This window comes from Heterocephalus glaber, unplaced genomic scaffold, assembly GCF_053883595.1.
Source record: "Heterocephalus glaber isolate CG9 unplaced genomic scaffold, H.glaber_assembly_v1.0 deba00001586, whole genome shotgun sequence".
In the NCBI taxonomy this organism is placed as follows: Eukaryota; Metazoa; Chordata; class Mammalia; order Rodentia; family Bathyergidae; genus Heterocephalus; species Heterocephalus glaber.
Window position 1 is genome coordinate 20128162 of NW_028258364.1, and position 144179 is coordinate 20272340.

General features: G+C 41.8%; 1 long non-coding RNA gene across 1 annotated transcript; it reads left to right on the forward strand.

Moving 5' to 3' along the window:
- The first annotated feature begins 70177 nt into the window (after window positions 1-70177).
- Window positions 70178-104794, forward strand: LOC110343948 (uncharacterized). Its single transcript, XR_002386210.2, has 3 exons — window positions 70178-70316; window positions 74050-74202; window positions 104676-104794. It is a non-coding gene; the product is annotated as an uncharacterized LOC110343948 (long non-coding RNA).
- The last annotated feature ends 39385 nt before the right edge of the window (window positions 104795-144179 follow it).

The following is a 144179-nucleotide window of genomic DNA, read 5'->3' on the forward strand; positions in this document are numbered from 1 at the left end:
TTGAGAATCTGCATTCCTGTAGTGGAGAGATTTTTACATAAAATCGGTGTTCCATTTATGAATATTATAGCTGAATAAAATTGAATGAATTTAAAGCATTGCTCTCTTGAAAATTTAGTCAAAGTCCTGAATTTTCCCTATCCCAATGCATGATGTGGATATTTACATAATTGAGTACCTATTTATAGAAAACAAAAAAATAGAACAAGTAGGTGCAAAAAGAACTGATTAGAAAATGTAGAAACAAAAAAGCCATTATTTGAAAGAAAATATCAACTAGGAAAAAGTTTAGACTGAAATAGGCCGAAGAGAGACTAGTAAAATAGTTCTGAAGAATTCACACAGAATGCTGCAGAAAGAGACAAAAACTATGAAAAAGAAGTTATGAGTCATGAATAACAGATTTCGAGGCTGTAAAATAAATCTATAGAAGTTCCAAGGGAAAATAGATGAAAATAAAGATGAAGGAACAACATTTAAAGAGATAACAGTTGAGATTTTTTTGAGAATTAAAGACATACATCCTCAAACCAAAAGTTCACAACAAATTCTAAACAATAAAAATAAATCTTCATGTAGAGAAAGTGTTAGAACATCAAGAATCCTAATAGCTATGAGAGAGAAAAGATAGGTTACCTACAAAAGAATAACAATTGGTCTTACAGCAGACTTCTCATCAGCATTGATAAATGAAATAATTATTCAAACTGCCAAAGAAGAATAATTTTCAATCTAGCTACATTATCACACAAAAATTAAACTTTCATTGAAAAGAGAGAAAAATTAAAGACATTTCACCTATGGAAACTACCCCTCATGGATCCATTAAAAGATTAACTTGATTGTCAAGAAAAAAGCCTATTACTGATACTACTACTAATAACAACAATAGTTAACACAACACTATGAGGCAGATACATTCTAAATTCCACTTTATAGTAAGAAAATGAGGTACAGAAAGGTTAAAACCTCAGAGCTAGTGAGAATTAGAATTTGAACCAGGCAGGCTGAGAAACATTGGATGAGAAACAATGAAAATTAGATGGGAAATAATATGAGACAAGGAGGGCCGGGGATTTAGCTCAGTGGTTCTGCTGCCTCGCAAGCACAAGGTCCCGAGTTTGATCCCTGGTACCAAAAAATAATAATAATAAAAAACAAACAAAATATGAGACAAAGAAATTGTTAAGATTTGTGGGTATATTTTAGTTAACTGCTGGCTATAATAATTAACTAGCTTTTATGCTAAAAAAATAAGATGAAAACTAAAAAGGCTATAATAGTAAGACTAAGAGTTGTACTGTGATTAAATCATGTCCAAGCCCTCAATATGTTCACCAGGATGGTGATAAAGAATAGCTTTAAACTTTTAATAAAAATATGTAGCTTTACAATATGAACATAAAAATGACAAGAATAGGTCCTGGGATTTAGCTCAGTTGTTCTGGCGCCTGCCTCACAAACGCAAGGTCCTGAGTTCCATCCCCAGTACAAAACCAAAAAAAAAACAAGAATAGAAATGTAATTTATAGTTTCCAAATCAGTGGAGGAAAATTAAAAATGAAATAAAAACATTTATTGGTTCAGCAGAAAGCTAGAAAAGGAGAATGAAAATTGTAGAAAAAGGATGGTTAAAAGAAAAGAAAAGAAAGACAATGGAAATATATACAAATATATCACTAATTACAATAAAGAGTTGTGAAATGAAATCTACTTACTAAAGAAACTTATTAATCTATTGTATTTTTAAAAATAGCCAAAAAATTGTATTACTCAAGTTTTACAACTGCCTCCTACAAATTAGGATTATTTTATTTTGTTTTGTTTTGTTTGGTACCGGAGATCGAATTCAGGACCTTGCGCTTGCAAGGCAGGTGCGGTGCCATTGAGCTAAATCCCCTGCCTGGATCATTTTAATAGATGTTACATAGAGAACGTTCAAGAGTTATAGTTCCCTTTCGGATTTAAAAATTGAGGCTGGAGTTTACATAACTCTGATGCTAAGGCAAATTAAAACTCAGACAGATGGATGTTTATAAAAACAAATATTTCTGAAAGGAAGTGAAGAATCCTATTCCAACTTCTTTAATTGGAGAACAACTATTTTAGCATTAAATTTTTCCTAACTGTGGCCCAAGTATGTTAAAGGGAAAACATTTAGCAATCTTAAAACTTTCCCGGGCACTGTGGTGCAATCCTGCAATCCCAGAATTTGGGAGGCTGAGAGCAGAAGGAGTGCCACGAATTTGAGGCCAGCCTGGGCTACACAGTGAGTTCAAGTCTAGCCTGACCTACAGAGTGAAACTTTTACCTCTTAAAATTTTAGATGCGTTCTTTTCTAAACATTACAACAAATCTTCTGGCTGAGGAAGGACCAAATTTTTACAAGTTCTTACGAGTTGGATGATTTTTTAAATATAGCACACAGATAACATCTAACATTTAACATACTGAACTAGGGGAATAATTTTTATTGTTTGGGTACTAAATATGAAGTTAAAATGTAATTCACTTGATTTTTCTTATTTCCCGGTATCAGGGATCAAACTCAGGACCTTTCACTTGCCCGGCAGGCATGGTACCACTGAGCTACATCCCCGACCCTTGCAATTCATTTTAATGGTCAGTATCATAGGTTCCAGGTTATGATGAATTCTAAGAACATAAATTTCTGTATCTTCTGTGTAAAGTGTACTTTTCAGTTGTGACACATTTTCAAAGAGTTTTCAGATTGTCATTATCTTTCTCTTTTTGACTACAAAATGCAGTGCCTACCTCCTCTCCCATCCATCTTTATTCCCTGGCACTTACTAATCTTTTCTCTACCTCTGGATTTTTGTTACTTCAACAATGTTATATAAATGGAATCATACAGCATATATATATATATATATATATATATATATTTTTTTTTTTTTTTTTTTTTTTTTTTTTTTGGCACTGGGGATTGAACTCGGGACCTTGCACTTTCAAGTCAGGCTTGGAACCACTAAGCTAAATCCCCAGCCCTCGCATATATATATATTTTTTAAAAATCAGCTTTATTCCTACGAGTTTCATCCAAGTTATTGCATCTATCAACATTTCATTTTATTGCAGAATCCTCTTCCTTGGCATGGATGTACCACAGTTTCTTTACCCATGTGTACATGGAAGGACAATTGAATCATTTCCAGTTTGGGGCTATCATGAATAAAGCTGCTAAGAGCATTGATGGACAGGTTTCTGCATGAACTTGAGTTTTCATTTCTCTGTGATAAATACCCTGAGTGCAGTTGCTGGATCATATAATATGGATGTACATGTTTTTTTCAAATAAACCGGCAAGCTATTTTCCGGAGTGGCCATACCATTGAACATTCCTATCAGCAATGTATGAATGATTCATTTCCCCCTCACTCTTGCTATTATTTTGTATAGTTACTATGTTTTTCATGTTAGTCATTCGATAGATGTGTAGTGATATCTCACTGTGGTTTTAATTTGCATTTCCTTAATGCCTAATGATGCTCAGCATCATTTTCTGTGCTTATTTCCCATCTGTATGTCCTCTTTGGTAAAGTATCTGTACTTTTTGGCTTTTAATTTGGTTGTTTTTTTATTTACTGTTCAGCTTTGAGAATTCTCTACACATTCTAGATGCAAGTCATTTGTCAGATATATGTTTTGCATATGTTTGCATCCAATTTATATTTCGTCTTTTCATCCTTTTAAGAGACTATTTCCAGAAACAAAGATTTTTAATGTTGATGAAGTTCAATTTACCAGCTATTGTTTGTATGGATTATGATTTTGGTATCAAGTTTAAGAATTTTATCTAGCTTTAGATTTCAATGATTTTCTCCTATGTCACTGCATTTTCATTTTATAGTTCTATAAATAACTTTATGCTTAAGTGTAGGACACATTTTGAGTTAATTTCTGTACAAGATACAAGGTTTAGCTCAGTGTTCTCTTCTGATTTTTTTCTTTCCTTCCTTCCTTTTTCTTTTTTTTCTCCCACAGGCATCCAGGTGGTTTACCCTTCTTGTCGCAAAGGATATCTTTCCCTTGATGCTTTGCTTTTGTACTTTTGTTAAAATCACCTGAACATATTTGTCTGGGTCCTTTTCAGAATTCTCTGTTTTGTCTCTCCACTAATACGCCATAGTCTTGATTCCTATAGCTATATGAGTCTTGAAATCAGATAGACTGTTTCTTCCCACATTATTATTCTTTCAAAATTACTAGTTATTCATGTTTCTTTGTCTTTTCATATAAATTTTAGAGTAATGCTAGTATATCTACAAAATTTTTACTGTAATTGTCACAGGAATTGTGTTATGCTTGAACATCAGTTGGAAAAATCAAAATACTTATACTGAGGCCAGGGATTGAGCTCAGTGGTTCTGCCACTGAACCTGAGTTCGATCCCCAGTACCAAAACAAAAAAATACTTATACTGAGCCTTCCAATTCATGAACATTGTATGTTTCTCTATTTACTCAGTTCTATTTATTTATGTGGTAGTGGGGATTAAATCCAGGGTCTTTGCACTAAGTTACCTCCCCAGCCACCTCTCCCTTTTTAAAAACTTATTTTGAGACAGGTTCTTTCTAAGTTGATAAGCTACACAGGCTAAGATAATTTGTCCAGCCTCCCTGTGCTGGGTTACAGGTGTATGCCACCATACTGGGCTTACTCAGATCATTTTATTTCTTTCATTGACATCTTATAATGTCCAGGAGATAGATTTTGTGACATTTTGTTAGTCTTAAACTTAAACATTTAATTTGAGGGGAGAAATTATAAATGGTGTTGCATTTTAAAATTTCAATTTCCATTTGTTTATTGTTACCGTATAGAAGGGCATTAACTTGTTGCATGTTGATCTCATTTCTTGCAACCTTGCTGAACTCACTTCTGCCTTCCAGAGATTTTTTTTTTAAACTCCTCCAGATTTTCTAGCTGTACAACCATGTCACTTGAAGATAGAGAGTTTGGGCCAGGGATTTAGCTCAGTGGTTCTGCCATCTGCCTCGAAAGCACAAGGACCCGAGTTCAATCCCCGGTACCAAAAAAAAAAAAAAAAAGAAAACAGAGAGTTTTAGTTTTACATACATCATGTTGGGTTTTTTAAATTTGTTTTTTGTTTTTGTTTTTTGGTAGTTATGAGGATTAAACCAAGGGCCTTTCAAATGTTATGCATGTGCTTTACCACTGACCTGCATCCCAGCCCATATTGTATTTTTTAAAAGTCAAGTTCTCTGTTTCCTTAAAGATACACAGTTAAAAATATTCTAAAATTCAAAAACAAGGAATGGAACAAGATATGCTAGGTAAATATACAGAAAGATGATAGAGGGTTATTAATATCAGAAAAATAGAATATATGCATTAATAAAGATAAAAGTGAGGTACTAAAAATGGAACTATCAGTCACCAAGACTAAATAATAATCATGAATTTCTATGCAACTCATAACATAGTACAGAAAAAGCTGACAATTACAAAGATAATTTGGCAAAACATGAAGGACTATTTTAACATATCTCTATTAAATACCAATCAATTAGAAAAAAGTCACAAGGAAATATAAATATTGAAAAATAAAGTTATCAAGTTTGAGTTAACGTGCATATACACACACATCCCACATCCAACTAAAACAAGATATATTTTCATCTTTAGCACTAATGGAACTTATACTAAATGAGCCATCAAAGCAAAATTATAAATTTTGAAGTTGCCATATATACCACATTCTCTTTTCATGGTGTATTTGAATTAGAAACTAGTAGTAAAAAGAAAATAAAAAAGCAGATGTGTTTGAAAGATTGAAGATACACTTAAATAGTCCAGTGATTAAATGATTAATAATCCAATGTTTAAGTGAAAATAATAAAAGATTAAAAAACTGTAAAATTAGCACTTCTCAAGAGTTGAGGTAAAGTAGCATTTAAAGATAAATTTTAGTCTTAATTTTATTGTTTAAAAGGCCAAGAAGACTGAAACCAGAAATCTAGAGGAACAGAGTAAACCTGAGTGAATTGTATGAAATAAGCAGAAATTAATAATATAGAAAGCAAGATGAACATTAGCAGAAACCGAGATTTTTTTAAAAAGCTTTTAAATCTAATTTTTTGAAGTGAATCGTTTACTTGTTTCAATATTTAAAATGCATGACCTGATATGCAGTTAAAAGCATTCTTTCCACTTCTTTTGCCTGATCATCCAACTTCTTTCCCACAGGAAACCAATGTCATTCTTTTTCATTTCTCCAGGAATGACTAACATTGAGCCAGTACACATATTATAGTGTCTTCTCATGTTCATATTTTAGCTCAAATGTTGAAGTTTGACTTACTCAGATTTTTGACAAGATCTAGGAAGGAGTGAGAAAGAAGGAAGGGGGGAGAAGAAAGAGACACAAATAAACAATATTGAGAATGTAAAAGAGAATATAATTATGGATATGGTACAGGTTCTAAACGTCCTAATTGAACATTATGCCAATTATGAATTATATAATTTAATATGTATCCCACAAATTCAAAAGCCCAAATCAAGTAGGTGATTTTCTATAAAAATATGAACAATGAGGATCAGCCAGGTCTAGTCAGGAAAACAAAGCCTCTCCGTGTAGTTCAGTAAAAGAAATTTAAAACAAAAGTCTACTGAAAAAGTAGAGAAGCTACCAAATACATCTTATGATGTTAGTATATAACTTTGAAACTAAAACTTGAAAGGGAAGTAGAAAAAAGATCACATAACAATCATATTTCATTATGAACGTAGATGAGAATATCCTAAATAAAATAAGAACAAATTGAATTATACATATAAGTGCGTATATGTATGACACATAATAATTAAATGGAATTTTTCCATCATGCAAAGATGTCCCAACATATAAGTGTAATCTAATAGTATCAGAATGAAAGAAAAATCCTCAATAGATGCAAAAAATATGATGACAAAATATTTAAGATTTTTTAAAAATCTTAGTAAATTATGAATAGAAATGTATTTTCTTAATCTTATTTCTAGGCTCTACTTCCACTTCATCACCTAATATTTTTTTCTCAACCCAACTAAATCAGTCTATAATTATCACCATTGCACTGCCAAGTTTAGTGGGCAATTTTTATTTTAGTCTCTTGGCAGCTTGACCCAGAAGATCTCTCCCTCCATCTCATAATGCTTTGCTGGGATTCTGAGCCTCTACATTCCCTTGGTTTTTCCTCCTGGATCAAGCATGTCCAATACTGATCTGCAGGTTGCACACATCTGTTATATTTTTAAAAAAATACTTTTGTTACTTATGTACCTTAACTAAATATATATTTTATATATAGTTCAAGATAATCCCTCTTCAGTGAGGTCCCGGCAAACCAGGCATATCTAACTTGGATAAAGGGTTACCCATCCTCATTCTTTTTCTTTGGAGACACAGTATTTTCCTGATATTTGAATATCAGCATTGCAGGAACACCAGCCCTCTATTCTTTGTGTTTTCCCTCCTGTCTTTATACTAGCCTGTTCTGGCGGTCTCATTCATTCCTGTGGCTTTAACTACCTCATCTACACCGATGATATCCAAATGCAAGTCCGGCTCCAATCCCATAACTGATGTCTCCATTGAAGGTAAAATCTGTCTCAAACCTACCTTATCCAAAACAGAACTCTTGGTTTCGCTTCTTCCTTTACCAACGCACAACCCTTTCCTCCTCCAGTCCTTTCTAATTCTCTAAAGGTAACTCCATTTAACCAGTTGGTCAGGCCAAACATATAGGGTCATCCCTGACTTCTCTTCTCTTCCCAATCTTACACTGAATCCATCATTAAATCCTGTTGGTTTTATCCCTGAATATATCCTTAGTGTAACAGTTTCTTACTGCCCTCATGGCTACTAATGTGGTCCAAGGCAGGATAATTTCTGGCACAGTTGGCTGAAATTGCTTCCCAACTTGCCTTTCAGCCTTCTCTCTACTGTGATTCTACCACTAGCAGCCAGAGAGAACTTCTTCTTTTTTCTTTTCCTATTTTTTAAATGTTATAGTACCTATTGTCACTGGGTATAAAGGGAAAAGTTTTTACACATTCACTGATAGAAATATAAATTGCTCCAGACTGTTTTAGAAATAATCTTGCAACATGTATTAAACATTTTTAATATACATGTCCCTCAATCCAACAATCCCAAGGACTGTATCCCATAGAAGTAAAACCATCACAGTCACATATATACAGGAATATTTATTATAATAGTAAAAATCTGATAACAAAGTAAATACTCATCAATTTGGAAGACATTCAATGAAGTGTGGAATATCATCGCTATTACATAAGTGCTAAAAAGAATGAAGTAACAGCTTAAAATACGATTTACATCAGACATGGAGAAAACTGAGATGCAGACAATATATATGACTCCATTTACTTAAAGGCCAGAGGGAACATCTTGTAATTCCTTTAAGCTCCCCAAAGTCTTCCCTTCAGAATGAATTCTAAACCTCTTGCCATCAACCCTATGGTCTGACACTGGCCACCTCAGTGATGCAGCGCCTGCTCTTCTTGCTTGCTGCGTTTTAAGTCACACTGCTCGTCACTCATGCAGCTTGGACAGACCAGGCTCAGGTGCCTGCTTCATTTTCCCCTGCCTTTCTTCTGGATTTTCATGACATAAGGCACCAGCCAGATCCCCTTCAGAAGATTTTTGTTTCCTCCCCTGAAGGAAGGAAGCTCATTCCATGGCCTTCACTGGATGCCTCTTGGGGTAATGCCTTAGCTGAGAAAGTGACATACTCATGGTCAAACTGCTTCAGTGGGTGGGTGGGGATGCCAATGTCTGATCAGTACAAGGATTTTCAAGCCCAGTCCCCTTGCTCCTATGTTCTAGGTCCTGAATGTAGTTGTAGCTCCAGGGCCCGCTCTGAGACTGGGGGATGCTAGTCCTACATTGTGGTTCAACTGTTCCCTCTGCCCATTCTTCTTTCCATGCCTTTGCTTCTGTTGATGCTGGTCCCATGGTATGACTGCTAATCATGATTGTCAACTTGACTGGATTAAGACACATCTGGGTGATTAGTAAAGCACACTTCTGGGAATGTCTGGGTGAGTTGTGGAGGTATAACCCTGGGGACTCTATCTGGTACCATGCCCTTTCCTTTCGGATGCTGCCCCCCTATTATGCTTCCTAGCCACCATGAACCCCCTGCTATGATATGCCTGCCTTGGAGCCCAGCCAACCACGGACTGATCCTCTGGAATCATGAGCCAAATAAATCCTTCCTCCTTTAAGTTGTGGGTGTCAAATAGTTTGTTTCTGTGACAAGAAAGCTGCCTAACACACAAGACAATTTTAATACATGACCTGCAGGCTGAATTCCATCTCAGACCCCCATCACACAACCCACTCTTCTTACTCAATTCTTTGCTCACATGTTAATTTCTCAGATCCGCTCTGAATACCTTTTTTAAAATAAGCATTCCTGTGACTCTATTTTTCTTTATATCTGTATCAGCAATTGGAAATGTGTATGTGTATATATGTGCATGTTATGTGCATATAATTATATTTGTATATATTTTTACTTTGTTTCAGTTACTATCTTACAAACTTCATGAAGAACTGTCATTTTCAGCCTTTCTATCCTTGTCACTTAGAAAAATGTCTGCATGAAAATGTGTCGAATGGAAGGCAGGATAGAACTGATGATGGGTACCAAATTATCAAAAGCAATAGAAGCCCTTTCCTAATAGTACAATTTTAGAATTTGAAAGTAAGGAAAAGTACAAGGATATCTAATATGACATCACTATTAAAAAATACAATAAGACAAAAGTAATGATTTGAGGAAGAAGAACTGGAAGAGACAAAAAAAAATCATATGTAAATTATGTCTGCCTACGAAAATAGTACCAAAATTTTTGGAAAATCTCTTAGAATTAACAAAAGACCAAATATGTTAGATATAAGATAAAAATACATGATTTACACCACTCCTCGGCATAAATAATAATCAAATTGAAAATATAATAAATGAATGATAATATACCAGAGTAATAAAAGCCATAACTATTCAGGAGTAAGTCTAACAAAATTGTTTAAGAAGCTTTTGAAAAAAATTACAAAAGATATGTTAAAGAATCTGAAGAAAAAAATTGGAAAACCTGGAATGAAATGCTGCTATATTCATGGATAAGAGCATGTCATATATTAAGAATTCAACTTACTATAAGTTTTTTAAAAAAATAAATCTATAAAAATCATAATAAAGTTTGTCAAAGCACTTGACAAACTAATCCTCAAACTCACTTGAAAAAGTCAAAAAGAAAAACTAGCCAAGAAAACTTTGAAGAAGAGCAAAATGTGAAAATCCTGACCCAGTATCAGTGGAGAATATTTAAGATAGTGTGATTTTTAGGGCAAGACAGTGCAAAGCAATGAAGAAAATATGAAACTACAGAAATTGGCCCATGGCAAACTTGGTGTAGGACAGAGATTACATCACAGATCAATATCAATATTTGATTGGCGGGGATTTAGCTCAGTGGTTCCGCCGCCTGTCTCGCAAGCGCAAGGACCAAAGTTCGATCTCCGGTACCCCCCACCCCCCAAAATCAACATTTGATAGATGCTGCTAAAGCAATTCATGTGGAAGAGTCCTACCTCATGCCAAAGAAAAGAATTCTAGATGGATTTCAGAGATATGAAAAACAGAACTCAAAATAAAATATAGGACTTCAATTATAACAATTCAGCAGAGAGGATTTATTAGATAAGACATGAGTCTAAACCATAAAAAATGAATACATATGACATTATAATATTAAAATTTACTATCAAAGCAAGAACAAATATAGAGCTATAAAAAAAAACCCCAAATACATAAAAAGTTGAGCTATAAACTTAGAGAAGCCATGTTCTATGTATTTAACTCACAAAGAATTAGTAATACAGAGCTAGGGATGTAGCTCAGTGGTGCCGTCCCTGCCTGGCAAGCACAAGGTTCTGAGTTCAATCCCCAATACTGGGAAAAAAGAAAAAAGAAAAAAAGAAAAAAATTAGGGGGCCGGGGATTTAGCCCAGTGGTTCCGTCGCCTGCCTTGCAAGCTCAAGGACCAGAGTTCGATCCCCGGTACCAAAAAAAAGAAAAAAAGAAAAAAAAGAAAAAAAATTAGAAAGTTTTTAGAGAAATTAGCAAGACAAACCATAGACACAATGGCCAAAAGATATAAACAGGTAGACAATTTACAGGGCAAAGCTTGAATGGTAAATAGGCATATGTTAAGATGTTCAGTATTACTAGTAATCAGGAAAGTGCAAATGAAAATGAGATACTATTTTTTTTTTGGTACCAGGGATCGAACTCGGCACCTTGTGCTTGTGAGGCAGAGTGCGGAACCACTGAGCTACATCCCTGGCCCTGAGATACTGTTTTTTAACCTATTGAGTTAGAAGAACTGAAAGTCTGACTCCAACAAGATGCTAAAGTGCTGCTGTCGGGAGTTCAAATTAGTAGAACAACTTTGGAGAGCAATTTCAACAGCAAGATCAAGGTGCCAGCATTTTACCATCCAGTCTTTTTGTTTCCAGGAAATATTTTCTAGTTGAGATAAATTCTGAGTCATGTACCAGAATATTTTTACTGCATTATTTGTAACAGTAAAATATTGTAAACCATCCCCAACATAGAGAAATTTTTAAAATGATCAAAATAGATCATATTCTGAACTACTGTGCAACTGGAAGAGGAAGAATCAAGCTACATGTTCTGCTGTGGATAAAGTTTAAGAAAAAGTACTGCTGGGTGAACTAAGTAAGCCAGAGGCTACATGGGATGGGACAATATTTATTAAAAATCTATTTAAAAAGTGCTATATTTAAGTAATTATGGATATAATCCATTAAAAAACCATTCCTGGGTTTATGAGACCATTTATGCAACAACTCCTCTTTAGGGGGAGAATAAAGGGAATGTCATTTGAAAGGGGTTCATGGGAGGCTTGAGCCATATTTATATTGTTTTATTTATTTTAAAAAATATTTGATCTAACTATGGCAAAAATATTGAGATTTACTGAAACAATGCCAGGTCCTGAAAACATTAAAGTCACCATTCTTACAGTGATACATGCATACCCCTATTTATAGCAGTGCAATTCACAGTAGCTGGGGTACAGAGTCTAGATGCCCATCCACAGATAAATAGATAAAGAAAATGTGATACATATGTAGATAGGGAGATAGATATAGATATGCTATTCATATATAAAGATGAATGAATTTCCAATATGCAAGAAAATTCATGGGTCTCGAGACCATAATGGTAAGTGAAATAACTCAGACAGAAAAGCTTAAATATTGCATGGTTTCTCTTATTTGAGAAACTCAAAATATAACTAAAAAGAGTAAAATGAGGAAAAAAATGATAGGAAACAGGTAGGCAGACTTTTTAGAGCTGCAGAAGGAGATCAGGGGAAAGTGAGATGTGGAGGTTGAAAGGGTATCAAAAATTATTAAATATATATGGCAATTCCCCACAATGGATGTTATTATTACGTACCGCAAACATATACAAATAAAAAGTGCCAGGCATAGAAAGGTTTGTTATATTATTCTTTACACTTTTGTATAGGTTTGAAACATTTTGATTTAAAGATATTTTCTTTAAAAAGAAAAAGAAAAATCATCCAAATCCTCAGTTTCCTCAAAATCACTTAAACACCAACCAGTGGGGAACTAATTAAGCAAATGCAAGTATATATGCAAATATTTGAAATGATGCTTTATATTTCTATAATATGGTAAGATGTATAAATATTTTTTGAATGGAAAGGCTTATAAAATAATTTTGTAGTCTGTATGTACCAAATATGCATATGTTTCAGAAATTTTAAATTGTCTTTGGTTTTATCTAGATAATAGATATTCCTCGTTATTTTTCTTTTTCAAACGATCATATGTATTTTAATAAAAACAATAAAATTATTGAAGTAGATGTTCAGAATTAACCTATCTTAGAAACATAAATTAAAATGAAAAACACCGATTTTCACCTACTTAGAATTTCACTTTGTTTTTCAATTTATAGCATTGAGTGCTGGTAAGGCTGCAGCTAAATTTGATCTTCAATCATTGAGATGTTAGGTAAATCAGTATCATATGTTTTGAAAAGTAATTTGGCAATATGTAACTAGAGCACACTTACCATAACAGGGAATTTATTCCAAGGAAATAATAAAAGATGCACACAGGATATACCAAAGAGGATGTTTTTGTTATAGCATAACTCAAGGCACTAAAGGTTGGGAAATAACCTACATGTCCAGCATCAAGGGATGCTCTGATAAATGACAGCAATAGAATACTCTGCAGCTAATTTTAAAAAGCATGTTTGAGTGATACTTTAGAAAGTGAAACCTGACCACAAATTAGAATATAAGATATACTTCAAATGTATCCCTAAGAAAGTTATCCCTGAGATTACCTGAGAGGTTAGAAGATCCATTATTTTTACTTTTTAGTTTATGTATTTTCTAAATCGTATCACAAACATAAATTTTATGATTCAAAGAAACTTTTTTAAATAAAGAGTATAACCTTCCTCTCTGCCTCTTTTCTTGTCTCCTCTTCCAGTCAGGTTGGCCCCTGTTCACAGAGCACATAGAGATCCCTGGATTATAGTTCGCAGCAGGTAATTACTAGCCACCATTATAAACTGTCCCCTTGTCCAGACTCTTTTCAAAAATGCAAGCAGGGTTAGACAGCTCTGCAGGTCAATGAACAAGAAAAGCAGTGAAGGATCAACACTTTATTCCCTAGTCTTGCCCACCTCTATAAAGATTCCTTATTATCCACTGCCCTAGGTTTATTAGCCAGTGCATTCCTTCTGAACTAGATTGTGACATGAACAGATAGCATTTTTTGCCCCAGGGGAAGGGTTAAACTCTGAGAAAGGGGAGTGGATTAAACAAGGAAGAAAAACTATCAATATGTCATAAAATATACATTCTATTTCTAATTTATTCTTGTTTGAGGCAACATATCTAATGCATTACAAATATTTCTGGTAATACAGTATCGTTCCCTTTAATAATGTGCTAGTGTCTGTAACTCATTTGGACTTGGTGAATTACTGTTTTCTTTAATGAAAAAAAGATAAATTGTACTTGATTTGTATTTATTAATTTCTATGAATTTGGTGTATGACATTTATGAAAGCTTAGGAACGTAATTTCTCCTTTCTTTAATTTACAGCCAGGGAACTGTTTAAATATAATTTTAAATGATGCATAAAATGCTTCCTGACATATTTGTTTTCTGAATTTCCAACATGTAGATTTGCCATTTCTATATGATGAACAAACACTGTCTCAAATAGTGGAGAAAGAAAAATGTTACCTGTTTAGGATTCCTTTATTAAATCTCAGCTCTTATATTTTGGTGGCAGCAGGCTGAGTTTCCTGGAGGTTGATAAGTTTAGCTGCAATTTCGGCCTAGTTCATGCTAACTCAATTTGATAGGTAAGGCTCTGCAGGTGTAGCGATTTAGTGCAAAACCCCAGAACAAAGTCTAAAAATAAATATCATTTTGATAGCATTTGGGGGAAAGGAAGTTAAATGATAGATGAAATACATTTCTTAAAGAAAATTATTATTTCTCTGTTCATTTCCTAAGAAAATAGCTTTTATAATTAAGTAGATATTTTTCTTCATATTTATTTCTTGAAAATGATTCTGTTTTTCCTCTTCTGGATTATGGCCATATCAATTCACAACTCCTCTAAAAAACTGTCCAGCTATTGTTCAAGTAACGTTAAGTTATTCTGAACTTTTACTTTCTTTGAATTTTTAAAGTAAACACAGGGATTTTTTTTTCCTGAAGAATAAGTGTCAACTATTTATTTTGCTTTATTTTTGATTAGGGTGTATTAGCAAGAAAACAGCCACCAAGGCTTTCATGAGCAATCTGTGCATAAACAAGGGAGGGCTCAAAGTGCTGCTCCTCGCCTGACTTCTGTCATTAAAACAAATGTTCTCTACGACCTTGACCAAGCAACTCCATCCTCTAATCAGAAAGAGCCGACTCCTTTGTGGATTTGACAGATGTCTGTGGCAGAGCTCGGGAGGCTGTGGAGGATGTTGTTTTCTTGCTGAAATTGGGTGGGCAATTCCTATTTTAACTTGTGTTATATACTTTCACCCAAATGTGGTTATATATATATATATATATATATATATATATATATATATATATTTAAAGATATTCTCATTAATTGGATTTTTCAGATGTACTCATCACAATATGAGCCACTATAGCTTTAAGTGTGTGACGGACTTGCTGATGTCAGCAGCTGGAAATGATGCTGCCTTACCAGCTGACAGGACACTAATTACCAGTTATGTGGCTGTTGCCTGCTTAAGGAGCTATTCAGTGAGTTATGATTTAGAAAATCTGGAGAGCACAGGGCTGATTTGTAAAGATATCAAATATGAAAATACCAGAGACGTTCTCAGACTGTTCCTCATGACAGAGATCTGTCTAATTAGGAAGCGGCTATTTTAATACCAAACCACAAAAAAGCCCAGCTGGAAGCGGAGAATTTGTAGGGAGACACGGAGCCATCACTAGCGCGCTTGACAGCAAATGCAACCTAAGCATGTTTGCGGCATTTAATCAATAGGGCTGCAGGCGGATCCCTCCCACAAATGGGTCCATCCCGACCGGTGAGGAAGCAAGGAGTTCCCGGGGGGTTAGCATGGAGTTTCTGGTGACCTCACTCTCCTCCTTTCAGAGGTGAGGCCTGTCCACAAGCTGCCAGTTTTCTCCTTGGCCACCAAGAAGGTAGCAAAGGTGGCAATGCTCTGTCCTGGGACCGAGATGTCCCTTCTGCCATCCAGGACAGGCAGGACAGCTCAGAGGAAGAGCTTGCAGCCTGCTGCAGTCTGTGATCAGACCCCGCAGCCTCTGAGGAACAAGAACTTGTTGCCAAGTTTACATTCTAGGTGTGCTCCCTAACGACCGACTGACTAAGCCTTGAGAAATGTTTGGAAAACAAAACAACTGTAGCTTTCCTCAGAGGTTAAAAGAAAAAAAACCTGGTTGTTGATTTGCCAGATGGAAGAAGACACCAAGCTTCCTCCCGCTGGGTTTCTCGTGGAGGGAAGGCTGGGTCTACAGAGCCTTAGGAGCATCTCCGCGCCAGTGAAGCAGGGTGCAGGGATGTGGATGCCGCTCTTGACACCTCCTCTCCTTCTTCCCCTCGCCTGCGAGGTGCCAGCTGGTACATGGAGCTTCGCAGCGCAGCTGAGCTTGCTGCTAGTGAGTCACGCCCTCTCCCTGCCTCGTCTCTGGCACAGCCTCGGTCTCGGTGACAGAGACAGGGCAGGAGCCAGAGGTGTTTGGAAAACACTTGCTTGTGTTGGTACACGTTTTATGGTTGCTGATCCATCCACAGGCCAGGAAGCAGTCTGACGAGTCATCAGAGGTTGGAAACATTAACAAGTATCTTACCCCTGGACCTCAGAGTCTGTTCCAGAGCAGGAAGCCCTGGCCCCACTGGCATGGGTAGCAGGCCCAGGAGGGCGCGCTGCCCATCGTCACCGCCAACCCGCTGCGTGACCCGGAGCAGGCCGCACATTCTGGGGCTTCACATTTCTCACCTTCGAGTCACTTCCTCTATGCCCTGGTGAGGATTAACGAAGATCATTCCCACGAAGATTCTAGCAGGATGCCGGGCACAACAGGCGTTTTGTAAATGCTGCTTGCCTCTTCTCCCCTGTCTTATTTTGGGTTCAGACCACAGCAGATCCAGAAACAAGGGTCGCAGGGCAAGATGCATGGGAGGAATGATGCGGGGAAAGGAGGCGAGAGCAGGACAGGGCAGCAGCCTGCGAGGGTGCCATTCAGCAGGACCCCACCGTGGGCGACGGAACTCAGCCTGCACTGGGGCTCTGCCTTTTGCTGTTCCGGGCTGGGGAGCGCTCTGGGCACCCGGATGCAGGCTCCCGAGCTGGAGGTCAGCGGAAGCGCACTGAAAGGTCCCAGGGGCGTGGGCGGGGTGACGGCAGACGCAGTGGGGAAACCAAGACATCTAAAACCCAGTAGTTTCCATCGAGACTCCAACACGCTCACAAGAAAGCTAAGACCGTTGCAGCTTCAAAAGAGAGGACCCGCGATGCCAAGATGTCTGCAGTTTTGGGGGGAGATCAGCATCCGGATCTCCCCAGAGTGGCACTTGCTACACTGGGACCTCCGGCTCTCCCCTGTGCATCTGATCTGTCAGCGCCTGGGGAGCAGCTCCAGAGATGCTCTTAGACTCACGTTAGCCCAAACCCACAGAATCTGAGCCAAAAGGCCAGAATGCCTGCGGGTTGATTTTCATTCACTTTCGGTAGGCAGAGCTCCACGAAAGACTAAATTATAATATTAAAGAGGATTTGTAAGTGGAGATTCAGAAACATGGATACTGTTAAGAATCGCTCCTCTCTTGAGATAGCTCTAGGGACTAACTTCTCCACTGAAGGGGTCTTGCCAGCAGGGTAGTTTAGAAGGAAACTGTCTCCATCTGCCACCAGCAAGGTGGACGTGGGCTGTTACTGGACAGGTAGTATATGCAGCAGCTGAGAGTAAGACCAGAGTCAGGTTGCTCTGGTTCATATCTCACCCCACCATTACACTTGTTTTTAGGCAGCTACTTAATCTCTCTGTGCCTTGGGATTCTCACTCAGAATAGTATCTATTTTGTAGAGTTTGGAGGACTAAATGAAATACATATAAAGTGTCCAGAGTAGTATCTGGCATGTAGTTAAGTGTTAGTTGTCATTACAGTTGCAGATAAGAACCCTTTTGTTTGATATGGAGTTATTCCTTAGGTATAGCAATAGCTTTCAGCAAGTTTTACACTGTTCTTGGAACCTGTTTGTCTCATTAAGGGGTCCCTACAAATCCTACTCCTTAGCATAGTGTCTACAGCCTGCAATACTGTATTGTGTACTTAGATTTTGCTAAGACAGATCTTATGTTAAATGTTCTTACCATACCAGACTACACCAAACCATCACACACACACAAATATTCACAATAAGGACAGTGGGAAGAAACCTTGGGTGGTGACAGATATCTTCATGGTGATTACAGTTTCCAGTGTGTATACTGATCCCCAATTCATTGAGATGTGTACATTAAATATGTACAGCTTTTAACATAGCAATCGTGCTTCAATAATGTGCTTAAATAAAAGGGAGAGGGTCTTTTATTTGAGTACCGGGGTTTGAACCCAGAGCCTCACACATCTAGACAAGTGCTCTACCACCGAGCTGCAAACCCAGGCCTTTTTATTTTTCAGCATGAGTCAGGGTCTCACTAAGTTGTCCAGGCTGGCCTTCAACTTGTGATCCTCTTGCCTGGCCTGGGATTACAGGCTTCCATCACCACCACGCCTTGCTGGCGGAAATCTTTGCTTATTGTTGAGCTAAGAGGACTGTCATTTGTGCCTTGGGGAAAGAGCATGCCTCAATTTCTTCCATTCTCCTGACTGTACATATAAAGACACAAACAACTCAGTTACAGAATAACTTGGGTAAGGCATAGGGAAAACAGTCACACAGGGCTAGGAGGCTCCAATGTCACATGTCCCCCTAAAGTATGGTATAGGAGTGTGGCAACTGCTTGTGCCTGATAGCAGAACAGGCAGCAGGCTTAGACTTTCATGCTAGCAGAGTAGTTTCCAGTGTTGCACAATCAAGAGCATCTTGAAGCATTTGGCCCTGGGATGCAGCCTGGAATCCTGCCAACTCTATCTCTCTTCTAACTTGGGGGCAAAGCAACCGATCAAAACCACTGGCAGGTTTGGTCCTGATAACTGAAGTATGTTCCTTGATGGAACCAAAGATCCCAACCTATCCAGGAAGACAAGAAAACTCCTTGAAGAATGAATGACATGCATCAGTACAGAACGTACACTCAGAATGCACTGTTCGAAAAGCTCTCAACTGCAAGTGCGTTGGAAAGGATGTTGCACATAAAGACCCCAGAAAAAGATGAGGATTCCTTGAATGAAGCTTTAAAAATATCCCTACAAAATGTGGACATGGAGAGAAGTGTGTGGAGGCCTATCAGCAGCAAGAGTGGTAGAAAGGATACAAGACTTGGAGTGAGAAGCTTGCGCTGTGTTCTCAACAATGCCTCTGTCTCTGTCCCTGAGACCTGGGGATGGTAGTTCAGCCTCAATGGACTAACAGAGTCCCTCCCTGGCTAGTGACAGGGTGGGTTGACTAGTTGTTATGTAAGATACATTTCAAGTCCAATACTGCTCTAAATATTGAGAAAGATGAAAGAGTGGCACCGTTTCAGTTGGGAAAACAAAAATTTCAGTGTTCTTTAAAACTTATTTCCTATCAATGCATAGTCCCTGGCAAGAAATTCTCACGCACTAAAATGAAGCCAATTAACATTCCTTGCTACTGCTCTGTCATAAATCATCATTAACTCAGAGAAGGCATATGGGTGAAGAGCTGTAAGACACATTCTTAAAGCCTGGTTTGGTCCTAGCCCACGCATTTGATTTCATAAACCCCGAGTCCCTTTTCCAATCTTCAGAGGCACGGTGCGCCCACACAGTCCAGGCCCAGGTGGGTAGGAAAGGTGGTGATAGATCCCCTAGACCAGGGCCCAGAACTGCACATGGGAGCTAGTGACTCAATAAGAGCAAATTTGGTGGAGTGGTGGCAGGGAAAGCTTGACTGGAGTGGGTTTAAGGGAGAACGGGAGAACTGAATTAGCTTTGCTGTAAAGGGAAAGAGGTAGGATACAGTGGAGTCAGGAGGGGGTTCCCCTTCCCCCATGGAGAATAGAAACAGGCTTGTACATTAGGGATGATCCCATAGAGAAGGAACAACCAATCTATAGGCACAATTGGAATTTTGGTTTAGTCAAGCCAGTACAAGGAAGAAAGGGACAAGAGAATCAACTTGGAATGCAAGGGAATGGTTATACAGCTAAGCTGTATAAGCTGGCCGGGGGGCAGAGGGAGAATGGCCAGCTGGGGGCAGGGTAGGGTGAAGGTGATAGGACTGTAGAATTAAATTCCTGGTGGTGTGGAAGGATTATTTGCATTGGGGCACCCAAGAGAGTGAGCTGGAAAGATAATAGTTTATGGGAAGAGAGGGATGTCCGAGATTTTGGCAGTGTTTATTTATTTTGTTTTGTTTTATTTATTTGGTTTTGTTTAAGACAGGGTCTCACTCTATAGGCTGGGCTCAAACTCAGTGTGTAGCCCAGGCTGGCCTTGAACTCATGGTGATTCTCTTGCTTCCAGAGTTCTGGGATTACAAGCATTCAACAGCACACCAAGGCTGGTACAGAAATTGTTGCTAATGAACAGGTCAAAGGTATGACCACAGACATGAGCAGCAGAGGTTGGGAGAAAGACAAGGCCTTTGGCAAAGGGAAGTCAAAGAGCTCCCGGAACAGGATGTTGTTGACTTGGCATGAATTGTACTGAGACTGGTTTTGCAGGGACAGTGGTGAGCTGCTGAAACCTCCAGGGAGTGCAAAGTAGTGGCTGGAAGTAGGGGTGGTAGCGTGTGATGATTGAGATTTCACATTGAGAGCTTTTAGAAAGAAGAGAGGGAGTGTGGGCTTGAAGCAGCAATGCGGAACATGGAGAACATCCACTCATTCCACCTTTGACTCCATCTCCAAGAGGATTAATAGCTCAAGACCACCCGAGAGGGCTGCAAGGGGAGAACGTGACCTCCAGGAAAGCCAGAGAACATGCTCAGAAGACGCTGGAATACAGAGCAAACTACAGGTGCAGGCCACCTGTCTTTGTGAAGTTTTGAGGGGCCAAAGAAATGCCCATTGGTTTCTCCATTGTTGACAGCTTCTTTTGTGCTATGAGGGCAGAGTGGACTAGCTGTACCAGAGACCTTAGGCCTATAAAGCCTAAAACATTTGCCATCTGGTCCTTTACAGAAAAAGTTGGCCAAAAGTTTGTATCAGGATTTATTGATGATTATTGACCTTCAGTCCTAGAGGCCACAATGAAAGGGTTTCAGAAATGAGAGAAGGGGGCATATGAAGTGAAATAAGGCCTGGTATAGTGGCACACACCTGTCACCCCAGCAGTTTGAGAGGCTGAGGCAGGAGTATGCAAGTTTGAGTCTAGCCTAGGCAACTTAGTGAAATAATATCTCAAAATACAAAAATTAAAATGAAAAGTGGCTGGGGATATAGTTCAGCGGACCAGGACTTGCCTAGTATATGCCAGAACCTGGGTTTAATGCTGGTACCAAAAATAAATAAATAGATAGGAAAGAAAAGAAAGAGCAGCCTAAAACACTGTCTGTGGAGGACTGCAGTGGGAAGGCAGTGGGAGGAGAGCTGGTACCCTTCAGCTTCTTGTGGAAGTGACATGAGCAGTGATAAAGGATCTGATGACCTCGAACATGATAGTCCCAATATAGACGATGGGGTAGGAGCTGTGGACAGGAAGGGGAGGGCTCTGCCAGGGGCAGGCTGAGCTTGGGATCTTGCATGTGAGTCCTGCAGAGAAGTGTAACATGGAGCAAGTGGGGCCCTATCTTAGCCCAGGCTGGTTACCTGAAAAGTAGTGAGGAGCTGAGTTTGAGTATATGCTCTCTTCACGGATACTGATGGGTATTCAAGCCTACAGGGGTGCCTGATGATCTTTGGCTACAACACATCATAGAATGTAGCCTACATTAGCCTTCTTGCCATTCCTCTTCCTAGATTGGGTGTTGCTTATCAGATTCTCCTACTACAAACATACTCATTCCAATTTAATACTAATGTTTCATGAAACCGGAAGACCTTTAGCTTGACCAGTAAAATTTGCTTTATTCTACTTTATGATAAATGGTGCTAAATACTATACCCACCATGGGCAGTAACTCCTAAGAATTAAGTTAAATATGCAAAGGCAGATGACTCACAGCTGCAATTTATTTTATTTTTAAAATATTTCTCCTGCAAACATAAAGACTTGTGATTCAACTTGGACCCTTGCACATGTGATCAGACTTGAGAAGAAATGGTGGCACACAAACTTTCTTTGTTTTGCCAGATTTGGTGGCAAACACTTGTAGTCCCAGGACTCAGGAGGCTGAGGAAGGAGGATCGCCAAGAGTTCGAGGGCAGCCTGGGATACATAGCAAGATTTTCTGCCTCTAAAAACAAAACAAAACACCAAAAAACTTTCTTTGTTTTAATGACAAAGAAATAAAACAAATCTTTCAAACAAAGCAAACTGATGCAAAAGCTGTATCTATTCAGACTTCTCAGCTTGAGTCAGGCTTTGCTCAAAGCACCTTGTCCAAGCGGTGCCTCTCCCTTGTGTCCCCTCCAGGGACTAGCTGCTTGTTTTTGCCTCTCTGAATCCTTTCTAATGCAGCAAGCTCTTTCAGAGTTATTCCTACATCATGCCTGGAAGGAGAACGGAACAGAGATGGTTTTTGTTGGTTCGTATTACCTTATGTTCCAGGTATGTTTGGATAGTTTCATTTAAATTGTCTTGAATATTTTGTTGAATAATAATGTTAATTTTAATTTAGTCATTTATGTATCAAACGTTTACTAGGTAACTGACTACTTTTTATGCTCTATAGAGAGGCTACCAAATCAAAGAAGGCCTAGTCCCATTCCTCATTTTCAAAAAGAAGTGAGGGCAAGGTAGGAATGGATTTGGAAAGAGACTTTCTGATGATTCAGACAAGGTTCTAGAAAAGACTAGTAAGCAGATATTTGAGAGTCCGCACATAGACATAAGAACAGTGATTATTGGGAGTCAGCGTGCTTCCACCAGGGACAAGTGCTGAGCCTAACATAATTTTCTCTTTTGATAAGGTAACTAGTCTAGTGGATCAAGGAAGTAATATAAGTCAGATGGCTTAAGTAGCTTTTGAGAGTCTTTCATATTATCCTTGTGGACTTACAGGAAGAGGAATAATAAAATAGTAGGTAGATGCTCAGCTATTTAATTCTTCCTTCTTTCTTTCTTCCCCTTCCTTCCTCTCTCCCCCTCCCTCCCTCTCTCTCTCTTTCTCTTTCTTTCTTTCTTTCTTTTTCTTTCTTTCTTTCTTTCTTTCTTTCTTTCTTTTCTTTCTTCCTTCCTTCCTTCCTCACTTCCTTGTTCCCCTCCCTCCTTATCTTCCTCCTTCCCTCTTTTTCTCCCTTCTTCTCTCCCTCCCTCCTTCCATTCCTGCCTTTCTTATGTTTATGTTGCCCCATAAGCAATGTGTGGTGGGGATAAATACATGACCCTTCCTGCATGAAGTTGCCTGCCTATGGCAGGAATGGGACAAGTACCATGCAAGATACATACAGAGAAATGCTGATTCATAGAGGAATCACCAAGAATACTGATGAATGGACTAGTCTAAGTCCAAAAGGAAGCTTCTAGTACTTTGGATGGTAGACTTAGCTCTGCCCTGGATTTATCAGTGAGCTGAATGGTGTAGAAAACAATGTAATATTGGAGGGGAGCTAATTTATGTTCATTTATTAAATAATATGCAAACTCATTTTCAAATAGTTAAAAAGTATTAAATAATTCAAAATTATATGAAGGTCTGGTAGAAAATAGAATAAAATATTTGTGGACCTATACTGAAATGATAATGTTTTCAGCTATAAAGAAATGCAAACAATTTAAACAGCAAAGACTGGCAAATGACAGATTTGAGTAAGTAAAAATTTAAAATATCCATACAATGCAAAATAACATCACTAACACTAAAAGGGAAAAAAATCAGACTGAAAAAGATTTTTAATCAAACATGATAAAATAATATCTACAATACATTTTTAAAAACTATGTTCAATTTTATAAGAAAAATATAATGGCTAGAAACAATAATTCTCAGAAGAGAAAATGCACATGTTTAACAGACACCGTCCCTCTGCAGTGGGGTAAGGGTCTCAGGAGTCTGGTGGGTCCCTCCTGATGGAAGTTCTGTCTCTGGCATGGACAGAGTTCTCAGCAGAGGATTCCACCCAGTGGAAGAAGTGATTATCTATTCAATGAGCTTTCTCTGACACCCATACCCACTTCCATGGCAGATGATTCTCTTTCATGCTCCCAAGATAGCCTTTGCACATTTCTTCCTTGTGCTTATTATTGTGTACTCTAATTATATGTTTGTATGCTGATTTCTCCTACCAGATTAGAAGCCTTTGAGGGAAAGAATCCTATCTTGTATCTTTACATTTTCAGAAGCTGGTATCTGATAAGGGGCCAATACTTGTTTCTTAGGAAATAAAGTGGGATGCGTGTTCTCCATCCAGGGACAGAAGGTCGTGGAAGGTAGGTCATGGGGTTACTTGAGCAAAACAAAGAATGAAGAAAAATACAATCTATCAGCTATGGCTCCATAATGTGAGCCAAAGAGTGGGCCCTGAACTGCCCCTCCACGCTCTGCTCATCCTTAGGGACAGTGACGGGCTAACACCAGAACTTTGCATGGTCCTGGCAAGTCCCTCCCCTTTCACTGCATTCCCTCTGACACTGGCAGCCTGTGCAACGTTAGTTGTCTTGATATCATCAGTAGCTTTGTCTTGGCCTTTGTTCCTGTGTACATCAGCCATTAGGACCTCAGGATGCCCAGGACTCTGTCTATCTCTAAGAATCTCATCCTCAGAGGCAGCGAGACTGCCACTCTGTCCCATGACTTCCCAAGCTGAGTCTCTTTTGCTTTGCAGGCTGTAGCTGAAATCAGCCAATGGGAAGTGTGGCAAGGTGCCCCCTGCACATGAGCAGAGTGAACTCAGGGAGCCTGCATCCCCAGAGTCCACCTTGCCCAGTTTCTTGCATCGTCCTTCTGCCCAGGACTCAGCACCTGTCAGGTAGCCCTCTCAAGCTGCCCTCCTGGGATCCCTGTAAGGACTCTCTCCTTTGACCCTTTAGGTGGAAAGAGATCCTGTTTCTTGTAAGCCTCTGGGTACCGTACCCCATCACCTTAACTTGTGCCCACATTTACAAATAATCCCTTTATTTAACTCTTTCCAGTTTGACAGTGCCATCTGTTTCCTGCTGGGAATCTGGGTGATATTGCTAAATAATCAGTTGTTGAATGAATGGATGAATGGATGGATGGATGAATGAGTGCATGAATGAGTGAGACTCAGAATACTGAGGACCAGGAAGTACTCTTTATAGCAAAGCTAGTGGCTGTGTGGATGGAGGGAATTTTCCCACCTGGGTAGGCTGACTCTGGAAGCAAGGAAGGGAGAAGTAGCTCCGGTCAAACAAAGTGAAGATACATGGGCAATTATGAGACACCCTGGGAACCCCAGGTTCAAGGTGCAGAGCAGGCACAGAGGAGGCTTCCAGGTCAGTGTGCCACAGCACCCAGCACAAAGGAGACTTCTGGATCAACATGCCACAGCTCCCAGTGCAGAGGAGGCTTCCAGGTCAGCATGTCACAGGTCCCAGTGTAGAGTAGGAGGCTTCCAGGCCAACCTACCACCTCTCCCAGCACAGAGGAGGTGAGCTGCATGGGCACCAGCAGCATTCCCCATCCCATCAAAATGAGAAGACATGTAAACAAGTCTCAGAACCAGACTTCCAGATCACCTACAGCAACCCCAAAGAGAAATGAGATGGAACAATCTGATACTCAACCACCTGGACTCCCTGAACTAGCAATGAAAGAGGATCTGGAAAAAATGAAAACAGAAATAATTTCTCACATAACAGCAGAGATTGTGCCCTTAGTGCAATACATGATTAATAAATCTAGAGAGGACATAGATAAAAAAATAGAGGATCTGAGGAACATGATGGAATCCCAACATAGGAAACAAATGGAATCCATAAAACTGATGCAAACAGATTTCCAGGAGATTAAAAACTCCATTGAAAATCTACACAGCAGAGTGAACCAATACGAGGACAGAATTTCAGATATAGAAGATAAGATTGCAATTAGTGACCAGGAAAAGAAAAATTTCTTTAAAATTGAAAGGGACCACAAGAAATCAATCTAGCAGCTGCTAGACAATGCAAAGAAAAATAACAAGACAGATCAGAGTCAATGAAGAAAGAGGAGAGAGTGCAGATGACATAAAAAAACTGTTCACAAAAGTGATGGCACAAAACTTCCCAAGCAGGAGAAAAGAACTTGACATTCAGATAAGTGAGGCATATAGGACTCCAAACAGCCTTGATTAAAAAAAAAATCTACACATAGGCATATAATTATTAAGATTTCAGAAAGCCAACAGAAGAACAAAGTTCCACAAGCAGTGAGAGAAAAGAAACAAATCACATACAAAGGAAAGCCCATCAGAATCACAGCAGACTTCTCAATACAAACCCTCAGGCAAGAAGAGCTTGGAGTGATGTATTTCAACTGCTAAAGGAAAACGACCTCCAATCCAGATTGATGTACCCTGCAAAACTATCTTTCAAAATTGATGGAGAAATAAGATACTTTCATGACAAAGAGCGCCTCAGGAACTTCATGAATACAAAACTAATACTCCAAAAACTTTTAGACAAAATCCTAGGAAAAGACAGTGAGGATCACAGCCCCAGGAAGTCCAGCAGAATGAATCCACCAGGCACAAGAAATTAAAAGCAAAGGGAGAGAATCCAACAAAAAGAAAAGGTCACGACAAGGATAACTCAATATACATCAGTTATAACAACCAATATTAATGGTTTCAACTCACCAATCAAAAGAAATAGACTGGCAGAACAGGTCAAGAAGCAAGATCCAACAATATGCTGCATACAAGAAACACACTTAATTCAAAAACTCATAGACTGAAAGTTAAAGGGTGGAAAACAATACTCCATGTGACAGGAACATGAAAAAAAGCAGAAGTAGCTATCCTCTTTGCAGACCAAGTGGATTTCAAACCCACACTGATTAAGAGAGACAAAGGACACTACATCCTTGTAAAGGGAACAATCTAAGAGGAAGAGATGACAATCATAAATATCTATGCACCAAACACTAGTGTGCCCAATTATATAAAACAAATACTAATGAACATGAAAAAATCAAATAAGAACTAATACAATAGTAGTGGGGCACCTCAATACCCCATTGTCACAAGTAGATAGATCAACTAGACAAAAAATAAGCAATGAAATACTAGAATTCAATAAAACTCTTGAACAAATGAACTTAACAGATGTTTATAGAGTGTTCCACCCCACAAAATCAGAATACACATTCTTTTCAGCTGTACATGGGTCGTTCTCCAAAATAGACCATATACTCACTCATAGAACATACTTAGGTAAGTGCAAAGGAATTGAAGTTATCCCCTGTATATTATCAGACCATAGTGTGATGAAATTGGAGATCAACAGCAAAACAAACCACAAAAATTACATAAACACATGGAAATTGAACAACACACCTCTGAATAACCAAGGGGTCCCAGAGGAAATTAGAGAAGAAATCAGACAGTTCCTTCAATTAAATGACAATGACAATACAACATATCAGAATCTATGGGACACAATGAAAGCAGTCTTATGAGGGAAATTCATAGCAGTGAATACGCATATTATGAAAACAAAGCAAGCCCAATTAAACAACCTGATGCTGAACCTCAAGCTTCTAAAAAGAAAAGAGCAGGACAAACCCAAAGCCCATAGAAAGAAGGAAATTATAAAGATCAGGGCAGAAATCAATGCAATGGAGACTAAGAGAATGATACAAAAAAATCAATGAAGCCAAGAGTTGGTTCTTTGAAAGAATAAACAAAATTGACAAACCCTTAGCCAACCTTATCAGAAAGAGGAAAGGAAAGATAAGGCCCAAATCCATGCAATTAGGAATGAAAAGGATGAAATTACAATGGACCCAGCAGAAATCCAGAGGATCATCAATACCTACTTCCAGAACCAATAAGAATACACCAATAAGATGGAAAAGACAGAAGAAAGGGACAGATTCCTAGACATGTATGAATTACCAAAGTTGACTGAAGGAGACCTAAAAATTCTAAATTAACCCAATATGAATCAATGAAATTGAAAACATAATTAAAAACTTATCAACTAAGAAAAGCCCGTGTCCTGATGGCTTCACTGCTGAATTCTACAAGACATTTAGAGAGGAACTACTGCCACTACTGTTTAAACTCTTCAATGAAATTGAAAGGGAAGCAATACTCCCAAATTCATTCCTGGAAGCAAGCATCACCTTGATCCCCAAAGGAGAGAAAGACCCAAGGAAAAAAGAGAACTATAGGCCAATCTCACTAATGAACATAGATGCAAAACTCCTTAATAAAATACTGGCAAATAGAATGCAGAAGATCATCAAGAAGATCATATACCCTGACCAGGTGGCATTCATTCCAGGGATGCAGGGATGGTTCAACATACACACATCAATCAATATAATACACTATATCAATAGAGCCAAGGACAAAAACCATATGATCATCTCAATAGATGCAGAAAAAGCATTTGACAAAATCCAACACACATTTATGACAAAAACCCTACACAAAATTGGAAGAGATGGTCTCTACCTCAGTCTGATAAAAGCTATCTATGAAAAACCCACAGCCAATATCATACTAAATAGTCAAAAACTGAAATCCTTCACACTAAAATCAGGAACAAGACAAGGATGTCCACTATTACCACTTACATATAGTTTTGGAAACATTAGCCATGGCAATTAGATGAGAAAGAAATAAAAGCAATAAAAATAGGAAATGAAGTCAAATTATCATTATTTCCAGATGACATGATACTCTATATAAAAGACCCCAAGAATGCCACTGAAAGTCTCATTGACTTAATAACCAGATTCAGCAAAATAGCTGGATACAAGATCAACACACAAAAATCAACAGCTTTCCTCTACACGAACAGCAGACTCACTGAGGGAGAAACAGGGCAAACAATTCCTTTCACAATAGCATCCAAAAAACCTGAAATACTGAGGAATCAACCTAACAAAAGAAATCAAAGACCTCTTCTCTGAAAACTATAGCACTCTGAAAAGAGAGATTGAAGACGATATCAGAAAATGGAAAGACATCCCTTGCTCCTGGTTAAGTAGGATCAACATAGTGAAAATGGCCATACTTCCAAAACTGCTATATAGATTCAATGCAATCCCAATTGAAATCCCACCAGCATACTTCACAGACCTGGAGAAAACAATCCAAAAATTCATTTGGAACAAGAAGAGACCCAGAATAGCAAAAGCAATTCTAGGTAACAGAGACATGGCAGGGGGTGTCACAACCTCCAACTTGAAACTATACTACCAAACTATTGTGATCAAAACAGCATGGTACTGGCAAAGAAACAGACCTGAGGACCAGTGGAACAGATTAGAAGATGCAGAAACAACACCAGACACACTCAGCCACCTCATCTTTGACAAAGGAGCCAAACATCCTCACTGGAGGAAAGATAGCCTCTTTAATAAATGGTGCTGGAGAAATTGGGTTTCAAATTAACAAAGATTAAAACTAGACCTATATCTCTCACCATGCACTAAACTCAAATCTTAATGGATTAAAGATCTAATTAGAAAAACAGAAACAGTGAACTAGCTGGAACAGAGTTTAGGTAGAACTCTTGAAGACATAGGCGTAGGAAAAGATTTTATGGACAAAACCTCAGTTGCCCATGAACTAGCACAAACAATCAACAAGTGGGATCTCTTCTTATTAAAAAGCTTCTGCACAGCAAGAGAAACCACCAAGAGAGTGAAGAGACAATCCACAATGTGGGAAAAAATTTTCACCAGTGGTCCCTCAGACAAAGGTCTATCTAGAATCTATAAAGAACTTTAAAAAATCAGCCCTCCCAAATTTAAAGACCCAATCTGAAAATGGGCATCTGAAATGAACAGACATTTCTCTCACAAAGAAGTAGAAATGGCAAATAAACATATGAAAAAATGTTCAACATCACTGGTCGTTTGAGAAATGCAAGTGAAAACAATGCTGAGATTCCATCACCCCAGAAAGAATGGCTGGTATCAAGAAATCAACTAATAACAAATGCTGGCGGGGCTGTGGGGAAAGAGGAACCCTGCTCCACTGCTGGTGGGAGTGTAGACTGGTGCCACCACTGTGGAAATCAGTATGGAGATACCTCAAAGAACTAGGACTGGAAGTCCCATTTGACCCCGCTATTCCCTTGCTGGGTATCTTCCCCAAAGAATTAAAGAATCATACCACAGCGATATATATGCACCCATGTTCATAGCAGCACAGTCTGTAATAGCTAAAACTTGGAAACAGCCCAAATGCCCATCAACTGGAGACTGGATAAAGAAAATGTGGGTTTTAAAATAAAATGGAGTACCACTCAGCCATCAAAAATGAGAAATTAGAGATATTGATTGCTAAATGGATGGACATTGAGGCGATACTCTTAAGTAAAATAAATAGGAAACACGTGTAAATACTGAATAGTTTTTCAAGTGTGAGAAACTGAAAGTGTAAATTAGGACTAAAAGGCATAATAGATAATGTGAAATAGGAAGAAAAGGGGCAAAGGGGAGGGGGAAGTGGGAAGAGTAGGGGAAAGGAAAGAAGGGAATGGAATTAATATGAGAAAATGAAAAAAAGGAAACAAAGTCTCTGTAAATAGGGAGGGATGGAGGGGTTGAAGGGAGGGCAGGGGAAGGGGGAAAAATAAAAACCAAGAGAGTATGTAAAGGTGAAAATTTCTAATGATGAATGTCATTATATTGTATAGCTAAAATGTACCAATAAAAGGATATACAGTTTAAAACAAAAGTTGCAGAGCAGTGTGGCAGGCTGTTGTTTCCAGTCCTCACAGTGGAGCCTGCACTAACAAAACATCACCTCTCTTCTCCCTCCTTCTAGGGTCTCCTCTGCCCCACCTCACTGTTTCTCTTGTGGCCTCAATGAGCATGGGCAGCAGTCATCATCAGAGAAATGAGGTGTGAGCAGCCTTGATCATAAGACATCTGCAAAGTCAGCAAATCTATTTAACTGTAGTGAAACTAACATTCTCATGGACTTTACTAATATTATAAATCACTGCAACTCTCTCCAAGAGCTCCATGGCAATATGTATTACATTTTAAAGAAAATGTCATATCTTGTGGCTCTGCAATCTCATTTCTAGATTTCGTTTCCATTTTTTTTCTTTTCTCATAATTTTTGCAGTCTCATTTCTAAATGTTCATCCTCAAGAAAGTTGGTAAAGGCAAATTTCCAATACAGCATCCTTACTTGTGTTGAACAATGCATAATATATAGTGTTTAGTTGAAAAGAACAAAATATAAAAATATGTGTAAAGTGGACAGTGATATAAAAATAGGTATGCACATAGGCAGAATCTAAGGCAATAGGTAGAAATGAAAATAGGGTCCATAGAATGAAATTTTAAATTATTTTTCCTAAATGTCTTTAACATTGTCATAACATGTTCATAATCAAATCTTTTAAAATCCATTAAAAATTTGAAGCAACAGACACTAGAAGGAGTCATATTCTTTCCCTGTATACAATCTTCAATTGTTCACTGATTTCCTCATGCAATAAAAGTCCCATGCAAATCCCTCACCATAGTCTAATATTCTCCATGCCTGGCCTCTGCCACCTCTTGAATCTCATCCGTTGACTCTTTCCCTTGTCTTCTATGTTCCAGCCACTGGACGCTCGATGCCCCTTGAAAACACCATGCTTATTCCTGGTTTAGTGTCTTTGTGGCTACCATTCTCTTGTTCTAGAATGTGCTTCTAAATATCAATATGGGTGCCTTTTCTTGTACCTTAAATATCACCTTTTAGAGGGACATTATTACCTGCTCAACAAGCATTGCTGGTCTCCACTACAGAGACTCCCAAGAGGCCGACACTGTCTTTCAGTCTGTGGAAACTAAGGCAGGCACATGACTCAGGAGCAAGCCAGCAGTTCCTGACCCCGGGCTTCAAGAAGATGGTGTACAAGGGCAGGCCCTTTACAGTTCTGTGCCCTGGAGAGCCCCGTGGAATGCCGGTGGGTGATGGTTGTTAGTGGCGGTGCTGTAAACTGTGGCTGTGGCTGGCTGCTGGTGAGCTGGTGCAGAGTCTACCATGTGATTTTATAGTAGTATTTTGCCTCTGTTAGTTAGGTATTTCTGAAGCTGGATTCTACACCCTGTGTATCAGTGCTATTACACGTAGCAACCTGAAACTTTTGCAAGAAATGTCTTTTCTCCTTAAAATGTTTCTCCATGTTTTCTGTTGTTTGAAACTGAGAACCCATGCAAAGAACTCTGAAAATCTAAGCTAAATCAGCCACTCCTTTACCTTGATTATTCAGTTTTATTATTTCATTGCGTGTACCACCATCTGCTATGTACTGTGCATTTGTGTGCCTCTAAAATCCATATATTGAAATCCTAACCCCCCTCCCCTCTGTGATGATATTAGGTAGTAAGGATTTTGGGTAGTACCCTCAGAAATGGAATTAGTGTCCTTATAAAAGAGGCCCTGGGACTCTCCCTTCTCCCATCTGATATGGTCAGGACACAAAAACAGACAGCCATTTGTGAACCAGGAAGCAGGTCCTCACCACATACTGAATCTGCCAGCCCCTTGATCTTAGCCTTCCTAGCTCCCAGAAATGTGAGAAATAAGTTTCTGTTGTTTTCAAGCTGCCTACATGACAACATTTTGTTATAGCAGCCCCAATTGACTTAGATGCTATCTGAAATAATTCAGTCACATATCTATTTATTGAGCGTTCCCCTAACTCTTAAATATCAGCTCCACAAGAACAAGATCTGAGTTTGTAGACCTCATTTCATCTAGAACAATGTTGGACATGTACTTGGCACTGATAACTATTTATTTTGTAAATATGAGAGACACTTGAATGGATGACAGAAGCAAAATTCAAAAATATCTAAGGGCTAAAATTAATATAAAGAAATTTATGAAGAATAAATACAAGGTCTGACTTCTTTGATCAATTAATCACACAAGTCTAAGATCAAGTAGACTGTACTTATCAGGAATTGAACAATAAAATCAAAATCTCATAGATATTATGGGCTGCAAGCTCAGTAAAATTAGTTTATAAGAAGAGCTAAACAATTTTTCTCTATACTAAAAGGAAACTAGAAAAGTGAGTGGCTTGAATATATGAGGAATTTTTTTCTTTTTTTTTTTTTTTTCGGTATCAGGATCAAACTCCGTTCCTTGTGCTTGTGAGGCAGGCAGTGGAACCACTGAGCTAAATCCCTGGCCTGAGGAATTTCTTTTAAGTAAAATTTAAAAGGGCCAGATTTGCTTTCTTACCTTGAACAACTAAAACTACTGGGAAAATATGATAGACAATGTTTTTCAGGCATTGGACAGTAGGCAACACAGAGCAGTGATCCCCGAGACAGGTGAAATAAACAAGGTGATCTTCCCAGGTGTCCAGTGTTCCACCTGATAAGGTTTTCAGGTCACAGAGCAGGCAGGAGAATTCAGGCAGATCATGGCACTTTCCCTAATTGATGGAATTGGAGCTTCGAGCAGGTCGAGGTAGCTGATGTTCAAGGGGGCTAGTATTGGAGAGAAAGAGCTACATAGAGGAATAATTATCTTCAGAGTGTACCCCTTGAGTTACCAGCTATATATTGATTGGTTTATGTGTGTGAAGAAATACCCAAGATTATGAAAAATGCCACTCAAAGAGCATAGAAGTCACAATCTGTGGAGACTGCATGGGACTGCGAATAGTTTCTGTTCTCATCAAAGTGGAAACATCTCAGTATATTGGACATTGGGTGGAGTACTTGGAAGATATTGCTTCAAAAGCAGAACAAAATTAGCCCTACCTGAAAAGCTGCATGATCTTTTCAGATGAGTTTAAAAGAAAGACTTGAACAAACCAAACTATTTTTAACTAACTTAACTGTGGCCCCAAATAAAGGTCAATAATATTTAAAATAATAACCAGAATATTCAGAACCTAACAAAGTAAAATTCACAATGTTTAGCATCCAATCAAAACTTGCCAGATAGGCAAAGAGGCAGGAAATGACAACACTACATGAGGAAAAATGACAACCACTACCATAATTGAGGTTAGTTTAAAAGTGATTCAGATGGTGTAATTAGTAGGCAGATATTAAAACCATCCTTTTAACTTATTCCATATGTCAAAGAAGGTTGATGGAAACAAGTATGTTAAGGAGAGACATGGATGATATAAAACAGGCAGAAATTAAACTTTTAGAGATAAAAAATAATATCTGGAATGAAAATTAAATTAGGTGGAATTAAAAATGACTAGACATTGCAGGAGAAAAGATTGATGTCTTGGTTCATTCAGGATGCTATAAGAAAAATACCTTAAACTAGGTGGCTTATAAACAACAGAAATTTATTTCTCATTGTTCTGAGGCTAACAAGTCCAAGATCAAGGCATCAGCAAATTTGATGTTTGGTGAGGACTCTGTCACTCATAGATGGTGCTGTTTTGTATCCTCAGATAGTAAAAGCAGTCTGGTAACTCTCTGGGGGCTTATTTTAAGGGTAATAATCTCATTCATGAGCACTCCATGACTTATCACTTCTTAATCCCGTTGCAGTGATGATTAGGTTTTAACATATGAATTTCAAGAACACATCATTCAGACCATAGCAAGGGGTGGACTTGAAGACATAACAATAAAATTAATTGAAAATGAAACACAGAAAGAAAATGAGGGAGAAAAAATAGAGCATCAATGAACTGTGGCAGAATTTTAAGCTGCCTAAAATGAATGTACTTGAAGTCTCTGAAGGAGAAAAGTGAGAAAAAAAAGTCTATGAAAATATAGTCTTAAAATTTAGAAACTGGATGAAAACTGTAAGTTCAGAGATGTAAGCAACTCAATGAAACAACAATAAAATGAAGAAGGATGCTTTATAATCAATTTACTTAAAAGCAATAATATAAAAACATTTTAGAAGCTGCAAAGGTGAAAAGATATTACATAAGAAGAGACAAAGAGGGCCGGGGATTTAGCTCAGTGGTTTCACCGCCTGCTGTGCAAGTGCAAGGACCTGAGTTTGATCCCCTGTACAAAAAAAAAAAAAGAAGCGACAAAGATAAGAATTTCTGTAAACTTTTGTTGGGGAAAATGCAAGCCAGAAGACAATGGAGAAGCATATTTTAATGACTAAATTTTAAAAGAATATTTTAATCTAGAATTTTATAGATAGTAAAAATATCTTTTGTGGGGTTGGGGATTTAGCTCAGTGCTTTTGCTGCCTGCTAAGCAAGCGCAAGGACCCGAGTTCAATCCCTGGTACCCCCCCCCAATCTTTCGAAAGTAAAAGAAAACAAAAACTTTATAGAAGTAGAATTAGTACAGATGTAATACAGACCTGTACTACTGTAAATGTTAAGGCAGAAGGAAAATAACAACAGATGGAAACTTGGATCTACACAAAAGCATAGAAAATATCAAAAATTGTTATTATGTTGGTAAATATGAAAGTTTTCATTTTTATTTTTCAAAAATCTCCTTAAACTCTAATTGACTATTCAAAGCAAAAATAACAACATATTGTGCAATTACAATAAATTAAATCATAAAATGTTAGATAATAGAATAAATGTTCAGAGAAGAAATGGAAGTTCAGGACTGTGATGTTCTAACACTCCACATGATGTAATATGGCTTGAAGGTAGTCAGTACTAAGTCAAATATATGTACTGTAAACCATAAAGCAAACACTAAAACACAAAAAGGTATGGCTAATATGCCAACAAAGGAGACCAAAGGAAAATATAAATAAAATTAATCCAAAAGACCAATATACTTTCTGTATATTATGACATCAGAACCAAGTAGAGTTTGTCCTAGGAATGGATAGTTGACTTAAGATTTAAAATATCAATGTTAATCTCCAAATCAGCAGAGTAATAGCAGAAAATGGAAATTTTAAAAGAATACAATCTATAAGACCATAAAAATATGATACACTTGGGAATAAGATTTGCTGTCTGAAAAGTATAACCATTGTTGAGAGAAATTAAACACATAAATAAACGAGAGAAATACCATGTTCATGGAATAGAAGACTCAATATTGTTAAGACATCAATTATCATCAAATAATCTCTAAGTTAAATGCAATCTAAATTAAATCCTAATGAGCTTTTAAAAATAGAAATTAGTAAGATCATTCTAAAATTTATGTAGAAATGCAAACAATCTAGAATGGCCAAAACAACTGAAAAACAAGAAATGTGAAGGATTTTTACACTCTATGATTTCAAGGCTTATTCTAAAGCATCAGTGATGAATAAGTAGTGTGATTTTGGCATCAAGATAAATATACAGATCAATAAAACAGAAAAGTCCAGAAATAACCTCACAATAGACAGTTGCTTTTCAACAAATATGCCAAGACAATCCAATAGGTGAGGTAATTGTTATGGCTTGTATCTAGATGTCCCCCAAAGTGTAATGAGATCATAGCTGGGGAGTTTCAAAGGTGGCTGGATTAGAATGTGTGAATATGAATTATGGGTGTGATGCTAGGATTAAGGGTCTGGATAATGGAAGCCTTACCCTGGGTGTGGGTGGCACCAATCAATTGGCTTATATCCTGGATAGAATATAAATGAAGGGAGGGAAGGCAGGCTTGCTGCTGCTGCTCCTGGTTGTTGCTTGCTGCTTCCTGCTTTGCCATGAACTATTTCTCCTCTGAAATGCCATGCCACCCTGCCTTGGAGCCAGCAGATTATGGACTGAAACCTCTACAAACGGTCAGCTAAATAAACCTTTCCTCCTTTAACTTGTGGGTGCTGAGTATTTTGTCTCAGTGACAAGAAAAGTAACTAAGACAGTAAACTTTTCAATATATAGTGAGAGAACTATTGGATTATCATGTGTAAAGAAGGAGGGAGAAGGAAGAAAAAGAGGAGCAGGCAGCAGCAATAGCAGCAGGACAATTATCTCCCACCATAAAAATCAACTTAAAATAGATCATGCACATGAGTATAGGGGCTGAAACTATAAAAATTCTAGATAAAAAATCTAGAAGATGTTAGTTTGGCAAATATTCATTAAATAGGACACAAAATGCACAAGTACAGAAGATATAATAAATCAGGCTTTATTAAAATTTAAAAGTTGCTCTTTAAATGCACTATTAAAAACTGAGAAAGAACGCCACAGAGAAAACATTTACAAGGCATGTATCTAAGAAATGATTTGTATTTACAATATATGAAGGGCTCCTATAGTTCAATAATAATAAGAAGAAAGGCAACCCATCGTTGGTAAAGATTGAACAAGATATATTGTTGGCAAATATATGTAACATCGTCATCAAGGAAACAAAATAAAGTCATTAATCTGAAACCATTTCACATACTCCAGAATGGGTTAAATTAAAAGGACAGGCCATGTGCAGTGTTTGTGATCATAAATGCATTGTTAATTCTCACTCACTGCTGGTGGCAATGTAAAATGACACAACCATTTGGAAAAAAAAACAGATTGGCAGTTTCTGAGAAGGTTAATCACAGATCTCTCATTTGACTCTTCCATTCCACCCCTAGATATTCACTCATTGGAAATGAGAGATAAATCTTCATAAATAAGTGTAGCAGCTTTATTTGTAATAGCACGAAAATGAAAACAATCTCAATTTCCACCAACAGGAGAATGGGTAGACAAAATGTGCTATGTCCATAGAATGAAATACTATGCAAGAACAATAGTAACAAAGTATCAGTGTGTGCAACAACATGGCAAAAAGACAAAACAGAGGAAAAACGCAAAAGAGAGAACATAGATTTGACTTCATCTGTGTAAAGTTCTAAGTGATGCAAAATAATCTCTAGTGACAGAAGCAGAGCAGTGATTGCCTGAGATGGAATGAAATACAGGAGAATAAGGAAAGAAGGTTTCTAAAGGGACATGGTAGGTATGTACATTATTGTTGTGGTGGTTTCCTGGATTTTTACATATATTAAAGCTCATCAAATTGTACAGTTAAAATTTCTCAGTGGCTGTACATCAGTTATACCTCAACAGAGCTGTAAGAAAAAGCAAAGTATTTATTTGCTCCTCTCACATAGAATCTTTGCATAGTTACTTTATAGGACGAGTGTGCACCTTCAGGGACAGCAATGTTGCCTTCTATATAAATGATTGAGAATCAGTCAGACTCATTCAGGGATTATTTCTGCAAAAATGTCTATGTTGAGTGCCTGTAAAGATGGTTATATGCACTCTTCCACTAAAGCGCAGACTGGGGCCTCAAGAAAATTATGTCATGAAACTTCTCGCAAATTCTTGAAACTGCTAATTTAATATCTTCATAGTCCAAGGATCTACAGCATTAAATTCTAGACACCACAGTTTAAGAGGTAGTTCTACAAGAGAAAAGGAATGGATGGAGAAACCCACTGGATAATCCTGGAAAGTTAAGTCATTTAAGAAATTGTTGATATTTAGCTGGGAGGTTTTTTTTCTTCTTCTTTCAGTATTGGAGATTGAACCCAAGGTCTTTGCAATCATCTATATGCCCAACCCTTTTTATGTTTTGAGACAGGATCTCACTAAGTTTCTAAATTGCCCAGGGTGAGCTCAAAATTGGGATCCTCCTGCTTCAGCCTCTCAGAGTGTTGGGATTATAGGCGTCTGCCACCATGCCCAGTTATCTGAAAGGAGTTTTAAGACAAAAAAAAGTTTTTAAACAGAAGCAACGTACATAGAGCAGTTTGAGTAGCTTCCAAAGTCAGAACTAACACTGATGAGAAAATGAGTGGGAGATGTATTTTTTTTTTTTTGTACTGAAGATTAAACCCAAGGGCATTCTACCATCCCCATTCCTATCTACCTATCTATCTATCCATCTATGACAGGGTCTCACTAAGTTGCTTAGATTGGCCTCCAATTTGGGATCCTCCTGCCCCAGCCCCTTGAGAAGCTGGGATAACAGATGTGTGCCATCATGACTGGTTTAGGAGATGAATTTCAATGCAGAAATCAAGTGTGAGGGTAAGCAATGTACTTCTCTTTCTTTTTTCTACACTCATAACACTCTCATATGTTGCTTTTGTACTTATTACACTATATTGTGATTACTAGTAAAAATTTTTTTTGGCTAAACTGTGGACTCCTTTTTTATGTAACAAGGCAAAATGATATAAAGATATCAATATAATTTCAATGCAATCCCACTCAACAGTAAATTGGTTCCCTCTTTCATCCTTTTATTGTTTTGAACTTGAAAAAAAGAATTGTGTTTAAAATCTATTTGGAAGAAAGATGACAATGGTCAAGAAAACCCTAAAACTAAAGAGAAAGAAGAATTTTACCATATTAAAATACAGAGATAGTAATTAATAAAATACTTTTGATTCTGATGTCCAAATAGGTGGGCCAATGGAAAATACATAGTGGTGTCTAGATTAATTCATTTAAAATAATAATATATGTCCATAAGAAGTGATGTCAGAAATGTTTAAGACAGTGATACAGTATATGTTTATTTTTGAGAAATACACCATATCTACCTACATGCACATGAGTGTGTGTGTGTGTGTGTAGACCATGGTGGGGTTTATACAAAAGAAACTGCTGGTGAATGATTTACTTTCAGTAGGAAATAGGGATGAGAAAGTGCTGAGGTTATGAAGTGGGAAAGGATGAGGCAGGATTTTTACTTTTCATTTTCTTTTTATCAATAATTTTGAAACATTTTTGAAGGTTGCATTTTAAAAAAATAAATTAGAGAGAAAAGAAGCAAGAGACAGAGGGAAGGGTGTAAAAACAGCAGAAAATACAAGAAATCAAGGACAGGCTTTGAAGTCCCCTGACAAGTAACATAACTTCTCTAAGCCTCGGTTTCTCTTCTGTAAAATGGGATCATAATGTCTCCTTTACAGAATGATTTTTCTTTTTTTGGTACTGGGGATCGAACTCGGGTCCTCACGCTTGTACAGCAGGCGGCCAAACCACTGAGCTAAATCCCTGGCCCTTACAGAATGATTTTAAGCATTTAATGAAGCAACTTATTTAAAGGACTAAGCAAATAGTAAGCAAGTATTGTTCGGTAATAATTACTATTATTTGGCTACAACTAATTAGTATTATTTATAGTTAAATTTTTTTCCAAGAAAAGTACCATCGAAGTTAGAGGAATTTCCCAACATCAATCACAATAACCTAGAGAGTACGTTTGGGAAGCATGGGGTTAGAACCAGGAAGTTTTAAATGAAGCAACTGCCTCATGCTCTGTCTGAAGAATGTGTCAACGGAAGTGTGGGCCAGAACTGTGTGGAGTCTGGAAAAGACACCATTATGGAAAATGAGAGAGGATTTCATCTGCTAGGAGCTGCTAAGAAAAACAACCCGGGGAGTGGAGCATAATGGTGCACACCTGTAATTCCACCACTCTGGGAAGCTGAGGCAGGAAGATTGTAAAGTCAAGCCAGCCTGGACAATTTAGTGAGATTTTGTCTCAAGATAAAAAATAAAAAAGTCTGGGGATACAGCTCAGTGCAAATGAGCTGAGTTCAATTCCCAGTACCTCAACAAACAACACACACACACACAAACACACACACACACACATCAAAAAACAAAACCAAACCCTGAGATTAACCTTCTACTCCCTGGGTACACTCCACTATATAGAGTAAGAATACTTTGATCAACTAATGCTTTGGCCTTTCCATGTATACTTGTGGGCTTGACATCAGATTGTACAGTGTTTGGTTAGTGTGGGAGTGTTTTTCATAGTCTGATCTTTTCTTAGCAGATAGAAAACACTGAGCTTCTGAATCTAAAATGGTGAAATCCAGACCCTAAAATTTTGTGATCCTTGCAAACAATCTCTTGCTCCGTGGGCCTGGTATGAATGAGGGAAAACAGGTTTTGTTTTGTATAACCTTTCCCTTTTCTTCTTGCTACATTCCTTTGCCTGCACCGTTCCTGCCATCCTGGCCTTCCTATTCCTCCGCACACTCCTCTGGCTGTCTGCATAGCTCTTGCCCTCCTTCCCTTTATTCTATATCTCAACTGTCCCATAGCTTTCTCAGAGCCTGGAATCAAATCTTGCCAACACCTCCTCCAATTTCCCTGGATCACATAGCCCCCCTCCCTCCATCAGCAGTGCTGGATACTTCATAGCCTCTGGCAAGCTGTATATTTTGTGGAATTTAAAACTTCTTGACTGGTGGAATTCGACCTAGGTGGAACTACATACAAGAGGTTAATTGGGGAGAATTGCCTGTGAAGGGTAAAGGGAGTGAGGGGAACCACAAGCACAGGTCTGGCATCTGCTAAGGGGGTGCCAAGAAAGAAAGGGGAGCTGGGCAGAAAGAGTGTCCACCTGCAGCACAGCTCAGAGAAAGAGTTTCAGCTGGGCCTGTAGAGATTCATCAAGCCAAAGCCACCCACTGCAAGAGTCCCGAGTCCTGCAGAAACAGGCTTTCACTCGCACTGGTACTGTGATCAGCCCCAGTAGAGGGCCCAGTGTGCTGGGCTTGGTGTATGCATGATGGGTCCTAGCGGGTCTTAGCAGCTAGGACCAGGAGTCACGTAGGCTTCCTGTAGTTAGACATCTGAGAAGTGCATTTTCATGGTTTCTAACTGCTGTGGACTAAATGCTTGGGTGCCCCCTGATTCATACGTGAAAACTCTAATTCCCAGTATGATGGTATTTGGACATGACCTCTTGGGAGATAATTAGGTTTAGAAAAAGTCATGAGGTGGAACTCCTGTGATGGGATTAGGGGCCTTGTAAGAAGAAGAAGAGATCCAGTGCTCTCTCTCTACCGTGCAAGGCTGCAGTAAGAAGGCAGCCCTCTGCATATCCAGAAGAGTCCTCTGCAAAGCAGACATGGAATCTGCCAGCATCTTGACCTCATGCCCCCAAATTCTAAAACTATGGAAATTCTTGGCCTCTTAAACTGTGGATGTTTGGTGTTTAAGCCACCCAGTTTATAGTACTTTCTTACAACAGCCTGTCTTAGGGCTCTTTGTGCTGCTATACATAATGCCATGGACTGCATCACTGAGGATTGAACCCAGAGCCTCGACACTGAGCCACGTCTTGAGCTCTTTTCTTTTTTAATTTTGAGACAGGGTCTTGCTAAGTTGCTAAATTGCCAGGGCTAGGCCTAGACTTGTGATCCTTCTGCTTCAGCCTCCCATCCAGGGCCTTGTGACTCATCATCCCATAGATGAAGCACAGAGAAAGCAAGAAAAAGAACAGGAGATGGAACTTGCAGCCTCAAGCCCTGTCCCAGTAGGCATTGATCCATTCATGAGGATGGAACAGCCCCTGCCAGGGCCACATCCCAACATTGTTGCATTGGGGATGAAGTTTTCAACACAGTTTCAGAAGGACACATTCAAACCACAGCACAGCCCTAGATGTCTACAGTGCCTGGTCTACTCCCTGTTCTGCACAGATTTCTTTTCCATGTGAGTTCAAGTGGTAGCTTCTCCATAGTTCCTGAGAGCCTCTCTTCACCAGGGGAAATGTGGAGAAGGGAAATTAGTGCTGCAAACTACAGACTCGATTTGTACAATTTCTCTCAGGGTACAATTAATACTCATCCTTGTCTTTCCCCCTTCATTCTAATTTTCCTATCCTCACACCTCAGTGGGTCTTGGTCACTTACCTATTGATGTGACCAACCTTCATTTCTAAGGAATCTAAGTTCTCAACTCCCATACCCTTCTCAGGTACCATGGGAAGCTTCAGAATGGATCGCTGAGGTTTCACACATATTCTTAGTTGCCTCTATTGCATACAAAGTTTTAATTTCTGCTGCTGATCAGGGTCAATTACCCTGCCCTTATAGAGATTCCTTCTTTTGCTTGCTGGTCCCTGGACATTAAGAGTCAAGGTTGTCATGGCAACAGTCATCTCTTACAGTTCAGTGGACTTTTTTTTTTTTTAATTTTTAAAAATTTTTTTTGTATTAAATTCTTTTATTGGTACATTGTAGGTAAACAACACAATTACATTTCTCATTGGGAATTGTACCTTTACATAATGCATCTTGGTTCTTATTTTTTCCCCATTCCTAGCCCTCCCTTCACCCCCTCCACCCTTCCCTATTTACAAAGACTTTATTTCCATTTTTTCCATTTCTCATCATTTTTCCCTTCCCTTCTTTCCTTTCCCCTGCCCCTCCCACTACCCCTACCCCTTTGGACCTTTTCTTCCTATTTTACATTATCAACTATTCATTCTAATCATTGGTACATTTTAGGTATACAAGTGGACTTTTGATATATCCCTTGGCAAGGCAAGCGAACAAGGACTTCCAGCTCTAAAGTCACAAAGCTGGAGCTCATTTCTCCACTGGCCATGTCAAGTGGTGGCAATGAGTATCATCTCTGCTTCTACCTTCATTCTGGACCCATGTATTCCTCCTGTTGGAGGCACAGCATCACAGAGAGCTCTCTTTCTGATTGATTGCATATGGCACCCTAACTTTTCAGTGTGCTGTTCTGAGCTGGGACCTCTGCTGGGACATTAGGAGGTTATTCTGGTATTCTGTGAGGCTGTGTGTTACAGTATGTGATATGACCAGTGCATCTCATGGTCATGGGTCTACTCTCATCCCTCTTTCTCTGAAAAATAAGCCTTCTGGCCAGATGTTATGTTGTATGGGACATAATGCCTGGGTAAACTCTCAGTTATTACCAACTGGGACTGTATGTGGAGGAAAGACAAAATCATACCCAGAAGAGGAATCTATCCCAGGGTTTGCAGACAGCTGGCCCTTCTGAGATAGGAGGGGCCCATTATTGTTGATATGTCACAAAATGGCCAGATATTGTCCATTAGAAATAGTGCCATATGGGGTCTCAGCATTGGTGCTACTGATGACAGTTGCATGATCCCAGGCAGTAGTAGTTAGATTCTCCTTGAAAAACAAGGTGGTGTCTTTCGAGCCCTCCCACTCAACATAATTCTCTGCTAGTTTTTTTGGACTAGCATACAATTCCATCACTTTATCATGGCCATGTCATGCAGCCTTTTTATTCTTTCTCTACCATCTTCCAGGAAAGCTCAGGTATTTGTAGTGTGTCCAGCACTATCCAGGAGCCACCCTGCTTCCTGAGGCCCTTTCAAGAGTACTGAACTTGGAGAAAATTCCCCTTAAGGCAACAGACTCGTGTTCATCCTGTTTTATGATTGACCTAATTAGTCAAGCACTCTAGACATTCAATGCCAGCAGTTTCCCCCTACCTTCTTCTGGTAGTTTCTAGCTAATTCTTGTACTTTCTTTCCTTGTGAGGACAGCACATACTAGCCAGGCTGGCATGTACGCCTAGTTTTGAGCCTGGAAGCCAGAGAGGAGGTGGGATAGCTACTGAGGGGGACACTTGTTACGGTTGGGATGAGACACATTAGGGGAAGTGCTAGGTCTTCCTACATGGGTTAGTTTTCTACTGCTGCATAACAAATTGCCATAACCTTGGTGGTTTAAAACAACATTAGTTATTACCTTACAGTTTCTGTGAGCCAGGAGTCTAGACCCAGCCTAGCTGTGTGCCTGCCTTAGGTCCTTTGAAGGATATCATCTAGCTGGGCTGCATTCCTTTCTGGAACTCAGGATCCTCTTCCAGGCTCACATGACAGCTGGAAGAATCCAGTTCCTTGAGGCTATAGCACTGAGGTCCCCATATTCTTGCTGGCTGTGAGCAGGGGCCGCTCTCAGCTCCTAGACGCCAAGTAGTCCCCTCCACAAGTGCCTCTCAAGCCTCTCACAGCATGGCAGCTCCCTTCCTCATGGCTGGCTGACCTCAGGGAGGATCCCAGTCCTTCTCTTAATTAGGAGCCTTTCTCCTAATTAAGTCAGGCTCACCCAGGATAATCTCCCTTCTGAGGAACTCAAAGTCTACTGGTTCGGGGACTTTATTATATCTACAAAATCCCTTCACCTTGGCTCTGTTGGCTAGAAGCAAGTCACAAGTCAGCTTGCCTCAAAGGAGGGGTGTCTACAAGGGTGTGACTCACCAGGATCACCCTAGGGCAGGTCCCTGTGCCCTGGAGCAGGCTGGATCCCTGCAGGCACATGGTGGTAAAGTCAGAGGTGCATGGTTGGGGCCCCCCAGTCCACTCGGCTCCTGCAGCAGATCTCGGCAGCACATTTTCACAGCACCACATGGCATCATCACAATCCATAATTCATCACTTCAGTGATGTGCTATATGTTCAGGGACCGTCTTCCCTACTGGAATGTGAGTTTTGTAGAGTTAGGGACTAAATCTGTCACTGTTACATCTTCACTGCCTAGAACAGTGTTTTCTGTTTGTTTGTTCATTTTATGAAGTAGATACTCAAACTACTGCATTGTTGAATGAATGAGTGAATGGGTACAGGAACAGTGACACTGTCCCATGACTAGATTGAACTGATCTAAGGGTGACAGCCTGACCCAAACTAAGCCAATGAGTCTCTGGCCTAGTGATTTTGATTTGAGAATGACAGACAGTTGGACTCACAATGCCTTGGGCAGCTGAATCATAACTGATAACATTCTCCAGAATGCAGTACCATCTTGCGGACCAAGACACAGAGGATGCCAGTTTGTAGCCTGGGGGAAATGCCCCTGGTGTGCCAGGAGAAACAAGGGAGAGACAGAACATCTGCTCTCTTCCAAGTCTAGATAGATGTTCTGCTCTTTTTTGTCTATCAGTAGGTACTATAGACTCCTTTCCACAAATTTCCCTTTCTGGCTTAAAGTAGTTTGAGTTGGATTTGTGGATCCTACTTAATGTACTCTGGAGATGTTAGAAGGCAGGGAAGCAAGCAACCAGCTGGCCTTTGTTCATACAGGGGTGTTGAGAAGGAGCTCTATGGAATGAGAAGACAGATTCCAGCTCAAAAGTCAGAGGCCAGGAAAGAAGAGGCATCCAGATCAGAAAGGAAGAAGTAAAATTATCTCTGTTCGAAGATGACATAATCACATGTGTACATAACTCTAAAGACTCAACAACAACAACCTGTTAGAACTAATAAATGCATTTAGTAAAGTTACATGACACAAAACCAACATGCAAAGAAGTACCAAAACAGTGGTACTTCCATACACAAACAATGAGCTATCCAACAAGAAAATGAAGAAAACAGTGTCATTTACAATAGCAATAAAAAGAATAAAATACTTGGGGATAAGTGAAGGATAGAAACCAAGGATTCTGCCCAAAAAGAGGAGCAGGTGGGACCTCTGGGACAGAAGGTAGTGCATGAGGTGTGAAGCAGCTTCCCCGGGGGACCTGGAAGCATTGTTTACCTCTTCCAGCTGCCTGGCTCAACCTGTCCTGTCCTGTTGAGCAGAAAGAAGATTATCCAGTCCTGGGAGGAATCCAGCGCTACTTTTCCCACTGATGTCTCCTTGAGACATCACATAGGTCAGATGCAAATGGGCACTTGCAGAATATCGTACAGTCTAGTCTATTCATTCACATTTTAATTTATTAAACATCACTAAGGTAAGAGAAAGGAGGTTCCAATGGAAAAAAGAGAATCTGGATACTGACAATCACAACAAATCACCTGAGGGACTATCACAGAGGACGGGAGACAAAAGAAACATAAGTGAGCAAAGCCAGGAGGGTTTAATGGGATGGGATTCTCTGTGGGAGAACAGAAAATTGTGGCATAATTGCAGGTGGAACCGGTGAGTGTCCAATGAGACTCAAAGGCCAGGAGGGACAAATGAAAGGGTAGGGAAGATGCTCCATTTCTTCCCAGTGGGAAAGGAATAGAAAAATATTTATATCTAGTTAGTCATTCATTTATTCACCAAATATTTGCAAGCACCCACTAAGTGGTGCCAGGCACTCTTCAGTGATGATACAGTGGAGAACAAGACAGCCAGAATCTTTGACTTCGTGGAGTTGACTTTCTTGTGACCACTCCTGCTCCCTGGCAAGTGAAGGACTGACTTCCTGAGCACTGAGGTAGACATATAGGTCTTCCTTCCAGCAGTCAGTGCCATCTCTAGAGATGCCATGAGTAGGTGGTGGGAGCTGGGAGAGGGAAGGTGATATAGGCCTCAAAGCCTCAGTGTTGGGAAGACTAGGAAAGGGAAGAAAGGGGGGAGGGGTAAAGGAAGGGGGTGGGGAAAGAACAGATATGGAATGGAAGCCATAAAGACAGAAATCTATAGAGGGAAACACAAAGAATTGAGAGGGGAGGAATTTTTAATTAGTTAATAATTAAAATCATCATGTTACATGTAGATAGAAAAATATGTAAGATGCAGGAAGATAAGAAGAATCAAAAAATTGAGAGGGTGGAGGGAGGAGGAGTATGGAGAAAAAAATTTAGCTCTGGGTTACTAGAATCTGAATCAAAAAGAGAAACACTCTGTACTTATTGCCCATAAATAAATATTATCTCAAAGTATATTATATTTTGCCTCAAAGTATATAAGCTATATATATATATGTAATATATATTATATACATATCTCCATATACATGGAAAGAGAAAGAGAGAGAAAAGAAAGAAATGAAAGTCTTGAAGCCCTGAGATCTACATTTATTTGGGAGCATTTTTATATAAGATGAATTTATAACATCACGAATTCTGTCTTAAGCTGTAGATTTACCAGAAATGCAAGGGTTTACATTTCTTTTTTGCCTTGTCCATCCTCCATAAAAGGCTGAGTGTGTTATTTAAATTACAAAGGAAACTCTGCAGAAAGTAAAGATGATAATCATTTGGCTGTAGGATGACAAAGCTTACTAGAGAAGGAGAAAGGGAGGGAGGATATAAAATGAAAATGTCATAAAACTTGGAACAACAGAGAAATTATCACTCTAAGTCTGGGTTTGTCAACCCTGACACTGTTATCCTGAGAAATCACTCGTGGTGGAGGCCATCCTGGGGACGATGGATGGTTAGCAGTATCCTGGCCTTGGCCTAGTAGATGCAATCACGCCCCACACCCCAAGGCCCCAAAATAACTTTAAATATTGTCAAAAACCCTCTGGGGGCCAAATCACCTCCAGTTGGGAAACATTGGTCTAATTGTATGAAGTATTTTCTTTCATATCTGTGTAGTCCACTACAATTTTTTTCATGTTGCACATATGTGTTTCCATATGTATATATCTTATGTTGTATCTTGCCTTTTTTCATTTAGCCTCACAAAGAATGTTGTGGATGACCAGAAAAGACTCCTGACATTTGAGAAGGATAGCCGAGACCTTTGTAAATCTCCAACAGGCAAATGGCATGTGAGTGCGCAATGTCTCACATAATTTGTGTTTGGAAATGAAGAGAGAACAATCCAGCTGCTCCAAGACACCGATCACGAGCAGCTGACCAGGCGTACTCAGTAGCTGAAGTACCTGGTATCTGCTTTCCCACACTGCAGTTCACTGTAATCAAATTTGTCTCAGCTGGGTTACAAATTACTACAGGCCACAGGTTCCCTGGGTCTTTCTGGAGTAATTTAAGGAATGAATCCAAACTCTCCAAATGCCCAGGACTACTTTTGACATTAGGAACCTGTGTGCTGACACTGAGCAGTCCTTGGCAGTCCTAGGGAAGTCCACGAGCTAGTACAATGTTAAAACCTAAGAGGGCATTCACTGATGCAAGCAAGATAAGGCCATAAAACCAATACATTTTAAGTGTATTGTTTTGCAGATAAAAATATTTCAAAACAGGAAATGGGGTGAAAAGGTGGTGATAAAAAAATTGTTGCAAATTTCAAGTTGACATATAAATTGGACGTTGCAACTTTGACTTGATGTAAACATCATCTCCAAGGTTCTAAAGGCCATACAGTTAGGATACAGGGCTTGAAGTCCAAGGCAACTGGCGATTTTACCTTCTGCATAGAAGAATGAACTGGAAATCGTTTCTGCTCTTGGAAGAGCTGATGGTGAACTCAGCCATCTGCTTAGGTTATAGACCCGAGAGGTGATCTCATCAGTGGTTGTGTATACTGGAAATACACGAAGCATGTGCTAATAGAGCTGACTGGATGTGGAGGTAAGATCTGTACCCCAAAAGAACTTTGCTGCTGACAACTTCGGCCTCCTGAACAGTCATTTAACTTCTGCTAACTCCAGGTCTACCATGAGCCAATGCTAACTAGGAAAGCTACTGGGTTGTGAGGAATAAATGAAAATAAGGAGTGTGAAAGAACTGTGAAAACTTTAAAATGGGAGGCACATGGGGCCAATCCATGCCATCACTATGCACTCCTGTGCATTCATATAGTACAGAAAGTTTTGAATGTACATTTGACAGCCAAAGCAGCAACTTATGATGCCATTTTCTTGAAAGTCTTAGAAGGACAGAAGCAAGGGTGAATTTAAGTCCTTGTACTCACACTGAGGTTAAAATGAGATGATGAAAAGTCAGGGAAAATTGTTAACAAAGTTTTTAAATCTTTCAAGTCTGTTGTCCCTTCTTGTTCGTATTCCCATTGTCCAACATTTGGCAACAAAGAGGACAGGAAAAGTAACAGATTCTATACCTTCCTGCCACATAAAGGAGCTCCTAGTAAAGTCACCTAATCCCCCCAAAGCTTAATTCCCTCACCTATCAAACTGGAAATTTAGGGCATGATTTCCTTCTTGGGAGTGGTGAGGCTTAAATAAGCTTGATGACAGAAAACAGAATGTCTTTTCCCAGTATCAGGTATTATTATCCAATTTACTTTTTATTATTAGCTCATTGCTTCTTGGCATAAAAATGAGTGAAGAAGGCCAGAGATACTAAGGAATGTGGGAATTGCTACTAGATTTCCAAAATTCATAGTATCCTGCCTCCCACCATGAGTCAAAGTTTAGCTGTAAGTTGAAATTTTGTCCTATTACAATGGAAAAGAAATGTTTGCACATCAACATGGATGAATCACAAATATGTTTTGTGCATAAAGTCTCAAAAGGATATAGAATATAATTTCTTTTATATAAAAGGAAGGAAAACATATAGCCAATAAACTGTTTGGTAATATATACTTACATGTAAAATTATAAACAAAAATGAGGACGAGGGAATATGTTGGGGAGGGCATAAAGGGTGTCTTAAAATTATAATATTGTATTTCTTAACCTGGTTGATAGATATAAGCATGATTATTTTATTATTTTCATTTAATAAATAGTTTAATGAAACTACAGTTTTTAAACTATGTATCATTATGTATTCACAAATTATGTATGTGTTTGTGTGTACTATATATAAGGGTAACCAAAATACACTGAATGTTTAAAATTTAAAAATTACAGTAAAGACACATTGCTGTTAATCCCTCTCAAAATACTCCATGTTGCTTCAAATACACTCATCCCATCATTCTTGCCACTTTCTGAAGCAGTTCTGGAAGTCCTCTTTTGTGAGTGTCTTTGTAAGGTGTGATAAAAAATATGGTGAATGCTGCAGCAGAGTGTCATCCAGTGGAAAGGCAGGGTTATAAAAACGTTACCATGTGTCCTTATTCACCAGATCTGGCAACCTGTGACTTCTGTACCTTCCCCAAAGTCAAAATGACTATGAAAGGTAAATATTTTGAATCAGTTCAGGACATTGATGCAGCCATGACAGCACAACAAAAGACACTGATGAAACAGGACTTCTAGAACTGCTTTAGAAAGTGACAAGAATGACAGGATAAGTATGTTCCAAGTGAAGGAGAGTATTTTATGGGTGATTGGCAATGTGTCTTTTACTATAATAAATTAAAAAAATTTTAAATACAAATTATATCTGTCTATCGCACCTTGTATATAGTCTTCAGTATATGGGATACACCTCATAATAAAATATTTTAAAGATTCTTCATACCTCGAGAATCATACTATAATGAAACCTTATGGTAATTCTTTTTTGTTGCAGTTGGTTTGCTCTTCAGCTTGGGCCATCAGTAGACTTCCTGTTAATGACTTTTTCTCACATCTGCACTGTGTTTCCACTTGTCTGAGGCAAGTAGCAACATCAGTTCTTCCCTCTACCTGAAGGTGCTTCCTTCCCAGTCTCCCCTCCTTAGGGGCCTCAGCTCAAGCATCATTTCTTTTAAGAGCTCTTTTTCACTTCTCTGACTTGGTTAGGTTTTCCTACAACAAGTTTCCAGAACATCCTGTTTGTCTCCTTCCTAATATTCATCACACTTGCAAATGCTCCAGTTCTGTCCTCCCAAGAGTACACAACACTGCCAAGCAGCAACCACATCCATTGCTGGATCATTACTGCCTAGCCCAGCGTGTGATGGGCATGCCACGGCCTGTGTAGACTGACTGACTGAATGAAAGCCTGGCAAAGTTGGCGGATGCCTCCAGGCAGGTCTGAATATGAGATTATTAGATAAACTTTATCAGCTGCATTTGGGGCATTGTTTCATCTATGCTTTCTTTCCTAAGTCCTCGAGGACCAATTAGCACCAGCTCTAAACAATGGAAAGTAGTATCAGATTTCCCACTATTGTATTTAGTCCATCCCAGCAATTGCTTCATATTGGTTATAATAAGTTGGGATTGAGATGATGATGTCACTTTGAATGCCTCTCTACGGCCTTTGACTGCTCTGTAAGAAAAAACAACAGGTTCCTCTTGGAGAGGGGAACAGGATAATGCATTATTTGTGTTATCAGTCAAATCAAAAAGTGCATGAAGGAGCCACATAATTCATCTAGACAGCAATCACCAGGGGGCTGTACAGGTCTCTTATGTAGGTGATGAAACAGCCAAATACCCAACAGTGGTAAATTATTCCTTGTGTCACTAATAGCAATGGCAAAAGAAGCATCAAGGCCACAGATAAGGCATGTGGCGGGACAGCCACCTGAGTAAAAATTTGATGTTTATTTTTATCGCTTTCTTTTAATCTTGATCATTGAGCTTTTAAAATAAAATTACAGGGATGCTAAGCCTTGCCAGCAACTGAGGTGACTCATTTCCACTTGGTGGTGGCGTAGGCACGGTGACCTCTCCAGGCCAAGCCTGGGCCTCCCCATTCTGCCACCATCCCCGTGGCTCAGCTGGCACCTTGAATCCTGACAAGCAGTGCGTGATATATGGGAGTTTTTCTGTTACACTTATCGTCAAATAATTCAGCAAATATGTACCTCTTTTCTCTCATAGTTAAAGTGTTGACATGATATAATAAATTTCTGAGCTTTAAAAGCCTTATAGCAGGGGAGTCAGGACAACATAGGAATTTGAAATATGGTGATCATGAAGTATTTTGAATGGCTTTAAGGACTGTAGGTAAAACATTAAATTATATCAATATTCATGTTTAGTTAAACTTTTTAATGTTTTTTAAAGCCCTTCAAAATGTGGATAAGTAAATTCTTGAGCCTGATTTCAATTTGAGTCAAATTCCAACTAATAATGTTACACCCATAAACCTTCTCCTTAACAGCCCATTACATTAAACTGAAAACAGAATTCTTAAAACACTCTCTTATGTTGTCTACCCATGAAATAAGCATTCAGACTTTCAACAGATGTCTTTAATAGAATTGTTATTAAAAAGAGTATCATATAAAATAAATTTAGACTGTTAGTCTAGCACAATTATTAAAGGAATACTTGTGCATATTCAGATAATCACATCTTAATTGGGAGAAAAAAAGTCCTGTGGACATAATAATCTTCTGAGAGTGGCCATCTACTCATTTACCCATCCAGTTCATTATCCCAGATGAAGATTGTTAACGTTTTCTCCATACCATAAGCCCCAATTTTCAGGAAATTAAAAGTTGGTCAGAAAAAAAAAAACCTTCCAGTTAACAAGTATCAGACTAAAAGCAAAGTCCTCATAGAAATCTTGGGGAAAAAATTCAACTTTTTCTCAGTTATGAGTGCCAAAAAAAAAGTTCTGTGGTTTCAGGCACCTTTAAGTTTTATAACTTGAAAATAAGTAAGGCTTTGAGCAGAAAAAAAATAAAATTTCAAGTCTGCAGTATAGATTAATGCCTCGGGTCTGACTTAAAGATGACTCAAAGCCAGTAAAAACAACCAAACTATTTGTTGGGAAATATGCTCTATTGTGCACGAATATTTCAAAAAACATGACGATGTATGGCAGCATTGAATTTTGGTTTCTGCCTTCAGGCCTGCAATATGAAAATCATTACCCACACTAGTTAATTAGGTAATAACTGGAATTTACATGGCATCTTTCATTTCAGGATACTAAAACCAAGTGACAGGGAGAGGGCCACTTTCCCTCTCAATGGTCTGTCCTTCTGGTGGCAAGTGTTAATGGAAGGAAATTAGAGGTCAATGCCACTGAGGCATTCCTGAAACCATCCTTCCATGTTTACAAAGGAAGATCAGAAAGGAGGGTCTTAATCAAGGTCACACAGCAAACTGAAGCTGAAGTGATGTCTTTCCCAGGTCGCGATGTACCCTCAGAGTGTAGGGCTGTGGCCTCATGCTCCTTTCTCAGTTACTACTGTGTTCAGGCAGGCCTGGGAGATGGCTCCAGGTCAGCAGTTACAACAAGTCCAGCTCTGAAGGTGGCTGAGCCTGTGTAGAGGAGCAGGGGACAGAGCAGGTTCCGGATCAGACAGACCTCAGCTCGACACTTGATCTGGAACTTACCAGCTGAGTGACTTCAGAAGATACTCGAGCATCTGTCCACTGGGAGCTAGAAGAAATACATGTTCTCATAGGTATTTTTAGGAGTTGCTAAGGAAGAGAATTCGGCAGGTAAAAACAATCGATAAAAGTTAGCTATCATTATTTTCCTTATCTCGCGTCCCAATTATTTCTAAATTACATTTCAGGCTCACTATCTAAGAGGACAGCTTGCACTACCTTATCTATGTAGGAAATAGAAGGTTATGATCCTTCCCTTTTGTGTAATATATGAAACTTGACCATGGAGTTAAACAAGCAGTGATGGAAAGACAGAAAGATGTGGGATTCAGAAAGCCTGGTCCTTGACCCCAGCTCCATTTGCAACTTATGCAAACAGCGTCAGCCTCTCTGACGTCACGTGCGTGCGTGTGTCTATTTCTAATGTGCAAAACAGCACGATAAATTTTACCTACTTCGCTTAGGTTCTGTGGAGATTGAATGGAAAGAGAGATGTGAACATATTTTGAAAACTATAAAGCACTTAGTTTGAGTAGAATATTTTAATAATTTCTATCATGCCCAATGTCACTTCTGACTGATTTCTAGATCCATATTTTTCCTTAAAAGTGTGTTTTTATTTGAAACAATTGTTATTTATTACTCATTTATTAATAGACATGAAAATATTTTTGGTGACAGCCTATTTCTAGCAATAAACCAAAAATAGATTCATGGTTTAATATTGATGTTCTGTTTTTCTTCCTTCTTTTGGAAAAATTGAGTCTTCACAATTTGTTCAAGCAAAGAGAAGGGCTGTACTGCTTAATAGCTCTTCTACTAAAGTTCACCAAATTGTACTTGATGTTCAGACAGTTACTGGCTACAGAATATATGTTTTCCACTTGGTCGTATTAAACACACACACATACAACTTGCTTTGATATCAAAGTGGTCACACTAGTGTGGTTGAAATAATAGAGAAATTAAACTTGTCTGAAACTTCAGGGCTTTAAGAGCTAATCTCAAGTGACAGAGTTATTGAGAAATTTTGACCTGGAGAAGAACCTACCTTAGGAAAAGCATAAACACACTGGCTCCTTCCTCTGGCAAGGTGGTTTATGGTCAGACATCAGAAAACTTCACCTGGACTTTGACCAACCCCTTTATGAAGCTAAAGCTGAGTCTTTACAAACCATGCCATTTTGCCAGTAGATCCATGTTGGACTCTGAAAATAGAGAGAACCTATATGTTGAAGATTAAGAGGGACTGAGTCCTTCTCATTTGCTCCCTGTGGGCTTTCTGTCTGCTTGCTGTGGCTTTGTGCAGGGACATTGTTTGCCATAGATGCAAGTGAGTCCAGTATGAGGTTGTCTAATACTTGCTGAGTCAGCTTTGTCGTGTCCCCTCAGTCACTGATACCAGCTGAGCTTCTCCTAGAGGCCTGTTTTAGTGTCACAGAGACTCTCCTGCAAGCCTCTGGATTTTAACAATTCCATCCTTCTCCCCTCTCCCCTCAAGTCAAGAGGTTTATAACTGTTTCCTGCAATTGTGACTTTCCAGGCACCTTAACATCCTCTTTTCAGGGTTTTAGTTACTGTACTAGTCAGGGGTCTGCAGAGAAACAGGACCAACTGGATATAAATAACTATATAAAAGACAGATTTTTGTGGGGTTTTGTTTGTTTTATTAGCACATCTTGCTAAAGATAATGGATACATTCATTGTGGAGAGCTGGTACATATGCATAACACATTTTAGTCCTTCTTACCTCCCCTTTGCCTCCCCTTCCCCTCCCTTCCCTTTCCCTCTATTCCTAGATTCCTTTCTCAGCTGCAAAAGGTCTACCTCCTTGTTTCCTATCCTAGCCATGGTGATTGGATTAGTGGAACATGAACTTCATATCTCCTTGAAGTCAGTGTTACCTTCTTAAACTTCCAAGTTACATAAACCAATACATTCCCATTTTTTTAAAAGTTAAGTTAACTGAAAGTGTAAATAAGGATGAAAATGATTAAAATGAATAACTGATAATTTGAAATAGGAAAAGGTCCAAGTGTTTGGGGGTGGCGGGAGGGGAAGGGGAAAGGGAAGAAGGGAAAGGAAAAATTATGAGAAAGAAAATAAAAATGGAATCAAAGTCTGTGTAAATAGGGAAGGGTGGAGGGGCTGAAGGGAGCACAGGTAATGGGAGAAAAATTAAGAACTAAGATACATCATGTTCAGGTACAAACACCCAATGATAAATGTAAATCTATTGTATACCTAAAATGTACCAATAAATATATAAATAAAAAAAAAGTTAGGTTGACTTGTGTGTTTGTTACTAACAAGCTCTTAAACCATAGGAATGAACCTTTAATAATGGTACTTTAGCAAAAACTTGATGGATGTATGGGTAGGCAGTAGGCAACAGCCCATGGCCTTCAAGCCACACCCAGAATGGAGCTGGCAGTGGCAGGCAGGTCTTCCCATACCCTTGAGGCTGCCTAGGCTGCTTCTTGCTCACAGGGCTAATTCCACATGACTATTCACTGATGAATACACAGAAGAGCTGGTGGCAGTGGCTTGGTTCTTCTATATCCATCCACAATATGTGAGACCAATGTAACTTCCTGGATGCATATCCTAATTGAAAATTTATCTTAATTACAGAGATGAGGACAGAACTAAAATACTTCCTCATACTATTTTCTAAATATGATTATCTGATACTGAGGGGAATTGGCATCTATTAAATACTGTGACAGCCAGATTTGGATGAATCACCTTTATTTCACGACCAGCCTAAGAAGAACGTATCATCATCCACTTTTTAAAGATGAAGAGCATGAGACTTGGAAAGATGAAGCAACTTGCTCAAGGTTACAAGCTAATAGATTCAAATCCAGTTCCCTCTGACAGAGAAGTTCATTCTTTCCACATCTGGAAAAATCAAGGAAATAAACAGGTAGCTCAAAGGGAAAAGATGGCCACCGAAAGCATCTTATCTGTTACTTGACTTCTTGGTTTTCCACACCTATAGCCTAAAGCAGAAATGTGGCTGGAAAACTATGCTAGAGTATAAGTGAATGCAGAGCTCTAGACTGGAGATGGAGAGAGCCAAGAGCCGTTGTGGTTAGAATGCTAGGCAAGTCTGAGGCTGCTCCTAGTCCAGTACAACAAATTGAGGTTTATATTTGTTGAGTGATTTAGTGTCACTCATTAGTGTATTTTATACTTCACTGAACTTAGGCAAATTGTATAAACACTTTATATCTAAGCAAAACATGTCAGATGTCAGGACTCAAAATATGTATTTAATTAAAGAAATACATCTCTTAATACCAAAGCCCTAAATACATATTAAATGAGCCCCTAATCTGAAGGTAAATGAGATATTAAGTGACCCACATATACAGTTATACCTCCATTAATGAGGCAAATGTAGGCAACAGCAACTTGAGTGTCAGAAGCTTCATTATCCAATGCAGCAATAATGCAGAAGTCATAAGGACCATCCAAGTAGGACAGAGAAGAAGTGGGTACAGTATAGTTATTAAATATTAATCAATATAACGTCAAGCAGGCTGCCAGAAAATCTGGCAGTATCTGGAAGTTCTAAAATAGAGAGGGGCATTAAGAGGAAGTAGAAATCACAGGGCTAACCTGTGATCCTTCTGGGATGCATAGAAATGGTGTGAAAAAAAAGCCTGTGGGGTAGCCCGGACTAGTACAGAATGGTCACAACCTGATTTGGTCACCAACCAGCAAACAAGCCCAAGGAGAGAGCTGGGCCTGGCCAGACACATGTCTGCAAGAGGACAGCCTGTCTGGAGGGGAAAGATGGCACCTCTGACTCTCTCCCTCCCCCTCCAGGAGGTTCCTAACTGCAACAAAGAGGAGAAAAGGGTCAGGGTCACACGCATGTGATTTCATTATGCTGCCTATTACACTGTCCTTTTGAAAGTCCTTCAATAACAGGGATGTCTCTCATTACTTCATTAGAATTAAAAGACCAAGAACATTTACCTGGTTGAGGTTTCACACTGACTTGAATTCATTCAGTGTAGCTCATCGATGACCTTGATCAGAACATTTCCTTTCTTAACAAAGGAGAGGAGGCTGGGATGCAGGGTGACACTGGGCAGTGGCAGCAGCCATAGATTGTAAGACTCAGAAACCAGAGGCTGGGGAACCCCTAAATTTTTCTGATTTCCTATTTATACCATGAACCATGCAGGACAAACACTCTATTCATGGAGGTATTTTTGTCCTGTGCAGCTGTGTGGCTTAGCAGGAGCTTTGCTGTCGAGCTGTATGACTCATGCCAATGCTGCTGCGTGTGATTTATGAAGACTTAAAGAAAAAGAAAATAGCCTGCTCCATGATGAAGAAGCTTCATTTCCAGAGGATTTATTCATCAGGGACCATAGTACCACTTGGTCCTTTCCTGTTTGCTTGCTCTTTGAATGAAAGAGTGAGGCTCCCTCTGCTAGCCATGGGCTGGCAGACATCTCTTTGCACTCTCTTCCCCACTTGCCCTATTTCTAATGGAATAATGATACCTGTATCAGAAGAGCAGATAGCCATAACCAGAGTCCGTGGCCTTCAGCCACCATGCAAGTTCGGTGATGGTGAAACCTGCAAAACCATCCTGTTTGAGGCATTTCTTGGACCTGGGGATGCCTGCCTCAAAATGAGTCTGCAGCCAAAGGCATGGGGAAAGATTGAAAAGGAACCAGGCTTTATTGGTAACCAGGCTAATAGTTTCTCTCAGATTGTCTCCCTGTGCTATGGTTTGGATGTTAGGTGCTTCCCTGAAGGTTCATATGTTGAAGGCTTGTCCAGGGTGGTAGTGTTCAGGTGGTGTAAACTTTTAAGAGCTGGAGTCTGGTGGGAGGTCCTTAGGCCAATTGAGGACACATCCTTAGAAGAGACTGGGGTAGTTCTCACGGGGTCATGGTTAGTTCTTGGGCGAGGATTGTTGTAAAAGCTTGAGCCTGGGCCCTCTCACTTGCCCTAGCTTCCTGTGTGAGATGTAATCCTTCCCACCCACACCTGCTCCTGCCATTACCATCTGCCATGATGTGATATGCTGAGAGCAGTGCCCCCACCTGAACTGACCGATGGAAGTGCCATGCCTTCGAACCTCCAAACTAAAGAAATCTTTTTCTTCATAAGTAGTCTGCCTCAAGTCTTTTGTGACAGTCATGAAAAGTCATGAAAAGCCTCACTGATTAGGAGATCTTCAGTTCAGCTGCTTTCCTGAAATGGCACCTGGGAAATATTCAACAATCCTTTCCCTCCTCTCCACCTCACGGTCCCCAACAGGGGTCAGAAAGGAAAGGGCTGAGACCTCTAACTCCAAAGGGTTTCCAACTCCTACCCTAGAAACTTCCCAAACTGGACTTGATTAGATCGGTCTCTTTGCTACAATCCCTCCTTGCTCAACAAGGCCAATGTCTACATTTACACCTTGAGGAGTGGAGAAATCAGGTCACCCCAGGCTTGTGGCTATAGTGCATAATGGCTATGCTTTGTCATAAAGCAGCTTTGTCATAAAAAAGCAACTTTGGCAATATCTTGTTTATCTTCTTCCAGAAATGCACTGTTACTCACTAATCCCTTTGCTACAATGGAAGAGAATAAATGTTCACAAGAATTTGTGAATAATGTGGTTGTAGGGCCTGCCCTTTGAACACCTTCATCTTAAATTAAATTGTGGGAGGCTCAGGATAAAGTTTGTATTCAGGTTGTCTAACTCATTAATAAGATATATAGCTTATCTTATTCCTTTGAAAGATGAGAACAAAGCGGAATTGGAGGATTTGCAAAAGGAAACTGAAACGACAAATCTAAAAATACTAAAAATGTATGCCAACAAGTATCTATTTTAAGTTAGAAAATTTAAAAACAAAACAAATCAACATTTTGGTATAATTTTTTTTCCAGAGGAAGTGCTACACATATCTTATCCTTTGCTTAATTTTGCTTTGGGTAGTTTGGGTGTGATGTTTCAAATGCAGGCTTAGGCTTATTTGTTTATTTTTTGTGTGATCCAGCCCCCACTCCCACCTACACACACACTAAGGACCTGAGCAATTGGTTACAGGTAGTTGTTTTAATCTCTATGCCCAGAAGCTTTGAAGGCGCTCCCAGCTGCGTGAAAGTACTTCATTGCTCTGTGCCTTTGCCAGGCTTCAAAGCCTCACTACAGGGATTTGTAGTGCAGGATACCCTCTCCTTCCAAAGGATCTATTACTTTCCATTTGTTGTGCAAATTTTTATGGAGATTCACTAGAATATTCCTGCATATACCACTTTGGCTCATAGTGGCTCTTTCTAGCTGTTATTAAGAACTGTCTAGGAAAATTATCCAAAGGAAAAAGTTACAGTCAGAAAGCCTGAAACTAGTCCTGTTGACTTTATGGTCTTTCAGGATCTACTATGCCACACCCTGTTTTGCTAATCTAGAAGCTTCTACCAGTGGAATAGTTGGGGAGCTTTCCCTCAGGAGGTAGGAGGAAGCTAATTAGTTTTGATTGAAGTTGCAATTAAAGAAAAAGTTTCACCTTTATAAAAATTATATGTAGAGGAGTCTAAAAGGAACAGGAGTCCTGAGACCAAGAGGAAATACATGTTTTGGGTCAGGCTGTCTAGTGACGGAAATTCTATAATTCTGTGTTGTTCAGTGTGGTAGCTACCAACCACATGTGACGACTGAGCAATTGACATGTGGCTAGCAGGACTGAAGAGCTGCATTTTTAATTTCTTTTAATTTTAATGTAAATTGCTGCAAGTAAGCCTGGTGTGGCTACACATGCCTATAATCCCAGATACTTGAGAGGCTGAGATAAGAGTATCAAAGATTTGAGCCCAACCTAGGCAACTTAGTGGTGATCTTGTCTCAAAATAAAAAGAGGTGGAACACTTGTCTAGTATGTGTGAGGCCAGAGCTTCAATCCCCAGTGAAGAAGAAAAAGAGAGGAGGAGGAGGAGGAAGAGGTGGAGGAAGAATAGGGGATTATATACAAAATATATAAAGAACTTTCACAGGTAATAATAAGAAAGTAAACTGACAATTTAAAGTGGGACAGAGATTTGAAAAGATAAAGATATGATAAACCAGCACATGAAAAGATGCTTGAAATTGCTTTTTTATTGAAAGCAAAGTAAACTAAATGGAATACCGCACAGACCTCATAGAATCACTCATATTTAAAAGTCCAAGTAGCAAGGATATAAACAAATTGGAATTCTCATCATTAAGTCATCCACCTTGGAAAAAAAAAAACCCAAATCAAAAAAATACAAACAAACAAAACACACCTAAATTGCTATAAGTTGTAGTGAATTGCTACTGTATTGAATGGCACAGCCCTAGGAATTAACTGTGTGTGTGTTTACAAAATCTAGGACCTAGATGGAAAAAAGAAAAGGAAAAGGGAGGAGGAGGAAATAATAATTACATGGACCTTACTGGAAAAATCCATTTGACTTGTCCCCGAATCTGTTCACCCAGGCAATAGGAGATGACTTCGATCTGTCCTAAAGAGAATAGTGCCATCATTTATTTTCATTCATCTTTAGGGAGTGAGGCTGCCATGCCCACATACAGGCTGGCACTTCCCTGCACTTGTGCCAACTGATTGATAGCATTTCTAGCAATCCTGTGCTTACTTGGCAATGGACAAGGGAGAAAGGAAATTGCCTCCTCATTGACCAGCCTGAGCCAATAATGTGTCATTGTGCGCAGCTGTCAGTTTTATACATCAAGAGTGTCCAATAACAGGTAGGACACCCGCCCTTTTAAAGCAACATAAATCAGGAGTTGTAGAAGCAGAGAGGGGTCACCAAGAGGCCACAGGAATCTCAGGCCTGTCCACTTGTCTGATGTGGGGCCTTCAAATTGTTCCCTGGGTTGGCCAAAAAACCAGGAGATTCTGCCGACTTCTTTGGGGATTCCAACTGTGTGGAAGTCAGAAGCGCCCTCCTGAGAGAAAGCGGGAAGGAAGGAAAGACTAAGCGAAGGTACTGTCCAGAGTTGTGCCAAGAAGGTTCCCGCCGATGGGAAGGGTGGGGTCTCAAACTCAGGCAGTAGGGAAGCCCCCTCCCCCACCCTCGGGGTCCCACCCTCCTCCTCCAAGTTCATTTCCTGCCAGGTTCTAATTAGGAGACTTTGAACAAGAAATCTTGGAAAGAATAAAAAGCCAGACATGAATAAGTTTTTCTCCACCCAGGAAAAAGAAAACTTGCTAATTAACCCACATTTCACTTCTGTAAAGTTGTCTTTTCTCCTTTCCCTCCTCATGGAGCACCTGGGCCCAGCATTTAGCAAGGAACTGAGATGTTTAACTATTACTCGCTGCTGCCGCTGCCGCCACCGGCCTTTCTGGCCAAGAGAGCTGCCTTTTTCCTCGTGACTTCTTTTGTTTTTCCCTGTGGCCGGCTCTACCAAAGATGCGGTCAGTTTCGATTAAACAGCCTAAGGAGCACTATTCAATCCGTCAACCAGGCACACTTGTCTAAACACCGAGTGTAGCAGGTACTGCTTAACAAGAGGAGTCCTGGGGCTGTTCCCAGGAAGGCTCGGACTTCGACTGGGTCGGGTCGGAAACCAGGAGGGATCTTGAATGTGTGTGGGTCCTTGCAGATTCAGCCCCGGGAGCGGGAGCGGAGCAGCTCTCACCCTTCCTTTCTGCCGTCTTCGCCCTCGTCCTGCTCCTCCCCTTCCCCTGCTGCCATCAGCTTCTATCTCCCCTGTTCCCTGAAGCCCAGCAGCCAATGTGCTGCCAGGCCCAGCACGCACTCCACAGCCAGCAACTTCCGGGGAAGCGGCAGTGCATAATTACAACCAGCTGCTCCGGGCTGCTGGCTGGACGGCTCTGTGAACCGCCATCCTGATGCCGGAGTTCCGGGGAGGCGGCAGGCAGCTCGCTCTTGGCAGCAGCAAATTCTCCCAAGGCAGTGCCCACACCCTTGTAAGAAGAAGGGCGACCCTTCCCTCTCTCTTGCAGAGGCTCCTGCATGTTCTAAGTGTCCGTGGGAAGATGCCTGCTCTGTCACCTGCAGCTTCCGTTGCCCAGCTGACCTTTGTCTGCGTGGGCACCACCACAGGCAGGATGCTGTGTCCTAGGCAGTCGCACAAGGGGCTCTGGCTTCTGATCGCACCTCAGCTGAAGCATTTTGTGAACGTGTACAGAGACAGGGATGGGAAATGTGTACTGTCCCCAGCAAGGAGGCTAAAAGACAATTGATGTGGCTTTAAAATAATACCAGTGAAAATCCAAACAAGCCTTGCTTAACCTCCCTAAGGAGGACAGTGTGTGGGCAGGAGAGCTAAGGACTGGCCCGTGCCCCGCCTCCGAGCTGTGGTTCATTTTGAGGCCTCAGTGATCTTTCAGGCTTGGCTACAAGGATGACTCTGATCCAAAATTAGGCTTTGAATGTTCGGCACAAGGCTTCCAGCCCCACCCACCGCCTCTCTCTGCCCTATGCTGTTTCTTCCAGCCTGGCTCCGGGCCAGATCTGGCCCTTCTGGCTCCTGGGGGAAGGGCCGGCCACAGTGTCCTGTTTCCAGGCAGGGTTTTAGCGTGGGTGAAGGTGCGTGGTGCAATTCAGGAAGAGGGGGGAGACCGACATGCTGGGAAGGGTGCCCAACTGGAGTCGCTCACCACAGCGTCCCCAGACTGGAGAGGGGCATGCAAGAGAGAAAGCAGGTGTTCCACCAGCGCTGCCCACTGTGCCTTCCGCCACAGGCTCCCAGCAATCCTTCGGCAGCCAGAGGGCCAGGCTGGGAGGGCTGCTCTGTCGTGCTCAGCAGCGGCCTTCAAGGTGGGAAGCAGCTGGGAGATTCCTGTGGAAACTGAGGGGCTCATTTTCAGGACAGTTTCCCAGGATGCCGGTCCTGGCGGCCCCAGCTCACATGGGCAGAGAGCTCAGTGCCTCTGAGAGAGCATCACTATTTTCTCAGCCTGGGCAGCCAAGCCACGGCCAGCAGCAGCCCTCTGTGGTGCTGTGTTTCCCCCGTGTCGCCCTTTTGGTTTTAGTGTTGAAAAATCTCAAGCAAATTTGCCTGCTGCGCGGTACTGGGCAGGAGGCACTTGCAGGGAAGGAAATATCACAGGAACCGGGCTTGGGAAATGGGAGAGGGTGCAGGAAATGAAAGTCATAGGGAGAGTGTGGAGTCCGCTGCAGCTTTCTGGGTTTCTTCATCAGCCTCTGATCATCATGGCAATTTAATTCCCCTCAGGAAAAGAAAGAAAGGAGGGGGAGAGAGAGGGACCAGTTTAAGTGCTTTTCCTTCTGCACCTTGAGCCCGGTCACCCTTTAGAAGCACATACAGAACCAGCGCAAGTCCAGGACAGTTCCCTCCAGCCCGGATATTCTTGTGCAGTGTGACTGTTTCCGGCACTCAGCTCGGTCTGGAGGTCCATTGACTCAGTGCTGGGATTTTTGACAGGATGCTCTCCAGGCTTGCGTGAGGAACAGACTTAACAAGCAAACAGTAGTGTCTGAGCTCCCACTGCAAGCCTTGCCTGAGAGCACTGGAGGTGAAAGTTGCTTTGCAGGGCTCTGTTCCCTAAGAAAGAGTGTGGAGGAGGCACATGTATCCCGTTAGGTCAGCAAGTGGGGAAAAATGATTTTTGGGAACAAAAAGAGAGGTAAAACCAGTCTTCAGAGTTATACAAAAACAAGGCTGACAAAGATAAGCCCCCAATTTGAGAGCCAGAATCTTAGATTCTTTGCCTAATTCTGTCCTTAATTATCTGCATGGATCTGGCAATTCCCTGACTTCTCTTGGTTTAGTGTTTCCTCATCTATAAAATAAGGGTGATGCTTGCATCTCTACAATTCTATTATGTGTATGTGTGTTACGAACTAGTGAGGAAGCACATAAAAATGTTAAAAGTTGTATAAAAATGCATTTTAAAATAGAAAAGCAAACTACTTCTGTTACCAATAACATCCACCCATGCGTCTTCATGTTTGTTTACATTAAAATGAATCATTAGGTCCCTCTGATTGAAGGAGGTTTCATGAAATACCAGCAACCAGTGAAAAAAGAAATACAATGACTTTTTCAGGTGTAAGTTAATTTCCTTATTTTTTTTTAAAAAAAGTTCTGTAATTTTTAAGGCATCAGATGATGGTCTGTCTTATCACATAAGGGAAGCAGGAAGCAGGAAGCAGGAAAGCTTTGAACCCTTGCTAGCCTTGATGCTTTACAAAGATGTCCAAGACACTCTGAGAGCAGATCATCACGTGTCACTCTCACCACAAACAGATGGAGAAACTGAAGCATGAAGAGGTGAAGTGAGGTGACTGAGTGAGCAGGTGATCGGCTGGCTTCTGGTCTTGGGCTCCAAAACCAGCTCCAATTTGTCTCTCTTATAAACAGCCATCAGTAACTTCATCTCCACTCTGAACCCTGCCCACCAGGCTCCACAATGTGCAAAGCGTTTGCATGCAAATGAGAGCTCCCTGTCCTGGGGCAGAACTTAGGGTGCTGCTCAGGAATGGAGGAGAGAGAAGCAACTGTTCCACAAACCCCATCAAAGGCCAGCCTTGGAGTGAAATTCTAGAAATAAGGAAGGAATGAGTGTTCAGTGCCATCAGCCAACCCACTAGAAGATCAAGATTATATAAAACTAGTAGCAGGAATTTCCAAACGTTTACTTTATTTAAAATTTTATTTCTGACACTGTACTCAGAGGTGTTCCTTCCTTCATACCAGAGTGGTGCAAGGAAGCATACCGAAACAAAATAATTAAAATTTCATGTTAATGTTCATGTGTTATGATAATGGATATCATCGTCTGTAAGCCAACCAAATGCTCAGGTTGACGCACATTTCTATTTAAAAATTAAGATTGTGACCCATTTTTCTCTTTGCAAATTGTCTACTCAAATATGTATTTAATTCTTTTAGGTTTTCAGCCTGGTCCTGCCACTAGCATGGTGACCTTTGACAAACACATTGAGCTTGGTCTTTATAAGTTGGAGCAATCAGAACTATCCCAGGTTTTGTGCAGAGAATAATTGACTCCCTTTTGGAAAAATATTGAAAATAATGCTTGGTACACAGGGAGTGCCTAGTGAATGCTATTTCTTTCTTTCCTATTTCGGCATATATTCTTTTTTTTTGATACTGGGGATTGAACTTGAGTCCTTGGGTTTGTGGGGCAGGCAGCAGAATCACTGAGCTAAACCCCTGGTCCTTTTCAGCATATACTCTTTATGAAGTGCTTTAATTATTGGAGGTTGTTTCACATCAATTGCCTAGAATTCTCAGAGGTATCTAAGGGAAGCGCATATAGCTTCTCAAATATATGAAAAAATTCAGAGAGGTTGAGTGATATGCTCAGAATCACAGAGCCAATTGGTGCAGAATGGGAAGCCTGGCTCCTCATCCTGAAATCTTTCCACTGACTTTCTTCCATCACCAACATTGTCGCTACCTCCACAAAACCACCTGGTGCGAGGCCCACTCAACCACATTCCAACTCCAGGTGCCTCTCTCGGTCTCCTGTAGCCTCCACTTCCTTCTCCTTGGGGTTTTCAGTAACTTCCTCTCCCTCCTCTTGATCTGCATGTGTAGAGACTACATAGCATAGTCGTCAGAGTGACTTTGGGAGAATATTCTTTCAAATGAAAGAGGTTGAATTAAATTCCACTGTATATGTTGTGTTGTTAAATATCTCCAGCATGATAAAATCATCCCAAATGTCACCAATCCCTGGGGGGGGCTTATTAATAATTAAGCATTTTTACTTCACTTAGGAATGCAAATTCCATCTCACAGGAGAATGTACACTAAATATGTCCATTATATTACGGTTTTCAGCAGTATATTTTAGAGATCCCAGCTGGGTTTCTCCGGGACAGTTGACAAAGTTAATGCAGGTATCAGTCTTTCCTAAAGACAGCATAGGAGCCAACAGTAGCATCCTGGATTGGTTTATAGGGCTCGTGTTTATTAGCAGTGTTTATTAGGATGACTAATAATGGAAGAGGCGACTTGGCAGGAGAAGGGAAGGGTTGGGGGAGAGCTGGGAGAAGCCCAGGGAAATGTGATGATCTCGAAAATACAGGGAAGGGCAGAGGCCCAGTGTCTGTGGTGAAGGGCGCCATTTGTCCCCATGCTGATTTTAAAGGTTCTTAAGGAATATGCAAAGAATACTGACATTCTTTATGTACTCAGTGGGAAGACCATTTACATTATTTTATTTAGCTTATTTCAAAAAGATATATGGCCCTGTGATGCACCACATGCACACACACACACACATACTCACACACCGACACACATGTCCTCTAAAAAGCAGTTTTTGTTTTGTAAGATATCTTGTTTTCTTTTCTTTTTCTTCTTCCTTTATCTCCTAGGCAAAGCCAGAATACTAAATATCAAGAAAGATAGAGGAGAGAGAGGATTTGGAAAAGGCAGTAGATCTAGGCTTTAGCTTCAGAGCTCAACGAACTGCTACCTGAGGTGTAGACTTGGGCATTGTTTAATCTCTATGTCTCTGTCTGTCTGTCTGTCTGTCTGACTGTCTCTGTCTCCTGCCCTACCAATAGATGTTTCCATAACCTTACAGATCCCTTTTAGCCTTACTATTCCAGAAACCTAAGCTTGCAGCAGCGAGAGGTCCTCTTCTCAGTGCCTGAAAACTTTTGTGAACTTTTAGCAGAAAAAAACCACTGTGGATAAATTCTTCCACTTCCTTGTTTTCCAAACAGAAACTGAATCTCCAATCATACCTCTTTTCTCCTCTCTCACAGCACCTGCCAACCTAAGAAAAGAGCCATAAATTTAGTCATAAGGACCCTGACAAAGGCTTAAAATCCTCTGCTACTAGGGTGGCCAGTGGGACAGGCTGTCATCAGGAAGTAAAACCAGCAGTGACGATTATTGCTCTTGTGTGCAGAGTGACCCGCTGTGTGCCCAAGGTGACAGCCAGGACAAGAAGCAGCAGAGAATGACTATGAGGAAAGGATTCAGCTGGCTTGGCAGCCTCTTAACTTGCATCCGGATGTTGTTGGGCTCGAGGTCCAGCTGGTACCTGATGGTCTGACAGGTGCTTGTGTCTGGGGAGTCGCTCCCAAGTGTTCTCTACACCCAGTGCTAAAGTTAGATCCAAGGACCAGGCAAGAGGACTGCTGAGCAGTCTGACCCTAGTCTCCGGAAAGAATTGACACAGATAGAGAGGAAAGCCAGAAGAAATGGGGAGTGGGGAGGTAGGGGGGCTGCTCATCATGGAGCGGCCTTGGCAGCATTCGAGGAGGTGGGGCAGAGTTTCCGAACAATCAGAGCACCTACTTCTAAATGACAATGGTGTGTATCAATATTTCACCATGTATGGAAGCAGGTGGTGAGTTTTCCTACTTTGCTTTAACACACACACACACACATACACACACACACACACCACCATCACCACCAGCACTACTACAATCAAGAACCTGGTAGCTTGAAGCATTGCTTTGCTCTGTCTCTGTAAAAAATCTCAAAAACTCTTAGGTTACTGGCAAGGCTAATCAATCAGATTTATGCTTATCACCAAGATGGATCCCATCACCTATGGCCTGTATGTTGTTTCAGATGGTGACCATGGGGGGTCACATCAGATAAGGCGTGGCCTCCCTTTTAGCAGGATTAACAGAGGGTGTGTGTGTGTGTGTGTGTGTGTGTGTGTGTGTGTCAGGATTGTTGCCTGGTTTAGATGTAATTTTTCACACTTTGGGCTCCTGGCAAAGAAAAGCATCTTTGAAATTTCCAGAGCTCTAAGCATAAGCCCAGATTTTCCAAGCTTGCAAGAGTAAGGACAAACCAACTCACTGCACAATTAAATGAATGGTGATGATGATTCAGTTGTGGCCCCAAGAAGTTAGCAAGTGAGTTAGGGATGGGCATGGGTCTGTGGGTGCCTTCTCTTTCCTGCTGTGTCTACCCAGGGTGGATTCTAGCCTGTTCTGCAGAATTTCCTGTAGGTTTTGTACACAACAGGAGACAGTGAATCATGTTAAGGGTTTAATGTGCCCACAATCTTTATCATTTATCAGTCAACTGTTCCCTAGCCCTCTCCACTGTAACCCACAGGATTGCGAGGCCACATATGGCATCCACACAGTGGTGCAGCAGGAGCACTCTGTCCTCAAACACATATGTCCTTTCTCATCAAAATCCTTTTTCTTTGTACCAAGGTTAATTTCTCTTTGGTTTCAGTTTCTTTTTTTTTGGTACTAGGGATCGAACTTGGCACCTTGCGCTTGTGAGGCAGGCAGCAGAATCACTGAGCTAAATCCCCAGCCCTCAGTTTCTTTTTTAACTGTGCTTATTCACTTGTATTTGTTTTTCTACCAACATTTACATAACTCACCATTAAACTGGAAGACACTTAACAGAGCTAAATGCAACCCATGGTGCCTGAGAAATAACCTAAATTCAGGTAGTGGTTCTTGGCCTTCTTCCTATAGTGATCACAGAGTGAGCAGGACCTTTGAAGTCATGTTAGTATCAAACATCTGCTTTGAAGACAGCATTAAATGATTTGCCCAAGAGTTATGGGTATGAAATGGTCTTTTCTAGAATCACTGATGTTTCTTCTTTCTATTATGCCATGATGCCAACCTGCCAATTCCTGGGCTTTTATCCTCTCTTTACTCCTGGGAGAATCCTGGTAGAGAAACTAATAGGCAATGAGGTGGATAGAAAGAATATGGGAGGACACGAGAAGGCCAGAACAACCCAGTCTATGAGCCTCCATACATTCACTACAAGCCATTTGTGCATAAATTAAAGTTAAATAACATTAAATGTTGAGTCCCTCAGTAGCACGAGCTATTTCTCATGTGCTCAATAGCCACAAGCAGGAGAGATATGGAATATCTGTCAGAGCAGAAACTTTGAAATCCCAGGCCATCAGGACTTAATGATAAGTACCATTTATTGAGCACCAACAGCATACAAGGCCTTGTCATTGTGCTTTATGCTAATTATTTGCTATGGTTTAAATCTAAAATAGCCCCCAAAGTCTCATGTGCTTGGAAGGTGATTAGATCACTCATCAGTAGGTGGATCCACTAATGAGTTCACAGCCAAATCTGCTGTTAGAAGATAGGGTCTGGCTGGAGGTGGGTTGCTGGCGGCGTGACCTGAAAGGGGTACGCTTATCCCCAGCTCCTCCATCTGTTCTCTGCTTCCTGACTGCCGTGGGTTGAACAGCTCTCTTCTGCCAGGCCCTTCTACCAGGCATTTCTGCTTTGGAGCCAGCCGTGGACTGAACCCCTTGGAAACTGCGAGCCAAATAAACCTCTCCTCCTTTAAATTGTGGGTTTGGGTATTTTGTCCTAGTAATGGGAAAGTGACTAAGACATTATCTTGTTAATCTTCATAAAGCTTATGAAACATTAGTTTTTGTGTTTGATAGAGGAAGAAACTGATGCTTAAAATTCTTAACGATTTGCTTTCAGTTACCAGTAATAAACTGCAGAAATATGAACACATATGTTAAGGCAACATGTGAGCAGCCACAAAAACTGGTAACAATATAACATCTACTGAGTACTTACATGTGCCAGGCACTGTTCTGTCAGGGAGTGTACATACTCATACAATCAGATATAAGAGCTTTGATGATTATCCCCATACAGTTGCTTCTAGGGTGACTAAAGGGCAAAGACTAACCTGTGGCTTATGATTTCAGTCCTTGCCCACAGGGTTGGCTGTTCCCTCCAGATGGTCTGTAGCCTGCTGCCAGCAGTCAGATGCCTCTGGTCTGAAAGATCTGTTCCATTTCTCCTTGCTGCTGGACAGAGCCGGAAGTCCTCATGAAAATGTTGCTTCCGTAAGTCTTAGAAGGTTAGAAGAGGTTCTTCGGATCACTCCTTGGAGTTGTCCTACCTCAGCTCAACACAGGGAAACTTAAGGGCATCCTGTTCTCATTCCCTCTTGACATATGGCCAAGCCACTGACGTCCCCAGTAACCCTGGTGGGCTGGCTGCTTCCCCCAGTATGTTAGTGAGTCTTTCTTATCTTTTAACATGCAGCACATCTAAAAGGTGATCCACGTGAAATGGCTTAAGACATTTGGTGTGATATTTCTGGCACTGGTCTATAAATTTTTATTTCATTTGGTCTAGAACCAGGTGCCATATGAGCATCATATTCTACCTGCCAGCCTTATTTATCAAGATATTCTGAAGATTTGGGGATTTATTTGTCCATTGTTTTGATATTTCTGGGCTATTATTTTCACCTGAGAAGTGAAATTCAATGGAGGTTTTTTCTTGTGTTTTTGTGGTATAATTCGTTGGCTACCAAACAGATTTTCATTGTGTGGGTTAGCATTTAATTTTGGTCAACTTTCTGACTTTTCACACCCTTACCAATATTACAACTTTGAAAGATGAGCCAAAATTCTTTGAAGGCAGTTGTAAGTAGGGTGGCTCAACAGGTCACAACAGAAAAAATTCATAGATGACTTGAAGAACATCTCCTGTGGATTGTGAAGTTGGAAATATCTCCCTAAGACCAGGACATTTAGGCTTCTTTATGTATTCTGGAAAAAATAATTACTCACGTCCGCCTCAAACTATTTGTGGTGTGGAGAATACCAGCAAATAACTGGCAGGTTCTTTCCAGATCCCATTCAGCTCCTTTAATCGGGTCAATAACTGACTATGTGTACACCAACGCTTATTATCAAGGACTTCTGTAAAATTGGTGGATTTGGTGCAAGTCTTCTGCATGATGTACCCACCCCAAGGACCTCACCATGCAGCCCAAACACCTGGCTGTCCTGCAAGGGCACAAATGACCTTACTGTGCATTCACTGGTTTGCTGAGACACTGCCTGAAGTTTGCTACCATGAAAAAGTGGTGGAACACGTGTGGAGCTATTTTATCTGTCTCCAGTTTTTTTCCCCTTTGAAAAGAATGATGAACTGGAAAATCTTGCAGTCTGTCCTTGGCACCCACATAATAAGAACGATAAATACAGCTTCTTTCTTTTCAACTTGAAATTTTCTTTGGGTGCAGAGTTGCAACTATAACTCATGATTTCAGTTCCAGTTTCATTAAGTTGGAACAAGTTCTTATTTTTTAACTAAATTGGCATGGATACTTCAGAAGGTACTCTCTTCCCTCTCACGAGAGACACTCAAGTACATGCTGGTTGTACAAGGGAATGTTGTGAAGGGGATTTAAGAACTGGCTGGGTGGCCAGACCAGATTCCCCCATTCACACTCGGACAGCCTTTGATTCTATCATGTTCTCCACTCTGCAAAGGTCTGCATCCATGATGTTCTGTCCTTTCAATAGGCTCTGCCCTTTCCCTTCTCAGGGCCTTTGCTTATACCTCCCCACCTCCAAGAGTATCAACACTCCCACGGCTAGCATAGACTTTTAAAAAAATAAATTGTTCAGATGTTCATTTAAATGTTAAATTTAAAGAGCATGCACATGATTATTGTCTGCCTCTGAATCCATTTAATTTTTTCCCAAAGTATATGCAGTTTGCAAGTATATCTATACTTGCTTGTGGGTTGGTTATCTGTAAACTATTTTTTTTAATCAAGGTGGATGTATATATATATTCAGTATATACTGGCACCTAAAGAATTTTTTAGTGTTTGGATAAATGAATGAATATTAAAATCAGATTAAAGTCATTTGTAGAATCTAAACTGGAGAATTTTTTGGCTGGAAGACAACTATAGGGACAGTCTGCTCCATTGTTTCCCAGAGAGCACAAATACTGTACCTTGGTTTCCTTCTTTTCTTTACACGACAAGGTCAATTGTTGAGATATGTAAATTTCTAAGCCATATATAGCTATTTGATTAGGTCACATGTTGCCACTTGTGTACTATATCATCAGAAATCCCAGTCACAAAACACATTTTTTTGTTTGTTCTTTAAATAATATCCAGGGCTTGGCTATCTAGTGAGAGCGTATCTCTTTCTTTCCAGATCATTTGGAATAAGATCTCCCTTGTGCCTGTCTGCAGTGGGTGGATCCTTGAGGTCTCCCTCTGGTCCTGTGGGTGGAAAATGACCCTGCCTGTCTGGTTCGTGGTCACTGCGGTGACCTCTCCGGGGGTGGGGGTGGAGCAGGCCACACTGAATGTGACAGGACCAAAGCAGAAGCCACCGGTGACTAGATGCACGAGGAAGAAAGAAGGAGGAAAGCAGGGTCCTGAAACTAGAAATCACATCAAAAAATAGATGACAAGTTGATAATGGCTGGAGGCCTTTGGTCAGGAACACTCTGGCACTATAAAGGGAAAAGAGGCAGTGCCATGTTCTCCTGTAAAGCACGAGTTGGTTTTCCTTCCCAAAGAAGAGCTAGCTCTGTTTTCCATTTTTATCTAGATGTGTTCTTCAGCACAAGTAGAATTCTTTTTCAAGGATTGCAGTATCATTGCATTAACAGTAAGATAAACAAACTTGACAAAAATTCATGGAAAACAATAAATGTGGTAATTGTATAGTTTTGTGCTAGGCAGTCCCTTTTGGGTCTCAGTGAAAAAGCAGTTCCAGCACTTGTGTACGCTGTTTGTTCACCTTAAGTAAACGTTTTTGGGTCTAAAAAATACAGTGGGAATAAAACTTTCTGAAAAAAAAAATTAAAAATTGTGACAGTATCACATCAAAAATAAGAGATGAATTTCAGGGGATCAGGATGGTTTTTTTAAGAAGTGATAAGCCACCTCCATGAGAGCCCTGTGCTAGGGAGTCTTAGGCTTCATACCAGCCCTAGACCTCCAGCTGAACCTATAAACATCCAGAAATCTTAGATATGGTTAAGAGCATGAGTTAATCATACTGACTGGCAGATAACTTCATGAAAGGATAGGATTTCAAGTAGCATTTGGTTGGCCCTAGATGTACCTAGTAATTTGTTTTAATTCTGTTTGGATTAAACACGTGATTCCTAAGTGGGCCTAATGTGGAAATGCGTGAGAGGTGAAACACTGCGGAGAGTTGGTGATTGAGAATGAGCTTGCCACTGCCAGGGACGTGGAGTCAGCGACACTGTTCTGTCTACAGGTGAGGGGTCCTGGAAATGACCACAGAGGGTTCAGAAAGAAGCCGAGTGTCCTGATCACTTTGGCCTTCACACCAGGTCCTCAGAGTGACCTGCCGCCACCCACCTGCATCTACCGTGAAGACTGCCCACTTTGCCCCTCACACTTCCCTTTGTCCTGCTGAAACCAGCACACAGGGGCAGATACACGCACAACAACCCAAAGCGGTGAGGGTGCTGGCAATTCTGCACCAGGGCTGAGTGATTCTGCGGAGAAGGTGCGGCCAGGGAAAGACTGCAGGGCTCTTACTCCACCCTCTCTGCAAACAAACGTCAGGGCTGCTGCTGGCTCAGTACTGCTCTGTGACACCCGAGAAGTGTCTCTGAGATCCTTGGCAGTTTACAGCCTTTCTGGGGCAGTCAGGGAGGGGATTTTAGAGGCCAGACAAACTCTGGCCACCAGAAGCCTTGTGGCTCTTTTGAGTGTTGCTGTGTTAGTCATCTGTAGTGCATTAAACACGCCCATTTTCCCCCCTTTGTATCTCACAGTTTTCCTGTGGCTCAGGAATTTAGGGGTGCCTTAACTGTATGTACGTGGTCCAGGATCTCCGTGATGCCAAGATGTTGGCCGGGCTACAGTGACATGGGAGGCATGACTGACATTAAAGGACCTGCTTCCACGATGGCTCACTGTTGAGGCTGGTGAGTAGCTCGTGGCCGATGGCAGGAGGCCACCAACTCTGGATACCTTGCCCGCTCCATTTGGCTGCCTGAGGGTTCTCATGACAGGGTGCTCCGCTGATGAGGTACTCATCTTTCTCCATAATGGGCCATTCAAGAGAGAGCAAGGAAGAAGCCATGGCGTCTTCTTGTATGTGCTAGCCTTGAAGTCACACTGTCACTTTGCAATATTCACTGGGCTGGATGCGTTAGTCTTGCTTAATAGGGAAAGGGGGAGAAATGGACAAAGACATGGGCACCAAGGGGCCAGAGCTGCTCAGGGTCACCACAGCTGCCTACTATTGCCTCTGCCACAGGAAGTGACTATGGGAATCCACCAGCCCAAAACCTGAATTCCAAGTACTCCACAAGTCTGCTGCCCAAGGAAATGCTTGAGCCCCTTTTAGGCAAGGGCGAGAGCTCCTGATTTCTACCTGCCAGGCAGGTGGCACTCCGTGGTACCCTCCAGCTGCTGCACTTGTGCTTGGGGTGCAGAGAACATGTGAGGGAGTTCGGGGTCCCCAATCAGTCAGGTGCAAGTCATGGCTTAGAATGCAACTTCAAAGCCAGCCCCACCCTGCAAGAGTCTTCCTCTTGGAGGACTGCTCTAAAGTGGGCATGCGGTGGCCCCAAAGAGTTAATAAGGCTGTTTAAGCGTCTGAGTTATACTTGAGAAGCTCTGGGGAGAATGCGGCCTCACTGGATTTCTGCTCTTTTCCTGGAGGGGAAATAACCTTGCTGACTCAGATGGGAGTAGGGAGGCTAATTGTTAGCAGTTGTTGGTTTTACCTTTGGTGGATACCTGTGGAAATCCCAGAGAACTTCTGTTGTTTTCTGCAAAATAGTCCAATGTATGCCAAGGTTGGTGGTGGATGCCTGTAATCCTACCACTCTGGGAGGCTGAGGCAGGGCAGGATGTAGCTCAAAGTGAAAGCCCTGGGTTCAATCCCCAGTACCCCCACCATCAAAAAAAGTTACATCTAATTTAAAATTTTAAATTTACTGAAGAGACAGTGCTTGCCAGGCCGTTTATATACATGGCCTCCAATCCAGATTTTAGAGAGAGGCTAAAAGACTTGCCCAGCTTCTCTGCTAGCAAGTGGGGGAGTCAGGATTCCAACCGGATGAGTCTGAAGCAACTCTGAGCGTCCCAACAGAGAAGTGGGCATAAATCGCTAGAGAATGAATCAATCGCAGGGAGAGGAAGGAGAGGAGGAGGCCTCAAGGCGGCCCTGGCAGGGCAGGGCAGGCAGGAGGCGGGGAGGAGGGCTGGGGCAGGGGGCAGAGGGGACGTCCTGCTGGCAGCTGGGATCCTGCCTCCTCCCCTAACCCGGAGGCCAGTTCTGGGGGCGAAGCGCGCGTCTCCCTCCTCCTCCACCGCGCGCCGGCTTGTTAATGAGGACAGTTTCTCCACCAGGCCTGCTGCTAAGTTAAGCACCACTTTGAAACAATCCTCTCAGCATCCCCGTGAGCTGAGTTTTATAGCCCGCCTCGGAGAGCTGGGGAGCGGGGCCTGGAGAACGGAGTAACCTCCTCAAGGTCACAAAGCCCCGGTACCGGTACAGGAGCTCTCGTCCACCCGGGCCTCTCACTCGGGGACTCCGATCGCCCTGTTCCACCAGAGGTCGGGAGCGCGACCCCGTGGCGCGTCCACCCTGGCGGCAAGTGCTCGGAGGCGGCAAGTGCTCGGAGGCGGCGAGGCGCGCGGGCCCGGCACAGGGGAGCCGGTGCGCGGACCGGGGAAGGAGCGGCGGGGCGGGGCGGGGCGGCGCGGGGCGTCCGCCGGGTCCCCCCACGGCCCGCGGGTGGCTCCGCGCCGGGGGAGGGCGCCCCGCTCCCGACCGCCCAGCCCCCGGAGGCTTTGTGTGTACGGATCTGGATTCCCCGCCTCCCGTCCCCGTCCTCGCTCCCCAGAACCGAAGTCCCGGCAGAGGATCCAGCGGTTAGCACGCGAGGAGGGGGCGGGCGGCGGCGGCGGCGGCGGCGGCGGCGAGAGGGGGCGGTGGGCTACCCTCCTGCGCTGCCTTCGTGCGCCACCTACCGGCGGCTCCGCGCGCTGCGGCGCCCGCCCGCCCGCGCTGTTCCTAGGCAGATTTTGATCTCCGCGGACAATAGACAATGAGATTTTTTTTTTTTTGGAACAATGATTTATTTTGGAGGGTGGGGATTAGGAGGAAGGAGGGAGGGAGAGAGGGAGGGAGGGAGAAAGCAGCAGTGTGTTTGTCATCGGTTTAGAAAAAAAATCTCTGTTCTATCATTGTTTCTGCATATCCATTATATTGAGGACAAAAGAATCCCGTTCTGGAACAACAAAGCGAAGGAAAATGTTTTCTGTGGCTGACATTTAATTGTGTGCAAAGGTGCTGCATTATCGCGGGGAGATTGTAGAACGGAATAGGGCACTGCTTCGGTTCAAAAGCCTGACTCTTCTGCTTCAGATGTGAGCTTTCTTACATGTGCCCCATTTTATGTTGCCTCTCATGACACTCGGTTTTCTCTTTCCCTGTAGTTTTCCAGCCGATCGCAAGGGTTGTTTTCACACCCTCTCCGGAGGGCTGGTCTTTTACAACTAACCGGGTTAATCTCGTCTTGCTTCACAACCTCCCTGCTCCCCCTGACTAAAAGGATCCTAATTTTTCCAAGTTGTTAGAGACCTTGGAGACTACTTGGTCCAGCCCTCTCATTTTGCAGATGGAAGAGGAATGCCTCCCAAAGATGCACAAACACTTAGAGATGGAGGCAGGAGCAGAAGGTCTGCGGCCAGTGCTCCCTGAGCTGCTCGCCCCTGGGGTGCTTTCTGGCAGGAGCCGCGGTTCCCAGTGAAATTTGTGGCACAAAGATGGGTGAGAATTTAGACAGAGGCGCAAGCTTTCTGGCTTAATGCAAATCCTTTCCTTCTCCTTTTACTCCATCCCCTAGCACAGTGAAGTGGGAAACGCTGGTGCCGTCCTCATTCATTGATTTCCTCAATTTGCTATGATAAGTTACTATGTAAAACGTATTGCACTTATTCACAGCCCTCCAGAGAACATTTGTCCTGGGGTGCAGAACTTGAGAGAGCCCTCTGATCCGGGGCCAGCTTGGCTACTGGGACATACGAGGGAAGAATGTCTTCCATCTTTGGGGACTCCTCAGTGGCCTCTCAGAGGCAGTTTGCCCAGGGGAATTTGAATAATACAGATTTCCTTGTACGGCTCGTGGAGACTCCTTCGGGGAGAAGCAGCTAGCCAGACTGCACTGTAGAGCAGAGACATTTTTCTTAAGCTACCTTCTGAAACATCTTCCAACAGACAGCAGTCCCTGGTAAACTCTTGGTGTGTCATGCCAACTGAGATGGCAGAATTTTCAAGTCAGCGATGAGAAGCTTGGTAAACATCTTTGCACATCCAAAAGAAGTCAGCCATCCTAGCATCCTGCTTGTTTTAAAGGTTGTTACATCTGTTGAAAGCAAATAGACCGATCTCGCAGTCTGCAGACAACTAGACGACAAGCAGAGAAGATTTCCAAACAAAAGACCAGAACATCCCCCTAACTCTCTTTAAACTGTCTTTGAAAAGCATAGCAGAGAGGCAAACATGCTTGGATTGCAAGTAGCTCCTACACCTCTCTGCTGGGGCTTGGCACTTTAAGAGCAGTGGTTGCTATAGGGGCCATGTGACATGTTAACAGGGAGCTTAAGTCTGGAAATCTCCTAGTTTCCTTTGTCTTCCCCCCTTCCTGGGTAGTGATTCATCTTGTTTCTACAAAAAGAGCCAAAGTTCAGTGATGCTCTAATATGACAATCACACACTTACAAACACCTTGCCTCGAAGACTTTGTGAGAATCAGATGTGATCAATGGGGATAATGTAGGTGAAAGTACTTCTAACAGCCTCGGGTATTCTGCAGATGGTGAGGCATGGTTCCCATATATTTCAGAGTCTGAAAGCACTGAGATCATTCCCTGGAGTGCTATTGGAAAGGTTCTGGAAGTGGTTCGGCCCATTTCTCAGGTAGGCCCTAGGGGCCACTCATTAGGGGTAAAGTTTAATGTCAATTTTAGAACGTCTACAACTCATCTGAAAGAATGCCCTCGCCTCCTGCTGGACTCTGGTAAATCTGAGGACACTGGTGACTCATTGCTCCCCCAGTGTCCTTACTTGGTAGCAGGCAAATAAAAACGATCATTTTCAGATTTAGATTTTCTCCAATTGTGATGTGAGCAGCTATTTTTTACTTTTGCTTCAGTCACCATTCTCTGTAGTAGAGAGAGTATTTAGAGTTGTAGAAAAAAATTTTTTTTTTCATTTGCAGCCTACATGTAAATATAGAATACAGCAACTAAAGGATTCTCTTGACCAGGGATACGGAAGCCAGGATAATGACACCTAGCACTTCTGGCATGTGGCCCTCATTTCTGTACATTTAAGGACTCCCTGTCTCTCACTTCACAAGACTGTGGCTGCTGTTTGAACAGCACCATCCCTCAGGGCTCCTTAGGTGATTTGCAAATGTTCTATAACTAATTTTCTTAATATTTATATTGGAAAATTATGATCCAGTGACATGATGCCCAGCTTGCAGAAAGCAAATCCTAATCCAGTCAGTTGGTTTCCATATGACAGGTCTACAGGGCACGTAACCCTTTTGTTGGCTCCAGAGTAAGGAGAAATGACTGCTATCCTTGAAGGATGGTAACCTTTAGCTGATGTCCCCAGTAGCTCCCCTATCCCACCAAAACTAAGCTTCGAGTTCCTCTAGAGGTCAGCACCAGGGTTTACCTTCTGCTTCAGCCTAGGTCTTTACCTTACCTGCATCCAGAACCTGTCTTAGCAGCCTGTGCTGTTGCTAACTTCAAATTCGGATGTGAATGATGTCCCTCCCGGGATAACCAGTCCAGAGTGGCCATCTGCAAGAATGGTTCCAAGTTAGTTTCAGTTACATCACATTCTGGTCTCTCCCTGGTCTCTTTCTCTTTGATAAAAGCTACCAAGGCTCCTAGGGGCCAGTAACTTCCTGGGAGCTTATGCCTGTGTGGGAATGGGCATAGCTAGTCACCTTGGACCACCTCGGCTACCTTTTTCCACATTTGGTGGTGGACCAGAAGCTAACACCAAATCCCAATGGAACCTGGGATGAGTCATTGCTACTGAAACTGCCTAGAGCAGGAAGCTGAAACAGGAAATAAAGAGGAGGCCAGCAGGGTAGCACCGTGGGGACCCGGGTGTGTCCTCTGCCAAATGCCACCTGCCCTGTACCCACTCCAGAATGGAGCTTGCTCAGTGGTGTCTGTCTCTTCCTCTGAGGACCTGGGCGTCTTGCAACTTGCTCTCCTCAATCCCTCACTGGTGCTACCATGTTTATTGTGGACTTCTGCCCCCCATAAATTCTTACAATGCAGGAAACGCCCAGTGGAAATGCAAAATAATCATGTCATCTTTCACACATTTATGGTATTTTGGCAACGTTTCTAATAGTCACTAAGGGACAAGAGTTTATCTTTCTATCTTACATCTCATAAATCTCTTTCCCTCTTCTTTCATCACTAGCATAAATTGCGCTTAGTCCAATAACAAGGTTAAAATTATAGTGCTTTTCATCATTACCAAGATGCTCTTGCTTATGGTGAGGACAATAGCTATATCTGAAACTTAGCAAATTTATTTTTCCCCTTTGCCTCCATCCGGGTGTCCTCTGGAAGGTCAGGAGGGGATTTTCACTTAGCTGTGCACAGATTTTTTTGCAGGACATCTGTTTGTGAGCATAAATGTTTCTGGGAGAAGCCATTTGCCTGGGGGAGTCAGCTTCTCTGAGCTTCTCTTCCTTCTCTGCTTTCTGTTTCAGACTCCAAGAAAGGGAGACTCATCTGAGGAAAACCAGGCTGTGTAAATAGGGGCCAGTTACTTAACCTGGCTGCTGCACTGCCTCCTTCCCATAATGCACTGTGAGGACTGAGAACAGGGCACATCTAAAGAGCTTGGCGCAGCATGCCAGTCGGCCTCACTGCTGTGATTGTTTCTCTCCTCCTCTTTCCATGTGGTAGCCTTCTGGACCCACAAGAAGAATCCATGTGCCGCTGCTGCATTGCATCCCTGACTCTGGTGTCATGACTGCTCCTATATGCCTCTTCCCCTTGGTCAGGGGACCGGTGACAAGCTGGTGAAGCTCCAATCCCAGCCTGAATGGGGTACTCCAACCTTTCCTGTCTCCTTTCTCTTGCTCACTGCCACTTCTCACACAGTTCATGGCACCACACCTGGCTCTCAGTCTGCCGCCCCCTCCCCAGGGTCTGTCCCCAAAGGTGGCAGCTGGAGTGCTTGCTCTCCACCAAGCTCTTGAGCTGCATTGAGGTTCTGCTCACACAGCTCTCCAGAAAGCCCAGACCTGGCTGAGAAGAGGGCTTATTAACTAGTTGCTTCTCTGCAGTGTTTGTCTGTATCTGAACTGAAGTTTCATCTTGCTCTTTTTCCAAAAGTACATCCTTGTCAACCACTTCCTGCAGTGTTCCTCGGTTATCTTTGAGGCCAGTTTCTGTTTTCAGATGTTTGGGAGACATCTCTAGCTCCATCAAACATCTGATTCTTGATTAAGTGCGATGTTAAGGCATTTACTGCCCCCACCAAAGATCCGATTCATGTAATCAGGCTGTTCTTAATGAAAGCATTTGTCCTTCTCTCTGGCTTGCAAGGTTGGTGTCATCCAACCTCTCTCTCTGATTTGACCTCATTACTTCAAATTCCTTATTTGCAAACTTTATCACATATTCATTCATTCAGGAAGTGGAAGAAGTGCTTTTGGCAGTGTCTTAGTGGGGACACATGAATCTCCCTCTGAGCCCCAGGCTAGACTTTCTCTTCTCTCTCTGAGTCCTTGAGCAAAGCTCCAAGAATAGCTCACCTTTTCTCCTCTTAGGGACCAAATTCAATGTAGAAACTAGAGTTCAGCTTCTTAAGTGATAGCACACCACATACACTGACCACATCCTCCTAAACATGATCCTCTTACCATTCATATCTATCATCTCTCTATATTTTGTTTTATATATCTATATTTTTATTTTTTTTTACATATGCATGTCTGGTCCAGAGGACTTTCATCACAGGGCAGCTATTACAAGAAATGACTTAGCTCTGCTACCATGGCTTTGTTTTTTCTAGATTCTATTTGGTTTCAACAAGTGGAATTGGACCCCTGCCTGGTCACAGCCCACATCAGGAAGCTGTAGAGAAGTGTTGGAAATGCACACAGACAGGGCCATTATTGACACTGATTCAGTCAATGGAGAAGTGCACTGGCCAGGCTCAGCCACAGAGGAAACATCTTTGTCTACAAAGGATGTGCCTGGCTGGTGATCAATAATTACAAGATTAGAAAGGATGCCCATCTTTGATTTCTGTTTCTTTTACAGACTTGTCTCCAATTGGTCACTGAGTTCTCTTGTACTTCCTTTTTGTCTTCATTACTGGGGATTGAATCTAGCACTGTCATACTGAGGTATGGTCCCAGCCCTTTTTAAAAATTTTTAATTTTAAGACAGGGTCTCATTAAGATGCTAAGATGCCCAGGCTGGGCTTGAACACCTGATCCTCCTGCCTCAGCCTCCCAGAGTGCTGGGATTGCAGGTGTGTGCCATTATGTCTGGCCCATTGTCCTTTCTTTATTTGGTAATGTCTCTTGCATTTCTTTCTTTCTTTTCATTCCTGCTATACTCTAACCTTCGTTAAAGTCTCTTTGACTTCATTTGTGGTCCTTTGCAATGGCCTTCCACCTGGCCTATCTACTTCACATGGCCCCAACCTGCCATCTGATTAATCTTGTTAAAAATGACACTTTTTCCACACATTTTGATGCACAATTTTCCAATTTTTCTATAGGAAAAATGTCCAAAATCCTCTTAGATTCCAATTTACTCATGCAATTGCTTTCTACCAAGCTCTCGAGCTGCGCTGAGGTTCAGCTCACACAGCTCGCCAGAAAGCTCAGACCTGGCTTTCTTTACTAACCTTTCTTTACTAATGCCCCTTTTTGTCAAATGGGTCTATGTCTCTTCATTTCAAATTTGCTCATGCCATGAAAGTTGCTGGGTCTACCTTCCCTGGTCCTTTCTGGCTTTCCCAATCTTCCCCACTCTGAGATGGGGCTCAAATCCCAATCACAGCTTGAAGTGATCAATTGCCTCAGAACACCCTGGTAGTATTATTTATAAAATTCATTTCAAGCACTCAAAAAACATCATCCCATGCCCTCTCTTCTGGTGTTTGAAGTTTGCAGTCATGAGCTTTTCAGTGCTGTGAAAAATACCTGAGAAAAACAACTTACAGGAGAGGTTTATTTGGCTCATGGTTTCAGACCTTTCAGTCCACAATTAGCAGGAACATCCTGGGGGAAGGGTGTGGTGCAGGAAAACTGCTTGCTTCATGGCAGATGGGAAGCAGAAAGGGAAAGAATCAGAGAGGAAGCCACAGAGACCAGATAAACCCTCAAAGACACACCCCCAGCAACTTCCTCCAGCTAGGCCCCGCCTGCTATGATAATAGCCCATTCAGCTATGAATTCATTAATGGATCTGTCCACTGATGAAGCTAGAGCCCTCAAGATTTGGTTACCAGCATAGGTTCTGAACATGGCTGCACTGGGGATGGAGCCCTCTTTGGGGGACACTTCATATTTAAAGATTAGCAGAGTTGCTTCCTAACTTTTGTCCACTTAGCTCTCATCACACTTCTTGGGTAGTGAGCTCTTCACACATAGTTGACTCACAGTGAGCATCTGGCATGGCCCTTGTACTAAAAAGGATTCAAAATTTGGTTTAGTTAACAGAAGAAAAAGAAACACAAAAGGAAGACAAGCTACTCAAGCCATTTTCATCACTAGTAGAGAAATGACAGGGCCAGAGTTTTGTTCCTGTGTGTACTGAACTTGAGGGGGTGATGGAGAACATGAGTTTAACAGCATTACGTATCTGGAAAGTGTCTTGTGAGGTTATCTTGACCAGCTTCCTGGCTCTAAGTCATCTGAGACAGAAAGTGATCTGTCATATGTTTATAGAACTCAGAGACAGAATCCCTTGGTCTTTTGGACAATTATCTTTCAGGGTCATATCAGCTCCCTCCATGACAGGCCTTTCACTTGTCATTTTAGGTCAATGTCTTGAAGTTTTCATTTACTTTAGCACTCCTGTAGTCCATGTTTAAAATGTAGGTCCCCCTCTGGGCCACCTTACCACTGCTCCCAGCTCAGGGGAAGTGAGCCGTGCAGATGCCAGTAGCACAGCACCCCACCCCCCACCCCCCTGCCAGCGAAATGAGAAGACACATAAACAAGCCTCAAAAACAGACTTCCAGATCACCTACAGCAACCCCAAAGGGAAACGAGATGGAACACTCTGATACTCAACCACCTGGATTCCCTGAACTGGCAACAAAAGAGGATCTGGAAAAAATGAAATAAATAATTTCTTAGAGAGAAACTACTGCCACTACTGTTTAAATTCTTCAAAGAAATTGAAAGGGAAGCAATACTCCTGAATTCATTGCTGGAAGCAAGGATCCCCAAAGCAGAGAAAGACCCAACTGAAAAAGAGAACTATAGGCCAATCTCACTAATGAACATAGATGCAAAAATCCTTAATAAGATACTGGCAAATAGAATGCAGAAGATCATCAAGAAGATCATACACTCTGACCAAGTAGGATTTGTCCCAGGGATGCAGGGATGGTTCAACATATGCAAATCAATCAATGTAATACACTATATTAACAGAGTCAAGGACAAAAACCATATGATCATCTCAATAGATGCAGAAAAAGCATTTGGCAAAATCCAACACACGTTTATTATAAAAACCTTACAAAAAATCAGAATAGATGGTCTCTACCTCAATCTGATAAAAGCCATCTATGAAAAACCCGCAGCCAATATCATACTAAATGGTCCAAAATTGAAATCCTTCACACTAAAATCAGAAACAAGACACGGATGTCCACTATCACCACTCCTGTTCAACATAGTTTTGGAAACATTAGCCATGACAATTACACAAGAGAAAGAAATAAAAGAATAAAGATAGAAAATGAAGAAGTCAAATTGTCATTATTTGCAGATGACATGATACTCTACAGAGAAGACCCCAAGAACTCCACCAAAAGTCTTCTAGACTTAATAACCAAATTCAGTCAAGTAGCTGGATACAAGGTCAACACACAAAAATCAATAGCTTTCCTCTACACAAACAACAGACTCACTGAGAGAGAAATAGGGCCAACAATTCCTTTCACAATAGTATCCAAAAAACTGAAATACCTAGGAACCAACCTAACGAAAGAAATCAAAGACCTCTTCTCTGAAAACTATAGCACTCTGAAAAGAGAGATTGAAGATGATATCAGGAAATGGAAAGACATCCCTTGCTCCTGGTTAAGTAGGATCAACATAGTGAAAATGGCCATACTTCAAAACTGCTATATAGATTCAATGCAATCCCAATTGAAATCCCACCAGCATACTTCACAGACCTGGAGAAAACAATCCAAAAATTCATTTGGAGCAAGAAGAGACCCAGAATAGCAAAAGCAATTCTAGGTAACAGAGACATGGCAGGGGGTATCACAACCTCCAACTTGAAACTATACTACAAAGCTATTGTGATCAAAACAGCATGGTACTGGCAAAGAAACAGACCTGAGGACCAGTGGAACAGATTAGAAGATGCAGAAACAACTCCAAAGACACTCAGCCACCTCTTCTTTGACAAAGGATCTAAACACCCTCACTGGAGGAAAGATAGCCTCTTTAATAAATTGTGCTGGAGAAATTGGGTTTCAACTTGGCAAAGATTAAAACTAGACCTATATCTCTCACCATGCACTAAACTAAAATCAAAATGGATTAAAGATCTAAATATTAAAACAGAAATGCTGAACCAGCTGGAACAGAGGTTAGGTAGAACTCTTGAAGACATTGGTGTAGGAAAAGATTTTATGAACAAAACCTCAGTTGCCTATTAACTAACACAATCAACAAGTGGGATTTCTTCTTACTGAAAAGCTTCTGCACAGCAAGAGAAACCACCAACAGCGTGAAGAGACAACCCACAATGTGGGAAAAAAAATTTCACCTGCTGTTCCTCAGACAAAGGTCTACTATCTCGAATCTATAAAGAACTTAAAAGAATCAGACCTCCCAAATTTAAAGACCCAATCCAAAAATGGGCATCTGAAATGAACAGACATTTCTCACACAAAGAAGTAGAAATAGCAAATAAATATATGAAAAAATGTTCAACATCACTGGTCGTTCAAGAGATGCAAATGAAAACAATGCTGAGATTCCACCTCACCTCAGAAAGAATGGCTGCTATCATGAAATCAACCAATAACAAATGCTGGTGGGGCTGCAGGGAAAGAGGAACCCTGCTCCACTGCTGGTGGGAGTGTAGACTGGTGCAAGCACTGTGGAAATCAGTATGGAGATACCTCAAAGAACTAGGACTGGAAATCTCATTTGACCCAGCTATTCCCCTGCTGGATATCTTCCCCAAAGAATTAAAAGAATCATGCCACAGTGATATATGTGTACCCATGTTCATAGCAGCACAGTTTGTAATAGCTAACACTTGGAAACAGCCCAAATGCCCATCAACTGGAGACTGGATAAAGAAAATGGGGTTTTTAAAAATAAAATGGAGTACTACTCAGCCACAAAAAATGAGAAATTAGAGATATTTATAGCTAAATGGATGCACATGGAGGTGACACTCTTCAGTGAAATAAACAGGACACACATGTATAAATACCGAATAGTTTCTCTGGTGTGAGAAACTGAAAGTGTAAATAAGGACTAAATGGTATAATAGATAATGTGAAATAGGAAGAAAAGGGGCAAAGGGGAGGAGGAAGTGGTAAAGGTAGGGGAAAGGAAAGAAGGGAATGGAATTAATATGAGAAAATGAAAAAATGGAAACAAAGTCTTTGTAAATAGCGAAGGGTGGAGGGGTTGAAGGGAGGGCAAGGGCATGGGAAAAAAATCAGAACCAAGAGAGACTATGTAAAGGTGCAAATTTCCAATGATGAATGTCAGTATATTGTATACCTAAAATGTACCAATAAAATAAAATTAAAAAAATAAATAAAATGTAAGTTCCCAGATCCAATCCAAAGAATAATGTTCAATCATTCTGGGATGGAGATACATAAATCTGAAAGCTATTTTATTGTATGCATATATATAATATATCCCAAGTGATCCTGATACATGTGGTCCAAAGAATATACTGGGAGATTAAAAACTGCTGTGATTTAACTTTAAAAAATTAGTTGAAGCAAATTCATTCTAGGACCAATGTGGTGAACACTGAAAACAACAACAACTGATTAAGCTGGGGAATCCCAGCTACTCGGAGGCTGAGGCAGGAAGAGTCCACCTCTGAGCTCAGCCTGGACATCTTTGTGAGACCGAGTCTCAGTATAAAAATTTTTAAAGGGCTGGGAGTGTATCTCAGTGCAGAACCCTGGGTTCAGTTCTCAGTATCACAAAAAACAAGCAAACAAAACAAAACAAAACAAAAAACTCAGCAGATTAATATTATTTTCTCACATTGTAGTTTTGACTAGTACACATGTGTATCACATAATGTTAACATTCCTTGTGTGGGGTTAGTACATGTACATAGCACATCTTAATTCCTTTTTTCATCCCCTTTCCTTCCCTCCTTCCCCCCTCCACCGATCCCTTGATCCCCTTCCTTTTAAAAATAGTTTTTCTTAGTAATTTTGTCTCCTTACATAGTATTTTTCCCCCATTAAGTTTATTGGTACACTTTAGGTATAAAATACAGTTACATTCATCACTGGGATCTTGTACCTTTACATGAGTATCTTGGTTCTTATTTTTTTCCCCTTCCCCTGCCCTCCCTTCACCCCCTCCACTCTTCCCTATTTGCAAAGACTTTGTTTCCATTTTTTCCTTTTCTCATATTTTTTCTTTTCCCTTTTTTCCTTTCCCCTACCCCTCCCACTTCCCCTGCTCCTTTAGACCTTTACTTCCTATTACACAATATCAATTATACATTTTTAAAATTATCGAGATGTAGGAGACATTACCACAGATTTCACAGAATTTAAAAGTATATAGAAAGCATATTACAAAAATCTGTTCTGAAATAAATTTGACAACTTCTAAGAAGTACCTTGGAAGACAAATTAATGAAACTGACTCTGGAAGAAATATAAAATTTGAATACCACCTATCAAAGAAAGTATATTCCTACCTTGAAAACCTACCCATATGACAACAACAGCCTCATATACATTTTAACTGATAAATTATATCAAACATTTAAAGCAGAAGAAAAGAGAACACTTCTCCCCTCATTTTAGGAACTCAACATTGTGCTAATCCTAAAACTGGATAAAGATAATAGAAGAAAAAAATATGAACATAGATAGAAATTTGTTTAACAAAACAAACTATTAGAAGCCAGATCTGGCAGTATGTAGAAAGTGGTTTTATTATAGGGATGGCAGTGTTGGTTCAGCATTGGAAGATCCACCCCCAAAAGTCATCATTTTAACAGAGGAAAGGAAAAAGCCATATGATCCTGTCACTAGTTGGAGAAAAAGTATTGGACTAAATTCTACAGCTGTTCCTGGTAAAAGCTATCAGGAGACTAGAAATAGAACAGAACCTTCTCAACAGATTAAAGACATACTTCCAGTGAGAATGCCTTATATGAATGAAGAAGATACAATGCTTCCTCCCTAAAGTGGGGACAAGGGCAGATATGCCTACTCTTCATCTGTCTATTAAACTTTGAAACATAGCCCCAAACCAAAATAGTCTGGCAATAAAATGACACAATTAGGATAGGATTGGCAAGGTAGAAGCAAAATCTTTATATGTAGATGAAATGATGATCTACAGAGAAAATACCAAGAAATCTCTAGGAGCCCCTAGACTTACATGAGTATTTTAAACCTCATCTATATTTATGATCTATATTAAGGTTGAACTTCATGGTTAACAATGATCATAGTTATAAAGATGAATGAGTTAAATAATAATGCAGATAGATTATCATTCTTTAAAGGCTCATAGTATAGCTAGTCGTGGTGGTACACATCTGTAATCTCGGTACTCTAGGAGACTGAGGCAGGAAAATCACAAGTTTGAACCTTACTAATGCATTAGTAGGACCTTATCTCAAAATTTTAAAAAATTTAAAAGACCGGGGATGTAGCTCAGTGAAAAGGCTCTAGGTTCAATTCTCAGTGCTGGGGCGGGTTGAGGGGGATCTCATAGTATAGTAGGGAAGTGAAAAACTGCAATGATGATCATAGACAATGACCTCCACGTTTCATCCAACATTCATCAACATTACATAGGTCTGCAGCCATCCTGCTGGGCAGCAACTTGGGGTCTGTTGCCTATGACACCAGACAGAAAGATTATGTAACATATCACTCTACTTAGGCTTCCATCTTTGTGCCTCTAGGGCCAATGAAATGAAAATGCCATTACCCTCTTGTTCCATCAGCTTTCTGAATGCAATGAACACTCATCAGCCAGTTGACTATGCCTTGTAGAACACTGGAAATGAGTAGCACTGTGTGGGACATTTGAAGCAGCCATGACCCACCTTTCTCATAGCCCAGACTTTTCTAGAGTAATGGTAGGGCCCTCCCTCATTCATTCAGGTCCTTTTGATATCACTACCACCAACACAGAAAACTGAGTGCCCTCTCCATTCATAACCTAAATATTTAGAGAGTCCCCACTGTGCAGGGCATTGCTAAATGATGTGATGAACAGAGATGTGAAAATGAAGTCTGGGTCTCTCTTGAGATACACCATGTATCCTACCATGGAATAGAATAGAAGCAAATACCTTAATGGGTCACTTCTGGCCAGGAATGAGATGGAGGTGGTTGGGGAATAGGAGAGGAGGTGGGAGCTTGTGCCTAGGGGAAGTGAGCCTAGCTTTGGCCACATCTAGTTGGAGGTGTTGAGGGACATCTTGGGGAAGATGGTCAGAGAGTAGTTGGAAAATATGTGGCCAGAGCTTGGAAAGAGTTAAAGGCAAGAAACACTGGTGATATTTGAAGCCACAAGATTAGGTTCTGCTGTCAAGACTCCAGCGGGCAGAAGGGGAATTAAAGAACAAAAGAGATGACTCAGAAGTACCATTCTTCCTTATTAGATAGTAATTTAATCACTCTTCACTGAAAGGCTGAATTTGCAGCATCTGAAAGATGAATTAAAATATTTTATTTGCCGATATAACTAATACAATATTATTTTTCCTTGCTTTCTTTTCTTGGGTGGGAGAGCTTAAAATATGTCTATGTAGCTTGATCAATATTTCTGTTAGACTGTTTTTTGAGGCAGGGTCTTGCTTTGTAGTTCAGGCTGGCCTCAAACTTGCCTCGGCCTCTTGAGTGCTGGGATTACAGGTGTGTGCCACCACGCCCCACTCTGTTAGACGTTTTGAATCAGTCTAACACCTCTGTTTTTTCAGGAAAAAGTAGAAGGAATGTTAGATGGGAGAAAGGGAAGAAGAGACAAAATGGGGTTCTCTATTATGAGTACCTAGAGTTGTTGATGACTGGGAAAACATCATGGATTCCAGTTGTGGCTTGATTGACATTAAGTGTGCTTTCCCGAAGACTGAGTTTGTGTGCGGGGATTCAAATGGTTTGATCTGGAAGACCTCCTATCTTCGGCCTGCTGGCTTAGAACTACAGTCTCAGGAACTGCCTCACAGTCCTTGAACACTGTGCTTTCTCTCTTTTCTTGTCTTCATGTCTTCCTCTCTCCTTGTTTGTAATCTGCAGTGTTGGACTCCATCATAGTGGGTACTGGAGAAGGAGCAGAGACAAGGGGGAGAGGAGAAAAACCCGTAAGAAAATAATACCAAAGTATCAATTTGCAAGTTCCCTGAGAGTGACTGTTTAGGCACATGCAAATTAAAATTGTGTGCATGATCCTGTTGGGATGCATTTGCATCCCTCTGAATGTCACACACAGCTGGATGTTATCTTTGGAGGAAGCTCTGGTGGAGCTCAGTGCTGAAGTGACTAGTAGATTTTCAAAGACCTTGTGACTTACGTTGACTTATTTGACAATGACATTTCCCCAAGGAAAATGAGACCTTGTCATCCACATCTTAATTTAGGACTGTCAGTGTCACAGAGCCTATGAGTACCTTGCCCAGGGACCAGCTAGTTTGCTAATATGGAGCTGAGGAGGACTTAGCAGGGAGCTGGGAGACTCTGGCTTCTAGATGTGCTCTCAGGAACTCTCCCGAGCCGAGCTGAGCCACTGTGGGTGACAGGTGAGTTCATCGCTTCAGAAACACCCCATTTGGCAGCGTGAGCCTTTCAGATGACAGTGGGAGTAAAAGCAGGTTATCATTGCTGGACCCAGTGGTCTGACAGAGCAAACAAAGAGCTCCATGAGGTGAGAAGAGGTGAGGAGAAGATTAGCGAGGCTCAAACAGGATAATTGGCAAAGCAAGAGGAAGGCAGTAAATTATGCCTCTTTCACTCAGCTTAGTTACCATATCGCTAGAGTGGATGGAGTAGGTCAGCAACCAGTGGCTGAAAAGCAGACTGGGGAAAGGTCAAGCAGAGGAGCAGGAGCTAAGCTCTGAGGGCGCCTCTGAGTGGTGCTGCTGGATTTCCATGCTTTCAAGGAATAACAGGACAGAATAAATGGAGTTTTCTGAGATTGTCTGGGAGCGCTTTTCATACTGTGAGACCCTCGCCCTGTCCCTAGGAAATACATTGAAAAGTGCCCCACATGAGGATGAAAACAAAGACAGGGAGCAGTCATGGTTAGTGTGGCTTCTCCTCTGCTCCGGTTTGCTCCCCACCCACACCTACCTTGCTCTATGACCTTAGACAGCTACTTGACTTCCGTGTCCCTCAGCTTCTTCAGTGGAGGTAAGGAAACAATTACCCACAAATTCATACATAAAAAGCTCTTAAAATCATTCCTAACACCCAGAGAACATTAAAAAAGGCTGGATAATAAACATTTAGAACATGATTTTCAGTGCCCCCAAAGGCATTTTGGAAATTTAAGGGGATTTTTTTTTCTTTTTTTGGTAGCGGGAATCAAACTCAGGTCCTTGTGCTTGCACAGCAGGTGGCGAAACCACTGAGCTAAATCCCTAGCCCAAAGGGTTTTTTTTTTTTTGGTTGCCACAAGGATGCAGGTACTACTGCTGTTTAGTGGGTGAAAATTCTGCATCCCACATGACTTTTGAGTGTCCTTTAGGACATCCTTACAGGTTAAAAACTGACTAATGTCTTTGGAACTTAGGATCTGACAGTTTGTAAAATTCATATGAGGTCTTTTTGCATTGAGTCAATGTAGGCTGAACTTTGCACGACCACATAAATTAAGAAGAATGCTATACTTTGCTGCATTCAAAGTATTTCCAAGAGGTGTTCCCCATTTCAGAAAGTCACCTTACCCATGGCAAAGCTACCTGCAAGGGCTGCATCTGCAGCTATCACGTTCCCAGGCCCTGACTGTGACTTCTAATGTAGCCATCCATGAGCATTTGAATATTGAAAAGCACATTATTTTGTTAGAAATAATACTGCATCTTCTCTTTTGTACGAGTTAACCCCTTGCAATGATTTTCCTTTGGATAAGTATGAGATGAATTATGCTTATTTATTCAGGATATTAAAGTACATTAAAATACTTGTTATTAAAAGGAGCTGTTAGGTCTGATAGGTTTGAAAAACATAACTTATTAGAGTCAGGCTCAGCACAAACATAAGAGGTGTAGCTCCCAGAAACTGATCCGGAGTAAAGTAATTAGAGCTCAAAGAGAGAGTATTGCACATGGTCTAAATTTGCCTCTGTGGTTTAGATGCTAGTTTGGCAGTTGGTGCATGTCGCCTATAGCTGCTCTCGAGGATTCTGGCATCAATTTCCTAATTAAGATGTCAGGTTTCTGTAGAATATTGAACTTCGAGAGGAAAGATCACTCTGCTGGTTGCTTTCCTGCATGTGAACTCCTCTCTCCATAGGAGCTAGAGCAGTCCAGAAATGGCTCTTTTCCAGGGTTTTCTGTTCTCTTCCTTTGTGAAGAGACAGGCAGCCAGGCAGCAAGGACTGGAGCTCCCTTGGCAGCGGCACCTCTTACTTTGTCTCCAGCTGTCCACAGGCTGAGGGGCACCCACACCCACTCACTGCATTTCCTAGTGCAGTTAATTCCGAGGCTCTATCGCTCAAAGTCCTGTTCTTAGGGGAGGAAGAGTATCTGTTTCCTTCCCGATGGGCAAAGAGAAAAAAGGTACAGTTGCATAAAAATCTGTGGCTGTGGGGCTGGGGATTTAGCTCAGTGGTTCTGCTGCCTGCTTCGCAAGCGGAAGGTCCCAAGTTCGATCCCTGGTACCAAACCAAAAAAAAAAAAAAGAAAGAAAAAGAAAAATCTGTGGCTGCGAATGTGAAAGAGGGAGGAACATCATCGGGAGGGTGGCAAGTGGAGGTGGTTTTTTGGAATGCCTTAGTTAGCTCAGGCTGCTGTAACAAAGACGCTACAGACAGAAAGGCTTACCGGAAACCAAAATTTATTTCACAGTTCTGGAGACTAGAAGTTAGAGGTCAGAGTACCAGCATGGTTGGGTTCTGGTGAGGGCCCCCCTTTTCTCTCTGTACCCTCACATCACAGCAGAAAAGACTAGTGAGCTCTCTTGGGCCTTTTATGAGGGCTTCACCATCCTGACCTAATTGTCTCCTAATACCATCAGCTTGGGGGTCGGGATTTTAACATATAAATGGGGGAGCAAACATTCAACCTCCATCCTATGACACATCAAGTGAGGTGTCCCTGAGCTCAGGAACCCCCTCTGCTCTTCCCACTGGCTTGCCTCAGTCCTGGATCCTCAGGCCCCCATGCTGAACTCTTAGCTCCTCCATCCCCTGTTATAATCAAACCCTGCAGCAAAGCCAGTCTGTGTCAGATTCTCCAGTGGTTTCCGTTTCCTGGTCAGATCCTGACTGATGTGCTGGCCTCAGGAGCCAGTCTGCTCTGATAAGGGTCAGGGCTGGAAGGCAGGTGTGGGGATCACCTTGTTGGGATGGGTTTGCAAGAGGACTTCAGGACAACTGAGTGTGTGGCTTGCTGGGTCCCCTCCTCTTGAGAGCTACTGGATCTTTGCTCTAAGGGAAGGACTTTAAGCAGGAATGATAGGTGGTGGATGGAGGTAAAGAATTCACTAAAGATTCAGAAAGGATGCACCAAGAATGTCAGAAACAGGAGTTATGTCAACCCAGTCTAGAAACAACCCATGTGCTCTGATGGGGGCTCACGAATCACTGAATTTCCCTGGCATCCTTCAGCCTCATATGTTTGTACCTTGTGTCTGCCTTCAGATAGACCAGAGAATAATGTGGTGAGGGCTTATAATTTAATATTCCTGTAATATTTCCTCCATATCAAATTCCCACTAGGACAAATGTGTACAGATGAATCATTATAATTTTTTCCCCTCTTATTCCAGCCAATCCACTTGGGCCTCTGCTAAGAAGTGATGATAAAAGTCATGAAAACAAAACAAAGCGTAGCATTATAATGTCATTTAAAGAGAGAAAAGAGTTCCAGGAGATCCTTTGTTGTGCCAGAAGAGCACAGGCTGCCTGTTTAAATGACTTTTGTTTTCCCTTGTAGATAATCACAGAGTAATGCAACCAAAATCATTCTTGGCTGCTGCTAAGGTCATCATGTGGTTCCTGCTGACACATGAGCCATCGAAAGGTGCGGGGGTCCGCAGTGTGCTGCCTTGGAGACGTGTGCATGCATCACTCTGATTCCTGAGACAACAGGACCATCATATTTGAATCTAGTTGTGTAGGTCCCCATCCCCAGGAGCACACCTGTATCGCAAGCACTGTAGATTACGATGGGAGAGAGCAAGGCCCTCTGGGATGAGTCCTTAGGGGAGGTGATTTTTCGTGCTGGGTAATGGACCTGTGAGAAGGAAGGGCATTTCAGTATGGGTTTTGCCACACTGGGCAACTCTGGCAGGTATATGGGTATTTATTCCAACTCAGAGTCATAAGAGAAGACCAAAAATAGGCAAAAATAGGGCTTCTGGGACTGGATCATAAAAGGCTATACAGCTTTCACCTTGCTGGAGAGCTGCAGCATTTTCTCAGAACCCTGAGCAGCATGGAAGGAGTCCAGCCACCCTGCGACTGCCATACTGGAGAGGTCACGTGGCAGATCCCCTGGGAATGGTCCCAGTGGAGCCTTCTCTCCATCCCACCAGGCATCTGTCATAGGAATGAGCCAGCCCACCTGTCAGCGAAGTGGCTTCTTCAAAATGCTTGCAGCAATGCCTCCTGAAACAGCAGTTAGGCCAGCCAAGCCCTGCCAGAATTTCTGACCCACAAAATAATGACATATCATGAAAGCGTTGGTATTTTAGGCCACTAAGTTTCCATATGATTTGTTATGCAGCAATGGCTAGCTAGAACATATTCCTAACTAGAATGGTTCCTAATCTAGTCACAAGTGTAACTTATTAAGTGCAGTTTGCCACTGAGTAATGCTTCAATGTCAGATAGCTATCAGTATATTTTAATGAGTGTCTGTCTCATATATCCCAGTAATGTGGGGGGCATGAGGTGTAAGGTTTAGTCTCTGACCTGATAAAATAATAATTATGTGATAACTTTCATTCGTTGAATGCTGTGAATTAAGTCATTGATTCTCAAAATATGGTTTCAATATAATCAGCATCACCTTGGGATTTGTCAGAAATGCAATTTCTCTAATTCTATCCCAGACTCCCTGAATTAGAAACCCTGGGAGGCCGGGCATGGTGGTGCATGCCTGTAACCCAAGATTTTGGGAGGCTGAGGCAGGAGGATCATCCCAAGTTTGAGGTCAGCCTGGGCTACATAGCGAATTCAAATTCAGCCTGAACCACATAGTAGCAAGACCCTGTCTCAAAAACCAAAATAGTGGGGCCAAGGATTTAGCTCAGTGGTTCTGCTGCCTGCCTCAAAAGCACAAGGTCCTGAGTTCGATCCCTGGTACCAAAACAACAAAACAAAAAACCTGGGAGTGGGCCAGCAATATGCATTTTAATAAGTCCTCCAGGTGATTCTAGTATAGATGGAAAATCACTGTAGCAAGCGCTTCACTTTCTTCACCTCAGTGAATCCTTACAGTAACCCAAGGTTTCTCAGACTTGACACTTTGGGTAAGGCGATTCTTTAATTCAGGTGGCTGCCCATGGTTTGTAGGACATTTAGCAGCATTCCTGGCCTCTACCTACTGGATGCAAGTAGCACCATCTCCCCCCAAAATGTCACCAGACATGGCCAAATGTCCTCTGGGAGTCTGAAATCACTCCCAGTTGAGAATCCCCAACACACCCCATGAGACAGGATTTTAAAATATATTCAGAATTCATGGCCATCATATATGCAGACATGGGAATGGCTGTCATGAAGAAGGAGTTTTTATTCACAGTTTCCTAGAAACAGGAGGTGGGCATGCCATGATGGTGGTAGGAGTATATGGGGGAGCACCGGGGTTGGTCATGAGGAGGAGGAAATATGGGGAAACTGAGTGAAAGCTCACAGTGGTTGTGCACAGAACAGGCGAGGCAGGGTCAGCAGGCTTGTGCTTGAAGAGCGATTTGAACAGGCCTAGGCACAGAGTTTGTGCAAGTTGCCTGCTACCTCACCCAGAGGCAACTAAGGAAGGGAAATAGTGGCCCAAGTGTGAGGCCTCTGTGAGAGAGTGCAGACAAAGGAGGTCATAGGTTGGTGTGCACAGAAACCCCACTCACGGGTCAGTTGTTTGCAGTCTCCAGGTACCCGTCAGCCCTGGGATGGGCCATCTCTCCAGCACCAGCAAGGCCCCGGATGTCAAAGCATCAGAATATAGAGATGTGTTTAAGGCAGGTAGGTGCAATTACCCTATTTTCCAGATGGCAAAGCTGAAATTTAGAGAAGTAGTTTGCCATAAATCATAGCTCGACCAAGGAGAGCTCTGCTCAGATTTAAACCTAGGTCTGCTGGGCCTCTCAAACCAAACTCTAACCAAGGTGCTTTCTGCTAATCAGCTAGTGAAGTGATCACATGTACGGGCATTGATACCTGTATAAAAAGATCGTTGACAGGGCAAAGGAAGATGCTGAGTAATTTCCACATAAAATACACTAAGCAATGAGAGAAAGGATTGGTTCTAGCAGTCAAAGAAGGTGCTTTGGTTTAGATCTTAAGATTCGCCAAAGGCCCATGTCTTAAAGGCTTCATTCCCAGCATGGTGCTATTGGGAGGTGGTGGAAACTTTAAGACATGGGGCCTAGGAAGAGAGTTTTAGCCAATGGGGTTGGGCATCCCAGCCAGGAGGTGAATGGTTTTGCTATGCCATGTCTTCCTGCAGGAAGTGGTGTCCCCATCCTAAAAGCAATGGGTCTGCCCACTCATGGAATGAAACCTCCAAGACCATGAGCCAGACTAAGTCCACCTTCTCCTCTTCCTCCTCCTCCTCCTTCTTTGTCTTCGTCTTCTTCTACTGGGGATCAAACTTGGGACCTTGCACTTGTGAGGCAGGCGGAGGCACCACTGAGCTAAATCCCTGGCCCAAGCCCACTTTCTTTAGGAAAGAATCCCACCCACTTTGATAAGCTACGCCCACTAGAAGCAGTACATGATGTACAAGCTTTTGGCATGATAGACTAAATATATAAAAAAGTCTCCATCTAACAGTAGTGCCATAATATAAATGCTGGGCCAGATAAAATTTTTAGAGTAAGAATCACTCTGGAAATTTCCAATTGACATCTTATGAGGTAATACGTCAGTCTGAGAATCTATGACCAACAGGGATCACACAAAGAAAGGTCTTTTCACGTGGACTGAACAGTGCAGCAGAGGCTTTGGCAAGTGGAACTGACAGCTATTCCTTCATTCAGATATTTCTGATGGCTCCCGCTGTGCCAGGCACTGGGCTGAGTGATTGGGAGTTACAAACCATTGGTCCTCTTAATGAGACAGGATGTCTGCTGTAGAAGTGCTAACCTGCAGCAGCAGACATAGTAGAGGAGATTCTTGGGCAGCCCAGCTTGGGACAGATGGAATGAATGGGCACCTATCCACATGGGGACAGAAAGCATGGCAGCATGAGATCGAGCTTCCTGGGACTTAGCCTCCACGCCCCCCACCTCTCTGGGGACAGTCATGTCTTCTGTCATCACTCTCATGCTCTAGGGGGTTCCAAATCACTGCAGGTAGTGGGTTCACAGTGCACATGACTGTGCTGATTTCTGTGCATGACAAAGGAACACCACCTTAATCCTCCATGACTTCTAAAGCCTTTGTTATCAGTTAACACTGAAGCCACCAGTTATTAGCAAGAATTTAACTAGAGTATAAGCTCCAGAAGGGCAGTGGTATTTGTCTGTGTTGTCCATTGCTGTATCCATAGTGCCTGGCCACACTGGGCCCATAATAGCTCTTTGATCAGTGAAGAAATTGGAACACAGGGCAGAGGAGGCAGGGAAAGGTAGTAAATCATGCAGGTGAATCAACAAGAAGAAGGAAAGTGAGAGGGTATTAAGTGCAAATTTGGCTTTAACCAGAGGTCTGCTATATTTGGAGGTGGGTGGGGTAGGGGTGGGGAAAGCCTCAGGACCTAACGCTGCTGAACTAGAATTGTAAGTAGACTGGCAGCTCTTAACCATGGTTCTAGTAAATGCTGTGCATATGGAAACATGGCCATTCTGTGTTTTTGAAATCCCATGAAGGCCCCTCTTGCTGTTTTTAACTTTCAGCCAGTGTCATGTTCAGAAAGCTCAAGCACCAGACACTTCCAAGCTCAGGCCCCATGTGCTCATTTTGATGGATGCTCCCCAGTTTAAGGTTAAATCAGACCCCAGCCCAGGAATGCCCATGATCTCCTCTTGTCCTTCCTGAGGAGGTGACAAGGCCACTTGAAGGAAAGTGTGAAGGGAACAGAAAAGACAGAGGAGAATAACCAAGGAAACCCCCCAAGGTTCCTTACCAACACCCAATCATACATCTGGGCTGAGGATTGGGCAATCAGCTTTCTATAAAATTACTTTAAATGGGAAATGATGTTTGACTCAGTATCTATCAGGCAATAGGTTTTCAACACTTTCCTCCCTAAATTTAAATTCTCAGGTTTGATTTGGAATCTAATTTACTTCTCTATTTACAGATCTCCTTTGGAAAGATCTTTTCTCTTATATACCCTCACCCATTTCTGTATGTGGATGAGCTCTCCTTTTACTTTGGTCCAGCAACGTGTGGCCCTAAACAGTTAAGACAGGAAGGTGGGTGCTGTCTTTAGAAGAACCAAGCAGATCAAATGAACATGTCAAATGAACATGTCTGCCTGGTGCTTCCCACTCTGAAGGGCTCAGTGCCAAGCTATGATTTGCTCTAGTTTAAAAAAAAAAAATTCCCCTAATTTCACTGTCAAGATTTTGAGAAGCATTCTCATGGTTTTAAAGAGATTATTGCATAATTTGTTCATGTTTAAAGAATTATATTGTTAAATAAATTTAGCTCTCCAGATTCTAAATGACAAAAACAAGTGAAGTTACATCATTTGAATTATGAAGTGATAATGTCTTCCAATTCTGCCCCAATCAAAAGTGTAACAGTTTAAAGCTTATAATAATCATGTTCAAACATATTCAGATTATAATTACTTTTCTTCTGATAATGATAGCCCGTCTGATTGGATGATTACCTATTTGACTTTGATAAGTCTCAGAGGTCAAAAAAGGGATAATTGCAGACATCTGTTTTCTATGGAAAATATAATCTCAGAAAATAGTGTTTAAAGTGACATCTGCAAATATGTGTTTTAGAAAGAAACTCTCACATTTAAAAATCATAGGGAAAAGAAGCAATTCCTAAGCTACTATGTATCACACTGCCTTTGTAAATAGATGAACAAGTTTAACTTACTGGTATTCATGTATGCATAAGAAATTACAAGCAGGCCTGATTATATTTTGTGCAGGTAGAATTAGAAATGGAAATAGATTATGAGAAAGTAACTCGAACCAGTCTGTGACATAGAATGATGTGGAGACCTCGCTTTACTTTTGTTTTAATTTGGTCTAGACATGCGTAGGTGCCACCACTTTCCTGGTTGATTTTTATTTTGAAGTTGTCGCTGGAAGATCTTCTACCTTGATTTCTTGTCCCGACCACTCCAGTTGTGAGGTGGCTTCCTGCGGAAGAGGAGGATTATGGCTACCAGGGTCCTCTATATGCAGAGACGCTGGCTGCTCTCTCTCTGCAGATGTATGAGCTTCCCAGCTCCCTCAGGGAGTTGCCAAGAGCCTGTCCCTCCCTCCAGCCAGCAGCTGCATCCTGCAGCAGACACAGAGAACTGTCTTCCATATTCCCTCCCACACATGGCAAAACTTCCTTCACTCTAACTCATTAATGCGGAATCTTCTCTAATTCATGCAAGACCTGGATTATCAGTTTTGCCAGATTAAGCTTTCTAAAATACAGCTTTTGCTATAGCACTTTCCTCCTCAGTGGCTCCTCAGTGTCCACAGAGGGAAATCTAAGCTTCTCAGATTTCATTATCTTTCATAATCTGATCTTAACCTATTTTTTTCATCTTCATGAACCTCTTCACTTTTGTGAAATCTACCTAACGCCAAGTGGTGTTCATCTTTCTTACCTCTTGTCTGTATCTTTGGTGATACCATTACACTTATCTAGAATTTTCTTGTCATCATCTCTGCCTATTGATCTTTTGTTGCTGTGCACCTTAGGTATCCAGAACTGGATAACACATACTCTTTGGTTTATAACACACCAGTTTGATTAGTCCATAAAAGAGCTTCTTTTATGTTTATTTGTATACATTAAAATTTTACCCACGTCTACCTTAAATCTTACAATTTCAAGAAAGTGCCCTTGCTAAAAGAAGGCTGCTGCACTCCGAACAATTACAGCACATACTACTGATAGTCTAGATCAGTGGTGGTGAACCAATGGCACTCGTGCCACAGCCAGCTCTTTGTTATCACTGAAGGTTCTAAGATGTTCGCCATCGCTGGTCTAGGCCATTTCTAGCATAAGTCAAGATCACGTGATGCCTGGCACCACTGCTGCATCTGCACACACCTGCAGCCAGTCAATTGTGCCCTGCTAGGTGGCATAAACCTGGTATTTTGTTATAGCTCTATAGCAGCTCTCACCAAGTAGTGTTGTTTTTCTATCTGTGTCCATCTTCCCTCAAAGTCAGCAAGTTTGTTAGGACCAGACTCTGTCTCTCTATTCATCTTTGCACCCCAAGTGCCAACCACAGTGCCTGACTAGTAATGTTTAGTAAGCAGTCAGTGCCCTGGGATTTTCTGAGAAATTAGATTATACACTCCTGGAAACCATAGCAAGCCACACAATCCCAGGCAAAGGATGGACCTCTGACTGGTATTTCTTTTGTATCTCCCATGTGCCTCACAAAGTACTGAGCAGATAGAAGTATCGTAACTACTTTTTGATCAATGGAGGCCTCAGCTCCCTTGGAAAATTGAGGAACTGTATATTTAGGGAGAGTAACGAATTTATCTCTGCTTTTCCAGAACTGTCCAGTTTGAGGCAGAAAGTTGTATGTCTAGGAATTCCCCCCATCCCTGGGCAAACAAGGCTGGCTGGCCAGCCAGTTTAGAATCTCATACATATACCAACAACACAAATGCTAACACTCTCTCTCCTTGTCCAAGTCTTTTAAGGAACACTTTTGCAAACTTAACTTGAATTTCTGTAAATTTGAGAGTAACTAAAAAAGTTTCTTGATGATTAGTCTAAATTTAATTGTATTGTTATTCCCCCTAGTCAAAAAATTTCAAACACAACTAGGAGATTTCTCTTTTCAGAATGGACTTTCTTTTTCAGAGTGGTGGGGTAGAGAGCTTAAAGAGACAGACATCACTTAAGGCACACTGGGCATGTCAGGCCCAGCAGGTGAATCTATGCCTTTAGGCAGAGGCCACACCCACTGGGCCAAAAGCTGGGGGTAGGGCAAGTTGCTATAAACCACCAACTTCCTTTGTGCAAGACCAGCTGCTTTGGATCCTATCAGAAATCTTTTATTAAATCTCTAAGAATTTTCATATTCTCCACACTGCTCCATTTTAATTCCATCCCATGCCCATTGTTATTGAGGGAATATTTACTTGCTATTGAAGGAAGTCATGTGGGATGCATAGTCGATAATTTCATCAAGGAATAACTTATCTTTGTGCTTTCAGTGGAAAAGGGAGGGAAATGGTTCACTCAAGTAGCTTATGAGCTTTTGAAGAATATTTACAAAGAGATATTTTTTAGACAGAACAAGAGATTATTATTTTCTCATTTCTAGTAAAAAAGCAGCAAAAAAAAAAAGAAAAAAATCAAAGCCTGAAACAAAACAAAATAGTTAAGAGATATCTAGAAAATATAGTGGCCATTGATTTCCATATTTCTCACTTAACAAATGCCAAACACAAAAGGACCCATGTTTGTTTTGAGGGAAAGGCCCAGCTGGGAATGATCGTGACTGTAACTTACGTGATGAGGGAGATGTTGGTTCTTTCACTACGGAAGGGAAGCACGTGGTAAAGCAAAGGCAAAACCAAGACAAAAAGCCAAAGGTGACAAAACTAGCAAAAAGAAAATGTTGCCATAGTGGGTTCTGGAACTCTGACATATTTGCAGTTCACACCGTTTACATCAACCAGCAGCTTCATTTTTCCTTCTTTTGAGATTTCTAGGTGAACAATGTCTAATTACTGAAGATGTTGTCTTAGTCCATTTTTGCTACTATAACAGAATACTGAAGATCAGGCAATTGATAAATAACAGCAATTTATTTCTCACAGCTCTGGAGGCTGGAAATCTAAGATCAAGGCATCAGCAGATGTGGTGTCTGGTAAAGGCTTTGTCCCTGCTTTTAGGATGCCACTTCCTTGGTGCCTCCTCATATGGCAGTAGAAGAAGGAGGCAGCTCAGGCTCCTGTATGGGGTAAGGAACCCCATTTGTGGCAGTGAAACTAATGAACTAATCATCTTAGAGAGCCCACCTTCTTGGTGGTTAGGTTTCAACATATGGATTTTGGAGGATGCATATATTCCAGCTATAGCAAGGGTGATTCTCTTTTATGCCAGGAGAGTGCTACCTCTAGCTAGCAGTTCTCTCCACTCCCTGAGCTAACCTTGGTCCCAATGATCACGATGTCTTGCTTAGGCAGTTGTAGTAATTTTCCTGCAGCCACTCCACACTTCCTCCCTATCTGTATTTCACAATAGAACCAATGTTCAGATTGTATATATAATCATATCTTCCTCCCCTTTTATCTTATTCTCCATTTAACTCCTTCCCTGGGGATTGTTCTGGCTTATGTCTGAGGTCCTCCAAAGCCTCATGTGGTCATAGGTGGGGCTTTTTCAGAGGTGGCTGGATCTAGAGCACGTGATGCTGGCATTGATTCACAGCACAATGCTAGCATCAAGGGCAATAAGATTAAGGGTGTGAGTGCTGCCCACCCTAAGTAGCCTGGATAAGATGTCAGGGACAGAAAGAGCTGTGGTTGGCTCTGTGGCTTTTGCTATCTTCTACATGCAATGAACTATTTCTCCTCTGCGATGCCCCTTTGCCATGTGCCACTCTGCCTTCGAGCCAGCCAACTATAAACTGGAACCTCTACAAACTGTGAGCCAAATAAATCTTTCCTTTCTTAACTTTGGGTGTCAGATATTTTGTCTCAGCAATGAGAGATAAATAAGCTAGAAAGGGATGAAATACTCCAAGGTTGAAATCTAAGAACCCTAATGTAGTCTCCGTGACCTGGTGCAGTTTGTCCCCACTTACCTTTTCACCTCATTATACACCACTCTCTCCATGTCTCTCTGCAACTCACCCAGGGCTCATCTAGTTCCTCACTCAGCTATGCTTTCTTCCACCACAGGACTTTTGCACCTGATTCTCCTTCCACCTAGAGAATGCTCTCTCTCATTCTCCAATGGGCTAAGTCCTTTCATTGCTTCAAGGTGCTGCTCACATTTATGTCCTCAGGAAAATTTTCTCAGGGACCCATCCAGTCCAATTCTCTTTTGATATGTTCTCCCAAACTTGTGTACCTTTCCTTAAGATAATTCATGTGAGCATATAAAAGCAGACTCATTTTCATGATTAAGTAACCTCTGTCACCAACTCTGTAGGCCATAAAAGCAGAGTGTTTTTGCTCAAATTTCCTCCTTGGTGCTCAGCTAGCTAGGTGATTGACACCTGGCAACCACTGGTCAACAGCCTGGAATTTCTTGGAAGGACTTGTTTCAGGGATGACCCTTGTATGCTGGACAGGCTTCGTAAAACAAGGATTGGGCTTGGAAATGTAAGAGGAAAATTCTATCTCTGATTCTATTCTTTGGACTTTATGGAAGACATAATATATTTACTTTGATTTCTATGAGGACACAAAGAATTGAAAAGCTCTGTGGCCACCACACTCACCATATCAAATGTGCTATTCTTCCATGATCTGTGCTGCTGTTCATTGTATTAGTTTAAGCTTCAGGTGCTGGTTTGGCTGCTATAATAAAGAGACCTAAAAGTGTGATGCTTAAACAAGAGAGAGAGATCTGTCTCACAGAAAAGTCTGGGCCAGTGTTCCAGAGCTGGAGTGTTGCTCAGTGGTGTTGGTAATCCAGACTTCTTACATCTTCCTGCTGTGCCATCCTTAACCTACAGCTCCATGCTGGGGTCCAAGATACACGCCTCACTGTCCCTGTGACAGCCATATTCTAGCTATTGGGAAGGGAGAAAATGGACAAGGAGGACTTATCATTTTTCTTTAAGGACATGAGCTATAAGTTACCCACACTACTTCCAATTTCACTCCATTGCCAAGAGCAATAGATGGTAACAAGGTACACTGCATTGTTATTTTTAAAAATCAGTGTGCTTCCCAGTAGACTTTGGGTTTCTGGTGGCCAAGAATCTTGTCCCTTTTTATGTGACACCCTGTAGTGCCTAGCCAAGAGCTTGCTACACAGCAGTAATTGCTTATTTAATTAATGGAGTAAATCAGACTTGGTAGGGTCCAGAGTAACTGCATGCTGATATGGCAGTGATTTCATAAACTAGAAATAGCTAAGTCTTTTTGACTTGCTCTACATAACATCTTATGTAATTCATCATGCAAACAGATCAAAGGTATTTGAAATGAGATTCCAATATGGTCTTCACGAAGTATGTTTTTCTGGGGAAAGGGTCCATGAGATCTTCAAAGTGGTTTGTAACCTGAGAAAACCTGACATTGATATGAGGATTTTCTAGTGCATTTACTGAAATTCAAAGCCACTTAAGATAAGAAGGCAAAAGAGGAAGGCAGATGGAGGTCAACTTTTTACCTATTCTACTGAAAATGCTGATATTAAAAAATGTTGCTTATGTCCTTTGACAGGTGTTCTTTGTACCACTGAGCCCTGGATTTAAGCCAGCTTACTCCCTGGACTGCACTGGATCTGAGCAGACCATCTCAACCCCTCTGCTTGCAGCAGCCATCCGGTATCCTCAGAGGAGACAGGAGGAGGAGGAGGAGGAGGAGGAGGAGGAGGAGGAGGAGGAGGAAGAGGAGGAGGAGGAGAAGGAGGAGGCGGCGGCGGTGGCTGTGGGCCACTTGCCCATTTTCTCCCATCATGTGAAGCCACTCTGTCTTCCCTGAGGCAGGGAAGGGGCGGGCTGGGCTTCGGTGGGGAGAGGCCAGGAGTCCTGTGCTAATGAGACTCCTTTCACCCGGAAGGACACAACAGATGTGCAGAGAAAGGGCTTGGCTCCTGACAACGAAGGTTAAAACAGAATTTCTGGTAAAAACGTCCTGTCTCTTCACTACAATAACAAACAGGTTAGCCCTGGTAAGTTCAAAACCTTCATTGCCCCCACAAAAGTGGAACACACGAATTATAATAGTCACAGCTTACACTTCTGCTTATTTGAGTTATGTGGGAAGCATCTTTAGGAAGTCCCGCATTTCCTGATTTTTAGCCTCAGTGTTTGTCATCCTGGGTGCCAGAGAACCTGCCTCTGCCTTGAAAGTTCTTCCTCCAGCTGAGAAGCAGGTGGCCCACAACAGTTATTCTAGTTCAGAACGATTAGGGGACAGGGGCATGGAGAGCTTCACTTGAGTATCCCCACCATTCCCAGCCTCATCCCCATCAGCTTATTTGGGGAAAGCGGAGAAATAGGAAATGGGAGACTTGAGCTACCAGAGTCTCTGGGAGACTCGGAGGTTCTCGGCACCTCAGTCTCTTCCCTCAGTTATGTCCCTATTTGTTGGTGAGCAATACATGTTCCTGTTTTGAGAGCTCTCTAGGGTGTATCCTTCACAAATGGTAAGGCAATTGGGCATCCTATGTGCATATAAATGATACCCTTAATAATCACCGACTAAATATACCATGGCCTCCTTCTGATGTCTCAGGAAAGCAACCCGGCATTCCCAGGGCCTTTGCAGGGATTTTCCTTGATTCTGTAAAGCCTTGAATAATACTGAAGCTCTGTAATAACACTGAGCTGCTTTTGCCCTTTTTTCTAGTCTTAGCTTTGAACATTATAATATTAGTTGTTTAAATTTTCATAGAGTCCAAGGTTCAGAAGAGTTCTGGGGAAGTCATTTAAATTCATCCTCCTGCAGGTCTCCTGGTAGGGCTGCAACTTGGCTAACAAAGACAAATGGTTTCCTATCTGATTCTGAAAGGTCTCTAGGGGAAGATTCCCTAACCAACCACAGTAATCACGAATTGCTAACATGAGTGTGCCCCACTTTAAGAAAACCTGACTCGTGAGAGCCTGTGTGGCAGGATAATTTATTGAGATACTAATCTGTGCATTGTTCTCTGTAATGTGCCTGCCCCACTCTACTGGCTCCATGGAACTGGCCCATTTGTTGTCCCTGCTCACTGAGGGGATAGACTGTACTTATGCTGTGATCCTATTGCCCTGTTACACAGAAACATAGAGATACAGAGTCCTCTTGCCCCTGTGCTAATCCTAACCTCAAGGTCTAGCTCCTTTAGCACCTGTGTAAGGAGGCAATGCTCCTGGGAGAATTTGCCCTTATCCTAGGAGACACCCCGATTTGGCTCTTCATTAGTTAGCTATGTCTTCTTGGAGAATGCTTTCATCTCTTTAACCTCTGACCCATTATCAGTAGCATGAAAGGTTGATTTAATGAGCTTTAGGTACTGCCCTGCTTTTGATTCGGTGGGGTCATCAGTCTCTTCCTGGAGCAGCTGCACAACATTTGCCCAAAGGCTTTCTGGGTAGGGCAGCCAATGTCAACAAAGGAAAGAGGATCCATGCAGCATTTATGACCAGCTTACGATCTGAAATTCACACTTAACTGGACATCCTGTATTTGCCAGCCAATCTTGTTTGGGGCCATCTGTATTTTGGAAGATAGGAGGCTGAAGGTAGAAGAAGTTGGTTTCTTTTTAGTCTTGTCTAGATTGGACCATTGTTCGGGAGATAGGCTTGTGTGTTTCCTCTCCCTCCAAGCAGGCCCAGTTGACTTTCAAGTTTAGAGAATGGGCATCTTAAAATGAAAACTATCCTTGCACAATCTTCTTTAGAATAAATATTTAACGGGAAAAAAAAAGATCTATGCATTTTGCCAAAGGTCAATTTTTCTTAGCTTTCTAGAAAGGACAGAGCAGACTGCTGAATCTTCAAGCAAAGAGAGACCAGCTGTTCAATGGATCAAAATGATAGAAATTCTTCCACACCACCTCTCCCCAAGAGGACCTGACTAGTGTGAGCAGTGGGAGTTATATTTTTCTCTTGTCCTCAAAATTTCTATGATACAGAAAAGCAAGTGGAGTCAAAGTGCAGATTGTTTTTTCCTATAACATGAGAAACCTTTAAAAAAGTGTTCCATGAACTTTCTATTCCTTAAGTTTGAAATTACATTTAATGCCACACTATGATTTAAAAAAAAATCATTTGTGAATCAAGCCATCCTTGATGACAAAGACTGGGCTTCCTGTAATTTCTTGACACAAAACAGGTTAGGATCTAACCCTGAATGTGGAAAGAAACATGATTTATGTTTTATCCAATTAACACATACATGACCTTTGGGTGAAAGGAATGTGACCTTGAGTAAAAAGATTCCTTATTTATCCCATGTTAATCAAAATAAGTTACCAATACATGTAGGATGCAGTAACTCACCAGCTCAAGGCTGAAGGTTGCTAAAATATGTAGAAGTTATAGCATCAAATAATCCTCACGCATCACAAGGAGGTCACTCTGTTAGTTTTGGGGACAAAGTTGGGAAGTCCATTGTCCAGTGGAATTTAAAGCTTTGGGAATCAGAATCACCTGAATTTTGAATGCTCTCAGTGCATCTGTGTTTGAGTTTTGAGTTGAAATTAGCATAAGTCTGATCTACAAGAAATGAGTACCTCTTAAAGATACCCTTTCCTGAGAGAGAGAGAGAATCCAAGTGAAAGCAATTCATTTATTGATGTTCAATTTTCCTCAATGCCAGCCTGATCTCTCCCTCTCTTTTCATATTTTACAGTCTAAGCATTATGTGAGTGACAGGAGTGACAGGAAATGCCCCAAACCCGATGGATTGCTCATAATTTGCTCTGTGGAGAGATTTGGCTTTACCTGCATTCCTGCGAAGGCAAGTGTGGAAGTATTTCCTGGCTGTAAAAAACCACCAGTGTGATGAGCTGGGAAATCCTCAAGATTTAGAGCCACATTCAGGATGAGGCTTCTCAAGGGCATTTCAAAACAACTTCACATGCTCCAGCATTTTCTAAGGGGCAGGACTTCTGCAGTGTAGATAAAATGGTCCAACTTTTGCCTTGGAGAGAAGGAAAAAAATACCTGTATAGGTAGATAACTGTATAAAAGGCAAGTGTTATAGATACTTAGCCTTGGCAATCTTTTGATCCCCAGAAATGTGAGAGGGTAGAACTGGGGGAGCAGAGGCTGGGTTGAAAGGTGGTGAGAACTCAGATCAGACACAGTGCTGCCTAATCAAGGTCGAGCCTTACTTAGCTCACTAACAGGGAGAGGAAGAGCCAGCGAATCTGACTTTATGATTGCTGTTTCTCTCTTTAAAAAAGACTGGGGAAGAAGGAAGGAAGGAAGGGACAGGCTTAGACTCTCTGTAGGTTATTTCTGAATAATAGATATATTTTAAATTCTTGTTATGATTAATCAAATCTATGTTCTTTTGGAGTAGAAAACTAAATGCATGCATCATTAATGGCTTACTGTACAAGTACAATCATGCAAATTTAGCAGTCCACTATTCATTCCGATTGAAAACTCTGATGATAATAGGTAACTTCTAATACCAGACAGTGTATCGAGAGCTTTGCATGCATTATTTTCCTCACAACAACAGATGAGGAAACTGAGGCTTAGAGAATCGAAGTGAGTTATGTGTGGTGCCAAGAGAGTTCGACTCCCACGGGTCTCACTGCTGTGCTGTGTTCAGAGCCATTATGCTGTATTTTGTCCCCTGCATCCCTGCCGTACTCACGTCCTTGCAATCAGGAAAAGAAGCTATTTCGATGCTAGGAGGAAATCTGTGGCACAGCACACCCGTCACAAAAAGGCCTTTGAAAATCCTTGATGACCAGGCTGAAATAAATAGACAAAATGTACTTATTTGGTGTAGGGCATGGTTTACTGCTACAGTGGCTCAGGAAAGACCACGGGGCCTGTCCCTTGAAGGCACAGCCTGATGACAGAGCTCGCAGGAAGAGTTCCTCACCACCACATTCTGGGTCAGGATAGTAAGAGACTGAAGCATCTTATAGGTGGCTCCAGAATTTAATTTTTTGCCTTTTGGCCTCTGTAGATGCTGAGAGAAATAATACAGAAATAGGGCTTTTCAGATTTTTAGGAGATATTTAAGTGAGAAGGCAACATTTCCTGGGTAATAAAGGCTGGGTAGGAAATAAACCTCTTCCCCTTCTCACTGAACCAAGACAACACTGAGCAGTAGAAACAGTGTGGGTGGCCTCATGCTTAAGTGGAAGGGAGGGAAGAGACAGGTCTTTTAAACTCCCAGACTCAGTTTCCTTCTTGGAACCAGGGGATTCGAATGCTTGCCTTGCTGGGTTGTTGTGAAGATCAGAGATCACCGTGGGAGTGTCTGGCACAGAGAACATACTTGGCAGTGACCGTTATTACAGGTCTATGGTTGTCACCTGGTGGATGCAAGAAGGTTAAGCTAAGAAAGGAAAGTTTTTTTCTTTTTCTTTCTTTTCTTTTGCAGTGCTGGGGCTTAAACCCATGGCCTCACATGTGCCAGCCAGGTGCTCTTCCACTGAGCTATACCTCCAGTCCAAGAAAGGAAAATAGTTTAAAGGCCAGAGGAAAAAAGAGGGAAGAAGGGGCTAGTGGCATCTGGCCCGTGAGCCCTGCTGTTGTGCCTCACTAACTCTGTCCTTCTAATGAGCCATATGCAGCCTCCAACAGATGAGATCTGGTGTCTGCAAAGACAAAACAGAGCCAAAAGGCGACGTAACGTGGAATTACAGCCTGCATCTCCCTCTAATGAGCCAGCCTGCTTGCTTACGATGCAGAGCTGTTCGGAGCCCAGGCTGGGCGGCATGTGCGGCCTGCGCCCACCCCGCTCTTCACGTGCACACGGGCAGGCAGCGTAAGCACATGCACACGACTGCCAATCTCAAGGTTGGTTAGCTACAGGCCCGACACCGGGAAGGGTGCTGTGCCGGAGGGGGCGGGCGCTAGAGCCTGCTGTCAAGGACGACTGGGAGTCAGGCAGCCCTCAAGCTCCTCGGGAGCTTGACTCTTGTCAGCAAGGATCCTCTCAGCGCCTTGCTGAGTGAAGAGGTGCTCTGGGGAGGAAGTGAGAGAAAGAAGAGAGACTAGCTGCTTTCCTAAAGGGTTTACACACTGCTCGGCGGTACGATGACACGCACACACACTCACCACACACACACATTCACACATTCTGCATACATCATGTCATGTGCACTCCAGACACATTATACACATTTATACCACGTATCAAACATATGCTACCATATGTGTACATATGAACACACCTCATATACATGCCACTCGTAAACATCCCACCTGCATCACCCTCGTGCACATATCCATTCACATAACACAGATATGTATATGTATGCACACACAAACTACACACACACACAGATACACTCTTAAAACGCACCACATACACTGCCCCACTGCATCAATGCACCACCTCTACATATACATATCACACACGACAAACATGTAGGCACACACTAATCATATAAGACCATGTCATATGTCTTCTACACACCGCATACCACATATATGCACAAACACTGTGCACATCCAGTCTGATAAAGGTTGTCACAAAATGGTTCATTATTCTACTTGTCATGTATACCACATCAGGAGCTCCATATTGGTCTTTGTCACCAACAGTTTGGGCATTCAGATGCAGCAGTAGCAGCCTTGTTAAGTGGAAGCCAAAGCTATTGAGTTCATGCATGGCCACCATATGTGTCCCTGTGGCCATTTCATTCATATGTCCATGATGCCAGATCTGAGAGAGCTAGAAGCAAAACTGGCCAACATTAACTGGCCAAATCATTCTGTCTCTTGGTTATTCAGTACCTCCTCTGCAACAAGACTTTTCAATGGGTATTAAAGTGTGGTACTCCTGTATGTCCAGCTACATGCCTGTGCCCCAGGACTTCTCACTGCTAATCTGCCAGTTCTTTTGCTCCCAGCCTTGTGTCCAGCCAAGGAATCTTTACGTACTCTCACCTCAGGTGCGCTGCTCACTGCTCTCTCCATTGGGAAGCTGTCCCTTCTCAGGTCACCTCCTGACAGGACTGTAATGCAGTTGCCACTCGTTTTCGGCTTGCACCCCATATTGTGCTGTGAGTCTTTATCATTTCTGCATGTGTGACAGGCAGTGCACTGACTGCCTTTGCTCTAGTCCACCTTCCCCAAGGTGTCCGGGTGGTGAATGGTTTGATCGATGGAGACAGTGTTGCCTTCCAAAGGAAAGAGCAGGCACACTTGCTGCCCATTATATTTGGGTTCTTAAAGCCCAGGGCTTCTCTTCTGTAATATTACTCACTGCGTATTCAGGCGTCTCCCAGCCTTCTTTGCATTGCCTGATAGGAACTGAGCTCAGGGAACTGGTGCAAAAAGATGCTGATCCTTTGGCTCTGTGAGTGTGCTGAGTAATAAGGTCTTTGTCTCTGACCTTGTGGCTTCTGCCAGTGACTATACAAGAGCAGCAAGATAACTTGCTAGCTTACAAGCCAGGCAAAATCTCAGAGCCTTCATAGTTCATAAGCCAAGCCTGGGCCCTCTTTTCTCTTCTCTCTCAGATGGTTCTATGGGGCACTTTTCTGGCAAGAGGTGACAGCTGCAGATCAGCACTGGTGCGACCTTGGTGGGTGAGAGGAATTGTGCTTCCTGCTCATGCAACTTCCTTCTGCCTCTGGTCCCTCATTTTCATCTTAAAATAGACTCTCGCTGAGCCTGCCTAACACCATGACTGGGCAATTCCAGCAGAGCCCAGATCACGATGGACAGTCTGGAGACATGGTCACCTGCTGCCCTGGAGTCCAGAATTCCATCAGAAACATGTGCAGAAACAGCCAGGAGCTTGTTCAAAACGCATGTGATTTGCTGTGGGTGCATAGCCTTGCCCCACACCCTAGGCCTGTGTTGTTGTTTATTCACGGGGACCTGCCACAATCTCCACACTCTGTCTTTTTCTACTATTGACATCCCCAACCCGGTAAGACTTGCTAGATCACCCGGCTAGGAGCTTGTCCCACGGCCTGATCTGCTCAGAGCCCAGTGAAAATGGCACTGTATCACCCAGGGTCTGGCTGAAGCCTGGGTGTGAAATGTACTGTGCTCGGAAGAAGACAAAGGGGCCAGTCATGTGATGCTTGCTTTATGATAAGAGATGAAAGATGTTATGGTTGGGATCCAAAATATCCCCCTGAAAGGCTCATTGTGTTGAAGATTTGGTTGCTGATGAGCTTTGGGAAACTGACTGGATCACGAGGGCTCTAACTTCATCAGTGGATCAATCTAGTGATGACATCATAATTTGATGGCACTACTAGGAGGCGATGGAAAACGGAGGTGGGGCCTAGTTCAAGGGAGTGGATCATGGGGACATGATCTTGGGGACTATATCTCATCCTCACCCCTTTCCTCTTGGGCTCTCTCACCCTCTTGGCTTCCTGGCTGCTGTGAGGTGAGTAGCTTTCTTTCACCACACTCTTCCACCCAGGTTGCTTCTGCCTTGCCACAGGTCTAAAAGCAACCAAGTCAGCTGGCCATGGACTGAAACCTTGGAAACTGTAAGCCAAAATAAACCTTTCCTTCTTTAAATTGTTTTTCTAGGGTATTTGGTCACGGTGGCAAAACTGTGACTATTACACAAGACACATGCCTTTTATTCCAGGGAGGATATCCTTGACCCCTAAAGACTTCACTGCCATGGCAGCTTTCTAATTCTTCACAGATCTATCTCTGTGGAGCACACGTGTCTTCCCAAGACCATTGGTGTAGCAACCTCTTGCTCATCTTGCTCCATCTGCAGACGTCGCCATTGTGCTAGGGTCAGTGTGACGTTCTGCAGAATGTCCAGAGAGTCAAGCTCTCCCAGCACTGTACTACAGCAAAGGGTGACTGATTTTTAAAAGCCCTAGAAGAAAATTGATTGGTTATGAATATTGGTTTTTAGTTACCAAATCAATGGCCATGAACCATGTACCTGAGGTTTATAATCTGCCCTGGCAGTAAAATGATGTCAGACACCACAGCTTCGATCAGGAATACAACTTGGCTGAGTCTGTAGTAGACAACAGTCATTCTTCAGGATCCACCTCATTTCTTCAGGGGTAAAACTGGCAAAGTAACCAGAGGTAAGTTGGGGACAACTCCACCTATCTCTTTTAGGTCTTTAATGGGTACAAATCTTAATCCTTAGAATATGATATTTCAATGGACCCTTGATTTCTGAACTCAATTTGTTCATGAGAGCTGGTTGTAACTCAAGTTGATCAATTGAAGACTCAGGCTCTTCTACCCAGTCTTCAAAGCCTCTCTCATGTACAGGTAGATCTCAGTGTCCTTAGAGAGACACCGGCCCAGGATTACTTAACCCCATACAGGAGAGGATGTTGTAATGTTCCTTCCAGAGCTCTTTAAGGGTTAAATCTGTATCTGAAGCCATCTGGAAGCACTAGCGGCCAGCATTTGAGTCATAACTCAAGACTTTGTTCATAAGTTAAAACTAAATTCCAGTCGTAACCCAAGTTGTTTGTATGTCAGGCTGGTCATAACTCGAGGGTACACTGTATTTACTTGCTTATCTAGGGATGAGGTGGAGATGGGAACAATTTTAGTCTTCCATTCAGCTTCCCTCCTATGATAGCTCACACACAATAGGCAGAGAGTCCAATGTGGGGATTATATCAGCTGTCAAGTCTTTCCATGAACTTGACCGTGGACCACCCAAGCAGACTTGCTGTAAGATATCAGATATCAGCCAGGACCTTCTTTATCCCCTAGGCCTGAGAGCCCTAACTCTGTGAGAACACTTCAGATTTCCACGTATCATCACCACCCTTGTGTCTGATAATCCTCAAAATATTGAGTGTTTTCTTTCCCCTCATGCATGAAGCCTCTTGGGAGAGGACTGGAAGAACCATCATAATGTCTGTTTTCCATGGAGTTGCCATGATGTTGCTCCAGATCTGAAAATCTTTAGTCAATGGTATCCAAATCTGAAACTCTTCTGAGGTCTAGGGAATAAGTAAATGGTATTAACTGTTGGAGGGCCCATTCTCCACCTCTTGCTCTTCCCTCTCTCTTTCTTCTGCATGTAGACATAAATAGCAACCTCATTGCCCGACCATCTGTTTTGTCTCCAGTATTATGTAAAACCACCCTGATCAAGTTTGCTCATACCTAATTCCAGGAGTACCCTCCTGCCTCTAGCTGGTTTATCTAGCTAATTCTCGCAGCTCCTTTGGGATATAATTGCTTTCTCTCCTTATCAAACCCAACAAATCCCTGATGAGAGTGTGCTGAAATTTAATCTTCTTGACCTGGCAGTCAGAATAAAAGTTGGGACAGCTCCTGGGGGAGGGCACCTGTTCCCTTGCTGAGTGCTCCTCTGAATTTGAAAAATGCTAGCTCTTACACTGCGGGCTCTAAGGGCTCAAGGGAGTCTGAAGAAGGAAAATCCTTGGGAACATCTCATTTTTAGGACCTTGTGTTTTTCTAATTAGGGTCCAATGCCACCAAACTGACTTGGCTGAAGCTTTGCATCTTTAGCTACCAGGTTCTGGATTTCTCAGCCATACCTATTCCCCCACTACCAGAGAGAAGAGCCTCCCTTTAAACTATGAATGAGGCTGCCTGGCTCCCATACTCAGCTTTTATCTGTGTGTTTACTGCTCTTAGCTTCCCATTACTCCTCTCTAGGACACCCGTATAACTTAGTACCAACCAGCAAAGTCTATAGTCCTTGTTGGGCAAGTTCTCCTTTCATCTTTCAAATGTCTGAATAATTGCAGCTGCAAGGGGATTCTCCCCCAACAGAATGTTTTTCCAGTTGCCACACACTAAAGCTTCAACAATTGGGCTGCCACCTGATGCCAGGGAACTTCCATATCCTACTGCCATTCAGGATGGGGTACTCCTTGTCAGCCAGGACATGAGTAGCCTAGCTGGCAAACTCCATGTTACTGCCTGTTTTCTCAGGCCACTCCTGGCATTGCTTGTGTCTTCAGAACAGTGAACAGAGACTGGATTGCTTGGATATTTATTGGATTGCTTGGAGTGAAGGGTATTTATTGGAGTAAATGTCTGTGAAGAATAAAAGAGGAGTAGGAGTAGTAGACAGAGAGACTCTGAAAATTTTCTTTGCAAAAAAAAAAATTATCCAAGGAACTTGCTAAAATACTTATTTCTTGGGCTTACTCCCAAAGATGCTGATAAAATAGGTCTGAGTCAGGGACCTAGGAATCTGCACTTTCATGAGTCCCTCAGGTGATTTCATGCACATGATTTTGTGCAGATGGTCTGACACCTATGAAAGGAGAGATGGAAGGAAGGACTGGGTAGGAAGAACTATGGATCACAGTGCAATTCTAGGTAACTCTTGGCCAGGCCAGTGGGAAGACCCCAAGTTATAAAGTTTCTCACTAGAGAATTCCATGGGGCAGGAATGGACTGGCCTAGTATCCCCACCATTCCCTGTCATTGTCTGGGAGAAGACCACAGTGGGTCAGAATGTGGCACAGCTAGCAGCTGTCAATCCATGGCAGATTGTCTGAATGATGCACCTTCATGGACACAATAATGGGAGAACAACCCCAGTTTCAGGACTGATGAGACAGCTACTAAGAGGAAAGCAGAGCTGGCCTCAAGGAGCTCTTCAGAAAGGAAATGGGACTTATCTTGGCATCAGATAGGTCAGAATAAGTGTATTAGTCCATTTCCTGTTGCTGATAACACAACACCACAGATAGGTAAGTTATCAAGAAAAGAGGGTTTGTTTTGGCTCATGGTTCTGGAGGCCCAAGGACAAAAGGCTACATCCAGTGATGGTCTTCTTGCTGGCAGAGGCCTGAGGCAATGCAGCATTACACAGTGAGAAGACTGTGCATAGGTACATATGTGTCTCTTGTCTCTCTCCCTTTTCTTATAAGGCCACAGGGATTCAACCATGGGGCCTCCACGCAGATGACTTCAATCATAATCAACTCCCAAAGGCCTCACCCCTGAATACCAAGGTCAGATTAAGTTTTCACCCTCTTAATATCTCAGGATGAGATTTCAACTTTGATTTGAGCTTCGAAGCGAACAAGCCACATTCCAACCATAGCAGTGAGCATCCCCAGAAATGGACCCCTAACCTACCCCATTCCTTCAAAACTTGTCTACTCCTTCATAAGCTGAGAAGATAAAAATGACTGTAGGGTCCAAAGCACTTTAAAAGAGGAGAGGGACATCTGTTTGCAGGGCCTCAAACCCCCAGAGGCAGGTGTAGCATCTCTCATGGCTTCTATGGCATTGATCGATGTGGAAGGGTGGCTGTCTCAGGCATGTAGTCCACATGAATCACCCCCTTGGAATGCCCATTTCCTTTCAATCTCCTAGGGACCCTTTCCAGCTGTATTAGTTAGCTTTCATGTCGCTGAGCTACAATAGCCAACCTTTAAAGGAGGAAAGGTTTAATGTGGCTCACAGTTTTAGGAGATTCAGTACATTGTTCGCTGGCCCCAAAGCAGAAACATTATTGTGGAAGGGCATGGTGGAGCAAAGCTGCTTAGTTCATGGTGGCCAGGAAGCAGAGCAGGGGAGCAATACCAGGGAGGAACAGGGGCAGGGGACCATCTATAGTACCAAAGTCACTCTTCCAGGAGCCACCCAGGTGCCCAGGACCATGCATTACTACTCTGTTAGGAGTTTCTTAATCCAGGGAAGGTGACATATCAGGATTAATATCACACCAACTACGGATAGGGGTGTGTGGAAAGAAAACAAGGTAGTACCAATATGAAGAAAAGGTATTGAGAGGGGAATAATCTGCACAGTAATTTTCAGCTAACTTCCTCTGGTAGTGCTGTTGTCAATGTGAAAAGAGATTCCTGATTTAAAGTGTTACAGCTTTAGCAAGTGCCTAAGTACAAAAGTCCCCCATATGCATGCATGTAATTCTCTATCTAAAGAGCCAACTCATGCCCAGGAAAAGCCTGAGAGAGTTTTTCTGGGTACACATTAATTGGCTGACTGAGGGCTGAATTCTGTCCAAAAACTTAGAGGTGCTGGTGCAGTGATGTCCTTCTACAATCCCAGCTCCTAGGGAGGGTGAGGCAGGATGATCTCTTGAGTCCAGGAGTTTAAGGCCAACATGGGCAACATAGTGCGACTTGATCTAGAGGAGAGTATTAAGGATCATTCTCACCTCTAAGCCCACATCTGACCACTAGGTTTCACATTTTAGGGTTATGGAATTTCAAGATCAGAATGGATCCCATGAGCCAGGCCACCCGTCTCCATGACCTGAAATGTTGACATCATCATCCTGTAGAAGCGCAGACTGTCCATATGAGTCAGTTCCAGCATCATATTCACTTCCTTTTCTGCCAATCTGGACATAGCTAAAAGCAGCTACCAGCCCACATTCTGGCTTTTACAACTATCTGTTGCCCAAGGTTTTATGTCCAAATGTCTAAGGCTTGTGTCGGGGGGCTCATACACTGTGTAGTTATCATAATAAATCCGACAAAAAATCCCCAGCCAACTCCCCCCAGTCATCTTGTATTCTTCCACCTCCCCATGCAGCCCGCTGGTGTCTGGCTCAGGAAATAGCCACCACACACCAGGAAAAACAAAGCACAGCGAGGAGGTCCATCTTCTTTCAAGGAACCTAGCAATTAATTTCAAAGTAAAAAATAATTGGATTATCTGTGCCGTGGTTTTCATTAGTGCAGATAATTGGAAGATTTTAGTAGTATATTTCCTTCCTTCTTGAGAAGAAGGCTAATAATGTAATGATGGGGATCCCTCCTTCTTGGTTTGCACTGGGTGGGAGTTTGTAGGATCTTGTGTATGATATCTTTAGTTGGTAGGTAAGGGGTCAAGTCCTAGAAAAAAGCAGCTACGGTTGCCCAAACCAGGAGAACAAAAATCACCAAATCACTACCCCAAGTGAATATATCTGCAGCATAAAAGCACCCTGGGCTGGAAGCCCATTGAGGTTTGCTTCCTAGGAGCAATGGTCAGGGTTAGGCTGGCTGAGTTGTGTCCGGCACTGAAATACTAGAAGATCTCAGGCTCTTGAGGCTGAGAGTTGGTAAGAATGGAAGGGAGAGAGACAAGACCGGAAGTGAGAAGTCACTACTCTGCCCTCCACGTTGTCCTGACTGTTAGTTTCTCACAGTGTGGTCACAAGTCCACCTCTGTGAGCATCACCAGAGGGGCTGGTGCCGATGCAGGTTCCTGGGTCCCTGGGACCCATTTCATCAGTATCTTGGGAGTGAGATCTGGGAAAGTGCTTCTTCACGTGTTCCCTGGGTGATTGTCACGTGAGTGGAAATTTCAGCCTCCCTGCTGGGGATACACTGTTGCATCCTGTGGGTCCATTCTTGCAGGGTTGTTCCACATGCCTAGGTGTGAAGCAAGATCTGACTGGGACAGGTGTGCTACTGGGGTCTTCACACTCCCTGCTGGCATCCATATTCACAAGGATCAAGTCCAGAATGGATTTAATGAGCACGTTATTTTTGAGAAATGCTGTTCGGAAATCCCAAACTAACCATGGGCAATCTCTTAAGGCAGAAAGGCTGAAAATAAACAACAATTTATTTTCTCAGAACTGGTAAGGGCGGAGCAGCTGTCTTTTCTACTTGGATGTGCTGGATTAGAACCATGCAAAACAAATACAGTTCCCCTAAGGCCCTGTGCATGATTTATTTCCAGATTTAATGAATGGCCATGTGCCCGAGTTAGTGGAAAATAACCCGCAGACTGAGTCATCCCTGAACTTCGGTGGAATAGGCTCTCTCACTGATGCCACTGAAGGACACTGGCTCACCCCACATCCTAATCTCCTGCTAAGGCAGGTGACACACTGTGGAGGAGACACACAGGCTGCTTCTTCTACCTCTGAGAACAGTCTCTCCATATCCCCTGGAATGTCTATTGATCTGAGCTTGTAGCTGATGTCAACACTAATTGTCTGGAGGGAAGCCACTCAATATCACAAGGTCACGACAGGGGGAAAAAACTAATAATTCACTAGTCTTGTACACAAAGCACGGGGCATTGTTTTCTTTCTTCTTAATAGTATCTTTCTGTGGCTTCAAGCAACTGTCTTCCTGTCATCGCCCTTGCTGTGGGATTTAAGTCTTACATTCACTTTTATTTACCTGTTTCTCTCCTGGCTTAACTTCTCAGATTCATGTCACAGTGAACACCTGCTTTATATGCTCTGTCCCTACTGCAGCCCTCATTGTACAAAAGGCTGATTTAACTCCTCAAGAGGAATCCATTATTTCACCATCCCTGGGACCTTTCAGAATCATGTTTTCTTCCTGTTAGGAGGACCATCTCCACACTGAAATAATGTTTATCAGTGCTTAATTGGCTTAATAGGCACCGGCCTTGCAGGTGTACCATTGGGCTTAATGAATTCCGGACTCTGCAATCCCCAGAGAGAATGTGCTAGAGAGGGGAGGGGGTCTGATCACGGTTCATGGGCACTGTCGCTGGTATCTGCTGCTCAAATAGCACTCAGAGATGAGTGAAAGAGAAATCACTGCAGGAGGAGCAGGCTGGGTCTAACAGCACACTGACTTCTGTCCTTATGGCTGCTGCTTCTCAAAATTACTAGGTAGGCAAAATTGGTATCCATCGGCACCACCCTCCACTTTATTTATTTATTTTTCGCATGTTATTTTGTCATTGGATTCATTTTTCCTTTCCTGCCCTCCCAATCCCTCCTTCTTCTCCATCCCTCATCCTTTCTCCTTCTTTCTCCTATCTAGGGATATTCCTTGCTTGCCCTCTGCTGTCAGAAAAATACTGAATAAACCAGTTCACATCGTGCAGTGAGTGACTGAGAAGGCTAACATCCCTCAATCGCATGTGTATCATAAGAGGAAAATCATATCAAAGAAAAACCATCCCCATTACGGTGGTAGAAATTCACACCGCAGCAGAGAGGTGAAGAGGAAAGTTGGGGAGGGAAGCTTTTCATTGTTCCAGAAATCATAGTGTGAACATCCTCCTTGCCTTCTCTTTGAGCTTCATAGAAATCCTGATTTCTTGGATTGCATGTCATAGGCATCAAATTCATTGCACAAATTCAGGTATATCAGAAATAGAACTCTTTGTTTTCCTTTTTTCTTTCATTTCAGCCTCCAATCCTCTGAAGTTGTAGAAATTTAATTACAATTACTTTGGCTTCTCCCCTCCACTGCTTCCCTTTGGGTTGAATCTACATTTTGGTGGCATAGGCAGTGCCAGGTATTGGGGAGGGACATCTGGCCCTCAGATCATCTGCCATCCACGCCGGCCTCCCTGGAGTTGTCCACCTGGCCATCTGGTCTTCAGTTATTGGTTCCCCAGGAGGCTGCTGAGTCATCCTGTTCCTGACCACAGATTCCTCACATCTAGCTCTCTCATGGCTTCATCCTGGACCCTCTTGGGTACAAGAGTGTTATCACAATTGTGGCCCTCAGAAATCTCTAAGAGACTGTCTGAAAGCCTCTCCTATTTTATTAGCCACTGACATGAAACACACCAGTGCCCTATGTCATGTCAGTTCTTGAGGCCACCATTATTCTGTGGGATCATATTGCTTCCTGGGCTCTAGCAGGAACCTGGGTCCTGTACACAGAACCAACCAAACTGGACCGGTGTGTGTGTGTGTGTGTGTGTGTGTGTGTGTGTGTGTCTTTCTTCCTGACTCCTACACCTGGAAGGGGGCTCAGGAACATTCCTCAGTGACCCACTAGGCTCTCAGTTTTTGGAGGCTTTCTTCCAATTCTTTTGTTCCTCATGGCCAGTTACTCTTTTCTTTAATATCTGTAGTGTCACCTTTTTCTTGTGGCCAAAAGTGCAAAGTGACTAAATGGAAAGATGTGACAATTAAGCTTGATTGTCAACCTGACTGGGTTAAGAGACACCTAGAGCACACTAAAGCACACTTCTGGGTGTGTCTGGGTGGGTTAGGGTGTGTGACCCTATATCTGGTCCCTGGCCCTTTTCTCTCTGGAACTCTTCTGCTGTGCTCTGCTTCTAGGTGCCCACGAAGTGGACAGCTATCCTTCATCATGCCCTTCTACCATGATGTTTCTGCCTTAGGCAGCTGTCCATGGACTGATACTTCTGCAACCATGAGCCAAAATAAACCTCTCTTCCTTTAAATTGTGGGTGTCTGATATTATCTCAGCAATAGAAAAGATGAACAGTACAAAGAATAATCCAGGGATACAACAACAAAGGTAGATAAGGGTTGCTTTTCTTATAAAATATCCAGCAAACTGTAAAACACTGCTTCAGTCATTATCAGGGACATAAAATATAGTAAAGCATGTTCCTGCCCACAGAAAACTTAAAGAAATGTGAGACTAAATATGAACTCAGATGTCACTGAGTTCATTAAGAAAAGAAGTAAGTTTTAACTTTTAAGGAATTAGTGCTCTTAAGTTGCCACTGGGAATTTCTTAAACTTAGAATCTAATAGAATACTAGTCATAGTCTACATCAACAAATATTACTATTATTACTATAGTAAAAATCTGTGATTAAACTAGAAATATCAAAGCTTTACCACAGAATTTGCTTACTTTCAGCAGTACTGGATACAAATGAATTCTAAGATAGCTAAAGGATTTGTACCCTCCTCAGAATTGGAATGTCATTTGCTTTTTTAAAAACCTATGAGCCTCTCTTTCTAATGTCAAAAAATTTACAGCAGCAGCCACACAATCTGGGGACTGGGTGAAAGGAAATGTTCATATTAGTCAGAGTAAGTAAGGTTAGCTGCTACCACAACTCCAAAGTCTCTGTGCCTTAATACAAGGATTTAAAAAATATTTCTGTCTGTGCTAAGGATCAAACCAAGAGCATTAGGCCTGCTGGGTAAACACTAGCACTGAGCTACACTCCAGCCCCAAGGATAGTTATGTTATACTTACTTTACAGTAACCTAAGAACCTAGCCTCTGCCTTTGGCTTGTGGCTCATGGGTGTCTACATGAGCGCAGTACATGAGTAGGAAATAAGAGCATGCCGGATCACACAGGAGGTTGGAAGGGTTTGGCTTAAGGGCAATAAACCTCATTTCTTCTTTATTTTGCTGGCCCAAACTCAGTCACTTGGTCCATCTAATTGAACAGGGCTGGGAAATGTCATTAGCCATGAGTTCAGAAGACAAAGTCAACAGGTGTGGTGAGTACACAAGAGCTTCTGGCCATGTGTGTGAGCAAAATCCTCAAACTGATAAGGCTCCTGGTGGCTACGGCTTTGGCAGTAAAGAACCAGAATGATCTCATTCCATATAGGGAGGCAGAGTTGCAGAGAGGCTTGGTCCTTCCCTCTTTTCCTCCCTGCTGCCCCTGTCTGCTTGTCCTGGGAGAAGGACCACCCAGGTCTCCTTCCAAACAGCAAGAGTGGTCAGAGCTGGGCTTGTCTTCCAGGTGCTCCCTACACTCAGCACAGCACATGAATAATCAGCACAAACAAATGCCAGCCTCATGGGGGTGGGGGGTCAGCTCAGGGCAGCAAGGGACTGAACCCCGAAGCTGTGCCTGGACAGACCCTGTGGCTGGAGGCTGCCTGTGCCAGGAGGGTTCTAGCTGGAGGTCTTTTGGTCTCTCTTGCATTGTTCCAGCCAAGCACAGATTCTGTAAACCACTCACTTTGTTGATTGAAAGGGAACCGTCTGCAGCAGAAAATGTCAACAGCGCTAGTGGGAATTCTGCTTTTGCTCTTAAATGTCTAAGTGGTTTTAGGGAAATGGATTAACCTGGTAGTTTCAGATGAAATATTCTTCACTTCCTGTCTTCAAATACATCATGTGTATATGCAAGGCAGCCTTCCTCGGGAATGTGCCTTCACCTTAGGAGAGGGGACTGGCACCTCTTCACGGAGGTGACATTCATATCAGTGAGTGGGGCTTGAGGGGCTGGCTGATTCAGAGAGACATCCTTTTGCATCGCACATGCCTAGAAAGCCACGGCCAAGAAACAGCCTTTGCTACAATGAGCTAGACAGGCTTACAGGATGTTATAAAGGTCCTTAGGTCCTGGCCCCAGGGAAAAGGCAGTGTCATCCAAGAGTGGGAATTTCAGATAGAAAAGGGTGGGGAATGAACCTAGATTTCCAGAGGGGAGCAAGTTAAAGTTCTGGATAAGAAAGATGAATGGATCTGGTCAACAGTGTACAGTGGAAAGAACTCTTTTTCTTTCATTTTGACTTCTAGTAAGTTCTAAGGCAGTAAGGCATTGACTTTTCCTTCCTAGGGGCTTTTAGCTGAAGAGAAAATTTACCTTCAATTCATCTCTGTGGAGTTGGAGGAATGGAATATATGAAATTTGAAAGTCTCTTCCCTCTGACAGTCCGGTACTGACAGACTCTACAAATATTAAATCCAACAAACTTCACTGCTACACACAGGCTCATAACCCATTTAACCACCACACTGTTAATTGCAGCTTCCACCTCAGAGATGGAAATTGTGCTAAATGCTGGCTCCAGAGAAATTCACACCAAGGTGCCTCCAGGATCCTCACCAACCATTTCCGCTGGAGTGGGGCTGGGTCCTGAAGCACTGGTAGGATCCTGGCCCAGTTCAGAAAAATCCAATGAGACTCAGGTTCTCAATTGTGAATCTATAAACAGAACTTTGGCATACTCAATGTACACCTCCTCTCATATACTATCTCCCTGCCATGGAACTGCACAATCACTTTTTCTGAGGATTTATGTTTTTAAAAGGAAGCCTAATTGCCCAAAGCACATGAAATGTGTGTCTTCTCAAGTAATGGTTTGGATCAGCTGTTTTGTTAGATAACAAAACCATGAGACAAGGTTGTTGCATCGTCTAACCACAGAAGGTCAAGGGGATCCTTGCCATGTCATTTCTTCTTTTATGTCATCAACAGTGATTTACTGCTGAAGACCTAACATGGACCAAGGGATAAATTATACGGAAAAGGAAAAGGAGAGCCTTGGTTCCAAAAGAAAGTCTCGAGGATATGATGCTTTGGAGTTCTTGCCTTCAAAAAAGAACTGGGGGAATTGAAGGAATGATACAGAATTATGCATCTGAGTTTTGATGTGAGCACCGAACCTATGTAAGAATGTGTAACATTGTCTGAGGGCTTTCATCCCCCTACTTGTACATAAAATCCCTAGGTGAAATGTACTAAAAATAAGCCAGGTACTATTTCTAGTCTTAAAGCCATCCTGAACAGTATCTCCGGTGTGGATATCATCCTCAGTGATAATCAGGTGATTTGCTAAGATTAGGAAGGAAATAAATCAGCTAAGTAATGCTTATGTCATTCACGAGAGACCGGCGTGAATATGGAGAATGTTATCAAGGTGGGTGTTTCTCTCCCTGTATAGCATTGAAAGCCAGTAATGAAAGTAGATTGTAGATGCAGTTACCCAGTCGAATATTTAAATGTGTCCTTATTTGACTGTGCAATCACACAGCCAAATATATTCAAGGGTGGTTTCCTTTGTAAGAAAAAAAAAGTAAATGAAATGTTCAATGATGACATTAGCTCAATTTTATGTTTGAAAACTTAATTGCACCCAAGTGAGAAAATACAAAATTAAAGTTCTCACTGTAACAACAATTGAGCCTAGCAACACCGAGAGATTGTGCCGTGGATGTTGGAACTGAATGTGATGTGGGTACGGAAACCTCAACTGGGGAACTGCCTGTGAATCTATTTCTGCCCCTCTGCTCGAGCTTAAGAACAGCTACCTTTAGAAGACAGTAGACAGCCTTTATCCGAGTTACACCCAGGAGTGCATCAAGCCCAATAGAGGGCTTGACAGAAAAAAATTATTTTTTACCGACTGTCCTGCCCCTAACTAGGCACTTGCATGAATTTTATCTGAAAATAATGTCTTTCTTTGTCTCCCATCCCTGGTCTGTCAAGCAACGCCATCAACTCAGCAGGATGAGACAGAACCTGCATGAGTGTGTGGAAAGGCAGCCCCGGGCCCTGCAGCCTTGCAACCAACCTTGCTTGGTGACTGTTGTCTGAAAACCCCCACTATGGTGACAGTGAGCACTTTTCAATGCTGGTCATGGAGATCCTGATCTGTGTTCTTCACAGCCACCTGGAGCCTTGGGATCACTTGACCTGGCTGGCTTCTTCACACCCAAATCAGCCTAGAAGAGACCAGCTTCCTTTCTTCTTAGCAGGGAATGTTCCTGAGTGCCTCGATTCCATTAGAGCTCCAGAAAGAATACAAAGAACTCCTGTTAACTTTGTGAAATACCTACAAGAATCCAAGAAGAGGAAGCTCAATCTAGTGAACTGGTTTTGGAGAGAGTTCACCTAGAATTCCCCGGAAGTGGCAAAATCCTTCTCGCTCATTTCTGTTGCACACATTAAGGGGTCTAAGTGACAAGGAAGACAAACATTGCTTCTGTCACCTCCACGGATTCAGGGAAGGAGTGGCCTTTGAGCTTGAACTTGGAAGGGAAGAGTCTGGCTTTGGGCATGGATAAATACATGGCATTGGTGATAGGGCACAGTAGATCAAGAGGAGTGGGGAGAGGGGTGGGGGGAGGAGCTTCAAGCAGCAGGTAGGAGGCAGGGAAGAAATACAGAGACAATGCCACTGGTTTTGGACATCCTGAGTTTGAAATTCTGGTAGGACATCCCCCTATGGAGCTTTCCAGCTGACAAAAGGAGCAGAATCCTGAGAAAGTCTAAACTTGGGATCATACATCTGCACAAAGAGGCCTGTTGAGATATTGGTGTTGCCTAGGAACTGGAGCTAAACACTAGAGTCAAGCAATTAACACTCTGAGCAACAGACACTAATGTCTTCATTACTTGCAGGCAAGCCATACACCAACACACAAGGACAATTGCAGCTTTCTCTCTGCAGAGCTTCTGGGAAACATGAGGAGATTTCGCTAGATGAGAGCAGTGATGTTGATCTTTTGGAAGTGGGTAATGTCGGGGATATCTCAATGCAGCGTTCCCCAGCACTAAAACCTGGTTTGCCCCTTTAAATTAAAAATTGTTTTAAAAAGAAAAATGACAACATTATTCTTTCTCCCTTATCCAGAACTGTTTTGAGATTGGTATCCTGAGTACCCCATTTTCTCTTGCTATCTGATGGAACCGGTCTTCTCAGAATGCTGCAGACATGTGTTCTAGCCCTTCTGTGATTTGTCCACTGCTGTGCTATTCTAAGCATTATTGATCACACAATCCATTAGGGCACCATTCGCCATAAATAATTTATCCCTTCAGGCATGAGCTCGTCTCTGCTACAGATGCCATCAGCAAGAGTCCCCTTCAGGAGGTTTGTGCTGGAGGAAAAAACAACAGCATTGCAGGTGTAGAGTAAACACACGAGGCCAGGAAGAAATAACAAGAATGATGGAGCAAACCCTATGTCTGCATGGGGTTGCATTCTACATGAGGAGTGTTCTGTCTGCAGGGTTTCAGATCCTGCATGCTGCCTTAGTGGGGAGAAATCTTGTCTTCGTAGCTCAGGGGGTTCGTTTGGGCAGCATACCAATATTTGCTGAACATACTAAAGCAGCTCTAGCTGTTATAATTGCTGGGGGCTGGAGAGCTGGAGGGAAATGTAGGAACAGGCAACAAAAGAAATAGGATACATGGTCACATTTCTGTATGGACCTTGAAACCCTTTTGGCCATAGAGGGAAGCACATGTAATTAAAACTACAAGATGTCCAGCAGAAACGACAACAACAAAAACAAACAAAAAAAGAGTACAAGAGCATGAGACCTCAGATTGCATCAATAGCTTGCAATCACAGTGCTCAGACTGCTGGTTTTAAGCAGGAGGGCACAAACGGAAGAGATGTATGGACAGAGAAGTGAGTAGGGGAGAGGCTGTTTTAGGGGAGCAGGCTGGGTGTTCAAAAGTCTGCATTTGGGAGCTCATGATTCATGGACACCAGCAAGCAGATGTCAGCTGGGGCAGAGATTTGTGGAACACAGCCAGAGTAACAAGTCAACATGATGAAAGGGGCTGCTTCTCAACAATACCAGGGGTAGCAGGGCTTTTTATAGGATAAAGAACATCTGGGGGAAAGTAACTTTTCCTTCCTTTTGAGTTTCCCAGGCCTTCCATGCTACTGTAGATCTTACAGGGATAAAGCTATCCTGAAGCACACTTACAATTTCCCTTATGCTAACCCTCTGCGTAAGTCAGGAGCAAGACAAGAAAACAGAGCCCATAGCTGGGTAATGGTGGTGCACATCTGTAATCCTGGTACATGGGAGGCTGAGGCAGGAGGATCACCATGAGTTTGAGGGCAGCCTGAACTACATGGTGAGATCCTTCCTGTCTCATACAGGGTGTGGGGGGGGGGGGGAGGAGAGGGAGAGGGAGAGAAAGAAAGAGGAAGAAAACAGGGCTCAAGTCAAAGTTTCGTATAGGGAATGAATGTAGGAACCAGCTACAAATAGGTTGAAGAGCTGAAGAGGACACAGGAGAAGGTGAGGTAGAGACCAGCAATAGCTGGAGCTGGAGACATGAAAGAGAGGAGCCCGGACAGCACAGAGATCCTGAAGCCATGGTGAAACCAGGAAGGAGACGTGGGCACTGTCAGAGACACCACCCAAAGCAAAAAGAGAGGAATGGGGACACTGCAACTTCTTTCTTGCCCTCTAACCACCTGGTAGGGCTTCTCTTTGACCTGAACTAACTGGAAGTCAACTAGTAAGGGCCTCATGGAAATGGAGTTTGTAGGTATGAGCAGAGCAAGGATGGGAAACAACTGAAATTCCTTCATTTAGCATCTCCAAAGAACTCTCAAAGAAAACAATCCTTGCCTCTAGCAAATAGACTTAGAGTAGTAGAATTAGATAGCAAGAGAGGCAATATTTAGGGGCAAGATCTTAGTGACCTCTATGGTCTGAAAGTTTGTATCCACACACAATTCATTGTAGAAACCTGATCCCCCCACAGTGGTAGTAAGAAGCCAGGCCTTGAGAGATACTTAGATCATGAAGGCTCCACCCTCATGAATAGGATTAAGTGCAAGGATAGTTCATCCCTTGTACCATGGGCACACACAGCGGCAAGTATGTCTATGAAGCAGAAAGCAAGCCTTCAGACATGAATCTGATCATGCCTTAATCTTGGACTTTCCATAAGCACTGTGAACAATATATTTCTGATGTTTATAAATTACTCAAAGGTCTTTTGTTAGAAAATGCTAATGAGGGCCAGGATTTAGCTCAGTGGTTCTGCCGCCTGCCTTGCAAGTACAAGGACCCGAGTTTGATCCCCGGTACCAAAAAAAAAAAAATGCTAACATGGCTGCAGGGAAAAAGGATCCCTTCTACACTGTTGGTGGGAGTGTCGACTACTATAACTACCATGGAAATTAGCATGGAGATTCCTTGAAAAAGTAAACCTAGACATTTCAGTTGACTCAGCTATTTCCCTCCTTGGTGTCTTCCCAAAAGAGTTAAAGTCACCATGTTACAGCAATACATGCATACCCATGTTTATAGCAGCACAATTTATAATAGCTAAATATTGGAAACAGCCTATATACCCATCAACAAATGAATGGATAAAGAAGATGTGGTATTTTTATTTACACAATGGAGTGCTACTCTGCTATAAAGAAGGATCTATTTGAGGCATTTTTAGGTAAATAGATGCACGTTGAGACCATAACGTTAAGTCAAATAAATCAGACACACAAGTTTAAATATTGCATGATTTCTCTTCTACAAGAACCCAAAATATAAAGAGCAAAATAAAAGACAGCTAATAAGAAGTAGGGAGTTTTTTCTCAGATGAGGAGGGGAACAAGAGGTGGAGGAAGGGGGAGGGAGAGGAGAGAGAGAGAGATGAAAAAACAAAGAACTGAAGAAAAAACAGGAATAGAGCTTTTATAAATGGGAAGGGGATCAGGAGTTGGAAGGAGCAGGGAGGGATGGCAGGGAAGAGCAGGGGAATTATGATGTGTCATTTACCAACTCTCAGTGATAAATACAATCAGTACGTACTGCACGGATGTACTGATAAAAGAGAGAGAGTAAAAAAGGTGTTTTCTTAGAGCAGCTTGGATGGACTAAGATGGTGAGTCTGCAGCTGACACTGCTTATGTACAGGTCCTCAGGCTGAGCACACCCCACTGCAATCAGAAAGATGGGGCAGACAGGGAGTTGCCTGGATCTCCCTTGAGGAGAGATCTCCTCTTCAGGTTTCCTAAGGTTAGCCCTGGAGAAGAATCAGTTTGCGTCTGTCATGACCCAGCAATGAAAGAGCTGCTGGCTTAGTACAAGCTGAGCAGGACCTAATCCAAGACTATGGTTACTGCTTCTTTGACCTAGTCCTACAAAGACCTGTGGTTTCCTTTTCCTTACAAAGGTCCCTGCTGCTCTCCAAAGATCTTGATTACTCTGGAACAACATTTGTGATCGGCCTAAGTCTCATGGGTCTGACTTGAATGACAGATTCAACCATGCACGGATTTTATCACTCTGCCCAGGTATCCCCAGGCCTGATAGATGCTCCTGGATATTGGCTCTTCCCAGAAATCCCATCCTCAAGAAGACATTACTTAGGAAACTTTGGGGGTTATATGCCTCTACCACCATTAATTCAAAATTATTCAAAGGGTGAATGAGAAGGATGAAATGAGAGGACAAAGAGGTTCTGTGCTCTTGGGTCCTGAGAAGTTGCTATCAATGCATATCACACTGATTTAACACAGGTCACTTAATATGGATTGTTCAGCCACAGGACCATAGGCCTTATGGAGATATAATTCCTCTTCTTCCACCACTTCGGTCTTGCAAAAGATGATGTTGGGTGTATGCTGCTGATTAGGGCCACTCAGTCCAAGACAGTGTAGGAAGAATGGGATATGATGATCGCATCGTTCATCTGTTTGGCGCTATTGCTGCAATGCACTGGTTCTTAAACAGAGCTTAACAAAATAGGCTCGTTGTTAGGCCAGGCTGCTAATTGTGCTGGTAATTAAAAATTGGCAGTACTGAGATTGGCCCACGGCCCCTAGCTCAAAACCTTCCAAATCAGCCTTTGCCTTTTACAATGAGCAAAACACCTGCTCTTTCCCCCGACTCCTTTTCTAGTACCTTCAAATGCCACTTCACTGATGCTTTCACAGAGCCTGAGAGGGTTTCTCATATTTCATTCAGAAAGATCTCATGCACACTGGAGAGAGCAGGGCTATATACAGCCGGACCGACCAGAGGGCAACCTGGAAGAATGCTCCAAGGAGCCAAGGGCGCAGCTGAGATCACGGCCTCCCATCACCCTCCTGCGGCGCTTCTTTGATGATGCCTCATTTCACTCAGATTTTCTGGCTCTGGGAGCCTGGGTGCCAGTTCCTGGAGGTTGCGAGGCACGCGGCAGGCTGCAGCTTTTGGGCTTGTTTGTGCATGCACACTCACGCGTGCATACCCACTCACAGCTGATGCATCATCTTCCTATATTTATCCAGTTGCTGTTTCAGTGGCTCTGAGAAGTGTCTGGAAAGAAACAAAGCTGCCTCCTCCTGCTATGCAAGCTGTCTGAGCTCCAGGGACAGCTCTGCTGTCTCATTCTGTGTGTGTGTGCGGGTGGGGGCATGGGGGGGTGGGCACAGCATGGTTCCCACAGTGCCCAAGTCACTAATCATATACCCTTCCCCACTCCCAGCTTAGGAGTGGGCAGCTCTGGTGCTCCAGCTCTGGGGCTCTGTCTTTGCTTCCTCTCAGGTAGGGCTCCCTGGGAGGGACAGGATGTGAGAGAATAAGCATCAGGGTGGTGAACCGGAGCTAGCCAGGCCCCTCAGGCAGGACACAGTGGCAGCCACAGTAAGGAACAAGTACCAGGAAAGGTATCATTGGGTATGAGAGGTGAAAGGGATCCTTAACGTTACTCTTCCAAGACCGCTGTTTCACAGGTGGGGAAACTGAGGCCAAGCAGGTGAGGAGGCAGCTGGCACCACCGCTGATCCTGGAGCTATGCACTTCCACGTCCCAGTGCAGAAACTTCACGCCACCCATGCCCAGCAGCTGGCACCTCATCTTGCCAGCAGGCCATTCTGCAGCAACTCCCTGCAGAATGGAAGACCCAAGAATGGGCTAATGAACATTCTCAAGGCTCGGCCAGGTCAGCTGATTGATAGGTGAAAGAAGTGGCAAGAAGTGAAGAAGGTGACTGCAGATTAGGCCTCTGGCTTCTGCTAAGGGCCACCTCTGGCGTATCTTTGTTGCCACTCTGCCTTTGAGCCATTGTCACAACCTATTGTGTGTTTTGGTCACCTTTATACATTCATTACAATCCTTCACATGTCCTTTATACTTGCTACTTTGTGGACTTCCATAGTACCCAGAGGATGAGGCACTCTAGAAAGGTCCAAATAGATATATCCAAATAAATCTGAGTGTCTGCCGTTCCTTCAGGTCTAGCATCTCATTGTAATGTATCCAAGAGACTATAAATGCCATCAAAATCTTGAGTGATGAAGATATTTATTACAGCTTTCCTGGAATACAGGCAAGAAAGACTCAGAGGAGCCCACTGAAAACTTGTTACAAATCCCCTTCCTTCTGTTTTCTCCCAAACTCCACAGCTCATTACTAAAGTTCTCTCCTCTCTTTCAAAATCTCCAGCTTGTGCTGCTTCTCTTGTTGGTCCCACCTTCCCTTTCTTTTACTATCTTTTTTGATTCCTGGATGTTTACTTTTCTTCTGTAGGTGACCTGACACCTGCAAGTTACCTCTGTATGTTCTCCTAACTCTCTTTTCTACCTGTTTCTCTGTCCAGCTCACCAAATGCATCCAAAGCCACCAGATCTGAGTAAGTGAGGTAAAAACCTTCCTCAGAAAATGGCGAAGGAATTGTTGTATGTTCTTGTACACTAATTTTTCTTATCTTTGCCACATAAAAAATCAAATTAGATCGATCTTCAACTAGTCATATTTGGTTGGGTTACTCCACTATTGGATTTCCACAGCACTGGAAGTAATTCAGTGTTAATTAAAGGCCTCTTAAATATAATGTTCCCTTATTTCAGATAGGCTGCTGCTGCCCCCGGATGTGGGAAACAGCCAGCTTCTCCCTTTGACGCCATGGTGGGTGCATTTCCAGCTACTTCACTGTTGCCATTCTTTTTGCTCCACAAGGTTAAAATCAAGTCTTAAATAAATCCTGAAGAGCCCTTCAGGAACTTTCAGTTCATGTGCAGGATAGCTGTGCCGCTGTTTTACATGAGTAAGGACTTATTCCCAAGTAGCAACCAGTGTGCTCGGAACATTCACGAAATTTCTGGCATTGGGGGACTCTGTTCTCTTCCTCCTAGGCTCCTGCTCTGGGCCGTATGATGGAACTCTTACCCTCCTCCAAGCAGCTTGGCCTTGTTTACTCTCCCCTGGAGGACAAGGAATGAGCGACTTGCCTGCTTGGTGAAGTGAAGGATTAATATGAAAAACTCATTTCTTTCTTCCTTTTCCTCTTTGGATTTCCATGTCTGAGGATGGGTGTGCTTTGCTTCCCTTCTGACTTGCAGGTGGAAATCATGAGGGATCACAGGCCAGGCCTGCTTCTAGGGCCAGATCTCAAAACCCAGGTCTCACTTTGTTCCCTGAGAGGGACACAGTAGTGAGGCAAGGCTGCTGTCTTGCTCTGTGCATGTTCTGCAGAGCCAACCACCCCTGGGCAAGATGTGCTGAGTTTTAGGCTTTGGGGAGCATGTTGGGAACTCTGACTGTGGCTAAGCTAAGTCTCACTCCTCATTCCATCTATATCCTTAGTAAAAGATAGATTTAAAAATTTTTATTTGCCTGCTTTCTCCAACTGTTTCTCAGTAGCACTTGTGAAGCCATAATATCAGCATTCAATTCAATTAAACTAATATTCAACTACCAATACTGTAAATACCCTGGGGGAGAGAGCACATTAACTCATAACCCCCTCTAATAAGTGAATCTGTGTCATACAATTAACACTGACCAATTATCCACCATGAGCAAGTCTAATGTCAAGAAAAATAGTAGGGTCATCCTCCGTAGGTTCTTAAGATCATATCAAGAGTAAAGATGGAGACACCAAGCCCCACAATCCAACTTACAGTGTATTATTTTAATCTCATTGCTTGCTATACTAGGAAACTGTGTCCTTTCCCTCAGTGGACTCACATGTATGGGTAGGTGTTTAAGGGTGGCTTAGGGTCTTCCTTAGTTCATCCTTTCTTCACTGTACCTATAAGACTAAAACTCTTTTATTCCTTTAATTTCTTAAATTAAGAGGTACTGGAAAACAGTACCTCTTAGGATCATTGTGGGGAATGAAATGAGAGGATTATATAAAGAGCTTTGAACAATGCTTGGCAGGTAAAAAGACCTCAATAAATGTTAGTAATTTGTAATAGTAGTAAGAAAATATTTTTCTGCCACCAAATGTTTCTCTTGAGGATACATTGTCAATGTATCAATGGGAAAGTGGACTTGGCTCTTTCAAAGAATCTTACTTTGCAAACACTTTAAAAAGACCACTTTATATAGCTTTCTAGCTAATAAAAATTGGTTTTTACTTGTTAAAAGATAGCAATACAATTTCTATTCCTTTGCCTGTACATACCATGTTGAGGAACATTTCTTAGCTCTTTTACCTAAAGACACATGTCATACCTAAAATCTAATGACAACTGCCTCCTGAAAGTCTTGACATGGGCATTTCTAATTTTGAAAGAAGCTATGTGGTTCAAAAGCTCCATGTTTTCCAACAAGTACATGATTGATAAGACTTTCTCGTTCATTGATCAAGCTTGATACAAAGCAAAAATAGGAACTAAAAATATGCTTTGTATTTGAACTCAGGGCATTGAAAGTAAAAAGGAGACCCAGATTTACATATGTGATTACATAATTTCATTTTGAACTGGTGGTTTGGAGTAATTATCCTTAAATCTAGGGGTTTTGTTATCTTATCTCATGAGCTTCTAATTGTTTATATATATATATTTATTGGTACATTTTAGGTATAAAATACATTTACCTTTATCATTGGGTATTTGTACCTGAACATGATGTATCTTAGTTCTTATTTTTTCTCCCATTACCTGTGCACCCTTCACCTCCTCCACCCTTCCCTATTTACGCAGACTTTGATTCCACTTGTTTTTCTTTCTCATAATTTTTCCTTTCCCTTCTTCCCTTTCCCCTTCCCCTCCTGACACCCCCAAATCCTTGGACCTTTTGAACTTCTAATTGTTACTACGACAGCAAAGAGTACCTCTTTGCTGATTTTTTAAAATCAAGTATACTGGTCATTGTACTATCTAGGAATTTTGTAGCCTATACAAGTATCAGAAAGAAATTTATTTGAAGGTCACATCAGACTTCACATGAATTTTCTATAAACTTGAGGTGACATTTTACATGTTAACCAAGTATAGGTGACATGATAAATGATGGTCATTCCTAGTCTCCAGATGGAATGCCCAGGCCAGAGGCTCCTTAGAGTAACTGTCAGGTAAACCCTACACCTTTGCATGCCAGGGACTCTCTTGCCATTCCATACCTTGTCATAAACTAGTGCACTTGTGTTGAACAAATAAACTAATAGTCACTAACCTGAAGTTTATTTTACAAGTAAAAAATTGCCAAACCAGAATTTACAGATTTTAAACTCAGCCCATGAACTAGTGCAGAAAAGTTATTGGTTTTATTGAAAATCTTCCTTTGCATCTAAGAGACAGGCATCTCAGGCCCAGGAGCCTAAGCTAATGTCCTCAGGGAGGCAGTCGTTAAATTTAAGACCTTCTTGTAAATTTATAAAGTAAGGCCAAAAGGCAGTAGTCATCAATTCATGAAAGAATCAAGTCTTGTTCTTTGTGTTCTTTTGGGATTTTAGTGCTTCCTGTGAGTGAGTCATTACTGTTACAGTAACCCCGTGTGCTGGAAGATATCAAACTATCGCAGGCAGATTCTCTTGTATATGAATCTCAAGGAGATAAGAATGTGAGAGCAGCAGATGGAGAAATTGACAGAGAAGCCATCCAGGTGGTTGGTGGTGACATTAGCATGAGAGCAGTGAGAAGGTGGCCTCAGAGGGCAGCGAGATGATTAGGGTGGAGCGACTGCTGGGACCTGAAAGCCTGAGTAGCTGCGAATGTCCCTCCAGCTCTCCATGGAGGTGCCTATGCGATGGCTGAGGTGGTTTCCTTCTCTTTTCTTACTTTTCTGTTTATTCCTACCATAATCTCTTACCACCAGCTTTCCCCTTGGTGGGGGAAAAACACCTGAAACCCACAGTGTAAGGGAGGAGAGCTTTATCTGACTTACGGTTTCAGGAGGTTCAGTCATGGCTAGCTGGCTCCAAGGTAGAACATTGGCCGAAGGACATGACACTCTCCCAGAGACCCACCTCCGTCAAGTGGCCCCCACCCCTTAACAGCACATTCTGCTAGGAAGATCGTGGATTATCTGCTAATGAGTGTTGCACCTCCATCAGCCAATCACCTCTCCAGGAATTTTAACCTGGTACAACTGTCACATCACCAAATGGATCTGAGTCCCTAGAACCAAAATAATCTGACAAGGGGTCATAATTATCAAAAATCTGTAGACTACATGGCAGTTCAGTGCTCCCAAAGCATTCTGGGACTCCCATTTAAAGTTCCTGGTTGATGGGCTCCCAAAAAGTTCCCTGAAAGTAATTCCATATTTTCTCTCTTCAGTGAATAAAATGATAAAAATGCAAATTTTACTCTTTCCCTTGGATGTCAACAGATACTTCTTTTCAAGGGAAGTGACCTCTGAATAATAGTACAAAGTAGTGGACTTTAGATTAAATCTTTTACAAGGAAAGAGTATAGCTAATGATATCCAACCTTTACCATGTTGTTCTGTAGGCTCTGCACTGAATATATATCACTTAATTTAATCTTTCCAACCACCCTTTGAGGTAGGTATTACTCCAGTTGCCTTTTTATATTTTAGTAACTGGCTAACAGTCTCCCAATAGCAGAATTGGAATTGAAATTAAGGTTTAACTCTAAAGTTTAAGCTTCTAGCAGATGTTCTATAATGAAGACAAACTTTCAAGAACACATTCCATCCAATTTCAAGACAGAATACTTGGTACCAAGCAAGGTCTTCCATTAGCAGGCCTAAGTGGTGGCCCATATCTCAGTCCCCTGGGCTGCTGCTAGCCTGTCAGACATGTTCCTCCAGGGTCCACACCATCGAGTGGAAACACAGGGGTTTTCTGTGGTCCTCTGAAAAATCACTAGGGTCAACTTTCCTCTCTCAACATATTCTTTGAAGGCTTGGACCCAGATTTTTGCATGGCTCTTCTTTATATGATTCAATTCCTAAAAGATCCTAGCTTCAGGCATTCATCTCCCTCTCTCCCCAGGAGAGAAGATGTACTATGATATGATTTTATTAGATGAGACAAATAGGCCCAACATGTGCAGGAGCTGTAAGACATTGCGTTGTGGGGGCCTTTCTGGTAGTGAAACACTTCCCCCAAAAAAGAAAAGAAAAAAGTCCCACAACCAGATCTCTGACTGTGTCTCTCCACAATGGCCTCAGATAGAAGCTCAGGAAAATATAAGACATAAAGCATCTTCTTAGCCAGCTGAGGTGCCATTGGCAGGAACATTAGCAAAACACACACCTGTCTGCTGTAACAGTGTCAGGGGCCCCTCATCCATGCACCAGCAGCAGAGCTTCAGTCAACAGAACTGAATGGTAGAAAAGTGGTCACATTCTCAATTTTACCCTTGGGGACATTTTCATTCAGATCTCCTTACAACCTGGTGGAAGGCTGGATCAGAAGGAAGACTCTTACTCAAGTCAGTAACCACCTTCCAAGAAAGAAATCCAGGGGTTTTGTTTTCCCATCTGGCCTTTCCTTTCCTTCATGAATACACCTACTCTTTAGCTGTCTGTAATCCAAATAACAGTAATTATTTCAGCTATGTGTATAGCACTATGTGTTTTCAAATAGATATATTTGCTTTACATGTACCTTTGTAAGAACATACCTCCTGCCTAGAAGAGTCAAACAGTGTCTTTATTTAGTGTCCTGATGGAAAAAGTGTGCACATGGACCAAGCAAGGAGAACACAAATCCTCAGGGAAGGGTTGGGCAGAGGGAATTAGGTTGTGGGAGGAACTGTTTTCAGATTCACCTGAGGATGCATTCAGAGTGCCTCTCCCCTGCTGCCTCTGCCATCCATCGGGCTCCAGGAGGAGTTATTACAGTGGAGGGCACAATGAACCCCTCCAGATATCTTAGGGTAGTTATGATATTGCAGAGTAACTGCAATCTAATGCACTTTCAGTGTAGCAATGATAATTAAGTCCCTGGGATTGGATTACTTTTGTAGCAGGTGTCTCAGTCCACAAATTTAAGGTGTGCAAGCAATACAAAATGTTTTTGTTTTCTAGAAGTCAATTAAATTTGTTTGAGCCCTGGCCCCTCCAGGCTTATGAGAAAATATAGTCTTGGTCATTCTCAAGAAGCTCTTTTCGTCCTGCGGATCAGCCCAGGGTCCAGCACATTCTGTCGTGTGAAGTATCTGGTGGTGGAGGGCTTGCAGCTTTTCCACTAAGACTACCATTCTTCTTGGTCCTAAGGGATTTTCAGGATTGTTTGAATTTTGATGCTTTCAGGCTTCAAAACAGAAATTTTTTTGTAAGGTGGCTTAGGGACATTGCAAATACCATTTCCTTTATATGTTCTCATGGTCACCTTCCTATTATATTCCAAGGCCTCCTTTATCTCCAGTCCTGGGTCACGTATCTTTTTTCTAGTCTAGTCTAGCCTTCCCATCCTTTATCCTCTCTGCTTCTTCTAAAATATGCTTCTTCTCCCTCGGTAAATCCTCTATTTTCTAGGGGGGGCACAGGTCTCTGGAAACAAAACCCAAGAACTCTTGGAGGCCACTTATTTTTTGTCTTATAGCTCCCTTGAGGCAATGAAACTCAGACTCATCAGCTCCACATTTGAATAACAGAAACATACAGACATATAAAAACATTAGTGACCCAAAATAGTTTGTTTTCACATTCTATATCCTCTTCATTAGTAATTCCTTTGTTCTAGTTTCCAAATTTACCTAGAAAGATGTTTCTGGGCTGCTGCAAAAATCTAAAACTTTCACAATCAAGTAAATGCTAGGGAAATTTAAATTTTAAAATGTAAATAATGATCTAGTTAAAGGCTGGAGATTTACGAGCTTGGAAAAGCTATTGTTCTCATTCTTTAAGTAAAGTAAAATAGGAATAAAAGGTCCAAAGGAGTAGGGGTAGTGGGAGGCACAGGGGAAAGGAAAGAAGGGAAAGGAAAAAATGATGAGAAATGGAAAAAATGGAAATAAAGTCTTTGTAAATAGGGAAGGGTGGAGGGTGTGAAGGGAGGGCTAGGAATGGGGAAAAAATAAGAACCAAGATGCATTATATAAAGGTACAATTCCCAATGAGAAATGTAATTGTGTTGTATACCTACAATGTACCAATAAAAGAATTTAATCCAAAAAAAAAAAAAAAGACAAAACATGAAGTAAAACTGTGACATTAACAGCCTCTCTGAAGCCTCTCAGACACTTGTTGCTACAGACAAATAACTAACTTAAAACCTGGAGAAAGACAAAAGCCTGCAGGGAGAAAGGAGATTCAAGCATTTGCTTACCTAGGACAGATGCAGCAAAATGCCATAAAAGCTTTTTTGGTAAGAAGATTAAGCTAGAAATGTTTAAAGAATTGCTAAAGGCCAATGGTGGGGTAGCATGGGAGTGTGAAGTCCCAGGGGCCAGACAGAGGAGGGTTCATACAGGTTTGCAGATTTTCCTTGGAGAACATTCGGGTACTTACAAGGAGGATCAGGGAGGAACCAAATGTCCTGAGCAGCTCTGGCTGGGAAAAGGGAACAGCAGCCACTGGCCAAATGCCACCCTGTAGAATCTCCTCTGTCTCTGCTGCCCAACAAATCCTTCAACTCCAGGGCTGGGGTGGCTTCAGAATGTGTCCTGAGGCGCTGGCAAACTGACTGCTGCTAAGAGAGGAAAAGAGGGGAAACAAAACTGCACCTCTTGGGGGGAGCAGAAATACTTGTCAGATCCAGCACTGCTGCTGGAGAAGGAGCAAGGACCTTTTGGGGGTCCCCAGTGTCTCCCCAAAACTAAGGCTTCAGGGAGAACATACACGGTCATCCCTCCTCTATCCCCTGCCACCTTGCTAACAAGAGTTGCACTGAAATGCAGTGTGCGGAGCCACGAGATCTAGACCAGTGGTGGCGAACCTATGGCATACACACCCCAGCGGGCTGTTTGTTATCATGGAAAGCTCTGAAAGGTTCTCCATTGCTGATATGGATTCTAGGGGGGAGAGGGAGAAGGTGGCCCAGAGAGAAGATCCAAAATCAAGACAAAACAAGTACTCATTAAAAGAATATGAAGCTTCTGGAGCACTGAGGGTCACATAGCAACAACAAACTCCCAGTCCATCTCTGGACAGATTTGTACAAACTCCTACCTAAAAGATCTCACAGAAGAAAGGCATCTTCATTTCTAAGCATAAAAAAAAGAGTAGTATCTACGGCCCTATTTAATAGGTTCACCTTTCAACAAAAATATCACAGATATTCCTCGTTTAACAACCAGCCGGTTTAACCACTGTTCAGACTTATAACCCAGGTGTGCTGTTCAGACTCACCACTCACAGATCACTTAGGAACCACATTTGGACTTAAGATGCAGGAACATGAGCAGCAGTGCAGCCTTATCGTGGCTTCTTCTATGGCACAGTACTGTAATTTTAGCTGATTGTAGTGTACAGTATGGTACTGTAGTTTTATGTTCTGTTACTCTACTGCACATAAGAGTTATGCAAATAAAAGCAAAGTCATCAAGTTGGAGTTTTCTTTGACCATTTCTTTTCCTGAATATTGTAATGTACATACTATGTAATTCCTAATTTAGTGACCAATTTGATTATTAAATGGGGAATGTCTGTACATGGTACCCAAAAAGGCAATAGAAAACACAATCTGGAAAAACAAAGCAATCACTAGAACTACTCTCAGACTACTTGGATTTACCAGACAGGGAAATAAAAATAACTATGACTAATATGCTAAAAACGAATGGAAAAGGTAGAAAACATGCAAGAGCAGATAATTTCAGCAGATAGAGTAAAAATCAAATGAAAACCCTAGCCATAAAAAACACAATAATAGATATGAAGAATACCTTTGCTGAGTTCATCAGGAGATGTGACACAGTCAAGGAAATATTACAGACAGCTAAGTTAAGTAAAAATATTACAGGCAGTTCGATGGGATGAGGTCCTTGAGAGAGTCAGTGCAAAAGATAAAAACACATTACAACCGTGGCTGGAGACACATCTGTTAGAGGCCAGCTCTCAAGATAAAGACAAAATGACCAGCCCTGCATACTTCCCCAAAGGACAAGATAAGAGATAACACTTGGCCTCATGAAGTCTGGATAGACATCAGTCATCCCAGTGGTGACCAAGACCTCCAGACCCATCATTTCCTAGAAAAAGTCTTTGTTCTTTCCATGCACACTAGTTACGTGACTTGTTCCTTCCATTGAATCACTATTACCTAAGTGACTATACTTGTACTCTCATTGGCTGATCATAGGTTTTAACCCCCATGGTACTTTAGAAAACTTCCCCTGAAAAGTGGGGTCCCTGGCAACCTATTTGGGACCCCTCCTGCCTCTCAGGAGCTATATCTCTCAATAAATATTTTCTACTCTTAACCTCCATTGTTCTTAAAATCTATTCTTTGATTTTATAGAACACGGACTTGGCATATTGAACACCTAACAGATTGGGAGTTATAATATTTTCCCTAAATTGGAGCTCTGATATCAATCCTACATCAGAAAGAATTACTGAAATTTAATATAGGTCAATAAAATTTACTCAAACACAAGAAGAAGAGAGTGAAAAACAAGAAAATGTCCAAGAATTATGAAAAAACTCATATGTGTATAATTTGAAATCCCAGAAGCAGAAGAGAAAATAGATGGACTATATTTTTAAAATAATTTTAGGAATTTTCTAAATTATTGACTGTGTTAGTCATCTTCCAATGGTGGGACAAAATACCTAACATGCAGAATTTAAATGAGAAGAGCTGTATTTTCATTCATGGTTTCAGTGGTTTCGGTCCATGGTTGGCTGGCTCCAAGGCAGAAACATCATGATGGCTTTTCAGTTATATATTTACCTGAGTTGTAAATACATGTAAATATGTTTTAAGATTTGGTAGTCTTCCAAAGTATAAAGCACTCCCAGTTAGAAGTAAGTGGGTTTGAATTACTGATAAAATGTTGTGTTTGATTTTATAACAACTTTATTAAGTATATTTTTGTGGAAGAAAAAAAAAGGAAACATCATGATGGAAGGGATGGTAGAGGAAGGCTGGTCACTTCATAGCAGCTAGGAAGAAGAGAGGAAAGCCAGAGAAAAGGGGGCCAGGGACCAGACATACCCTTCAAAAATATGCCTCCAGTAACCTATTTCCTCCACCAGGTCCCATCTCATAATAGCCCATTTGATTATGAACTCATTAATGGATTGATCTATGGAGGAGGTTAGAGCCTTCATGCCCCAACTTCCTGATTAGGTCTCACCTCTGAAAAGTGCTGCACTGGGGATCAAGTCCCCAGTGCATTTTGTATTTAAACCCTAACAGTGACAGACACTGCTTTGATTTGGATGTGTCCACCAAAATTCGTATGTTGGAAATTTAATCCCCCAGTGGTGGGAGGTGGGGCCTAAGGGGAGGTGTTTAGAATGATGGAGCTGTAGGAAAGACTTACAGGATGAGTTTGCCCCCTTCTGCCTTCAATCATTCAAAGATGCAGTAAGAATACTCACCACACACTACCATCTTGACCTTGAGCTTGTTTTCCAGCCTCCAGAACTGTGAGAAATAAACTTCTGTTCTTTATACATCACCCAGTATGTGGTAGTTTGTTATAGCAGCACAAAAGAGACTCACATGTGAGTTGGTAACAAAGGAGTGGCTATAATAAGAACTTAAAAGTGTGGGAGCAGTTTTGAATGGTAATGGGTACTGGCTAGAAGCAGATGCTGGCAAAAGTAGATATTGCTGTAAACAGAACATTAAGGACAATGTTCTGAGTCTTCTGGTGAGGGCTCAGAAAGAAACAGTCGTAGGGAAACCTCAGTCTCCTTAGAGATTACTTAAGTGAGAATGAACAGAATATAGGTAGAAATATAGATGGTAAAAAGCCATTCTGATGAGATCTTAGAGATAGAAATGAGGAACCAGCATATTAGAAATGGGAGGAAAGGCCATGCTTATTACAAAATGGCAAAGAACTTTGGATTATTAATTACGTTCATGTCCTAGGACTTTATGTAAGGCAGAAGTTAAGAGGGATGATGGAGGGCATTTTAACAAAAGAAATCTGTCAGCAACTAAGTGTTAAGGCCACGTGGCTTCTTTTAATTGCATATAGTATAATGTGAGAAAGGAGAGATTATTAAATGAGAAACAGAATGTAAAGATTTGGGAAATTCTTAGGCTCTCCACATAAAGAATTTTTTAAAAAAACTTGCTCAGGAGAGAAAATCAAGAGTGTGGCCAAGTGATCATTTGATAAAGAGATGAGTGTGGATAGGAGGGAGTCAGAGGCTATTTATTCATCAAGATAACAGGGAGAACAATCCTGAAGGCATTTCTGACCTCTTGGGAGCTGCCATGGCCATTACAGGCCCAGACTGGTAGGCCTAGAACTATCACTGGAGCAAGCAGATGAAAGAAAATAAGATAGAACAGAAATCAGTGAAATTTAAAATAGAAAATAATACATAAAATCAATAAAACCAAAAGCTGATTCTATGAAAAAAGTCATAAAATTGTTAAGTCCCTGGTTAGGCTGATGAAGAAAAGAAAGAGTGAAGACACAATTTGCCAATATCAGGAATGAAAGAAAAGACATCACTACTGATCTTATGACATCAGAACAATAATATGAGAAAGCTATAGACAATGCTATTTTTATAAATTCAACAATTCCAATAAAATGGGCCACTTCTTTGAAAGGCTCAAATCACAACTCACTCAAGAAGAAAAATCTATCCCAAATATTTTTGAAAAGATGAAATTTGTAAGTTTAAAACTTCCAAAATGAAAACTCCTTGCCCAGATGGTTCCATTGGTGAATTCCACAAAACATTCAAGAAAAAAAAAAAATCCAAGTCTATACAATATCTTTCAGACTACCAAGGAGAAGGGAATATCTTCCAAATCATTTTGTGAGGTCAGCATTACCTTAAGTATCAAACCAGATTACACACTGCAAGAAATAAAAGCTATAGATCAAGATACCTCATGAATATAAAAATGTAAAAATTCTCAAAAAAATTTTAGCATATCAAATCTACAATATGTAAAAGGATAATACATGACCAATTGGGATTTGTCCCAGGTCCCAGGAATGAAAAATTGATAAAAATTTTTAAAATCAATGTGAATCACCATATTTCAATACATATTCATTTCAATAGAAGTAAAAAGTCAATAAAATTCGACATCCATTCACGATAAAATTCTCAAAAAGTTAGAAAAGGAAGGGAGATTGCTCAATCTTACATAAAGCTACAAGAAAAACGTGCAACTAACATCAGACTTGAGGATAAAATACTGTGTTTTCCTCTCTTACATTGGGAAAGATGTGACATACAGATTTGAAAAGCAAAAGATAAGACTGTCTTTATTTGAAGACAATGTGGTTTTCAACAGGGATAATTGTGAAGATTTCTAAAATTCTCTTAGAACTAATAAATAAGTTTTAAAAGGTCAATATATACAAGCCAATCCTATTCTTATATTCCAGAAATGGAATTTGATATTAAGAACAACAGCATTTATAATTACACCAAAAAAGTTAAACATTTAGGTATATGTCTAACAAAATGTATGCAAGGCCTTTGCTGAAAAGAAAGTCTAAACACACTGAGAGTTATACCATGTTCATGGTTTGGAACCATGTATATTATTAAGATGTTGGTTCTCCCCATTTCAACCTATGGATTCAATGCAATACCAATAAGAATTTTTGTAAGCTTTTTAAAGATGACAAACTAATTTTCAAATTTACTTGATATCTTGATTACTTTTCTCAGTGCTGAGACAAAA